We start from the raw sequence: 120,527 nt of genomic DNA, 5'->3' as shown, positions 1-120,527 counted from the left end.
TGGACAATAAAACATAAACATGGTAGGAGTATACATTAAGGTCGGACACAGAGAACAGAACTAAAGAGTGGAGCTAATTCATTTTCTCCTTTGAAGCTGCAATAATTCATTTTCATCAACTTGGGCACAGCTTACTATGACAAACTCTAAACCCAACATCACATGTATAAATTTTTTCTGTCAATCAAAACTGCTTATTTACACATTTAATAGACATATGGAGCAACCAAACAGGTAGATCCTGGTATAACCAGTGAAGTCAATGTGGAATTCTCTCAAATGGCCATCATGGGGTAACTCCACTGGTTGCAAAAAGAAGCCAGACTGTATTAGTTTTGGGTATTCTTCAAAACAGTATGATCATTTTGTAAATTATGGTCCTATTAAATTTAAATGTGACGATAAAGCAGGGTATGCTGCAAGGCGTGGCAACCATGTGATTGACAAGTCACTACCATAGCGGCAACATTGATTATGTTACATAAACATTGCGAAAATCCAGATTCACAGCGTGAATTGTTTAGCGCTTAGTTGTGATAAAAGACCCTCTAAGGATTCAGTACACTTTGTTTTAATGTTTTTAGGCCTGTTTTTGCTAATGAAAATTTGCATTACCATTATCACAGTAAACCAGAGACTGTAAATGCACCATGCTAACCAAGCTAGCAACCAGCGCTAGGGTCAGCTCCACCCTCTTGTCCCAATATGGTCACTTCTGGTTCCAAAAATCCAAGATGGTGATGGCTAAATCACTAAACTCGAAGCTTAAGATGACCGTCCACAAACTGACTACATAAATATTTTTTACAGTTTATGGGAGAAATATTAACATCTGTCTGGAGTTGTGTTTTCTGTCCATTTGACAAATTTAAGTCCAAAATTCACTGTCCTTTCAGCTCCAGTTTAGTCCACCAACTGTTGAAGCAAATTGATCTGGACCTCTGGCTGCTAAATGCTCCACATGTTCACCTCGTAGTTGCTTACTTTGTCTGACGTTGGGTGCTGGACGTGAAGTCAGCTTCCTGCAAATGCTGATGGGAAAAAGGCCAATGAGAGTGAATTTGTGGGCCTTAAAAACTAAAACAGTGAGCTGAAAGACACTAAAATGCTATGCAGAGCTGATGTGAGCTGCAGCGTTTCACCATACACCTAGTCATTTGATCCATTGTTAATATGAAAATATTGATTAGAGCAGCTTTAAAAACACACAAAAGATAATCCACCACAATTATCCACAGTGACTGACATGTACAGGACATCAGCAGACCTGTGTTTTCATTTATAAAGCTTAACGTGCCAAGATATTTAACATCCTTAGTTGAGTTCAAAGCCGACCATGACACATGACATCGCAGAACAGATTAGCTAAAAGTTTTTCGTGCCAACTCTGAACTGCCTTGTTTCCTTACTACTGCAGCACTGCAACACAACTTTTACAGTGAGAAACTCTAACCCTAACCCATTTTGAGAGTCTTTACAGCTTTACTTGCTAGTAATTTAGATCATATTTGTGATTGTTTTAATGAGAGTTTGTGTTTGTGGCTCAAGAGTTAAGTCGATGAGCTGTATCTGTCTTCCAGTCTATGTGCTATGCTACTAACAAAACAATCCCTTTCAAATAGAGATAGTGGGAGATCTCAAGGAGATAAAACGCAGACAGCCCACACTGAGTCCTGCACCAAACCAGCAGCATCCACTCCCCTCTTCAGCACGACAGCCAGAGATGCTCTCACATAAACACACAGACAGACGTACTGTAGATCTATTTTCTATATTACTAAATCACCGACGGACGCCGAGGGGATGGCAGTGTCCCCGTTGGAGGGAGAATATGTTTGCGTCCAAATCCCACTCGTGTCAAGTGTAAACTTAGACGCTCGGTGCAGACACTACTCTTGTAGTGCTCCTGTAGCCTTTTATGGTTGGCCTCTCATATCTGCTAATACATCACACAAGGATGAAACATCAGTGTATGTGTGTCTGAGTGTGTGTGTGAGTGTTCAAGTGTATGCATATCCATAACTGTTTTGGCGCTGTCATAGTCAGCTGTTTTCTCCACAGTTTGGCTGCATATAACAAAGGGTGGTCTGCTACTAAATCATGTATCACCAAATCACTTTTACACTTTGCTTGAGACTATTAACTAAATATTATACTTTATTTACTTTCTACAATGTATATATATTTACTTTTTTATTTATTTACGATTGTAACTGTCTTTTGTATTTAATATAATAACTTTCTCTACTTACCCAGCTGCTACTTATGATAACATTTGGGATTTATTGTTGCTCCATCCTGGAGGAGGGATTCTTCCTGTCTTATTCATTCTGTTGTTTCACCTTTTTCTCCCCCATTTAACATTTCAACTGTCTAGGGTCAAGGGATAGAGGCTGTTGTAATTCTTGGTTATATAACTAAAATTTACTTGACTTGACCAGGGTCTTAGTCCAAATAGCAGCAGCCCAACTCTGATGACCCCTAAAGAAATGTTTGAGAAAGAGCATAAAAAATCCCATTTAAGTTTTTGAATATTTCTTCTCTAAATTTTATCTCCCTACAGTACATGATGGTCCCTACAGTACCCTTTCAAAGCTGTCTCAACATTGTCATGAATATTATTAATGTGGTGAAACATTAATTACCTTTTTAAATTAAATTAAAAAAGTGTGCAGTTGTGGAATAGAAAGTCCTCTTCAGTCTGTGAAATTCACAAAAGCAATACTAAGAATATAACCCTGATCTCCTCAATAGTAGCTACAGTCCTTAACTTGACATGACTTTTTTTCAAATTGAAAGTATAAAAAAAAGTTGAATCAGTTCTGTGAGGAAAGCTCATGTGACAAAAATATAGATAAATTCTCTAGTGATTAAACAGTAGTGTTTCCTATATTATCCCTCAAAATGATTCAGCAGTTTAACATTTTAATAAAACTGAAGGTGAAGAGCGGTTCCAACAAAGAAGCAGTTGTATATTTAAAGTATTATAATATAGAATTCAACATAAAACAAAATGTAATTTTTACTACGCAGTCAATACTGTTTTTGCTTTAGTGTGTTCAGTGGAGTTTCGTAAAAACGACATCTGAGGAAATGTGCCGAAGAGGAAATGAGGGCACGTGTTCATCACAGAGCCAACTGTACGTACGTTTGCAAAAGGTACGTGACAATCACAAGAGGAACTTAGGAACACGGGAATCATATGATGTAGTCAGTTGATTGTCAACAATGTAGATGATGTTATGGGTGATGTAGATGATGAAGTACCACAAGGCACATAGATTTTTTAAATGTTTTTTTAATAGAGCTACATGTACAATTGAGGTAACTGTGTCTATGAAGATAAAATCACACAAATAACTAATCTAACATAAATGTATTATTCCCTTCTTTCTAATTTATTACTGTGGGACAAAGTATTTGGACTTAGGTTTCTGTGACCATTCAGTGCCTGGTTGATTTACGGACTGGTGTACAAGTGTGAGTCTGTAGTGTGTGACAGGTGTGTGTAGGTGAAAGCAGGACACAGAGGCTGTTAGATCTGAGGTCGGAGCTCACATCAAAACAACTGTCATCTCACAGATCCTCTTTGATCAGACATTCGTCTGACTACTGTTTCAAAGCACCAAGCTCAACCGACGCCACGGCTGAAGCGAAATGGAAGCGTCCTACACAGCTTCTTTATGTCTACAAACGTCATATTTCTCTGAAGATAACAGTGAGGAAACACAGAACATGAAATAATTCAGGTCTCATGTGTCTATGAGCTGTGAGAGACGGATGAACTAAAAAGTTGTTGCATCTGAGCAGTGTGTGAAACCTCACTTGTAAGTCTTTTTCCTCAGTCAATTTTCTTTTTCTCAATGGATTTACTCACATTAAACATCAGTCCATCGACACCAATGCATCTTCAAGCTAAATTTAAAAGCCTGTTAACTTTAAAATGTTAAAGTGAAGGATCTGTAGTCCGTTCAAATCACAGAAAATGATACTTTTCCATTAAACAATCAAAGGTATCTTTAAAAGATTATAAATGCATCATGACATTTTTGCTTTCTCACGTCTTCATGCATAAATGTAAAAAACAAATGACTCACTGTGAAACTGGCCACAAACCCCAATCAGGTCATACTGTTAAACAACAACTTTGTGAGAAAGAGGAGAACCAACAGCCAGGACAACCTCCTGAGGTCACATCCAGCCTATGACCTCTGCTGCATCTTCGCTTTAGCCACTTTTTTTCCTATCCAACAAGTCACAAACACCGGAAGTATAACCTTAAATGTAAAACCTGATGCCTGAAGTCATACCTCTCTTGAAGGACCATCTCTTCATCCAGAGTTTGGAAAAAGAGGGCCAAGAGTTGTTAAGAGGAGAGTCCGCCATAGGAGCAGCGCAATGGGGAGGCCAGCTGGAACTGGAGCTTGCTCACACTGGAGCTCTGGCACCCAGTGAGAGGAAGAGGCGGGGTGGAAAGAAAGAGAGGGCAGGAGGGGAGTGATGGAGGGAGGGTAAGCAAGGAACAGAAAGAGAGAGAGTCCAAGGCTAGGATCAGGGAGCTGCTGGTTGGGGATTACTACTATAAAGACTTCTATAAAGACTCTCCAGCAAAGAGAAAGGAATAGAGCGAGAGAGCAAAAAATGGAGGGGATAGGTAGAGCAAAAGAGGCATGCATGATGGAGATGCTTTCATGCTTTCTCTCAATACGTTTTGAATTAGTAAATATAAGTGGATCTCTGAGTTTCTAGTTACGACAGAAGCAACCTCCACTGTAGAAATTTTAAGGCTTCTTGCATGAAAGGAGACCAAGAGGAACATAAGGGAAGTCATGTGTATTTGAATTAGTTTAGAAATGGTTTAACACCTCTAAATAGAACATTTTAGCGTCACAGATCAGTTTCAAACTGACATTGTTGCAGAGAAATAAGGCAGAAACAGAAAAAGAGAAGGAAGTGTAGGCTACGCAATAAGTATAAGCAATGATGTGTGCTTTTTTATATTTTATTTTGAGTCACACCTTGAAAGGAGGCTTTGAAAAACAACGTAAAGCAAGTGGAACCTTTTAAACTGCTAAAAGAGACTGTGCAAAAGAGCATTACCAGAAAACAGGAGGGGCATATTTTTAACTACTACAAGCGCTAGACGCAGAGCCTCACAATCGTTGCAACCATTGTGCTTCTTAATTTGTACAAAGTGTAGCTGCGGATGACTGTCAAGTTCAGCTCACTGCACATCAAGAGGAAAAGTCTCCTTGCTTTCCCACAGACAGGGATGGCAGAGCATTTGCTGAGAGTAAGAAAATGCTGTAGAAATGTATTGAAAACACAAAAATACTTCATGTTTCAGACACTGTATAAAGAAATGAAAGTAGTGAACCAGGCCTTAGTGTACAGGACTCTGTTTGAATCCTGAGCTGAAACAAAACTGTACTTACTATGAATTTTGGGTACCAGGTGGCTGCACAAATCCTTTTTGGGCACCAAAACAATCCAGAGAGAGCAGTAAAGATTTGGTTGAGTCCTTCAGGTCTGATTGTGTTGTGTGTCAACGCTGGTGTTCGTTCTCACACTGAGAGCAGAGACACAACCAGCCAGCCACAGGATCTCAACCCTGCTTCCTCTTCTTCTCACTCTGTGCAGCTGAATGACTCGCACTTGAGTTTTGCATGTCATTGCTGTTTTAAAAACGTGTTGCGGCAGCTCACACTTTCATAAGTGCAAGTACGGTTTGGACGGAAACTCTCCTGTTTCAGGTTATTCTGTCCTGAGAATAACCTGAAAATGAGTGACCTGACCTCACAGGCTTTGTTACACTCACCATCTACAAACTAAAGAAAATGCATCTCTGATTGGATACCAGAGCACGCATGCACCCATCATTAGGATGTAGTGTGAGTCTGTAAGCCTTTGTTCTGCATCGTACTGTTTTGCAGTTCCCCCACAACCTTGAGATATGGGGTTAGGAGGAACTAGTTGTGTTTCTGGTGGTTTCAGTCAGAGCGTAGCTTCACCACCTCATCACACCTTCCTGCAGACTATATTGCTGCTTGTCACCTGGGGTCACATAAACAGTTTCAAGTGTTTTCCCCTGAAATACAATTCATAGACAAGTGAGAATCAAAAAGAAAAAAATACAAATTGTGACAAAAACATTTATGTATAATTTGGCAGTTGGTATGGCACTGTTCTTGGTTTTGCCTTGGAGCGATTCTGCATTGATTTTTTAATAGAAAAAAATCAAAAAACATACAGTAAATATTACATTCTGATTCATTTCACAAACGGGAGGTGTATATGTTCCTTTATATTCTCTCCTTTGCAGTTGCATCATTATGAAATGTAAGAGAGGCCAGTTTGTTGCAGGTTTGAATCTTTAACTGACTGCTAAAACCACAATAGTGAAGTGGAACATGAATCCAAAACAAATCTGAAAGTATCTGACATGTGAAGAAAAAAAACCCAAAGCTACAAGTGTGACACAATCAGTGGTTGAAGTTCTTTTACTTTAAAGTGAAAGTAACACCGCATAGAAATATTCCATTACAAGTAAAAGTCCTGTCTTCAAAATGTTATTTAAAGGACAGATTCAATTTTTTTCATTTCTGTCTTAAAACAACAGTCAGGTACATGAATTAACATTGACAGTTTTTGCTACAATAATTTCTCCTGTTCATTAAAAGACCCTTTTCTGATGGACTTTCAGTGTAAGTGACGGGACACACACTCTTCGGTCTGTGTTCAGTGCAAAAATGTATTCAAAAGTTTGTCTGAAGTTAATATGAAGCTGCAGCTGTTCAATTAGACAAATCAAGTGGAGACTTCTAAAGTTAATGTCTAAAGCCTCGTATTATCTTCAGATAAACCTTTAAATACATTTTTTCTCAAATGGTAGACAGGACTTTTTCCTCCATCATACACATTGTCAGCACATTTAGAGATCTTCTGGTTAGTATGAGCAGGAGTAATTACAGCAGAGAAAACCTGGTTCACTGTTTATTTGGGCACCTGACTTGTTTTAAGACAGATAAGAGGATGAGGGGTCCTTGTCTTTGTTACATTTTAATATGTTGGGTATTGGATATAATTGGATTATTATCACTGATGCGTTAGTAAAAAAGCAGCAGGTTAATGTTCATTTCAAAATTATATACCGGGTACTTTTATGGAAAGAAATACATCAAATTTCTAAAGATTTTTTTATATTATATAAAATCTTGTGACATCCAATATATGTATATACAGTATAACAGTCAAATAAATGTAGGGACGTAAAAAATACAATACTTCCCTCTTTAAACAGTGGGGTTAAAGTATAAAGTAGCATAACATTAAAAAAATAGTACTTAAATCTATCATTGTGACAAGGAACTTCAAGTTGAAATTCAAAAAAATTATATATATATATGTATGTATGTATATATATAATAAATTCTGTCTCCATGCCTCAGTCCACTGTGAAGAAGTGCGAGAAGACACATATTCTCCAATAATTTTATTCATAATTTTAATATAAACAGTTAATTGTTGAATAATTTACACACAGCAAGATTTTTATTTTCATATCATTGCAACATTTTCTGTACATGTCACTACTTGGCTCTCCTTTGAAAACATAGAAAAAATAAATTGTCAAGCGTTCATTTAGTCATGGCACATTTTTGATCCTGTACAATATGCATGTAAAATCTGTGTTTATGTGTGTGTTCGTACGTGTGTGTGTGTGTATGTGTGTGTGTGTGTTCAATATGTTGATATATGTGATACATAAAATAATGGCACATTTGGATCCAGTGTGAGGGATGAAGCGTTCTCTGTGGGTTTGCGGGAGTTGAGTTTTGGACTGTACATACACACATATACACCTGCTGTCTGCATACGCACAGATGTCTCAACATAACGTATACACAACAAATCCCAAAATTAATACATCAGCATATTCATCGGCAATAAATGACATTAATAAAAGAGGTATCCTGCGAGACTACACACAGCATTCTTGGGACCACCTATGTGCACCGAGGAGAGAAAGAGACAAGAAGAAGGACAAAGAGAGGAGGAGGAGGAGGAGGAGGAAGAGGAGCAGCAATCGGAGACAAAGAAAGCCATGATAAAGACTTCAAACTGAGGACAACACAGACACAACTCCATTGATTTAAACAACGTACAGCACAGGGAACAGGATAGAGACAAATATAAGGTATTGGCGTGTAAACTGGAGCAGACCACTGGACAGACAGATGATTCAGACTTCAAGAAGAGGCTGCTTTCCTTTGGATTTGTCATCTAATGAAACAGTGACCCTGAGCCACACCTGTATGTCTTTAAAACAGTGGTGTCACTCTCTCCGTAATCAACAAAACAAATATGAACAGTTCATCATCAACACAACTGACAGACAGTACTTAATTCATTCATTGCTGGAGGTGTGTCCAGCTTTACAGTCTAATCTTAAAAAGATGCCAACAGTAAAGTTTTCTCTCCCTCTCTCTTTTTTTTATTTATTTTTTATTATTATTATTTTTTTAGCTTATTCAGGATTTTATCACTCATGCGTCCTCTTCCTCAAAAGGATGTGCAGTGGTCTTTTCCAGTTTTTCACATAAAAAAACCCCCCACATATTCGCAAACTTAACACACGTCTTCTTTAAGTTCGCACGACAACATCAGTGACAGGTGGTGGCGCGTTTCGTGACACAAGAAAAATAAATTGAAAAAAAAAAAAAAAGGCTTTTACAGGTGGACATGCTTGCTGCGAATGGGGCGGGGTCGGGTCGGGGTCAAATGCATGACGTCTTGTCGGCCAAACCTTAGGAGCATGCATCGGGATTAAGAGCAGAAAACGTTTTCAGGCCACATACTGTTTTATGTCTCGTTTCACAGGGTTAAAGCCCTCAGACTGGAGTTGTGCTGCTCCTGTTTAATACATCGACAGACTCGACTCTGCTCTTTTCTGTGTAGTGGGTTGTGTGTCATGATGAACACAAAAATAAAGTAAAAGGAAAAACAAACAAAATCTATCTTTTTTTAAATTTAGAAAAAGTTATATACACATTGATAATGTTAAATTCATAATGTACAAGAGTAGTAAAAGTTTACAGTCAGAAAAAGTAATTGTATTTGCCCTTCCTACTTTGGCTAAAAAAAATAGAAATCAACATCTCTAAAATGTAATACTTTTTTCTTTTCTTTAAAACAAAACAATAATACATACAATGCTTTGTTCTCACCCTGCATTGCGTTACGAGCATGCTCTGTCCAACCGATTTTTTTTCCTTTCTTTTTCTTTTTTTTTTTTTTTAAAGGTCATCAGAGTTCAACAAAACAAACCTAAACTTCCCTAAATCAAGTGCTTTTGTTTTTCAGGGGTTGAGGAGGATCCACTGCTATTTACAGTTAAGAGCTTATTAATCAGGGTTTTTTTTTTCTTTTTTTTAACTTTTTTTTTTGAAAATCATGGAGCTGGATGCACTTCAAATGGAAAAAAACAACCCAATTGTAATGCAAGCACTTGTTGCTAATCATGGGTTTTTGCATGTGCTTTGGGGTGTCGCTGTCAAAAAACACTAAACATATAAAACAGACTGACGATGGCTGCCAAGAAGCAAAAAAAAAAAAATCAGTAAGCATCAAATTATCAAGCCTTCCGCTGGTACAGATAATTCATTTTCCATGCACAAAGCAAGCCAGAGCTAAGCAGAGTAGAGACACAAGTTCAACTTTTTTGGGGTCTTTTTTTGTTTTGTTTTTTTTTTGGTAAAAAATCATCAGTCACATAATCCCAAATTACAGTATTTCTCTCACCAAATTGGTAGTTTGGTAGTATGTTTTTTCTCTGCAGTTACAACTAAAGAAAACATTATTGATATAAACATAATTCATGTGTTTTCATTTTATGTTTCATATTTGGAGATCCTCTTAAGTGATTGGTGGAGTTTCACCAGTTCTGTGTGGGGAGGGGTCAGTCTGAGCAAGGCACTATACGGGGTTGGGGCCCTGTTTGCTTTGCTACCCCCTGACCTGCTGCAACACTCCCATCCAACCACTAGAGGGCCTTGCAAACTACATCACGTCAGAGTAAGAAGAGGATTCCTGATTATCTTCAAAAAAAGGGGCAGAAAAGACTTCAGATTTGTCATGAGGGTGTTTGGCTTTTTGATGCTGAAAACGTGTCCTTGGGCTTATCATTATCTCCATTTTGCCTTTTTTTGTGTTAAAGAATGCTGAGAACTTGCACTTCAGTCAGAGTTGATAAAAAGGTACAGGTAGGTAGCTCTTCTTCCTCCTTATCCTCTTAATCCTCCAACCACAAAGCATCAGGCCGCCTCCCTGAGACGAAAAGTTACAATCTAGATTTCATGTCTGTAAATAGTTCTTATGGCACACAGGATTGTCCCAGTCCAGCTTTTTTCCTTTGCAGAGAGAGAGGGGGGGGTTGGGGTTGGGTCCTCCTCTTTAAAACTTTTAACCAGCCCAGACGTCAGTGTCCTGATCAGCCATACCAGATCCAATCCATGGCATTGACAGAAAATAAAGGTTATCTCTTGATATTCACAGTAGAAAAAATATACATACAAAACAGAAAAAAAAAATCAGAACAGAAAAACAAATGAATGAACCAACCTCTGGAGGAAACGTTGGATTTGAACTGTTTTGACCAAAAAGAGACTGACAGAAGAGGAGGAGTAGGGCTTTCTGCCTCACAACAGGTTTAGTCTTGATGTGACTTTAAAAAATAAATAAATAAAAAAAAAAAAAGCATGAGCATCCAGGGCTTAGCTTGTTTAGCCTTGGCCGCATGTAGGTGATCACAGATATGCATTGAGAGTCACGAGACTTTAATTTTGTTTTACTCGTGCTAATGTCTCATCCCCAGAAACCAGTAGAGCCGCTACTACATACAGTCCAGAGGATTGGTGTATATGGAAAGGGGGAACACACATAATAAAGCTACATGGCTTCTTCCAGTGCCCGAGGGAAGTCTTTTGTGGGTAATTCTATAAACTGTGATTCCAATGAAAGGGATAGACCACCTATAATGCCACTCTCCTGCTACTTGTTCCGTATTTGGGTAAAAATCTATAAAGGAGAGGGGTAATACTTGTATATTTATTCAACTCTGCAGCGATTACTACAGAAATTAGCTATCTAAAATTGAAAAGGACCAAAATATGAAGGGCCGTGCTCCCAACAATATCTACATACTGCAGGGGTGGATGAGCTTCCCTCAGGGACAAAAAGAGAAGGAAAGACAAACAAAACAAGGAGGCAGAGGGTTGAAATACACCACAGGGGAAAGGAATTCATCAGCAGTGTTGGTAATGTATGATAAAAGTGACATTATTTGAAATGCTGGGATGCTGAGTGACTGACAGTGGGGATGATTTCGGCTCTTTAGACTGATTCCTCCATATGCACTGAGGTAGACTCTGGCCAAACACAAAGACGACGACAATTACTTACTAACTAACTAACTAACTAACTAGCACTCCTCCTGCTTACCGCCGGCTACTTCCCCTACAATAACAAACTAGGCTCTTATAATAGCTCCACTCTCAAAACACCTTAAAAATGCTCCACTAAAAAGCTAACTGTGTTCTTCTTATACAATGAGAATGATCATAATAAAATAAATATCTGGTATTTCAAAGATATGGGCACCATCTTAATTAAAAATTGCATATGCGTGTGAACAACCACCACAAGAAAAGCCTAAATTGAGGTGGAGACGAGAGCTGTGTCCCACTTTCACCCCAGATACCAATTCTGACCCGGATTTGGAGTACGTAGTGTGTTTTATATACTATCTGTATGTAGTATTAGTATATAATATGGAAATGTGACACAGCTGAGGTCCACCATTTTTCTGTTATGTACACACAACTGATGGGCATCAGAATTTTTTATATATCTTTTTTCTGCTTTTATTCCCCAAACTATGTCACAAATAATTTACAGAATACAAAAGCCCAAGATTGTAACTCTTCCGAAATGATTTAGTAAAAATCAACATCATAACCTCAGGCGCCTCTGTGTGCTGACAGCACAGATTCTGGCCAATCCACAGTGTCACTGCTAAAGCACTGGGTGAACTTAGTGTTCAAACCTTACACCGAAACAAGAATTAAAAATAAAAATAAAAATAAAACACTGCTCCGAAAGACTCTTCTCTTCCACCAAAGAACATAGTTTAAACCCTACAAGCACAAATGTAGATGTGAGCTTTGATTTCTAAACCTCTCCTAATACAAAGAGAGCACAGAGGCCTGGGTATGTGTGGGTGTGTGTGTTACACTAGCCAATATAACTAGCCTGGACGTGGCTCTGGGTTTAAGAAGGCACTGGTAAAATATGGAGGCAGCTTCTCTGCTGTCTCTGACTCCAATTCTGTGGGTTCTCCTTGTTGACAGAAAGCTGCCAACACTTTGGCTATACTGTAAGTGCTGAATGCTGTTCAGCTAGATTGGCAACCACACTGGTCTATGTGTCCAGAAGAAAAAAATAGAAAAAAAAAAGCTCTCTTTCGCCTCCTGCCTCATCGACTGATGTGGTTCAGAAAGTGAGTTAAGAGCATTTTACGGAGGATCTGCTGTAAAACTGTCGGTGATCTTTGAGATCTGAGTGAGAGTCGTAGTGAAATCATGATGGTAAGATACAAAACAGAAGGGTCAGCAATGAGGACACCTAACTTTTCTGCAATCTGTAGCTGTGTGTCGCATTGTAAGGTTAAGCTGACAGGAATGTTTCTGATTCCCGGACAGGAGGGACAAACACGTTGCTAAAACAAAGGTGATTTGACTTCAGGAAAAATGTAACAGTGAATGTTTAAGAAATCTGTCTGCCAATGTATCTCTAGCAAATCAACCATTAAGAAACAATAATAATAAAAAAAAAGTCTTTCAATGTGAGTACTGATGGGGTGAGGTGGTGGTATCAGTTTTGCCAACAGGGAGGCAAAACAAGAGGATGAGGGAACGCGCAGTTCCGACTAAATCCTGGAATGTCAGACCTGAGTGAAATATCTGCTGCACACTGTGTCCTGGCTGCCTAACTGCATGTGATAGCAGAGAGAATAATAGGATTAACAATCACCTCACACTCCCTCTCTTTCAGACACACTGAAAGACAGAGAGACAGAGAGAGAAACACTGCCCCCCCCCTTCTCTCTCCACTACCTGCTGTGGATTTGGAAAACAGTTGGAACTTTCAGTGTTTCTCCCCAGCCCTCTACCACAAAACGTGGAAATTTCCACCGGCCTGATTTTGAGCAGTGGGTTCAGCAGCCAATGGGAAGCGTCAGGAAGACTGGAGGAGGGAGAGAGTGTACAGGAGATGTGCAGTGCAGAGCAAAACCTTACAGGAGAACAATGAGAAGGGGTCTGTGTGAATTTAATAAAAACCCTCATTCTAACGCTGAGGTCCTGAACCGTGTCCGATTCAAAGAGGATGCTGCTGCTGCTCTGATTTGAATTTTCAGTCAACTTTTAGTGCTGCTCATAAACGGGATAAAAAGATAACCCGGGCTAAAGCACCTCACTTCACGTGCATTTGACTGACAGCTGGTCTCAAATGCCCCTGTTCTTCCTCCGATTCGAGCAGCATCGACAGAACTGAAAAAGCCATTACTCTTGAGCTAACGAAAGGAAGTACCAATCACCAGGCCAGGACGAGCTCTCAACATACTCTCTAACGTTGTCAACAGTTAACACCGACTTCAACGCAACCACGTGAAAGACATAACTAACCTGTGAGAACAACACCGTGGACCTAAACTCCAGCGTGGTCTGACCAGAGAAAGACAGCAGACACAGAAGACAAACACATCAGGTGCACTGCGATCTAGAAAGACCTCATTCCCCCTTTTATAAAGCTTTTTTTTTTTTTTTGGTTATTCCATTTTTTTTTTGTGTGTTTGTTGTGTTGTAATAAAGTTGCCTCCAAATATTGACAGCTCTCAGTGGGAACAAGGTTTATAAAAAAAATTATTCAGTGAGTTGACAATATTTTAGGTCTTTCCCCTTTTCCCATCCGTGTGGTCAGACTATTGGAGGGGGGCTGGAGGCCTAAGACACAGAGAGCACTGATGGTAGATTAATGTGATTTCTGGGGATATAAAAATAAGAAAATTTAAAAAACCCAGAAAGAAAAAACCTGGCAAAAATAAAAACTAAATACTAGCAAAGCCTCTGATGAAAAATATTAGAAATATGAACTATTTACAAAAACATCAATATGTCATATATTATATATGAAATATTGGTACATTGATACCAATATTCCATATATACTATATATATATTATATATATTTATATATTTCTATACCCACTAAAATATATCAAAGCAGCAGCTATTGGTCAGTCTGAGGAACTCCTTTGTCCAATTCTTAACTGTTTAAATATCCTTCAGCCATATAGTGAGGACACAGAAATAAAACAGAGAGAAAAGAAGAGAGAGATAGAGAAAATAACAATAAAAGCAAATAAATTAAAACTATTCAGCAAACACCCGATGAATCTGTGTGTAGTTTGGAATTCTGCAGAACCAAAAAAAAAAAAACCCCAAAACAAAACAAAAAAAAACAACAGAAACAACATTCCTCTACGAATAGATGTTTGTTCTAGGATCAAGTCTTTGCAAGTCATCCCACCGTTCCAAACAGTTCCAAACTGATTAAGTCATTGTTCAAAAGGAAATTAGTATAAGCGCTTGATAGACACTTCTCTTTGTTTATAGGCCACGTATAAAAAGGCCACTATCTGAGTAAAAAGATTTCACTTGGAGAAAAAAACTAAACAAAAACAAAGCACAGAAATGTGGAAATGCAGATTGGTGGGTTGTGGGGAAAAAGGGAGGGACAAGTCTTGAAGAGGTTCAGCGTAAGCAGCCTTGTGGTTGTCGAAGGTTTGTTGTGTTCACAGTTTTTTTTCTCTTTTTCCATCACAATGAGTCCTGGAAACGTGGCAATAGTGAGAAACAATAGATAGGTAATGTGGTAATAGAAAGTCAGATTTGGAGGAAGTTAAAAAAGTGTTACACCATATGTTTGCATCCCTTGCTTGCCTGTGTTTGGCAGCCATGAGGAAGAAAATAAAAAGTCCTGAGATCTGTGTCTTTTTTGAAGGGTTTCTCCAAGAATAAGAAAATAATTAGAAAATGAAAGAGAGGAACATGAAGGATACAGAAAAAATGGACTGGAAGAGAAAGAAGGATGGGAGGGAAGGGGCAGTTAAACAAGTTCTTTTAGGAAACAGGAAATGTTAGGAAGGGCTGGATCTGGGCAATGATAAGATTCGTCCGTTTTTCTTGCCACCGTTCATGTGTGTGTAGGGGACATGCTCCTCATAGTTCCCCCTGAGAGCCACTGAGGGCCCGCTGTCCCTGCCTAAGCTCTCCTCTCTTTGGGAGTATGAAGACGGGTCCAGGGGGATGCTCTCCATGTTTTCCAGGTCCAGGTCAAACTCCTCTGTCTCAGGGACTTTGTTCTCCTCGCTGTAGAAGAAGGAGACCTCCTGGAAAGACGGGTGTAGGTCCTCCCGCAGCATCTCGATGATCTCATGGAACATCGGCCGCATCTTCGGATTGTACTGCCAGCACATCTGCATTAAGCTGTGCCTGTAGAGGGGAGAGCATAGCAGAGAAATGGAGACAGAGGTTCAGATTTTTATAGAAATGGCTGCTTGGAAGGTGACAGATAATGCTGATTCATATAACAGAGCACATCCAGAAATACAGGAGGACTACCTGTTTGTACCATAAAGTATGGCTTTGACATATTTACCATACCAGGCACATACTGAGCCTTACGAAGACAAAATGTGCTTTTTGACTGTAAAAGGTATACAGTAGTTTCCAGTTGTTAATGCTGCAGATTTCTACAGAATCAGCTATGCAGTAGTAGGTAGCAGGTAAATATTACTGTTTGATACCATTACTTTCAAAATGTCTATCAGCAGAAAAAGCTACCTTGAAAAGTCCTCCATTTCCACAGCTCAGTTTAAATTCAATCAATAGAACCTGTCAAGTGGTTACCTTCCATCTGAGATACTGTGTGAGATTAACGAGACAAATAAATAACTGCCACAGAGTACTTTTGGGCTTTATTTACTCACATTCTCTCAGGGCAGTTATCAGGCCTGTCCAGGTATCCTCCGTCCATGACAAATTTGAGAACCTGCTCATTGGACAAGCCCTGGTAAGGCTGCTCTGCTAGTGTACTGATCTCCCACAGTACGACACCAAATGACCTGCAGACACACATACAGAATAAAATATGATCAAATGCATCAGTAATGTAATCAGAATTGTAAAACAACTGTGTGAGGTGTGACTGCCAGTGACCTACCAGCAGTCAGAGTGGGCAGTGAAGACTCCATCCTTCAGAGACTCTGGAGCCATCCACCTGACAGGAAGCAGGCCTTTGCCTCCTTTACGGTAGTAGTCAGTCTCATAGATGTCTCGCGTCATACCAAAGTCTATGAAAGAGATATTGAGAGAGAGAGAGCTCAGGGCAAGGTGACGACTTTGATTGTTGGTAACAATACATGCAAGTACTGATCTAAATGTATTGCAACACCTTCAGCTGTAACCAAAAACAAACTGTTCAACCAAAACAAACCTAACTGAAAAAACTGAAATTGAGATATGAACAACAAGGAAACCACAACAAATACAAGCTATGCGTTACCTCCAATCTTGACGGTAAAGTCATCTCCCACCATGCAGTTCCTGGCTGCCAGGTCTCTGTGGACAAACTTCTTGGCGTTGAGGTAGGCCATGCCGTCTGCAATTTCTGCAGCCATCTGGATCATCTCCTTCAGTGTAGGTGGAGGACGGCCTGATGGGTTGTTCTGCAAAACACACACAGAACACATCCAGCCTCAAGTTATACAGTCTGTCTATATATGTATGTGATATGTGGACATGTAACTAAGCTTGTATTTTGTGTTCTCAGTGTTACTTACCTCAGAGTCTGGCCTGAGACTCCGCAAGTAGCTCTTCAGGTCCCCGTGGGTCATCAGCTCCATCACTACCAGGGTGGGCTGACCTTTGGACACCACACCTAACAGTCGTACCTATGTAGTGACATTTTTTTAAAACAAAAAAACATACGGTTATGCAAAAGGAAACTAATAAAAACCCTGTTTACTCTTTCACTGCCTCACTAATATAAACTTTTCTATTATCTCCACAAACTACACAACAAACAGCCTGAACCAGTACCTTAGGGCACTTACTGATTGCAGACACAATTCATATCTGCAGATACACTTGCAAATCTGACCTATAGTGAAGTCTTTTAAACAATGATTCATTCTGTTCAGATGGTTTGCTCAAATCAAATGACTGATAGCAAAAAGGCTGCAACCATATTTTAAATATTATTCCTATAACAAAGTTTCTCTTACACTGTCCATTACACCTCAACATGTTTTGGCACAATTGCTTACCAAGTGTGAATATCTGTTTTGGGAGTCACTGTGTGGCAATATGGCAACAAGCGAGTCATGATACTGTGAGTCATACATGTTTCATGCTGGTTTCTAAAGTGACTGAAAGCAGCAATGTACTGTAATTCACAAGTGTGTGAATAGCTGCTTCACTTTTCCTCTCAGTGATGAAGCTGTAAAGTGAAGACAGTTTGAAAAGAGTTATTCAGCCTCGTACCACGTGGTGACAGCTGAATGCCTTCATGACGGAGGCTTCGTTAAGGAACTCGATCCTCTCTCGCAGGCTAGCTGATTCATTAACGGTCTTGACTGCTACACGTGTATCCGGGTCTCCTTTGACGATGTCCTTGGCGATTCCTTCGTACACCATACCGAAGGAGCCTTGACCCAGCTCTCTGAGCACCGTAATCTTGTCACGCGGCACCTCCCACTCGTCAGGAACATACACTACATAAAACCAACACACAATTTATTACAATCTTTATAAATACAAGGTTCAATTATTTTACACTGGCTCACATTCAAATGTGATGCACTTGCTATTCATGCTAAATATTTTTCCTACCATCATTGGCGCTGAGGTACTCAGGGTTTGAGGAGGCGATAAGTGGTCCTGTCGGGCCTTCTGTTTGCCTGTAACACAACCACAAAGTGCTGTCTGAGATACTGAACACTGTATTGATGTGTAAACTTTCTCCAGTGTGACCTGACCTTCTTGCTTGGTACAGAATCTGTCTTGTTTATTTGTCCTGTCACATCAAATGACTCAAAGTATTCAAACTTAACATCCTCAAAATTAAATCCCACAAAAAATATATTCACTTCAGCTAAACAAAATAAGCACTGTTCCTCTTTGATGTCATATGGTGTTATCTGCACAGATTATGTATCCAGCAGTTTGGCTCATTCTGATCAAAGATCTTACTTCTTCTTGAAGATCACAAAGACTCCGCCTCCCACGAACAGCAGCAGGATGAAGCAGATGACAGGACCAATCACAACACCAATTAAACCAGGATCCTCTGCAATAAACACAGAAGTCATTGGTCAGTTCACTTAAAAAGACTGAATATTATGAAAGACAGATCAGCAGTAAAGAATAATATATAACGAATTTATAAATGAATGAATAACACATCTGAATATAGAGACAAGGAAAATCCAGAAAATTCAGCACATTTTTCGCTTTTTTGTCCAATAAAATAAAACATGAAACAAATGTCTACATATTTTGTTCTGAGCAAAACATAAAAGGGGTACAGTTTTACAGTTAGATTTGTAAGAACTTGCTTTGAGTCAATGGTACCAGGATGTAAGCAGTTTATAAAGCACCAGATTCATGTGAATAATGTATAACAGATACACGTTGTGAGTTCAGTTCAGTCAGAGATATAGCCTCCGGTCTTACTGTTGGGCATGAAGAAGTAAGTAGTTTCTGTGAAGGAGCCATTTCCTGCCAAGGAGGTAGCACGGACCCTCACGCTGTAATTTCCAGGTTGCACAAGCGAAAGCTTCACGCCACCTGACTTGAGGTAGGCTGGCCGAGACACACAGGCTGAGCGATCCTAGTGGAAAAGAAATCACTTCAGCATGAGGAACAATGATAAGTTATATTATTACTGTAGGGAGCAAAGATTAGTATAAAGTTTGCTTTATAAAAATCACAAACTATTTTCTACTAAACAGATTGGAGAGGATTGTCAGCTTTTAACAAACATCCAAACTTTTATAGAAAAAGCACAGTGAAAAATGTTGCCCAGACTGAACTCTGGCTACTAAAGAGATAATGTTAACGAACCACACTAAATATCAATCATTGCAATTTGTTTAATCTCGCTGTAACTGAAATATAAAGTCAAGGCAAGCCATTTCACCACAGTTGGGCCAACAAGTGATTTCCTTTTGTAGCTCTGACTCATGTTTTTTTTTTTTTTTCATTAAACGATTCTGTGCCAGCAGTGGCCTGTTAATCACAAGCTATTTGAAATTTGGTGTCCTGATTAAGGAAATAAAAAAGCAGCAGTGTTTTTGCTTCTAATGTCAGATTGATGGCCTCTCTCTTGCACCCACATTAGGGAGCACATCACCAATTGTGCATAATCTACTCCTAATAAAAACACTGCATAACAATAATGGAAGTGCGTAAAAAGTCAACTGACTGTAGAAAACATTGTACTATACTGTAACACTAGTAAAAATGCAGGAACACATAAAAGGCTGTATTGGCCCAGTGCATGCTGGGAGGTTCCCCTAGATGTCGATATATATTCATGCAAGCTATTAATCTAAGTTTGACTCCTTCAGCAACAACTTGGCTCAATCCAAATAAGAAATAAACACAAGACTGCAAAGAATTAATAAATAATTATATATATGTAATTACGTATGTAAAATATGTATTGAATGAACAAAAGACTTGTTACATTTTTTTGAGTTTATGTATTGTACATAATTTTGAGTTTATGTATTGTAGGTGGCAGATATAGTTGATTACACAGCTTTTGATATAGAGGCCAATTAATTGGCCAGTCAACCAGAAGTCTGCATAATAAAATACATTTTGCATTATTCACCTAATGTGTTATGCTTTGCTATTTGTGTACAGTGGTGCTATATGCCACCACTGTGTAAGAAACCAAATCATTACACTGACCGTCTGTCATGCTCTAAACGTGACTCCTAAATAAACCTAGATCAGTTTGTTTTGGCTGCAGCATGTGTTAATAAGTGGTGTGTTCTCAGTGCAGTGCACTGGAGATGTCGTCTGTGATGCCAGTCCATCCCTGCCACTGCATTCTAGTCTTCCTTCCTGCCTCTGTCACTATGGTAACAGAGCTGCTACTGGCTCCTAGGGTCAGGCAGTGCAGCAATGAATAGCAATGAGAGATGAATTCACACATTTACCGCAAGTAAACAACAACAAGAACGACACACATACACACACATACAAACATACAAACACACACACTCACAATGTCACAGACAAGCACTTTTGCACACAGATACACAAAAATAATAATATGCAAACACACATGGCAGAAAACGTCAACACACACAGTGGCAGCATTGGGAGTTTGTAAACAACTATTTCCTTTATTCCTCTCTCCATATAAGGAATAGGCAGCAATCCTTTCCTTTTCTGCCTGCTTCCACTCCCCAGAGTGTACCCAGATCCCTCCTTGTTCCCTTTGCTTTTCTTCTACCTTCATCAATGCTTTCTTGTGTGCCTGTCTCCCTTTAAGCCCTTTGTTTTTACTTCCTACAGAGTAAATCAAGATTACACCTCTTTCCCGCCCTCACGTCTATCGCCTTTTTCATTTTCTTTAAAAAAGTAATCTGATCTCTCTTTGAGCCTCCTGTTTTTTCCTGTATCCTAACTCTCTAAAAGGTTCGGTTGGTGGTTGGTACTGACCTCCATGTCTCCAACCTTCTTGTAGAACACATCATAGAGGATGATGAGGCCATTAGGGGAGCGAGGTGTGCTCCATTTAATGAACACAGAGGACTGCTCGCCACTCAGTATCTCATGGGTCACAGGGCCTGGGACGTCATCTGCTTTCTCTGTAGGTAACAGGCAAAGAACATCACATAACATGTACAGTACAAAGCACTCAGCTTCCACATTGCTCTTAATGTGGAGTCCTCTGGCCTACGTTAATGCTAGTGGGATAGGCGTATTTCTGTCTCTCAAAAGCATGCATATACAGTCTGTATTTATATAAGTGTAAGATTTGTATTTGTTCTTACCCTCTGGCATAGTTCGGGCACTGACGTAAGTAGCCATGCTGCAGCGTTTGAGGTCTGTAGGATGGTTGCAGGCCATGATCTCTATCTTATAACTTGTAAAGTGGTGCAAGTTAGAGATGACTGTCGACTCTTTTGAAAACACCTTTAGCTCCACCTGAGGAGAAAAATCAAGAGATCTAATTAGCCCAAAAATGAACTGCTGTAATATAAAAGAAACTAGCTTATTATTATATAAGGCCAATATAAACAATATTTCATGGAGTATCCAATCTTCATGATGTCTGAGGCTAAAATGAATGATCTTCCCTTGCATTTTTTTCAGAATTATATTATTTTGGACAAAAAAGATACAGTATGGAATATGAGTCTGACATCTTTAACTACATTAAATACCATGAATAAGTTATTTTTCAGAGGGCTGTTTTCACTTTGACAGATTTAGCTTCAAATGATTTTGAGCAATTGTATTTCTATTAACCCGAACATAGGATGGAAAACTCAACAAGTGATCCGACAAACAAATAAATATAGAAAATATAAAGTGCTCGAGACCTTGGATCCCTCTTCCTCCTCATCTTCGGGTGAGGCTGTGGTGGAGCCCGGGATGTTGGGGGCTGTGGTAAGGAAGAAAGGGATTTGGGTGGCATTGGCAACTCCCACTGAGCGTCGCCGACGAGATGGTCTAAAAAAACAGAACAATGCATATAGTTGTTAGTAAAGGTTAAATAAGACGTCATCAAGAACAAAAACTAAAGAAAAAAGAATAACTGCTATATATTGGAGATTTGAACCACAGTTCACTAACATGAATTATGATGGTGACCAATAAATAATTACACAGAAGTCAAGATCATTTTGACTATGACAGATGGCAGACAGAGCAGCAGTGTAGAGGAGGCCAATGAGGAACTCTGCTCACACTAACCTTTACAGTGTGTAGCAAGTCTGACTGCATGACATTTATCCACTAACACCCTGTACTGTCCTGCTAGAAGCACTACCAACCTTGGCCAGTAGATGGTGCCAATGAGCAAAGTCCACTTAACTTCAGAGTGATAATGAGTTTAAGCGTACCACAGAGGCTATGAACTTAAATCCATTCAGACATAGAAGACCAGGAGGGCATATCTGTGTAAGGTCATGACATAGAATCACTGACTATAAAAAGGAAAATCTTCTCCCTTCCTTCAAAAACTGAACTGTTAAGTATCCTTGAGCAGTGGACTTTACATCAGACTGCTGCAGTGAAGCGACTCCTTCCCTCAGCAGGAAAGTGTTTGACTGAGTTAATGTTGAACCAATACTTGCTCAGGTAAAGAGGAAAAATACAAAGCTTCCCGCATCCCTTTGTGTGATGGAAAAAGAGAGCACAAAGTTCTTTGTGTACTTCAGTTTATGGAGCTGACCTTGGCCAGTACAACAGCATGGGTTCAAAACCCAGCTGAGGTGTGTGTGAGTTTGAGTGTTTGAGAGTATCCAAATGGCAGTCTGCATGACTGCACTCCTGACTGGCATGAATGATAATGGGCCCAGTAATCACTCCCCTAGGGAAGCGGAGGGAGAGACTGTGGGTGTTTGTGTGTGTGTGTGTCAGGGGGGCACCAGGGCCCAGACAATCAGCACCTCCCACCCTAAGCCACCCACAGTAGTGCCCAGTACAAAAACAAGGGTCTACATAAACGACATACACACACCAATGGACGAGGCAGAGTTGGCACTGAGACGTTTTAACATACACATCATGGTGGTCAAGACAAAAGAGGAGTGGTCTTGTCTGGCTGGATAAAGGGGCTCCAGTGCTGCTGCTGCACTGCCACAAACAGCAACTAACAAAGCAAGAAGCTCCTCTTCAGTACAAAATGTACTGATATTTTAATGTGTACATTTTTTTTGAAACAAGCACAGATTTATTCAAAATTGTGTAGGTGACTTCAGTCAAGAATGTTAACAGAAATGTTCAGAAATTTGGCCTGATTAATTATCGATAACCTAATATTTTCAAGTCTCAATTAAAAATGAATCACTCAAACTCATCACTCAAATCCTTTTGTTCGTTTGTTGACCCCTCATGAAGTCATCGTTCCTCACAAGTAAACAAAAGCAGCAGCCTGACCAGAAGAGAAACTTGTAGTCCTTAAGAACTTATTAGGGACGACCAAAGTGACTTAAATCGATAGTTATCTCAAGTTAAATGTATTATTCCTTATCAAAACTATATTTGTGTCTCTGCTTAGGTGAGAAATGGTGTTCAGATATCTGAACTCTAACACACACAGCATACCTGCTCTCAAATACTTCATTGTGGAGGTAGTTCTCGAAGGTCTTGCGGTACTCTATCTCCTCCTGCTCCCTCTTGAGCTGGACGTCTGTCTTGGGGCAGGCGCAGCACTTGCCACCTACGTTGGGCTCGTCTGTGTGGTTCCACTTCTGCTCATCCTCACTGTCCAGGTGGGTCGGGACACGAGAAGGCAGCTTCATTCCTGAGTTGGACAAGGAAATTCAGGAGTGTGAGAGAAATAAAAATGAGCGTAGCTGATCTGTATATGAACAGTCCTCTGGATACTAACCGACACAGTAGTCAAACTTGTAGAGGTCACTGTCCTCGGGCTGCTTACGACAGATGACCCGGTAGTGGGTGATGTTGCCATTGGGGTTGGTGGGAGGTTTCCATTTCAGGATGATCTGAGAGGAGGAGTTGGAGGAGGAAATGGGGTCCAGAGGCACAGAGGGCTCTGAGAGAGAGGGCAGAAGACAAAGAGACAATTAGGATTGCGTTAATATTATATAACCTTAACAATAAAGATTATCTCAGCTGCTTAAGCATATTTTCTGAAACACTGTCCTCAAAATGTTAAACATGGTCATAACTTAATTCATCATATACTGTGTTGGAGATTTACTCAAAACTTGCTGCAAAATTAAACAATTTCCTGATCAGTTCATCACTGCCACCAAAGTGAACTTTCCCTTTATCATTGCCCAAAGGTAACCTGTGGAGGTTTTGACTGCCAGTGGCACCATTGAGCAATGATTTGATGAGGCACATCACCCACGTGTGTGCAGGTGATGCATTTCACATTCCTTTTATTCTCCACTGTCAGCTAAATAGTATCCATCAAACCCAACATCCAAAACAATGTACAAAATCCTCTGATAAAAAACTTGTGATGTGTTTGTTTTCAGCGCTGTAACTCACTGGAGGCATTAGTGCGGAGGTAGATGATCTCGCTCTTGGCTCCATGAACCTCGTGCTCGTCAGATGCAGACAGTTGGGTTTTAACCATGATGGCGTATTGTGTCCAGGGCTTCAATGGTCGGATTAGGTGCCCTGGCTCGATCTGCTCCTTGTTGTCTGTGACACGGGCCGGTGGGTCAACATCAGCGATCACCCAGCTGTTCGAGCCGCACGCGTCCTGCCCATCAAACTCTGTCACGTTCTTATATGGCCTGGTGCAGATGGAAAGACAGAAATTAACTATAAGAAGGATAGAAGTGTCACTGGAGGTTATTAAGCAAAGTAAAGTCAGACATATTGAGCTTAATGCTTGCTCCTTATGACTCTGCTGTGTTTTATGTCATGGTACGAAAAAAATCCCATGATTCTTCTTGGATACTTACGCCTCTTTGTAGAGAACCATAAAGCCCAGCAAGTCTCTGAAGTCTAACGGCCAAAAGGGCTCCCACTTCACCATAATCTTATTTGATGTGGTCTTGATCATGGTGAATTTCAGCAGCTTGGTCTCACCTTGGGGACAAAACAATGAAAAAGACGATGTTCAGCATGCCTTCAGTAAAACAGCAAGTGAATAGTAGAACATCAAAACACACCACAGCTTCCACTTTTGAGGTCCAGGCAGTCGCGCCATAATAGTAATACAATAATAATAATAATTCAAATCAAAAAACTAAGCAGAATTTATGCCCAAACATCACAGAAAGAAGGAATGTCCTGATGAAGTTTTTTTGATTAGGGTTTTTTATTTTTTATTTAATCTGATTAAAAATCACATTAATTATTAGATTAAGTATTAGATTGAAATTAAATTCAATCTAATACTTACATTTTTTCTGGAAGAATGTGTATGTAGCCTTAAAAAGGCTCATGTTTAAAACAGTAAAGTGTATATTTGACAGCCGAATTTAAAATATATAGCTGTGTCAAAACGTTTTTTTAATAGGCTTTAGGTGTTGCATATACTCCTTTGATGTTTTGATTATTTTTTCTGTAAGAAGCAGCACTGGGACAACATGTCCTCATCTACAGCTTGAACAATTACAGAAGCTCAAAGGAGCTGTCAGCCAGCAGCACAACTGCAAACTGTATCATAGCCCAAAGCAGCTTGCTTGCAGCTTGCTTGCTTTGACAGACATTAGCTGTCTGTATGGACACATTATCTAATTTCATTCAGCACCTGGCTGCTATTATTTCTCAGTTGAATTACTGACAACACAGTGCATTAGGAGTATAATACAGCACAGTACACTACAATAAATGTAGTAAACGGGTTGTAAAGCATATATTCTCAACTTTAAGAGCTAAAAGGAGCTAAATTAAATTAGTAAAAGCAAAACTAAACAAGATCTTTTTCAATTAGACGTTAAAATCAAAATGATGTATTATAGTTGTATTGTAAGAATTAAGCATGCAATGTTATAATATTTACATTTCAAAATTAATTTTAAATAGTACAGTGGTGAAAATAAGCATTGTGGCAGATGTGTGTGTGTCCTTAAACATCAAATGACAATCTCAGTCAGGTCTGAGCGTTGGTCTTACAGGAGGCTTGGTCCCCATTGGTGCGTCCAGCGATGTCATTCTTTTGGTTGCGCTCTTTGGTTCCCGTTACATCCTCCATCTTTCTGATTTCAGACATGCAAAGTTTGGAGTTGTAGTGGAAGAAGGTACGACCACGCTGGATGGTCAGGTTGTGTTTGGACCAATCCCACAGCTCACGCAGGTTCTGGTTGTCCAACGCATAGAAGGAATAGGCACTAGATGGAAGACCGATAAAGAAATTAAACACTGTGTAGGATACACTGTTTATTTAAATGTATATACCTAGAGAGGAGAGGAGAGGAGAGGAGAGGAGAGGAGAGGAAAGACTTACTCTCCCTCAAGATGCTCCCCTCTGATGATGCGTAGTTTGCGGAGGAAGGAGAGAGACACCAGGGCGTAGGCTCTGCGAATGGTCAGGTAGCCTGTGATCTCCTCAATCTGGCCCAAACTAGATTCCAACTCAGCTGCTATGTTATCTGCAAGGAGACAGTTGGTGAGCCACTAGGTGATGGCAGGAGACAGATGGTCAGACAGACAGCATATCTGCTACAGCTAAAAGATGCAGACGGAAATATAACTCGATGGAGGAAGTATATGGTTGGAAGTTCTGATAAAGAGAGCCATGGACAGACTGAGATATCTGAGTGATGGAGGAAGAGGAGACACAGATCGTGAGTGAAGCTGAGCCTCAGCAGGTGGTGGGGTGTAGTAGTACTCACTCCCTCCTCGAATCTTGATGATCATGTTGCCGTGGAGAATGGTGCAGCCTCTCAAAGCTTGGGCTGAAGTTACTGAGTCAATTGTCTTATTTCCCACACATAGTTTAGGGCACAGGCCTGCACATGGTGAACAGGTCAACCTACAGAGAAAAAGATATGCATCAGTATCAGCATCCTAATGAATGAGGTGAGGGTGTATAAAAACGTCACTGTGTCATTTAGAGCTGCAGAACATGGCATTAAAACAACCGAGGCTGCAATGTTCATGAGAGATGACTGACTTAGTGTCAGGATGATCGTGGACGTCACTTTAACGCGGCAGAGCAATGCCTTAAGTGGAAGTAAACAACAAGCTGGTTTTCCAAAGAATAAAACAAACAAATGCTACAAATGTTTCTGCGCGTCGATATCAGAAATGGAATGGGGCAGGATTGAATGGTATGAGGCAGGAATGCTTAGTGACGTACTGGCGTGGCGTGGGCTGACACTGGGAATGACATGGCATTTTCAATAAACAAGGCAGAATCTGCTCAGAGGAATTTAACTCATGTACACTTGTTATACTGACTGGAATCTATTCATAGAAGTCATAACCACTCACACATGCAGGCAGCTATCTAACCTCATACCTGAGTTTGTGATGCATTTGTGATTTTTATCTTTTGTTCTCTGCGTGCCATATAAACTGAAATGTAATAAAAATGGATCCACAGCTTTCATTTGATTTGACTTAATATCAAATGAAGACTTTCTAATAGCTTGAGTGGCAGCAAAATGTGTTAAAACAATAAACTGTACAGATAAAACTGCTTAAATATCAGCGGTAGTGAGTTTAAGGTTTCCCAAACCAATCAGCTCAAATGAGAGACAAACAGAAGCTTGCAATTCAATGAATGAGCTGATGTATTCAGAGGTGAATCTGTATAACTCTCTCAATTAATTTGATAAGTCCCATTATGATTCCATAGGCTTTTAGGAGTAGAATTAGATTATGCAATCTCTCACCCACATCTGAGCCTCCTTCATTTTTATTAGCACTGAGGGATAGAGCATTTTCACCCTTGCTTCAATTCATTCTGCTACACATGCTACACACACGCACGCACGAATGCACACAGAGCACAATCACAGACAACAAAAACAACATGACTGCAACACCAGCTGCAGCTCCCAACAGACATTCCTCTGTTTCTCTCTCGCTCTCTCTGAGCTCAATGAGTGGCGTCCTCTCACTGCAAACATGTGCTTATGCACGTAATCACAGACACACACATACACTGAGCAATGAGGCCTTGATAGTTGCTGCCTTTCAGGAAATTCATTCACAAAAGGCAGGCCTTGTCTAGCGAGCAGCCGGGAACACACCGCACAGAGAAAAGGGACCCAACGCTTCATTCACAAATGAGCACTTTTTTTAAGCCCTCTCAAAAGAACATAATCCCTCTCTTTAATTCCACTTCCAGCTTTGACATCCCTTACCACAAGGGTCTGCCTTTAGACGTAAACTGAAAAGCTGTATTTTGGTTGGCTAACAACAAAACCTTGAAACGCTGCTCTTTACACTCTACACTGATATCTTCACACACCCACCAACATCTATATGTATATCTACAAAGCAGGGTATGACATTGGATGACCGGGGTGGATTCTGAAGTCCAATCAGGGTTTGAAAGCTCAAAGTTGAGGAGACAATGACATCAAACGGCAGCCTTAACAGGCACCTTTTTAAAGCAGCCCCTGTGCCCTGGGAACAGCCTACAAAGGATGCTGTTGTTCACTGAAGGGACCATGCAAGCTCTGCATGAACTGCCATTTGTAAGCTCACCCTGTTTTAATTCCATGTTTATGCAACTCATATTATAATCCCCTACTCAAGGAAGCACACACAAAAACACACAAAAACACACATAATCTTAACCAAATTGTGCCCCTACTTTCCCCCTGAACCAAAACACAGCTTTGATATGGAAGCCATTCGCCACAGAGACATGCAACACAGAGTCCCAGGGGTGCTGTTTCGGTCCTTGTCTGACTTTTCCTATCCACCCTCAGAGAGACATATGACCTATTACACCTGGCTTCTCCTAGTTTCCATCTTATCAAGCTTTTAATTATTTAAATTAATCATAAGCCAAATCATTGTTTCCTCTCTATGACTTTTGAGTGAGTGGAAAGACACTGTAATGATCTCTCTGAAACAACAGTGAGAAGCTAAACTCAAAGATATTTTGTGTCTCTCTCTTTTTCTCCCACATGGAAAATTGTAAATTCATCTCCTCAAAAGTAACGCTCTAGTTGCAGTGTAGAAAGAGAGAATGTTTTGGGCCGTTGTACTGAAAAACACAGACACACAGGCAGACAGGCTGGGTCCAACAGCAGCTCTTAAAGGGACAGTGTTTATCTGTCCGGCTGAACTCTGTGACTCGGGCTCCAGGGTCTGCTAGAACCATCTAGAACAGCAGCCGCAGCTGACGCTTGGGTTTGGTTTGAGGCCCGGGCCTGGCAGAACTAGACCATGTGCACACACGCACACATACAAACGCACACACTGCTGTAATACTGTGCTGTCACAGCATCCAGGAAAGATGAACATACTCCTTCATACTGTAGATGTTAGTGAAGGTGAAACGTTGAGTGAGCAGAGCTACCTACCTGGAGAGACAAGCAGAGACAAAAAGGGGATAAAGGCACAATGTGTAAAAATTATTGATTGTCTACATACATAAAAATGTGTGTGTAAAAATACATTTTTCTCCTGATCGTTCAAAGAAACTATTCCCTGACTGCGTCGTTTCTCAGCTGCACAGGATTATAAGACCATTTGACATTGTTGTAATGTTTGTATTTTTGTCTCAGTTCTTTCTGCTGTATGCACAGTAATAACTTAATATATTCACTATGTAACGTGACGTCACAGATACTCAATTATACATAATATTAGTTAAAGATGCCCCAGGCAGGTAGGATCTTGCTACCCAACAGTTTATTGGCGTCATAGAAAAACCATGATGCAAACGTTTGGGTGTCCTTTTCTTCTACTCTGGAATATCCCTTCTCCTTGTCAATCCTCACTGGGGTGTGTGCGGGTTTGTACATTGTGTGTTGTCTGCCTGACTGTCTGGAGATGTGTGTGTCTGTCTGGGTGTAGCTTCTGCCAGGCTAAGCCACTGTGATGACGCTTGTTCTAGCTTTAACCAAACCATAGCAACACACACACACACACACACACACACACACACACACACACACACACACACACACACACACACACACACACACACGATGTTGCAACTGCAATAGACTCCTACTGGAAGAGAAAAGTCTTGTTCATCACATGATGTGGACACACAAACATCCATATGTAAGCACACAAACAAATACACACACACCACACACACACTCAAAAGGATGCCAGTCTGCCTTACGCCTCAGGGTGTATGAGACTTAAAGCAATGTTCTTTTCTGTCTAAGCACCTGATAATCCCCACAGGCTGGCAGCATGCAAGGGAAAGTCAATCTCTCTCTCTCTTAAACAGACACACATGATACATTTGGAGAAAGTCATGTTGGGTTGAAATGTCCTTACCATTCCCTCTGGGTGTACTAAAAACCGTGCATGTGAGTTTGTATTATTTACCTAATAAATATATATATATATATATATATATATATATATATATATATATATATATATATATACACACCTCTCTCTATCTGGCCATAGTCGACATTTCCTCCGGCCTGCACCTGGAAAAAGTAGCCTGACCAAACACAAACTAATGTAGTCATAAACACACGTGCATTTACACAGGTATACCAGAAACACACAAACACCATCAATCATCCAGCCACCTGTGGCTTCAAGCAACACAGACATCTCCGGCAAACAACCTTGTCTTATTAGAACAAACAGAGAAATATGCCTCTCTGTCCTTCTCTTTCATTCATTCTCCATCTGTCTTCCTTCTCCACACCCCATTAATTTCTCTATACCTCCATCCAAGGACTCTCATTCGCAGTTAGCTTGGATATACAGTTAGACTTCTTTTTATGTTGACTTGGCATATAATAATGTTTCTTTAACTTAAGATTGGACTGGCAACATCTGAGGTGGCTGTTTTGTCAGATTGGCCACAAACAGACAACAGGAGTATTTTATCGCCCACATTTCTACTGGAAAATGTCTTATCCCTATTACCAGGGTCCGAAATTAACACTCGGCAAGCACCATATAAGGGTAGATTTTACGTTTGGCGCGTTTCGGAAGGCTATTGGCCACGCTGGTGGGTAAATAATTTTCGAGTGCTCCTATTTTCGCGGCACTTATTACCGTACTGGTAATTGTTTCTTCATACAATGGTGAAGTCATGACCTGAGAGAGGCAGTGTAGGGTGGGTCAAGACTTTGCCATCCTATGAAATAAAAACTTAGCATACCTGACATCAGCTACTCGACATTGCAGCTCTGTGCTTAACTGTCCTATTGCCCAAACCTATGCATGTGTATATTCTTGGCCTCAAAAGAAATACATGTCCTCCTCATTTAGCAACAGCAACTGATGCTAAATGAGGAAGCCCAGGGATGTCTGTCTACCCCGCTTTAAAACAAGTAGAATGACAAATACGGTCATGCCCTTACACGCCGCACATGCAGACAAACCTCCGAGCTACACAGGACCAGGTGAGGTCCAGACAGTTAAGTGAGGTCACACTTACATTCCCGCCACTTGGCTGACACTTTTATCCTGGGACATTTTCAATAACATAAGAGGTTCAGGGTGTATAAGGACAAATGTCTCTTACAGGGATTTGGACCTTTGATCCTTCACCTGGGTGACACACGCTTTTAATCACTTTAACCACTAGACTATACCGTTACTACATCCATTCCCTGGAGTGTACAGCATGCCTATGACCTGTTTAAATACATCCACCAAATCCTCAATAACAAACTATAATACATATTAATAATTTACTCTTATTTCACATGAAATAATCTCACGTGAACCACTCAATAAGACTGTTGTAGAAGTTGAGCTCAGGCTCCTAATGAATAATCCGTTCAATAGGAAAATAATTGGCTATTTGCTGCGTAAAAGACCCAGTCACATTATTTCAGCCCAGTGCACGCATGTATGTTGGTTCCAAAATAATCAACACTTGATTACAAATGTTAGAACCTGTGAAAACACCAGGGATTCATTCACAACAATTGAGATTTGAGGCTTATCTGCATTTGAAATTATGAAGTCTCAAGCCTATATGGAAACTCTGTATTTGGTTCTGCTTAGTAACTTATTATCAGTAGTCATTATTAGAGTTATCAAAGTTGTGTTTGTTCATCTAATATGTGCTGTTTATTTTGTGTTTCATACAACTACATTGTCTGAGGGTTGAGAAAATTAAGGCAAATTAAATAGTTTGTATTCAAGCTTTTACAATAGCAGGTCACGGCTGGCCATTAATCAAATAGATTATGCGTTTTTGTTTTCTTTTTCTTAGCAGACAATTAGCTCCCTCAGGCAACATTTGACAGCAGAAGTGTACAGGTAATTTAAAAAGAAAGCGCTCTTTCTCATGGGCTTTAACAGTTATTGGCAAAGCTTCAAACAGGTTTTGTACAATGAACTGATACTGCACTTGATTTTTACATCAAAACTCAATAGTAACACTGGAATACTAACATATATTCATAGTGACTGCCTGCTAAATTAATCATGAACCTGTATGTGTTTAACAGCTGAGGAACACTGCTTACAGTTGACAAAGAGGTAAACAAAGGTGCAGGTGATGTTTTGCCCTTTTCTTTGCTTCTATACTACATATCTACATCATTTTCTCCTCAGTAGCTCAGCTGTTTATCCACAGAGGGGAGCAGACTTTCCATAGTGGAAAAACACTTCTGCCTTTTTGTTTGATCAACTTCCAAAGGCTATCACCTCTTGTGTGCAAATGTTGGTGAGTGTGTTAAGTGACAACAATACACTTGCTCTGCTGAAGTCACTGAGGGAAGACTTGCTGTTGGTGACAGTTACATCTCCGATCATGTAATGATGGCCACCATCAATAACATGACAATGTTGATGGTGGCGCCCGTGGAGTGTGTGGGTGTGTGTGTGTGTGTATGTGTGTGTGTGTGTGTTAGACATACATAGTGGAGTTTATAGTGGTGTATCCAGAAGGACACTCTGGGATACAGGCCCCGTTGTGGATAACGTATTCATAGCAGGATGACTCCCGGTCCAGGATCAACTTCTTAGTCTGCTTACACTGGTTGTGGAGTTCCTGAATTGAAAAACAGGGTTAATGTATTTAAAGTATGTACGTTTAAGTGTTTGGGTTTACCTTATCTACATTTATGCTTAAAATGAATTGATTTAGCCTTAAAAACCACAGTTTTTACCAACCTGACAGAATGAGAAACTGACACAGCGCCAGCCCCTGAAGATATAGTATCCAGGAGGACACTTCTCTACACAGGTGTTCCCATGCTGAAGGTTTCTGCAGGCCACACAGCTGCTAGCGTTACCGGGCTCCGAGCAGCCACCCAAGCACTGGTCATCGCAGCACTGGCCCTGGAGGGTACATCCTCCATGCTTACAGTTGTCCACACACACTACGAAAAGACAAAAGAAAAGACAAAGAAGTGATTAATATCAGATTACACACTAGTGAACATCTCTGAATGGAGTCTTATTTATTTTTATGGCCCCCAACTTGTATCAACATGATGTATTCATGAAGATAGTGAGTTTTACCTCTTCTGGTTTAAATGGTAAGGGGATACGAGTGGGAGAGCAGTGGGACTTATCAAAGTTCACAAATATCATGCAGAAGTAAAGCAAAATAGAAAACAAAACACCAAATATAACAGCACAGGGCTAGATATATTTCACTCCGTCTCAGCTGCTCAAAAAAAAAAAATCAACAAAAACCGGACAGACCAAAACCCTGTGGTCAAAGATGGCCTCTGAGTGGTGGTTTTCTCTGATCTAAGAGAATAGAGGGAACTGCATGCATGTTTGGTGTGTACATACACACACATTAACATGGCTGCGCAAGCTATGGACAGGTGTTCTCTGCAAGGCGTTGCGGTTCCATGTTGCCTTTTTAATGTGTTATTGCTGTGTTTGCTCAAAGAGAAAATGGAAATGGTGTACTGCCATCAGCAGGAATACTTTTAACTCTCACAAAAAGGGCAAACCAAAGTCAAAAAACAAAGTATATAAACATTACGATCTGTAATTGCTAGTTGTTAGATTACTGACTTCAGTATTTAATTCATCAACTTTTTTTTTCCTATAGAAAAAAACAAACCCAACCACACCAGTGTATAAACACTTGGCAAAGCCCATGTGGATTAACAAAGCATGAACATACTGTATCTGGCTAAAAGCTTAGGTCATTCTGAGTCATCAAGTTGAATGTAACTTACAATTGCATGACTGCACTTCTGTACTACGCAGTTATACGTTACATTGAAACATCATTTTTGACCCAAGAGGATGGCTGAACATTAAAACTTAATTTGCACAACAGCAAATGAATAGAGAAACAGTAATTAGCATTCAAGAACACAATTACACAAGCTCTAGACGTAATTTGCACGCAAACATGCAATTGTACAACCGCTGTGTGCCCACCTAGCATCCATGATGGAGTGACTGACCACAATTTACTCCCAGCAGTGGTAGTCTGCAGCGCCATGGAAACAAGCTAAATTGCTAATGGGCTGAACATTATATGTCATTGGCTCATGTCAGGTTTCATTTGACCTATTGGGAAATAACATTTAGTCACAGAGCCTTAGTGTCATTGTGATTGGATTAGCCATCAGATTTGACCTGTGCCCTGTAATGATCTAATAAACTAGCTATTATTACCTTGTCTGTGAGCCAGTAGAGACTCATTACATCTCACCTTATACCAGGCACTGACCTTTTTACCAACTGCACATACTGACTGGGTGAAAACAAGATAGGGATCCATTGTAAATCAAGAGTTAGGAAGTGTTTACTGAAGCTCTACCATCCACTGTGACAGGTAACAAAAAGTCCAGTCTCAAATATCAATGGATAGAACAATAAACTTATCATCAACAAAAACCATCCAACGCCAAGTTTTTCCCTCTGACTAGACTCTAGTTAGATGCTGCACCAATCAGTACACATGCTAAAAATACTCCCCAAAAATCAATCAGCGTTTCTTTCTGCTTCTTCCATTTAATTCAGAGTCTGCTACATTTACAGGCCATATCTGAACCCTGACTGGGTTTCCTGTGCATGACCCTGTGTGGTAATCACTGTCTCTCACTGTGTCTCGCGCTGTACTGTCAGCTTTAATGTCACATGCTAACTGAGCTAAAGAGTCAGGCCAAGAAGCAGATCTAGGTCAAATAAGAAGCTACAAACATTTCCAAAGACTTTGTGGTGAAAATGTACAGCATCAAGGAAGTGAAGAGTCTACATTTATGATTATTTTTTACTCCTATGATATTTGAGTTATATCTAATACAAACACAACTAACATCAGGAGGATGAGTCATGGTAAATGTTTCCTGACAACAGAAATAATTACCAAAAAAATATTGTTTAGTAGTGTATCAAACTGTTAATTAGCTGAAAAGTGCAATGGGGGCACTGTACAGCTAGGACCCCCCCCTACACACACACACACACACACACACTCCCTGTACTCTCTGTACTCCCTGCATAGGAGGGCTGCCCATTGCGCTGCCTGAGTAAAAGCAGTGGACAGACAGGGTTGTGGCAGGGGGAGAACATGACTGGGATAATGAGGTTAAAGGAAGAAACAAAGACAAAAGGAACAGGGGGTCAGAACTGTGGAAAGGGAAAATGACTAATGTAGAAAAAAACATCATCTCCGACCTTGTGCAATAGTTCATGCAGAGGTCGCTCTACTACGTTTTCTTTACTGTGTTCTAGTAAACCCACCACCACACAGACCTACAGAGAAAAACGCATAGCTCTTCTCTAGCACCCCCCTCTTGTCTGTCTGCTGTGTGTGTACATGCTGTGACCACGGCATCATATAACAGAGCAGAGACAGCTCGCCAATCCAGCTCCTGCCCGGGATCCATGCCGGAGTGCCGCTCCAGCCCTAGATCCACCCTCAGCTTCAGCCAATGTGTTTGCTGGCTGGGGGAGGCAGCCATTCAATGGCCTCTTCCATGTCGGGGAGGAGAGACGCCCAGGGTTAACCCTGGCCTTGCTGGGGCAGACAGGGGGCAGACACAGCCAAGGAGCCAGCATGCCAGGGAAGACGAATCTACTGCTGCTGCTTTGGGTGAATTACAACAAGCTTAAGAGTGGAGCAAGACCAAAACAGAGATGGGTGGAGCTACTAAATCAGCTTTACATCAAATCCATTCAATACAGGGTCGTGAAAAACTGTTGTTTATATCCTCTGTAATATTAATAGAAATGTGCAATACCACACTATATCTTTTAAATCACTCATGGTATTTTTCTTTTTTTTTTTACTCTTCTAAGGTATATTGACCCTTTTCCTCTCCTATTTTTATCTGATCTCTGCAGAGTCTCAGCAGGGAGTACTACAGTAGCACAACACCACTCCTGCAGCAGCATTATTCCCCATTCTGCTCACGCTAGTGCCGGGCTACACAAGCTAGCTGCTAAGCCAAACATGCTCCAGTCAGCTCACTCATTCATTCATCCCCTCCTCCTACTCCACTGTCCTCTTCTCTATCCCTCCTCTCCGCCACAGCCTCACCCAGCTTTGCACCACTATCTATCTCTCTATCGGCCTGCCTGCCTGCCTTTCTAGGCCACTCAGCCCCTCCCACTTTCATTCATACAACGCCTTGTTTTGTTTTCATGCTGGGTGGATGGTGGGGGGGGGGGGTGGAGGGAAGGACGCATGGATGGGGGGATGATTTCACTCATGCTTCAACAACAAGAGGAGGAGGAGGCGGTAGCATCCTGTAGAGCTTATCTCTCATTAAGCAAAACACGCACACGCATGTAAACCTCACTATGTCATTCAATAATTTGCTTGCTGCTTCCTTGTGCAAAAAAAACACACACAGTTCCAGTAAGGGTTTTAAATGCAAAGGCTGATCAAAGGTGTGTTGTGTTTACCTTTCATTTGGCCATGGCAGTAAAGAGACCTGGCTGCTCAGTCCCCAGGGAAGAAACCGGGCAGCCAATAGCGCTCAGCCACACACGGCAACACTTCCTGCTCTTAACACATAAAACTTCCCCTTTAATTGGCAGTGTTGTCTACAGGCGAAGTGCTGGGAACAATAACAAACACGTTTTTACCCCAGAGCCATTTACTCAGGAGAGCACATGCACGCACACACTCATCCACCCTCTTACACACACACACACACACACACACACACACACACACACACACACACACGCTGAATTCACGTTTACTATATTTGGCCACAGTGGGAGTCCTAAGCTTCAAAAGCTTTGCTATAAATTCTTCGAGTGATCTGATGTAAGACATTCGCCCAGAGAGAGTAGAGGAGAGAGACGGATGGGGGAGGGTAAACAAAAATATACTAATTGCTGTGAGGGAGAGAGTGGGATACTGTCATCAGAAGCATCGATATACATGAAGGCAAGTGCATACATGGCCACACGCAGACCGGGGCAAAGGTCTGTTTGAGTTCATCATGATGGGCAGTGGAAAAGTAACAGGGGAAGGACAGTAGAGGGGGAGTAAGGTGAGCTGAGGAGTCATAGAGGGAGAATGTTAGCATTGTAGGACTCCAATTCAAAATTATATAGTTTTTCTAGATGTTTATGTAGTTAGTGCATGAAGAAGTACTGGCCTATTTAAAGCTAGAGAAATTGAGATACTCCTCTCAAGGCTGTACTAAGAAATGTTATAATGTGTGGCGGCCATTTATGGACTATTTCAAGGTGTTCTCTATGCCTGCACAGGATAACCCTGACGTTTTTTGCTTTTTGTTTTTTTCTTTGTATGTTAGCAGGATTAACCTCTCAACTGATTTGTTGTCTCCTAACTTCAAATATGTCTAGTGCGAAATAGCGGATCCTCTATATCATAAGCCCCCTCATTCCATAACTTGAGTAGTGGCCAAAGTCACTGTAAGTCATGTGTGATAACCATAGGCCAAAAATGAATAACAAAAAGTCTGTAAAACTATGAAGAGAATGTCCTGAGCATCAATCATATTTAAAAAAGACTCTTTGGAAGGCACAATTTCATGACCATTGGCCGAATATCAGTATTTAAAATCCAACAAGCAAAATATTTGTTCTGTAATTTTCCAGTCATTCATTAAGCTGAACAACTGGCCAGAACCACACAAAGACAATAATGTGAATATGTTATGGGCACCCAAGGTAGGAAGTAGGAGAAATGTTTTCAGTGTATGTGTTGCATGAGCTGTTTTCATTGGAATAAATGTGTTATGATTAAATACCTCATCCATAGTTTAATACATACATTCATTTTCTTTCTTTTCTTCTAAACCAGTAGAATCATTTACGCTAACTAGCATTTCATATCTAGACAACAATAATTGGGGAAACCCAGAGAGACGAATGAAACAGGAAAAAGCATTGTTGGTTCAATAAATGTTAAGCAAAGAGAGCTAACATTTGTTTTTATGTCCCTGTGCTGCCAGGACACAACAATCATCATCATAAACCACTGGTTGAGAAATCATGAACTGAGGAGTTCATTTGGTATATTGTGATTCATGTGTTCTCTAAATACAATAGCTGAGACATATTACAAATGAGTTCAGGTGCTTTTATTTATAGACAAATATTGGTTATATTTTGAATAAATATTTTATATTATTAACCTTAATCCTAACCCATTACATCTGAAATGGAAGTAAACATTTTAGTCAGGTAATAAAACAGCTGACAAGCTGACAGTGGTTGGAACAACTACTAATGATAGTGGGAGGACAGCTTCATACTTTCTCATTTTCATGTGTATTTAGAATAAAAATATTTTTCATACATTTACTACTACTACTACTACATTACTGTAAATCTTGATATGTACAAACTTTTCTTGGCATGTACTAAAGGATGAAAAGAGAAGTAAACAGTCATAGCCCTCCTTTTCCTCTGTAACAACCACTCCCTCTCAGGGTTATTGACATGCAGAAATAGAGTAGCTATTATGCAAGAGACTTTCAAACACAGGAACCTGAGAAGTGTGAGTATGTATACATGAGTTTATGTGTATCTTCAATGTGTTCAAGGAGTAAAGAGTAAGAAAACGTGTACCTTCAAATATCATGACATGTCTCTGTAATTATAGAGAGAGAGACATTAAGAGAAGCTGACGGACAAACATCCAAATGACAACAGTTTGAAGAATCCTTGTCTAAAACTCTTTGGAGGATACTGTATGTCAAATGGAGCACAAGTTATTCACTTTTGGAGGTCTTTTTTTCCTCTAAATATCAAATTTCATTGATATTGGCTGCAACAATCCATTATCAGTCAGGCTTTATTCCCAATCGCAATATTAATATGACAAGTTAGGTCTGTGTTTTTATGAATAGGTTTCCTGGGAACAGGAATGAGTCATGTGACACACTGCTATTGAAAATAGTTCTTGGGAATTGTTGTCAATCAGTGTTTCCTCAGAAGTGGCAGTAGAGATTACATATCAGGAACAGGGTTGGGTACAGAGCTCAGTACTTTTAATGGTATATTTACACTGTATTTTTTTCTTCTTCACGTTTTCTCTCTAATAATTGCACCCTTTATATTTATATTTATATCTTTACCTTACGTTTACGTTTTAATTGTGTTTTAGTGTGTGTGTTAAATGTATCTTTGCTGGACAGTTACCACTAACATTTCACTACACATTGTACTGTGTATAATTGTGTTTGACAATTATAGTCTATTTTTATATGTTCATATTTTCATACTTATATATTGTTTTTAAAATGTTCAAAATAAACAGGCAAAACATTTAAAGTAAGAATTTTGGGACTTTTTGGGTTGATACTTCAGGCATTATAGATTTAAAGTAAAGTACCGAAATTAATTATCATTGAGTGCCGGTACTGGTGCTGGTATCAGTTCAACTGTGAAAGGTACCCAACCCTAAGAATAACAAACCCTACTGAGCTGTCACCAAGACAATGACGACCATGACACTCTGCGCTGCTACTACAGTGTGTCTCTCACAAACTGACGCCTTAATAAAAAATGGCATATGTATGGACAAGACGTCTATGCATGTCCACAAGGTCTTGTGCAGACCAGCTCTGAACCACACACACACACACACACAGTAATGATGTCGGATGGTGTACCATGCCAAGATGTTTACAATCTGCTTTATGCCGTTGGGTCAAGATGGCTTTATAGACCACACTGTATATATATATATATATTGCAGGTGGTAAGACACAGACAACAGTCAATGACAAACAGTATGTGTCAATAAGAATATGAAAACATCTGTTTTGTTTTTGCCATGCTCAAGTTCAGATGGATGTTGACTGACAGTTTAGACAAATGACACAAGTCAGTTTTACACATGTGCACTTCATCATGGACAGGCACTGTCACCTAATGATTGTTTACCCTTTATAGACTCTATGGATATAAATATTAGGCAAACAATAATTAAAGCAACAATTTCACAAGAACCTACTGTACAAAGTATAAAGCCTTTTATAAAAGTAAGCAACATTCAGAGAAGGAAAAGGCAAGAGACTTTCCATTGTTATGCATGTGTGTGTGTGTGTGTTTGTGTGCGTGTCCTATTGGCTAAATGACCTAGACTATATTGGGTTACTGATGGTTGGAATTTGGCTTGTCACTCACACACACACACACACACACACACACACACACACAGACACGCACACGCACACGCACACGCACACGCACACGCACACACACACACACACACACACACACACACACACACACACACACAGTTCATGCAGCGGTCTCTTTTCCTTTTTAGTGTTTGTTTCACTCCAAAGTTAACAAACCTCCTCCATGCACACACTCATATATACACACAACTATGTAAACCGGTCATTGTGGTGAAAATGCTCACAAAGAAGTGACAACTCTGCTACACATACGTGCATCATCACACACCCCTTTTACATATCTGGATACCTGCCTCAACACGACAAGTTGTTCATTTACAACGTTCATTCTGTCAATCTCCCACATTAAGGAAGGAAAGCCTGATCATCTTAGTGACATGATGCTTATACAGTACGTGTATAGTCTACAATTAAAAAAACATCATCTTGTTTACTGCTAACAGTCTTTAAAATGACAATATTTAGTCATTTTCTAACATGACATGCCATAACATGGTAACAATGCTTTACATGTACCTGAATGGCTGCTGAATGCAAAACCTGCTAATAAACCTGCAGTGTATTAATCTGTCTATGGCTGAATGAGCACACATGATCTTTATCGCCAGGCTCTCATCATACAGCTTCTAAGTATAATCATATTGTACTATGGCGGCTGCTACTGTCCCATGATTCAAATCGGCGACATTTTTATCATAACAAACTTCTCTTCCTCTTCTCCTGCTCAGTCTTGTTTTTTTTCCGCTTTTGTTTTGTTTATTTGTTTGTTTGTTTTATCCTTTGTAAAGCGTCCTTGGGTTTGTGAAAGGCGCTATATAAATCTCACCACCTATTATTATTATTATTATTATTATTATTATTATTATTATTATTCTCTGATCTGTAACCTGCTGCTACCCTGCCCAGCCAAATCTGTCCATACAAGACCCCCCAACAAACGCTTTCATATTATGTAAGGTTACTACCTCTTTATCAACAACTGCTCTATCAACAAAAACTAAGTATGTCTCAATCCAGGGACGACAGACAATCATGAACAGGTACACATACATGAACACACGTGTAGACAAACAAAATGAAGGGGTGAATCTTGCCTAATGAGCATGGTTTTTCTCCCTGCTTTGTCTGTCTGTTCATTGATTTCCTTGTCTGTGTCTTCCTGTGTGCTGGCCAGCCCTGCTGGCCCATCTTGTTACCATGGAGATGAGTCCAGACATAGACTGTCTGCAGTAATTAGCTGCATGCTCCCAACAGGCATTTTCTTAGATTCCCCTCTAGTCATCATTTGTGTCTTGTCTTTTAATCGTAAAGCCACATTCTCTTTCTCTCACTCCTTGCCTTTAAAGCTTTGCTATCTCCTATCCCTCAGCTGTACCCTCCTTTCTCCTCTTGACCCTCCTCTGCATGTTTCCCTTCTCCCCCTGTCCCGCCCAGCCATAGTGTCTAACCCCGGGTGACAAATCTGCTCCTCCAGAAAGCCACAGCCACTAGATCTCATTACAGACGCTCAGGATGGAGGTACAATCAATACGTCCTACTGATGGCCTTCCTCACCACTCCCTTATTCTTCTCTCCTCAAACACATCTGTCGTTACTATCCTTATTTCTCCTCCTTCCTAGCCACCCATCCTCATCCATCCTTCCGTTATACTGCCCCATTCAGCCCCACACTTGTTTCTCCTCCTTCTTTATCCCCTCCATCCTTCTCCTTCTCCTCCTCCTCCGTACCACATCCTTAATTTTGTCACTCTGCCACCAGCATGAGCATTTGCTGCCTGCTGCACCTTTTCAGACATCTTGACGCAAACATGAAATACACACGAACAGAATAAGACACGCCAGGACAAACACACACACACAGTCAACACTAATTCTCTAATAACACAAACACACATAGAAAGCACAGAATAGACAAAAACAGTCATGAACATAACTGAGACCAACATACACACACACACACACACACACACACACACACACACACACACACACACACACACACACACACACAGAAAGAGAGAGAGGTGTCCAGGAGGTTTTGCTGAGTGGACAGTTTGGTGACAATGGTAAGGTGATGGAGAGAGGCAGCAGGTGAACATCCATCTAGGGAGCAAGACACCTGCATCACCAACCTCATGATTTTCCTTCACATCACTAACACCAAGAATCACTCATCACACACAGAAACACAGACACACACACACACACACACACACACACACACACAACAACAGAAGGAGTCTTTTCATAACAAAAACACCCTTCTACCAGTCAACAACAGTGCAGTATCATCTCCAGACTGCTGTCAAGTCCAGTGGTCACTTGTTCAATGTGCCTGTGATTTATTAATGAACCTGTGGCATCCCTTGAGAGAGACATGCCTCCAACGATGCGGGCTAGATCGGGAGACAACCAGTGTCAACGGTTCAAGTTTCCTTCCAGTCTGACTCAAATGACATTTGATGGGGAATTGCAATTGCCCTTGCCACTGGATAGAGGGTTAAGTCAGTTCACCTGCATTTTGATCAACAATCACCTTCTGTGTCTGTCTTTTTTCAGTCTTATTTAGCTGTGAATCCATCCAGACTTGTTCTCCTGCGCTGGCACAATAGCCGGCCAAAGTGAAATGAACTGAAGCAAAAAGGTCTGGCTCCTCAAAAATAGCCCGCAGTTCCATCTACTACCATGTCACAGAGGAAATTAAATGGCCGAATAAATTAAATGACACTAAACACTATTTTCTATGTCTGCAGCAATCCACTTGTACACACAAGATACACACACAGCCACTAAGAGCTGCAGACAGTGATTTGACATCTTTAACTAAGTGCGGTTTTATGGATTGTAGTTGTGCTTAGATAAATACCCTGCTTCATCTGGGTAATTTAATCAGTGGCACTGACTGGCAGCCCAGTCATGACTAAGGTGTTTTTTCCTTTCTGCCTCAATGACCCATTATCTCCTCATATTAACCACAGACAGAGAGGGAGAGAAAGGCAAAGAGAGAAATCAAACTGCTCTCTCTCTCTCTCTCTCTCTCACCGTGTCCTCAGTTGACACAAAGAAAATGTTTATCAAAGGGCTGATTGTCACGGATATACCGTCTCTTTCTCTTCTCCTCTTTCTTAACTCCATCCTTCTTTCTTTCTTCTCTTTCTACCTCTACATCTTTCCTGTCCTCTGTTTCAGGGGCTTTGAGTTCAGTCAGCCCTCATGACCGGGACAAGCATTTTGGTGTTGTCGGAGATGCCGTGCATTTTAAACTAGCTCTAAACCCAGAAACACACGCTCAGTACTATCCTGGGTTAACACCTGAAACAACTAGCAACAGACTTTCTCGGAATTACAGCTGAAAAAACCCAAACATGATTAATCAACTGTCATATAACTAATCTGCAATCATGTTTATATTCAATCAACTCTTTCGATAATTTTTCATCAAAAAGCTCAACATTTGCTGGTTCCATTATCTCCAATGTAAACATTTGTCACATATCAGTGCATTTTATCACTATTTTCTTACATTTTATAAACTAGTGCAGTGCCCGTGCAACATCAGTTTTTGCGTGTGTTTTTACTACAAAGTCAGACATCCCAAACTCTCCAGCATATTGATAGCGGCTCCCAGACGCCCGCAAATGAAATACAATCTCCTAGAATCTGGAGCGTGCAAGCAAGAGCGTGCGCTAGAGAGTAACTGCGCGTATATGTGTGCGACTATTAATGCAGCGCGTGTGAGAGCAAGGCGCCCTGATAGCTCTGTGTTGCTACTCAGAGCGGCTGCTTTGCGCTGCTGACGGATCCGGTAGAAGTCCCGGGTAACTCTGGTCCTGCGCTGTGCTCAGTGTGCTGTGTGAGAGGGGGAGTGGCCAGCGGCTAGAGCGGCAGCAGTAAATGTGTGCTTCTTTTACCGATATATTTATCTATATCTTTTACATTTCTTATCCAAACAAAGTCAAACTCGGCACTGCACTTACTCATGCCCGTAGCAAGGCACCGGATGAACGGTTCGAGAGATATGCCAATAACAGACAGACATCCATACATTCCTGTAATTTATAGATAGATGAACAACTCGACTGATAATAAGCAGATTCATCAATAATCACCCTTCTGTCATGAAAGTCAATGAAAGATGATTTAAGGTATTTTATTGGATTATGTGTGTTTAGCAAAACTGCCGGCTGACAATACAGATGCACAGGAACAGATAAAGATGTATCAACAAGAAGACGGGCAGATGTGAAGACAAACCCGCACGCACAGATAGAAGGAATCAATCTTACACAGGTAAACAAAAACAGAGTCTCACATATATCAAAAGCATAGACACACTTAACCCTCTAACTCCTCAAAACACACACACAGACACACACAGACACACACACACAAAGAGGCTCCATGCTCGGCTTTCTGCAGGCAGGCCAGCTGCACTGAGCAGTAGGCACAGTTTGGGGCCAGGGTGGGATGGCTGCAGTGCAGATGCTAGCTGCCCTATTTCATATTCACAGCGTAGCACTAAGCAGGGCTACGGTACACAGATGGGCACACAAACACACATATGCGCACATGCACTCATTCACACAGAGCAGAGCAGCTGATGGAGAGAGAGAGAGAGAGAGAAAAAAAAAAGAAAAAACTAACATTACAGTTTTGTTGCAGATGTGAATTCTGAAGTTTCAAAGTGGATGAGAAAGCTTCCAAATGTTGGATTATTTCAAAGAGATCAAACACATTTTCTCCTGAGAAAAAGACAGGTGCCAAAACAATAGCATTTATTCCAGACAACACAAACACATCTAATTTGAAGCATCCACATTAGTTTTGTTCTGAGCCAGTGAGTTAAGAAAACATGGCTTTTCTATAAAGTGACCAGATGTCCATTTAAGTGCCCTCGCTGCTCTTTGTATCAGACAAATTGGAGAACTCCCATCCCTCCCGTCTCCTTCCTCCATTCACATCCCATAAGGCCTCAAGAAGGCTATTTATTTCAGGAGGAAGGAGGGAAACTCTCCATCATTACTAGGAGAAACAGGCTTGTCACAAGGGGTCACGCACACACATTCCCTCATCTTATGACCAAAACACACCAAAAACACACAGGTCACGTTTTGCAGACACGTGAAGTTGCATTATCATTCTTTTGTTCTCGGACAAGCGGCCCTCCCTTCCTGCCCCTTGACCCATGATCCAAGACACTACAGTTACTAGCTCTAAATTAAACTATACTCATCAATTATTCTTACCTGTTTCAATTAATCACATCCACGTGGAGCTCTAGACATTTTAAACATTAGCGTTGCTAGATTCACTTTTCTGTGACTGTCCTCTCTGGCACAACTTTATTTATCCTTCATGGCAAAACAAACATATTTGCTACTTCAAGAAGAATAAACAAGACGGCTAAACATTTGTAAAACTATGCAACAAAAAACTGGTGGAAACAACTTACGTCTTACAAGGCTAAATATCTTTGCATTGTCTGACTAACACATTGGTGGGTTTCAATGGCCAGTGGTCCTGAAACGCATTTGGGTTATAAAACCTAAAACATGGCGGTGGTCACGTTATCTCTACCCATTAAAATAGAAGCTATGAAACTGTGGTTATCGATTCAGAGTCATCTCTCACAACCTCACTTCGGGTTGTCAGAGCCTCAGTTTGACCTCGGTGAGAACCATCTTTCCGTCAGCAGAGTGCGTGGCCAAGGAAAACAGCCAAGAAGACGGGCCAGGGGTCTTCAGGGCCGGTGTGCAGGGACCGATTATGGAGAGTGTTAGTCATAAGCAAAACAGTGTAAACTCAGATTCAGGTTGAAATGTGCCAAAGGAATTTTGGGAAAATTGCGAGATCGGCACAGTCTATCGCTTCTGTTCGCTCTACTTTTGGTCATCTGTCTATCTGATCTCATCCTCTGTTCCCTCTGTCCTGGACTGGAAATGCTGTGCGAGGATGGTGGGAAGGCCGAGGACTGGAACCAACACTGGTGGTTTTAAGGAGAATGGGTTTATGTCTGAAATACCATTCTATTCTATGTTTATTTGTGAATAAAAATCCTTAAAACCAAGACACAACGAGGATTCTTGAACTGAATAAGACTGTGACGTCTGGCACACTGTGGTATGGATAGCTCAGGAGCTGCAGACCAAAGAAGTAGACGGGCACGAAAGTTTCCAAGTTGACTCCCTCCAGGATCAAATTTTAATCCAAACCCACATGACAAGCACTGACATAATTCCATCAATCATCCCAACACCTCACATCAACAGTAAGAGTTATTTCTGGCAACAAGGTGTGCATATCAGGGATCAAAAAATACTTTTAAAAGAATGGCTACTGTAATGTTAAATCACAGCTGAATGGGAAGTGAAAAATCTTTCCCATATTAAAGCACAGAGAGACTTCACTGTCTAGACTATGGAGAAATGATGTGCATACTTTACAGTTTACAGGGTCATCGCTGCTCTCCATTTGACAGGACTGATAATTAGGATACATACACAGAACACATGTGCTCTGAAGTGATCTAAAGACAATGAAATGTGCAGCTCTACTGAGAACATGTCTGCCTCTGACAAACTGGACAGCTATGCACATGTGTATACACCATTTCCAAGAATTCAGATACACAAACCACATAATCTTGTGTATCTTCCCTCGGGACATAATAACATGGTGCCGGCAGATTTGCTGAACAGTGACCCATAACAAAGAGTTGTACTTAAGGCCACCAGTGTCTTTGGAGGTTTACTATAATTGACTTGATCCTTTAGTCTAAATTCTAATGTCCAAATTCATGAATACAGTTTACAAATAACAAAAAACACAAACAAATGTCCTGATGTTTGATGCAAGCTTATACCATTTATGTCTCTGGCAGCAGGCACTACAATAGATGAGGCGCCTTTTTACATTCATAAGCTACTACGGCTGCAGCTCAGGCATAATGTGGCCATTCGGGGAAGAAAGTAGGGAGGAGCTGGGTCCTCAGCCAGCCTCAGCTACATGCCAGACTCAGGCACATGGCGTCCCTTTTGGGGCCTGACTGGAAAACAAACCCCGGCTGAAGGATTTACACAGCAGGGTGACTGCAGGAGGAGAAGAGTCCAGTCACAAAGGAGAACCCGTTAGTATCATGTGTATGCATGTATGCACATACATAATACATGTACACAAGAGTATAGGACAAAAGAATAAGGAACACAACACATACATTAGGAAGGGGAAAGGGGTGTCAGGGGACTCAAGAGGCCCTGCTTATCCTTTGGGGCCCATGTGTTGTCAACAGAGGCCCTCTAGAAGGCAGCCTGGGTGAGTGGGTGGGTGGCACACAAAGAAAAAAAAAAGCCTTTCATTGAAACACAGAAGCCAGAGGTAAACAGGAAGAAAGACAAACTGACAGACACTACCTGTGCCTCGTGGCAAGCTTCACCTCTGCTAGTCACAATAATAAAAATAAAAACAGGGAAAAATGAAAAAGACAGTTTGAACAAAATAAAATATTTCTAAAATTCACCACTGACATTTTCAATACCTTGATTTTCTGTATCTAATGCTGGAAGGTGTGGTCTTGAATAAGAGTTAATTTCTTAGTAACCTAGCTCACCAGAACTACATAAATATTCACATCAGCAAGACAACCCAGGAAAAACCTGTTTACAGCTGGTGTGAAGGGATCGATACAGAATACCTGACTCGTCACCCTGCTCAGATACATTTTATGTAACCCCGAAGGCATTGTGAGCTAAATCCCTCTGCTTTTCAGTATACTGGCCGTTTTTTTTTTAAATCCAGAAATTCCTTAACTGGAATATTTGTTCTCTTGGCTTGTTAAAAGCTGGGGGATTTTTTCCTAAAATACAGATTGATTTAGTTCTACATGCCCCATAGAGTCAATGCCGCAAGCAAGTGGTTGCCTCAAGCTATAAGCAGCTCACAAAAAGACATTTTCTAGACAAGAATTTTACTGTTGTTCAAGCTCAAGTATGGCCCATCATAGGCACATACATTTTACTCCTTGAGGATCACTACAGGAAGTCAAAATAATAAGAGCTCATTGTGATATATGAGCGGGGCAGCTCAGGAGGTAGAGCGGTCATTCACCAATTGGAAGATTGGCGGTTCGATTCCCGGCTCCTCCCGTCCACATGCTGATGTGTCCTTGGGCAAGATACTTAACCCCAAATTGCTCCCGTTGCTGCGCCAATGGTGTATGAATGTGTGACACCCTGCGTGGTAGCCCCTGCCATCAGTGTATGAATGTGTGTGAATGGGTGAATGAGACATGTAGTGTAAAAGCCCTCCGTGTGGTCATAACAACTAGACAAGCACTATATAAGTACAGTCCATTCAGCATTTATGAGTTGGTGTTTTGAACTATTTAACATGTTTTTGTTGTGATGTGATAGAGTAAAGGTTGGCAGGGTTATGATGTTGACAATTTAAAATCATGTGTGGATTTCATTTTATTCAGCAACACTAAACTGAACTGACTGATCCCTGAGTCACTCTTTACACCACTGTTCACAATGTTGACCTTGCAGTTTATAGCGTACGTGGAAATGACAACTTATTTTTAATATGCTTGCATAGTTTAAACGGCACATGTTCACTATGTGTAACATCACACACATTCAAGTCATTAAGCCAAGGTAGACAAACACAAAGACGCCCAGAGCTGATCTGCACACATCCCTGCAAACAAAGAAAGACAGCAGGAATTTTATCTCTGGATGCTGCCAAAGCAAACCTAATGAAAGCAGCTTAGAAAAAAAGGATAGGATGGTGCCTCCAGCTGAGCTGACTACTGCATGGCATTATATTATTCTTCTAAGAAATCTTGCTGTTGTTCAGATCTGTGTGAGATCTGTATGAGTAAAGAAAAAAAGAATACCCGTCACAACTTTCCAGAATCCAAGGTGTTGTCTTTAATTGTGTTCTTGTGTTCAAACAAACAAAGGTTTAGAATAATATATAATAAAGTAAAGCAGCAGAGTCTCTCATTTGAGAACCTGTTTGATATGTTTTCACTATTTCTACTTGAAAAATAATTGAAATGATTAATCAACAAATAGTTTCAGCTCTGATTGTTTTTAGATAATGAAAACAAGCAAAAAAACAAACTGCTCAGTTTCTCTCTGTGGTCAGCTTCTAAATATGACACTTGCTTCAACACCACAACACCGCTGTATAACAGATGTGATCCTCAGCCACAGAACATTGGACCAGCAGAGGTAAACAGCTGTGTGTGTGTGTGTGTGTGTGTGTGTGTGTGTGTGTGTGTGTGTGTGTGTATGTGTGTATATGTGTATGTGTGTGTGTGTGTCTTTGTAATAAGATCTGAAAAAGTCGAATGAGGGCTAAATTAAATCAGTGCAGAAGGGAGAGTCTGGGTGGTAAGGGGAAGAGCGGTTAACAGGAGACAGTAAATAGGTATTGGTGATGGATGCTATCAGTAGCCATGGCTGGCTCCTGGAATAAGAAAGTGTTCACTGAGGGACTTGTTGACAGCTGTGCAAACTACTACTTTATTGTAATTTGGTCACTTTCACATTACATCAATGATTTTAACTCGATCTTGGATGCTCGGGCATGGATAAAACAGAGTGTAGCCACAACTTACATTAATTATCAATAGCTAGAGATACAAATTTTAAGCAGTTTTATCATAGTTGGCTATAATAAACATCATACAGACCGACATAGAGGTAACTGATGTCTAGGGAATGTACCATCTTTACTTATTGTTATTCTTGATCAATCAAATTTCAAACAGTGATTGTCAATTAATTACTGATGACTCATTCATTCATCTGAGTTATGAGTGTGCAGCTTCTTCTTTTTTAATTACTCATTATCATCCCTGACTGGAACCTTTACTTTTATTCTATTAAGTTTATGACATCAGCTATTAAAGTTAGAATTAACTGACTGAAACATCAGACAGTAAAATGTCAGATTTAAGCAAATATCTTCCCTCGTGTCGTGTGACAAACAGTATGCTAAACCAAAAATGTTTCATTAAATAGAATTAATAAGCCACACAGGCCAATAAGCAACTGGTGTAAAACGGTCAGCCAATCAGCTACCACAGGAGAGGAGTGCCATCATGCATCACCACAGCTATTTCTCTGCGTTCCAGAAAAGCGCTATTGGTATATTTATCTCTGTCAGTGGTACACATGAGACAAAGAGACAGCACCATCTGTCTCAATCTACACATACTGTCCACAGTGTGGAGTTATGTAGCGCCAGACAGTCCCTCCTACATGCATACGTTACAACAAAGAGAACTGGGAGCAGAGAATTTGTTATCCAAGCCATTCTCTGCATCCACCCCTCCATCAGTGCTATCCAATCCTCAGAGGGGGGCACATACATACAGAGGTAACCATGAATGGACACACACACACACACACACACACACACAAAGCTGGGCACTGACTTTGAAATGTATTAGGAAAACCATTGAGGAGAGGCCGACAACTGAACGCATGTGCACAATCTGACTGGGAAATCCACTCTAAGACACACTGACTGAGACATTAAATTATTCACTGACTTCTCTACTGATCCGCTTACTCACACATCACTCCCTTCATTCAACAATATATTAAAATGCATTGTGGTTTAGGTCAGAGGTCTTCAACAGACCTAGGGGGTCCGCGGAGGTACTGCAAGGGGGTTGCGAAAGTTTTGGTCGATTAGACTTTTTTTTATATATATATATTCCCCCTCGGAATTTTTTCCACATATTGAAATGTCTTTAAATACACACGAACATGAATCCAACACACTGTAGTGAACAGATAAATGGAGGCAGAAGACATCTTTCAGTCAGCAATGAACACATTCAGCGTAACACAGGAGCTCTTTCAAGCTGGGCACCGGTTCATTCACAACACCTGTCCCGCCAACGAAGAGGACCCGCCCCTATCGCTGTTGTGCCAATCACAAGGCCTCTAAAATGACCAAGGAGTTCAATCAACAAAAATTAAACATGATAAACTTCATACGGATAGGGGTAAGTCTGTGTATTATACATTATCTAAACATTATCTGGTTGGGTTCTTCTCTTTCACCGTTTTCCATTTAGTGTGATTAGACCTAAAACTAATAAAATATCCACTGATACCAGCTTACTGCAGAAATATGGGTATCTATGTATATGTGAGCTGATATTTAACAACACATTGCTGTACAGACATGCCTAACAAGGTTTGAGATCATTTTAAGAGTGTGTAACCATTCCACAGTTTGTCCACCAGAGATCACTGACAAGTTGAGTTTTACACTTTTAAATGTCCGCTCATGACACACAGAGACCCCCTCACAAATTCTACCACAGACTGACAACCCTCACCTCACCTCTATCCCTCATATAGACTCTTATGTACCCCTTACAAATTGTATTAAGTTTCTTAAGTTTGCTTAATTTTGTATTTCGTAAGAGAGTAAGAGTTGTTGTAAAAGTGAAAAAGACCGGGACAGCAGAGGAAAAATTAAACTGCTTTTGTCTCAATGTAAGCTTTGTAATGTGTGCTAAAATAGAGCCGCTTCTTTTTTTTTAAGCCCACTTTTGGTTTAAAACAAAAAAAGGAAGGGATCTGTATCAAGATTGTTTGTTTATGCTATGCTAGGCTATGGTTTTATTTGAAAACATTACTAATGGCAGATATTAGGTTTTAAAAAAAAATAGATATCTGTATGGGCCTCAAAAATCAGCCAGGCTAAAATGATAACAATGCTGAACTTCTCTTTAAACAGCTGCTATTGTAATCTTTCTGGATATATAATTGGAACCAGCAACAAAAATAAACACCTATATTTTTTTCACTGTGTTCATATCCATTGCTGCCACCTCCTCCTGTTTATGCTGACCTCTCACATGGGCATCTAATGTTAATCTGCTAATGTTAACCCCTCAAGCAACTCCCACTAATAGGAGCCCTGCCCAGTTCCTGCCTTGGTGTTCCCATTCCCGTTCTGGGAGGAACTGAGGGGTAAACACACAAACACACTAAATAGGACCCAATTCTTTGCAACCTCCATGCGCACACACATACACAAATATTCACCTCTACTCCCAGACTCTCCTCTATCCACAAGCCTTTGCAACCAATTAGTTTGGTGGAATTGGCCCCTCTCCTTGCACACTGTGTGGATTGGCTGAGGCAGGCGGTGGGAAGGAAGATGGTGGGCGATAAGGGGGACACATATACACCAGCATTCCTCCTGGGGGGTTACATTTTGTGTAGGTGATGAGCAAAAACTACTTCTTATCAGATGTGTCAGAAACTCAACTGTTTTGCTGGTTTCCCATTCATCTTCCAGTTCAAACACGGTATGCAAAAAATCGAGTGTAGACCTGAGAATGGTTCACTTGGGACTCTTTTTTCCCCCCTCCTGGTTTCTTATTTCAGAAGAAGCTAGACTAAGAAGAAACTGCAGCTCCAAAATGGTGGTTTGTGTACTGAGTTAGTTGGCTGAAGACCTTCGGATGGGCTGGTGTTGTCGTTGTGTGTCTGTTAATGTCCACTGCTCCTCTCTCGTGATTGATATGAATTATACTGGGTCACATGCTCGTTGTCCACACACCAGAAATATTGTGGGTCCAAGTTGATCTCATTAACCTAAATTCAGAACTGTGTTAGCCAAATGTTGGTAAACTACTCACAGACTAACAGCACATGACAGCAAAATTCCTCATGAAAAAAAAAAAATCCTCATTCCAATCCATCTCTGTCAAGATACACATCACACACAGAGTCCACTGATGATATATGGGAATATACTGCATGCACACACACACACACACACACATAAACACGTGTTCACTGGTTCTTCCAAAATACCAGTAAAACATAGTTGGGAGAGTCATCTTTGTCATGTGTATGTGAGTGTGTGTGGAGCCGACAGCAGAGTGCAGTATGTCTGGCTGACAGACTGCGAGTGGCGCACCGGAGCACAACCTTTTTTAGTTGCAACAATGCCATCACAAGGCCCACAGCAGTAGACACTGGAGAGAGGAGGCAACAGCCAAGGCATGCTAAATATTAGCTGGGTTGGACGTCATTCTGCCTGGTGATACACACACAAACACATGCGTCGTAAGAGACTAGCTCAGTAGCTCATAGTCTATCTTAGGCGCGAGCTATGGTGCTATTCAGTGTCGTCTTCGATCTATATTAGGAGGCACAAATAATAGCTATTTTCTTTTAGAAGCGGATGTTTCAATTTGTGTGCAGCTCCTGCTAATTATTATTAGTCGCGTTCAGAATATCAAAGCTAGTCTATTTTATTCTAACGTCTCCATTACATGCAGATATATTAAATCTCACTCTGCTATGTGGAGAAAGTAGTTTGTGTGTCAATTTTCATTCATTTTAAATGTACTGAGGTTAACATTTTAAACTTGCAATCTCAAGTGGTTCTTAGCGTTCGGTCTGTGAAACTTTTTAGTATGGGACAAATGGAAAGGAAGCAATGAGTGCTGCTGCGCTTCTACTGTTGACTTTGGGTAACTCCTGTAACTCATAGAGGTGCTAAGCTACAGAATCTCTCTAGTGTTATTTTTCTGTGATCCTGTCACTCTGTTCAGACCTGAAAATATCCTTCTTCATACATTACACACATGCAGGGTTCAAAATGTACTTTTTTGTCCTTTTGGCCAAATGGTTAGTGAATGTTCAAATTTTATCAGCCACTCAATACATACCACTGTTTTTTGGGATACTGAGTGAAGCAAATATATATCAGACACATATTTTTGACTGGTACTAATTTTGAGTCCTGCAGACGTGTGGAATTTGCATGTTTTCCATTTAATTTGAAGGAATTCAGTGATGCCATTTTACTTGTTAGCCAGGATATGACATGACAAGATACAGGGCATTTGTTATGGGACTGCAACTAATGATTATTTTCATTATCCATTCATCTGTCAGTTGGTTTTCTCCATTAATGTATTATTTGTTGACGTGTATATGAAAATAGTGAAAAATGTCAACCGCAATATCCTAGAGCAAAAGGTAGCTTCATTAAATGTCCAATAAACAGTCCAAAACCTGAACATATTTCATTTACTATCATTATGTGATATCATTTCAGGTAAAGTTAATACCCTCTGAAATAAAAATAAAAAATTACTTGTGTATGGTGTGTGTGTGAGATAAGTTACATTCCAACTGAGATTCACTTTAAACCACTGTGTTCCTGTTATGCTATGTAGAGTTTCTCTCATATACCTAAGCTGGATGGAGAGCTGCGCAGAGAGTCACACCCCTCATTCACACACACACAAGAGGACACAAACAACAGCATGCAATAACACATATGCTTCTGCAGACACGCGTGAAACTGTGCAGGAGAGAAAGCGGAAGACAGGAAGAGTTATAGTCACTAAGCAGTCACAAATTACAGATGGAAACTGTGTCCAATACAAACAAAAATCTCAAATTCACGCTGCCAACAGCACCAGAGCTGTGGACAAACATGTTATGACCAATCACGTGGGGAGTAACTCAGATGTGCGCCAATCGCAGGCATACACACTGCAAAGGCGGCCATCTTTAGTAACAGGAGCCAGGGCTGACAAGTTTGGTCTATCATTTTGAGGCCCAGAAATTCCTGCATGTCTGCATACCACAGCGTGCAAGGGGAAGGAAGAGGGGGAGAGAGGGAGAGCACAAAGCAAAGGAACAGAGGGACAGAGAGGAAAAAAAAGGGAGAAGGGAGGGAGTCCAGAGGGAGGATCTTTCACATAAGGTGGAGCAACAGAAGCATGGAAGAGAAATGGAGACTGAAAGAGAAAGACAGAGAAAACCATTTCTTCACTTTTTCATCATACTTTCAGCAGTGTCTGACCCTTTTTCCAGGCTTTTCCACACATGACCACACCACTAGACATCCCAGCCATGTCTGTAAAATCATTAACTGCATTCATTCTTCATGAGGGCAGCAGGGCCATCAAAGTGAAGTCAGGACAGGAGCAAAAAAAATGGTGAAGGCACAGGGAATGCATACTGTGAGCATGACTGCAGTCTTGTCCTGTGCTACAATAGAGATAGAGAGGAGCGTGGGACAGCAGCAGCCATTTTTACTGCAGTCTTATAACTGTCACCACTCTGGTATCATCAAGAAATACATTTAGGCAAAGCAAGAAGGATTATCATAGCATTTTTATATGTCTTGCAAATATATATTACTACTCATGCCATCAGGATGAGAGGGGAGATGGCACAAGCAGCCATTGGAATTTAATGACTTCATGTTTTTACAACATTACTTTTACGATACATGACCGTCCTGACATGATCAGGACAGATTACTTAAGTGAGCTAGCAAGAAAAAAAAACAGTTGAACAAGAGGTTAATGGATGGTTGGGTGCACCTTTCACACCAAGGGTCTGAAATTAACACCCGCTAAGTGCCAAATGCAGGTAGATTTACTGTTTGGCAAATATATTTTGGAAGGCTATCTGCCACAGTGGCGGGTAAATGTTTGTACCAAAATAGTCATGTAATAAAATATCTGGCATGATGTAGAAAGAAAGAAGGAAATGATCCATGTTTGTCCCTATACAGTGAAGACACGTGCACTGTTTGAGTTTTTTTTTTTTTTTTTTTACTCGTGTCTAAACAGTGACTGGAAGCTGTTGGCGCGCTCGAGCACCAGACACAGACCGAAGCCTTCCTAGTTTCGCGGCAATGTTTAGTAACGTGACATTAGCTACTCGACATTGCATCTCAGTATTAAACTGTTATTTGCCCCAGGCATGTTGCTAGCATTGTTGCAGCACTTTGGTAAACCACAGGTGTTTTAAAATTTTAACTGTTGATCATACTAAAATAAACTAAGCTTCAAATGTTGTTCCGGCCTCTTCTTTAACATAATGCCTTGTTATCACAATGAAATGCACTGAAACAGGTGCGTGTGACACAAAAAGGCAATTTATTATTATGGCCAGTAAAAAATACGCTTTGCCCAGTCTTCACAGCAGGCGAGTCAAAACCATACCTATCACCCTTTCTGAGCATGACTTTCAATGATGCTTTCAAGTGTGTGAACACCAAGAAAGCAGCAGGACTATACAGTATCAGTGGGTCAAACATTGTGCTGGTGGTGTTATACCACCTGTCCCTGGCTCAGTTTGTCATATCTGCACGCTTCAAGAAGTCCACATCATTGTTTTCCTGGTTACAACAAACTATTTAAAACATTTTTGATGCTCAAATTGAAGAAACTGGCAATATTACATTTCACTGTGGTTGTACCTTATATGATAAACTAATTATATAATTGACTGAAGAAGACAATAGAGGCAGAATATAAATGGCTCTGAAGTGTTGAAAGACTGCAGCAGGTGTGAGGTCAGGGGTTCAAACTGATGAAACAAATGATGGAGAAGAGACAAAACAAATGTATGAATATTCACAAAAAGAAAGCTCCTGTTGTTTTAACAGTGATCAAAAGTCCTATTTTATGCAACCACAACTTAAAGCTGTCTGTTTCAGCATTCACAACCTCTTCCTGTGACCTCCAGCATTCCACTGCGACCTAAATCTAGGTTCATATCTTCATGCTCTCTGTATCAACTCATCACAGTTAAACATAAACACACAAACACACTGTTGGCACAATAACTATCTGTCTATTTATCTTATAAGTTATGTTCACTCATATGTGAATGTTGGCTCTGTCTGAGTGTGGGACATTTCTTTTCTTTTCTGGTTTCTGTGTAAATATTTATTATCACTTTTTTTCACTACAGAGTCTACACAGACTTCCTCTACTAGTTCCTGAGTAATACTATCAGTCACGGCACAAATGACAAACAAGTTGTATAAGGTGCAGGTCAGAGGTAAAGTACCTGTTTTGCAAATTGGAGCAATGCCAGTCTGTGTATTGATGCCAACAGTGGAGAGAGAGAGAGGCCGCTGACCCATTATCAATGACACACAGAGATTTAGACAGAACTAGCTTCTGTAATAACAAAATGGTTCATGACAGCATTTCTTTACTTAATGAGATACTAGATTTCTTTATGAGATCCCCCAACTACAAAATATTATCCCATAGCTTCCTCCAGCTGTTATCAAAAGGAGGAAATAAAACTTGCACGCATCAAAACATCACGACAGATTACTGACAGGCTACTCTTACTCCAAGGATGCCTACAGAGAGAAGCAAATTTTATTTCAATTACAGAGCTGGCAGTTAAACCTGACATTAGATACTGTTTGATATACGTCATCCTGCACAAATATGATTTTATGTCCTAACTGGTTATCATTACAGCAAGACAGCGGAGGAGGAACAAGGAAGAAGAAATATTATTTTTCCCTGTCTGACTTTGCTGCATGGCAAAAATACTATAAAACGCAAGCACACACACACAGACACACCTGTCTATGTTGCACATTGACACTTCCGTCCTGTCTTTGTAAGCTCTCCTGGAATGTGTGTGTGTGTGTGTGTATATGTTTATATCCAGCCCTGTAGTTATGGCCAGCAAATGGCCCACCAGCTTCTTCTACCCCCCACCCTCTACTTGCTCAGCCTTGACCTAGGTGGGTCAAACCAGGGTCACATTCTCCCCAATGCATCTACCCACCCCAACCCCCTCACCCCTGAGCCTTGTGTCACAAGTATCGCCTTAAATAGACAAAGGTTCTCTGGACTGCACCATCACAGACTGTGCAGGGGTGGTGGCTACCGTCAAAGCTCCTGTTTACAAAGAATTATGCTCCTTTTCCCAGACACTTAACACATTCTGGGTAGGGTTGGACTCCCTGAAGGGTACTGGGTTTTTCTTTGCGCTAAGGGAAACCTGTTCAATGGTTCAAGGAAGAGAGCCATTTCTTGAAAGCCAAGGACATGACATTCAGTGAAGTGAGCTCGGTCTGGACAGAAATACGTGGAAAGAGTTGGGTTTGGAAGCAACTTCAAGGATGAGGAGGTCATATGAGGATAAACAAGTTAAATTCAGGAAAATCAAGTTTAGAAACACAAAGCTTTTGAGAGCTTCCTGTAGTGCAGGCATGTTTGGAAGATATTAAGTCAAACCAATTTTGGCTATTCCTTTTCTTTTGTTGTTGACCAAACCAGTGTGCACACATGATCAAAAACAGCAGGAAATGGCAAGCGTAATAATAATTTGACAAATGTTATATGTCAGATGAGCATAAATTCTACAACCCGCAGACCACCTCAAATACTTTCTCAACCTGTGGGAAACACTGCTTTCCCAAGAAGGTGATGTAACAACAAAATTCTTGAGAATTTCAGATGTCCAAACATCCCTCCCAGCCCCCTTTAGCTGAGCCGCTACCACGTCAAAGCCACCCATGAAATTCCAGGAATTTGACAAAGCATAAGCATCACATATTCCAAATACAGTACATACTAGTAGCTGTGGTTACAAACTATGTTAAGTCTCTAACACACTGTCCTGAGATCACATATGCATGAACATACTCAGAGGTTCCCTGCTACACTGAAGCAGCAGTTTTTCCTTTTACAGCGAGCTAATGATGTGCAGGTAGGGACTGTATCTGCTTTGACTGAGTTACACAACATCATTTCCTCTAAGGCTAAAGTAAGTGTGTGTGTGTGTGTGTGTGAGGAAGGACTGCTGTAATAAACACTACAATAAACACTTTTCATTTTATTATTTCTTTTAGTCATAAAAGTTTTAGAAATTGGAGAGAAAACTGCAAACACCATCCGAATTCATGTTGAACTGGTCCTGACAAAAGTGTTACTTTATCTAAACTTATCAGACAGCTCAGCATGCCCAGTGGGATAATGGGAAAAGTCTGTACCCTAACATTCCCAGTATTGTGAATAACTCTGTGTGGTTATTTATAGAGAAACTCAACAAGAACTTTTAACGTTTAAGGTTTGATTACTATTACAGTTAGCTAGCACTGTTTTGAAGATTGAAAAATAGGGTCATATTTTCTAATGCTGTAACTGAAGGCAGTTTAGAGTACATGCCAGTGATCATTTGGATTCATCAGTGAGGATAAACACAATTAAGGTTATACTTTCCCATAACAGTTATAGCACTGTGTTGTCTTGTGTGTGGTGCATGATTTGAAAGATCATTCATTTAACACTAAGGTCAGGTGTACCTAAATATATAACCTGGCTGTCATGTTTGGACTGCTTGTATCTGTCAATTGATGGGTCAGCACCGGACCAAGTTGGCAAAATATGAGGACATGCAGCTACTGTTGATCAGCCTGTGTCTTCACAATTGTGTGTGTGTGTGGGGGGGGGGGGGGGGGGGGGGGGCAGAACTAGAAGCAGGCAGTCATATGATCTGGCCAAACACCTGAAAACAATCCCCTTCTCTCGGCAAGATGGAGGGTCGTGTTATTTTCCTCCCTCACACACACACACACACACAAAAACACTTTATGCAATCCTCACAGCTCGCCTCTCATCTCAGCTGGCTGTGTTCTCATTTCATCAACCTGGCTGAGTTGACATTCGGACATACTGGTTCACAACCTGGGGGTTTGCAAGAGGATTAGTATTTTAAACATTTCTGTCAGAGCTGGGCAATTTGCACATCTAGAGAGAGCTGTGAACAAACTCATCCAACCTCTCTTTCCTTTCATTGTCTCTCACATGTAAGTATATCCCCACCATCACACCATCATCACCCGCTAGTCTTCCCCCAGGGCCTAGTTGTACAGCTCACCAGTAGGAAGTGCTTTGGACAAAGGCGGGAAGTAATGAGGAAGTCCTTTCAGACAGCTCGGGCTGTAACAACCGCTCGCCTGCCAACATGCTTTCCTCTACAGCTCACACACAAATTCTCAGAGATGAACACACACACACACATCCACACTGAGAAACACACATCAAACCAAAACGTGCACAGGGGGAATCAGACTATTACCCACACTAGGAATATATCAGTCTCCCTTCTCAGTCAGTGAACAGATGTGAAATTTGTATTCTTAAAAAATGCAAGGAAATGAAGAAGAGGGCATCAGGAGACAAGGAATCCCTCTCTTACTCTCGACAGTTGTGTTTTTAACGTTTTAAAAACAGTACAGTGCAGCAACAATGGGCATACATCTTGTTCTAAGCATGGCTGTATCCTCAGAAGCCCCCATCCTCTATAGGCTACATACATTTCTCCCAACAGCCAATCCCCTGTCAGAATAGTGGGCAGCAGTGTCAGCGTGTTCCACTTAGCCTTGTGTGTACGGTTGTGCTCCACTTGGCTCTTCGTGCAAAAGTGTGCGTCTGAATGTGCACCGTTACACTTGCATATACGCATGTGTACTTTCTGTGTGTGTGTGTGTGTGTGTGTGTGTGTAGAGCAGGATGTGGGAGTGCCAGTCCATTGATGAGCTGGAAGAGAGAGGAGAGAAGAGTTTTCCAGATCCCCTGGGGCGCTCGGCTAGCACTGACTGCCTGCTACTGCGCTCACTCTGCGAATGGAGCGGGTTGAGGGAAACACACACACACACACACACACACACACACACACACACACACACACACACACACACACACACACACACACACACACACACACACACACACACACACACACACACACACACACACACACACACACACACACACACGCGCATTACGGGTGCCAGCTTATCAAAGTTAATTTGGATTTGTTAACAGAGATGCAAGCTGCCAGGAAGTAAAACACAAGAGCACAATTACTACCTCTCCCTCTCCATCTGTCTATTTCTATCCTTCCTTCCCTCTTCTCTTCCCCTCTCTCTCAGTTTTTGTCTCTTCCTCTCACTCTCTGTCCCCTTATAAGATATTAATGGTAATTCAAACACCAGTGAATGACCATGTGTGTGTGTGTATGTGTGTGTGTGTGTGTGTGTGTGTGTGTGTGTGTGTGTGTGTGTGTGTGTGTGTGTGTGTGTGTGTGTGTGTGTGTGTGTGTTTGTCTTGATGTAAGGCAAGCCACCATAGAAAAGCTTAAACTATCACAAATGGGCAGCATCAAAGAAGAGCTTGCTTGTGTCTATAGCAATAAATGAGAGAAAGATGAGAACCAATGTACGCAGCTCTCTGTTCAGTGTGTGTGTATCACTATCAGGATCACATTAGTGTCAATTCACTTTACACAGGAACTGGAAGGAGAGGGGAACTGGAAACAATTCATCTGCTACCGTTAACAGGTTTGCTCTCCACATTTTGGCCCATGTTAGATACACAATGTCAGCCTGTATGTGCAGTACCTGTCCAACACTTTGTTTTCCTCTCACTGTGTACAGTCAGTTAGCTGTAAAACAAGCCCCTACTTTAAGGCAGCCAAGTTAATTCCAGCGAGGGTGAAGACAGCAAGCAGGATAGCATTTCTAGCTCGAGTCCCCTCTCACTGGAAAAGCATCTGGTTCAAAGTTCAAGTGGCCCCACTGTACCAGACTGCTGTTATTTATTTTTAGAATCTGGAGAAACAATTGTGCAAATATTGCCTTTAGGTATTTACTGTATGTATGTTTTTTTCTTCATCACGGCGTACATTTCATAAATGTTGATTAACAGAAGAAAAGAGAATTAATATGTTTGAGCCTGTGTGATCTAGACAGGTGATTGACATGTGGTGGGCATACAGGAAAAAACAACAAGCCTTCTCCTCCAGATGGAGGCTCATGTGTTGAGAGCAGTGACTCAATATATGTGCAAAGGTTGCTGCTTCACAGATCGGCAACCCGTCAAATTTAATGAAGCCTTTTGAATGTGTACAATACCAGATTTACTTGGTCTGACAGTCTCTCTGAATACACATGTGAACATCCATAATGTGCAATACCTGAACATTCCTTTTACAAGCAAATACTTGATCTGTTCTGTCTTATGGCTGTTAAAATACTGGCTGTGTGTTATCAACTAGGAAATGTTTTAAATATGGCTTAGTACAGTATCAGGCCTCAATACAGACCAATGATCAAATATTTGTCTTCTTTGATGACATAGTTCCCAACTTATATAAAAAATGGTACATATTTAAGACTATTCTGTTTCCACAGTGCTTCTATACAGTTGCTTGCATTTCACATTTAACATTCAAGATATTTGGATCCTTTGTTAAACAAAAAAAGGTTGTAGAAAACCTTGTTTCTATGTTTCAAGTGTCAGCAAAAGAAAAAATCCATAGTTCTGATATCTACACCAAACCCCATGTATGACCTCAGTGCTAGTATAAAAAAAATTATACTCAGCCATACTTAAATCTGACAATACCTTTATGATACTATGTTTTGCCATTTCAAGTAATGCAAAATGATGAATGAGTCATTATGTACTGTTAGTGCCCCCAAACGTTTACATCAGTTAGTCTCCGTCATGAACAAAGACCCTTGTACTCACATAAACATGCAGAAATCAAATCACACAGTGTTTTTTCTTTTACCTCTGGGACATGTGAACTCCATTAATATGAAGGATTAACATTTACACTTACTATATCATCAAGCTGTCTGACCCTCTATGTTTATACTCATTTGTTCCCCTCTGTCACTGAGCACTAAATGGCTAATTCAGAACAGCTTCAGAAAAACTTGAATTTACTTCTCACTGTTAATGACAGCAGAAAGTGAAGCAGAGAAAAGCAGAAGAGAAGACGAGATGGAGAGAGGAGTCTGGGAGCAGCCTGAGCGGAGACACTTACAATTAAGAGGCTGGGCTAGCTAAGTGTTTTTGTTTGGTTGTGGGCGCAGGCCAACAGCACGCTTCATTGAGCGCTTCCATCCTTAATACTGTCATTTTCTTTCTCTCTTTAGCCTCCTCTAGTCTGGCCACTTGCCACTCTGGCAAAAATGAGTATGTGTGTGGTTTTTGAATGTGTCTGGGTCTGTGTGTGTACCTGGAGCCACACTTGAAACGCCCCGCCATGTTTGTTTTGCTCTGTTTATTTTGCTTTGCCCAACCCCTTCTCTTTCCCTCCTGGCCTCCTCATCTGGCCCTCATCTTATCCACACTGACAGTCGACTTTCATTTGATAGCGTGAGAAATAAAACACTAATGGGAACGGCATCAATGGTAATTTCCATTAGCGTGGTGCCTAGCTGAGACCATACCAGCATGTTTATGACATGCTCAATACATATACAAGTTAAACAAATATGATTACCTGAGAGAAACAACATAATTATACTATTTACTGGCAATATACACAGACATCAGGATTTGCATTTTTCCAAGTTTAAATCTTGGTATCCACGTGAGACATGTACACTGAAAGGTATTATTTGCTGTTATAATTCCTCCTGCAATCACTCATTATTGGCTGTGAAAAATCCCATTCTGCTGGGACTTTTATAAGCAACTACTGTATCTGTTCTGTCTTATGGCTGAAAAAGTGTTCAATACATAATTGCATTTGTAAGTTCAACTGAACCTAATATAAAATGCATTGTTTTAGAGCTAAATTTCCTTTAAATGTGTTTTTGTTCAGCCTAGGGATACATCATGCTACTTCCATGTAGGACATAACTGTGGGTGGGTCACAACAAAAAAAATCCTACATGACTACAGCATGAAGATAGCCACTTGATTTAGCTACATCAGACCGCCGACGCTTCAGAACAAGAATCACGCGTGGATTTTTGGACTGAATGAAGCTTGATTTTGTCCTCTACGAGTGCAACTGTTAGGAAGGGATTGAATTGTTTGTCTGAATTAAACAGTAACCAGTAACTATCACACCCTACATATGGCATGTGAGATTTATATTAAAGACAATTAAGTTCCAGTTCTCTTGAATTCCTCTAGTATTAGGCCTACATGAATGACATTAACATAAAGTTTCATTTTCTCCTCTCTTCAGGCTTTCTCTATGTCTCAACTGCTGTGCACGCTTTCTGTTTTTACAAAAGCTGGGAGGTTTGTTTAATGTCTATCAAAAGGACCAAATCACACACAAAAAAAGAAAATCCTAGCAGTGTCCGAAGCGTGTTCAAGCCCTGACCAGGCATGACTCTGAGGAGGGTCACAGAGTCATGCCGGATGACGCACAATGACCTATTTAAATCGCGTCAGCACAGGTGTAACCTATTTGACAGGGACGCTCTGAAAGCAGTTTGTGTAATTGAGAGAGAGAGAGCATTTTCCCTCTACAGCTTTTGTCACTGGGAGGTGAAGTTGTGGCTGTGTGCCCGAAAACAATCGCAGCAAAACAACAAAGCACGTAGGCGCAGGCTATATGAACTTTGACCTGAAAAGCTTTCTCTCCTCCTGCTCACTTGTGTATGTTTTTTTTGCGTGTGCGAGTTGTGCAAGCGTAGCGCAGGCTGGAGTCTACGAGGCTGAACACAGTGTGCCAGACCTCAGCAACAGATAGAGCTTTATCTAAACACGAGATCGACTATTTGCTCCCATTCTGGCTCTCTCTCATCTGTGAATATAACCCCTACTTCATTTTCTGTCTCTACTTTCATTTGGATATCCAGTCCTTTGTCTTGTGCGCTTGCTTTCCATCTAACAGTCTGCCTGTATATGCATCTGCAATCTGCCTCTCTTTCATCTGTAAATACAGCTGTCACATCTATAAATGTAGTCCTCTGGCTTCCTTTTATTTCTTCTCAAGGTTCTTTGTCAAATTTTACCCACTGTATTTAAAAATGTTTATTATTTTAACATCTTTTACATGTTCCCGTGACAAAATAAGACTCTCTTTATATATGCTAAAAAAAAGGCCATTTACGATGCATAAGAGTTATTTTTTTCTTTAAATTCATGATTTAATTTCGGATCAAAAGCATTCACTTTAAAATCAAAAGTGGTGATGGCAAAAGCTCTATGGGAATAAACCGACTTCACCAGCCAACCCAGTTCTACCCCAGTGAATTTTACTCATCCTGGATGCATCATGTACAACATGTGGGTGCGGAGGTTGTATCCACATGCCTACACTTCCTGTCTGTCTCATTTACAGCAGGTACCAGTGGTCAATAAATCTGACGACCTGGCACATGTGACCTTAATAAGAAGTCACTGCTGATTTACAGGGAACACTGTCATTTATGATTGATGAATTTCAGGTTTGGAAAGCTTTGGAAGATGTTTTGATTTGTTGATCTATATCTGTGTCATGAATTGAGACTTTCTGATATTTTGCTCTAGAGGGAAACGCACACTGCACATGAAGTGGACGACTAGTAACCGAGCAGGAGTGACTACACTAAAACCAATATACACTCTTTAAAAAACAGTCTGCGGACATTCTTGATAGAAAAACAAGGAGCTGTCATCATTTAAAAGTCAAATGTATGACCTTTGACAGTTTTCTTTGTTTTGCAGATATGTGCCTGATATGCAGATATGTCCATGATGTATAAATTAATTCATGATCTTGCGCTGCCACAACTCAAAATAGTATGAGTCATTCTGCAGGAGCAATAATAGGGAGACCAGTGCATCAGCAACTGCTCGGCTGAATGTAAGAAAACTGCTTTCAGACAGTCAGCATTTTCACTGAAAGCAGCAGATAAATGAAACTCAGAGAAGGACATACTTACATACTTCAGTTTTTTTTTAAACACTTGGCTCAACTCAAACCAATCATCATCACCAATTTCTATATGGAACTTATTTAACATGGGGAGTGTGTAGTATATATTTTGTATGATGTTGTTTTATGTGTGAAGCCGTAGATGTAAATGAGCTATATAGCTAACTCTGGCCTAACAGTTGCGTTGTGATTGACCTCTGTTAAAAAAACAAATAAAAATAAACTACATTAATCTAAACTACTAGCCCTGATAGCAATCTGCTACTTGCACTACTCTCGTCTGGAGGGAAAACAAACAAGCAGCAACATTCAATCAGGTAACAAAGCCACAGTGACTTGTGACAGCTTGTAAAACCTGAGAAAATTGCTGCCTGAGTGCACATGACAAAACCTACTACTGCACTGACCTCCACATCCACCACCTGCACTAAGTTGTAAATATACAGTATAAACATACACACAAAATACAAATGTATACCACACACACACACACACACACACACACACACACACACACACACACACACACACACACACACACAGACACACACACACAGACACACACACACACACACACACACACACACACACACGCACAGAAACAGAACTGGGTAATGAATGTCACATCTCTTACACTCTCCAGGCTGTTTTGATTGCCAACAAGTTACTTAAGAGCCCTGCACAGTTAAACATGACATTTCTGGGTTCACACACACACACACGCACATGAATATGCGCACACACACACACACACACACACACACACACACACACACACACAAGTGGTTTTCCTGCTTGTAAGGAGCATGTGTAAGATCAGAGGAATGCAGGCTCTCCCCTGGCTCTTACCTAAGGCAACAGGAACCCTGTAAAAACACAACAAAAACAACCCCACAGTTTCCACTCACACATAAACTTTAATACCCCATCTAATGTTCCTCCGCCCTGCGCCTGCGTGTGCACACAGACATGTGCGTATGTATGCATCTAACTTTGTAAACTGTGAGTTTTCATTCACAGAAGCCCTAATTAAAGATCCTATAGTTCCCTCGCGCCACCACCCAGCACATGTTCCAGTGTATAGCGCTGCACGAGCACCCAAGGGAAACAAAGCATCTCTCTTTCTTGACATTTACATCCTTTCATCTCATCTAGGTTGACCTGCCATGCTGTAACATGCCATGTATACACTGCTACACCTGCATAATATTGAGTTAACATTGCTATTACTGTTCCTACTGTTATAACTACTGTTACACTAATTATACTTTTTGTGTTATACTCTATTCTAAGCTAGAGTAGCACTAATTTGTAAAAAGCAGAGCATGCTCGTATTAAAGCATTGGCTTAAAGTTGCGGAACTGGGGAAATGCACTAAAGCACACACAGAGCAACAGCCAAGTTTGGACACATCTACCCTTTCACTTGAATCAAAAAGCGTGTCCAAACTTTTGACTGGTACTGTGTATCAAACACATGCCAACATTTACAGTAAGTGCACACATATTATCCCCATTTGTAGCCCACACTCACACTCCTCCCCCACTCGACGCAGACGCAGACAACCATTGCATCATGTTCTAGAAATGGCTCTTGCTCTTGACTACACTGGTGCCTCTCACGTGACGTAGAGCACAGTGTCATACCTGCTCTCCTGGCCTATCCGAAAGAAAGGAGACATGAGCACACATGTACAGATGTTGTTTGATGTACTGTGAACTCATTTATGTTCATCAGTTGATTTGCCTCTTTAATGGTCAGGGAGCTGTTTGCTGTTCGCAGAAACTCTGTCTTACATGTTACATTTGAATCTTGAGCTCTTAATGGCATCATTAGAAACTTTTTTAAAGACTGTCACAAGAATCCAAAATGCTTTCTAATAGTCTTTACACTGAGTTTAAATAAACCGATCACTGATCACTGATCACCGATCCGATCAGGTGAGGGAGCAATAAGTGTATTTAAATAACTTGTTGATTTACTGCTTTAGCATCCGTTTCAATGACGACATTGATCGAATCAGTGAATTAAGACATTACAGCCAATCTCAAAAATTGCATAAAATGCAAAATATAGTCCGATCCGATATGGCCGATCACATCAGCGGAAAGCCTACTTTCTAACATCTGGAGTCCTGGAAAACACAAACCTTAGGGCTTTACTTCTCTGTAATGCTTAAAAAAAACACTGAATACTGTATACCTTGTCGGAGTCAAAACTCTAAGGCAATCCGTGTGTGTGTGCGTGCGTGTGCGTGTGTGTGTCTGTGTCTGTGTGCAGGAGACGGAGACGGAGACACAAAGAAGGCCATTTCCTGTATTACTTTCCCAACAGTGAGACCTGGCAGAAAATCGAGGAGCCAACATTATATGCGGGCTGTAACAGTCGATGTTCAAGTATAAACATGGCCAAGGTCGTTAGGCTTTGAACGCTAGCCTTTCTGTCAGACACAGAGACAGAAGAGAAAAAACAACACAAGCTATAATCGCCTTCAAAAAATAATAAGCATTCTCTCTGTGTGTCTTACAATAGACGCCATTCTCTATGTTTATGGTAGGAGAGGAAAAACTAACTGACTGACTGACTAGCCGACACACTGGCAGGCCGGCTGGCTGCAGCACCGAGCGAAGCCGCAGTTCTTTTCTTTTTTCTTTACCCAAAAGTAGAGAAAATACAAGTACTAACAAACATGTGTAGTATACAGATTGTCCCTGTCCATCAACGCTCTCCCGCTAACTGGCTTTCCTTCATTGCATTTTCCTCCCATAATGCCTACCTCTGAGTGTGCAGTTCCCCTGATTCACCAACACAGTGCATTCTTTTCACACATCAAGAAGATCCCGAGCCTATAATTACAGATCGCTTGCCCACAATGCTCCGGTCAATCAATGCTAATCAGAGGGCGTGGTGTGTCCGAGACTCCTGGCTTCTGATATCAGGAGCAACCCTCCGCATCATAGAAATCATTAGATAAATCATGTGAAATTAAATCAGTCGCCTCAATTGATTTCTGGGGATAAAGAAAATCTCCAGTGCATTTTCTCTTTATGTGTCTCAATGGACTACTTTGCAACAAGCTGCATGATGGATTCTGAAAAGGTGCTATACTAACATGTCTATCAATATGGAGCTTTTTCATCTGCTTCACACCAAATGTCATTCTTTAAATAATTTGGTGAGTATCAAGCTGGTTTAACACCACAGAAAAATGTAAAATTTCTAATAGGTATATTATTATACAGTGTGAGGAAAAGACTGAATACAGTGAATATTCTGTCTTTACTCTTTGTTTAAAGAATCAAAACACACACATGTACACTTACTTCTCTGGCAGTGAGTCTGCGACCAGCATCGTCCTCTGAAGTGTCCGTTGATGGTGTTCTGTGAGCAGGTGGTCTGACCTTGACCTTGGGCCGTGCCTGGACACACATCTCCACACTCCCTGTCATTCTTATTAGCCACGATGTAATTGTCCTCCACCGAGTCCAGGATCTTGGACCAGTCCAGTGTGGCCAGGTAGCAGAGGTCTGGATTCTTCTCGATCCTCACGGCACCCCGGGTGATGTTCATGAGGTTGTGAAAGCCCACCTCCTTCAGCTGCAGCATCTCGTAAATCACAAGCGCGTAGTTGAAGAAGAGGTTGTTGCCGCGGATCACTGTCAGGTTGGGAAAGAGATCAGTGAGGGTTTCGAGGCCATAGACCCTGAACAGCAGCACGTAGTCTGTCACAACTCGTAGCTTGGGGTAGCTGAGGCCCCGGAAGTCTTCGGTCTTGGTCTTAAACATGAGCAGAATCTTCAGGTGGCCCTCGATGATGGTGCAGTTCTCCAGCGACTGGAGGTTGGTCACATTGTTACGGATGTCTTTACTCTGGCAAACTGGAGGGACAGAGATAAGCAGAGATGTCAGAAACAAACATATATATACACCTGTATGTTACAAGAGTTTTGCTTATTCAACCAAGAATTTCAGGAAGGTTTACTATAGTTTTTCTTAAGAAACCCTTTTGAGTGTTGCCCTTTATTTTCATTCATACATTTAAATAGAATATATACCAGGGAGCTTCCCAGTAAAAAAACAAAAACAAAAAAAAAACACTTATGTAAGCACCTAGCTCCAGAGCATATTCATTTGCCAGTTTATTAGATCACTATAACAGCCTTGAAATAACCCTTACATTCAGTTTTTATATAAACCGTTTTAGAGAGGTGCTCAACTTTATGGTAATTCTTGATTGTATCATTGTTGAGTTGTATTGCTACATATTCACAGATGTTTTTGATATCAAGTCTACCCTCATTGATATAATTAGGATGGACATAAACTGGAGTATGTATTCACTAGTGAGTATTAATTACTTTCTACATAAATTGTAGCACAGTGTGAATTGAGTGACATGACATTCTGGCAAAACAGGCATGAAGAGTCGTCCTCGAGAACATCAACAGATCCTTCTTTTTCCCCAAATTAAGCCATGAAACCACTAGTGTTTTTACATTAAACTGAGCAGAGCCATCCATGAGGCAGCCTCACTCAAGTCCCTTCTACAATCTGACTGGCTGCAAGCTCACACACACTCACTCTCTCCCGCTTTTCATTGGCTCCAGTGCCATTTCTCCAGAGAGGAAATTATTGTACGGCACTGTCTGATCTGAATGAAGCAGACATGAAAGAGTTAACAGAAATGAAGCCTGGAAGCAAAATGCTTATCCATGCTCATTCATACTCTTTAGCTGCTGCACACTGGTACACACACACAAGCCCACATTTGGACCAGTAAATGTGTGCGCACACACTCATACACACATCAGAGGAGTGGAGAATTCATTAGGGGATAGTTACTGAAGGAGATGTGCAGAGGGAAACGGCATGCTGCTGTTGCTTGCTACAAATAATAAGATGCACTATTCCAATATATTCTACAGTAGCTAAGAGGAAAATTACTGAGTGGGAAGTGGGTAGGATCCCAATACACAGTTTTAATTGTAAAAGACAGGTGTAACAAGAAAAACATTATTTTTACTGCTGCAGTTACACCAGAAAATTAACCACACTATTATTTTCTTATTTTAAAAAACACAATTACAAAGCAAGAAATCTAGAGGATACCTTTATTTTTTTTTCCACATGGCCTCTATATTGACTGACAACACTGTTCACACACACATTCTGCTTGTGTATCAAAACCAGAAGCTGTCAAAGCATCAACAGAGACTCCTTGTGACATGATGGGTGATAACAGTTAGCACGTTCATGTGAGATGTATTGTTTTCTTACAACCGCAATCAAGAAATCAAGATAGAAACATGTATGAAAATGAAGCATAAAACAATCCCAGTTTGGTTAACATTAACTTCCTTTTACTTCTTATTTGAATCGTCTTCAAAAGCTGAAAATGATCATACAAGAAGGATGCATGTCTACCCAATAAGCCTCTCTGCATTTATGTTGTCATGCACTCTTGCTCTGCTAATAAGGAAAATGTCTTGTGTCAGTTTTAAGCATTTAACTAAAACCAGTTATGTTCACTGATGTGCTGTTTAAAGTGGAAATAGACATGATTTGCTGCTTGACATATTAACGTGATCTGTGTTAAAATGATGATGTGAATTTGCATAAATGTACACACAGAAATGCATCAACAGTGTTGACATACATTGCCATTCAGTGAACATTCTCATTGAACACACTGGTAGTGATGAGACATTAAATAGTCATTTGTTCACATGACTTAACCGTGTATGTCCTGTACCAACTACACCAACAGTCATTATGGCCTAAAACAGATGGTTATGGTTATGGACGTTAACCAACATGTGAGAATATTTAAATGCCACATGTTAATGGACAATCACAAACTTCTTTTCATACAGAAAGTACAAGTACAAGAAACAACCATTAGGCTGCTTCTCTCAGTAATTTACTGAATTACAGCTACAAGAAAATAATGGTTGAAAGGTTGTGTTTACAAAGTCAGTAACATCTATTACAAATAACTAGGAAACTAATCCATTATGTCACTTAAATTTGAATATTTGTAATGTGTCATGTCCCATTCATAAAAGGAAAATATGCTATGTGTAGTATGTAGAGTCATTATCTTAACGGCAAAAACACATTGAAAAGGAACCTAAGCCTTTGCCTGTAGGGAGAAATAAGCCTCTTCACACAGAAGGGATCTAATGGCGATCGATGATACACTCACACAACAGTATGTGTCCTTCATGCATTTTAATGGTGTGAAACCCTGCTTGCCACATTTCGCTATTTTTCTCTTTTATTGCACTTAATTCTCCACAACGACTATGCACCAAAAAAGAATAAATACAAATGATGCTTCAACATGCATCTTACAACACAGAAAGTGCCAAATCATTGCAGTGGACTGCATAATTCCATTGGGTTGTTATTGGCTCTCATTATTTCCCAGGTGTAAGCTACCTATTAACTTCCCATTCTGTTAATGGTTAGCCTGACAAACATGTCAACCTAGGTACAAACTCTGACCGGCAACACATCAGTAGAATGGTTTAAGTGACTCCTTATAATGGACAGCAGCCAGTAAAGCCTGTAATCACTACGCTGTCAAATAAAACCATGTTGTTTACAACAAGTGCATGTTGGCATCAAGGCTGAGCTACTCAAACTCACATTTTTTCCAGACTGCAAAAAGTCAAACTTAGATATCAAATGGCCATAACATATTTTAGTAGATGCCAACTGGTGGCAATAATGGAGCAAACGTCTGTTGTGGTCCCCTTGAAAAATGTTAGTATCAAATTGAAAAATGTGAAATAGAAATTTAGGAGAGCTACTTCCAACTTTTTCTTGTTCTGATGGTTTTGGACACAAATTTGAGAAATACAAAATATCATTTTTTTCCCCTGTAAAGCTGATAAGAACACTAGATAGTTACTGTCCATCATTAACTCTCAACGCAACAATGTGAGAAGAGTTACACTATGTTGTTTACCTGACCACGTCTGTTGAAACTTTATATGTTTGGATACAAAACATGTCAACATGTCAATGAAGTATTTTCATTTATCCATATTTCTTTACCCACATGACCTAACGCAGTTCAACTTTGCACACGTCTTCAAACGATCAGCTTAATAACCAAAACAAAGTCAAAAACAACTCATAAATAGCACAAAAACATATCCAGATTTAGTTGTTACACAGCTCATCAGATAAAGATAGCTCAAAACAACAGGAACTCATTCACACTATCTAACCAGCACGCCCTCTTTATTGGACACACACTGTAACAGAAACCAAAACACAAAAACACGCTCCTTCTATGTGGCAGTTGGTATTATTCCCAGTGATAACAGCAACCTTACACCTCTGTGCCCCTCCTGCCTTATCTCCTGGACACATCAAACAGTCCTACAGGCCACCCACTCGCTGTCAGCCAGCAGCACTAACCGGATACCTATTGTGCAACACAACAACATAACAAACTACATTACGCAACATCAGCAGGGCCAGGGTGCAACTCACCTCTGCCCACAATGATCTTCAAGGCACACCAAGAGGACACAAACATGACCTTTCCCACTTAAACGTTTTATTTTTTCCCTGCAGATAAGAAATATGATGCTGAAAACGAGGTCCCTCTCATCACACGGCGTGCTAACAATCATGCACATATGTCACATCGCCTGTTGGAGAAGCTTTATTGACACAGAGAAATGTTAGTGGGCCATGAGGGGAAGCAGTAAACGGTGCTGCTGGGAGCTCCCTCTGCAAAATGGAGTCTTGTTTTCGACTGACAGGAGCGAATGAGGAGGAAGGAGTAGCAGGAGGTGTGGTGGTGGTGGTGGTGGGGGGGGTCATCAGGGGGCAGATGGGGAAGAAGGAAGGAGAGTAAAGGAGTGGAGGGGAGGAAGGGTTGTTATGTGAAAGCCACTGTGCCTTTAAAATAATGAGCCATCTCCTCCCTCTCCCCTCCCAGGTTTAGGAGCAGGGGGACACAAGAGAGGCAAAGAGAGTGAATGAGGAGACCAGAGGGGGCTGGTGGGGTGGGGTGGGGTGGGGTGGGGGGGCAGAAGGAAGAGGGTTGTGGGCAAAGAGGGGAAAGAAGTGGTGGAGGGATAGGGGTGGGGGGGGGGCTGTTGGGGTTCAGAGAAATGATGGGAGGGGAGCGACTGGGTGAGGGGGGTGAAAGTGTAACCTGAGCCCAGGCAGGAACGCAGAGTGACGTAAGGGACCTACAGGACGGTTGGTGATCACATGCATGAATGGAGGGCTGCTATGGACCACTGTTACATGACAGGCAACATGCACACACAAACTGCCTCGCGGGGTGGGGGGGCTTGCTGCCGACTGGCCACAAACAACAATAAGCAATGTTCACATCTATATGACGAACTCAGCCTGTATATATGAGGGATGAACATGGGGCAAAAAGATAGAGAGAGAGAGGGCAAAATGTAAAGAAAGAGGGAGACACCTGCTGTACAGTTTGTCATTTTTTCATCATTAAAAACAGGCTAAATTCTACTTCCATCTCCACGTTAGAGCTTCATATCTGATTTTGGGGGAAAAAACTGGTAGACATTGTGTAGGTAGGGTGGGTGGGGGTTTTGGCAGGGTTGGGGGGGTTGGTGGACAATGACCGTGACCCCTCTATAGCCCACCCTCCCATGGAGGACCACCCATAAGCAGACAGCTTGGTGCTCTCACTGGCTATACAAGAGCTCTTAATTACAATAACAACCCAATCAGCCGCTAATGAGCCTGGGGTGGGGGGTGGACGGTTTGTGTGTGTGTGTGTCGGGGGGGGGGGTTAAGGGGGCCAGGTCTGTATCGGAGCAGAGAAGAGAATGGAATAACAGAGCACAGACTGGAACGTACTGTACCATACTGTGGACCTCTATAGGAGAAATGTGGGCCATCCACCCGCCTTCCCTGTCTGTTTGACACTTAATTTGGCAGCAGGAATGAGAAGAGGAGGAGGAGGAGGAGGGAGGTATAGGGGGTATCAGAAAAACAGAAACAGCAGAGGAAAAAGCCTTGGAGAGAGAACGAGGTGAACAAGTTTAAGTCTTCAAAGGGAGATTTAAAAATTCCCTTTCAATGTCTTAATGTATGTATTTCTAGTTTTTTAGTTTAAATATACTGTAAATCTAACTGCATCCTGGGAAATGATAGCAGACATCACCATCATTTGTGACAATGTGTAACGTGTGAATACTTACGAGCTCTTTTCACACATTCATGTTTGTAAAATGAACTGAATAAACTGCTGTTTTTGGGGTGGCTTCTGTTAACACAAGCTTCAACATTTCTACTTCAACCTTTATGTTGAGGACATAATTCAGTCTTGGTGTGAAGCAGTAGTGCCGACAAGGGGAGGGTGAAAAAAAAAATCTGATTTACATTTAACAAATCAAGCGTCTGTCGAATGGAAGACTGAGGATCGTCTAACCTCCCTGCTCATAAGGAATATCAGTCGACATGTAAATCATTAGCATTGGCTGTTTGCAATGAGTGTGATGTGAAGATCAAACTTTTTGCTAATTTGCACTCAGTTTATGACACAATAAAGATATCAGCTAAATGCCAAAAATGTCAACACATTTCAGACCCTGCCACTGCAGCATGTAACCAACTATCACTCTCCCATCTCTGCAGTCTCTCCTCCAGATATGAAGCAGAATTAGCTCATAGCATAAAAACCACACAGGCAGTTTTGGAAGGTAAGAGTTGGAGCCCTCTGTGACCCAGCGACTGGCCTGCCCGTGCCTTTCACTGTAGCGGAGGGCAGTCGCACGTTAGCTTAGCGTGAAACCAGGTGGCAGCTAACTCTGGACTGTGTGAAGTTTCCCCCTCTCTGTCAGCTTAGGAGCACGTTGCCCCCGATGAGGTGATCTGCTGATTATAGATTTGTCAACAGCGCAGTTGCTGAACAAACCCCAGGAGAGAGAATATGCTGCGGCTGTGCCAAGTGGACTGCCAGTGGAAAAATGCATTTGTTTGTTAATATAGCTGTGGAAAGTCCTGAGAAGTAAAGCCAGCTCCCTATGCGCCCACTGCCAAGCTGTGGCTTCTACAGTGAAAAACGATGCTGAGAAATTGCATGAGAGGCATTTTGATTAACATGTACCAACTTGTACCTCCAAAACAAAGAGAGTTGAGGACCAAAATAACAGTATATGAGCCAGGGGGAAAACAGAGAGAGGGGGGCAGTTGTAAAGTCTTCTGTTAACAGTCAAAGGAGACCATGTGATACGACAACAAGTGCATCTAACACTTGCATCACGAGTGGCCTGTACTCCCACATTTGAGGACATCAGATCAAGGTGGAGGGGCTTTCAGAAGGGAGGCGGATCGGTGAGAGAGGGAGGAATGGTTGGGTGGGTAGTTTGGAGCACCTGTTCCTCCATTGCCTCAGCCTCCCATTGAGGAGCATGGCAAGGGGAGCTGGCCTAGCCTATTTATATACAACGCTGGGTCCCGTTACAGCTGTGGCACAGGGCCAGGCTGTGGCAGATTGAAGCGGGTAGAAAAGAGCAACATGCAGGCCCTGCACTGTCAGATGGCTGGCCAAGAGAAGAGAGAGGCCTAAATCAGATCACACTGGTGACTTTGGCTTGCCTCCATCTCTCTACCTTCCGGCACTGGCAAAGGAGAGGGGGGAGGGTGTGGGGGGGTGGGGGGTGCGAAGGTTAGATACAGACAGAGGGAGACAAAGAGGCAACATATAAACAGAAAAGAAAGAATGAGGAAAAGAAAAACAAGTGATGGGGGAGGGCGAGGTGCTGGGTCACTGTCACTTGTTTTTAAAAACAATGACTCACTATTTTCTTGTTCCGTACAGCCTGGTTTGACCTTGAACTCAAGGCTGCAAGGAAGGAGAGAGAGGAAAACAGAGGTGGACGAAGCAAAGTGGAATAAAACAAGGCAGAGAGAGCAAAAGCAGAATGTGTGTGGACTGCAGTGTTTGACATCGTCTGTCAGACTGACAGGGTACCTGATAGAAACTGATCCCTTGAATCCATGTCAGCTGATACAAACACCAAATATCTACTATGTGGACATGTATAGTTTGACAGTGAAACATGTCTCATGTCCAACTTAGTGTTTATGTAAGATTGATATGAGATGACTAAGAATCTAAAGGTCTTTTCAGCAGCAAACAAAAGCCAAGAATTCAGTCCATATGCAGTGCTGATAAGATGGTTATTGTCTTTGTATCTGGAGGTTTTTTCCTTATTGCCCAGTTCCTCATTCCATTTAAAGTCCTTTCTCCTTCCTTATGCCTTACATACTGCAGCACAGTGTTTTTTACCAACTCACATAATGGAATGAAAAAAACAGGCCAAGTGCATTAAACATGCCATGGTCCTTATGACTAAAAGGCTCTGTTTACTGTTAGTTAGATGTAGCTATGTGTAATTTGTAACATAAGCAACAAACGTGCAGAATTCAGTTTTTTTTTCAATTTATTTCCATTTACAAACAACAACTCCCCTGTCAAGACATCTAGTTATAACACAGACTCCAAAAATCCCAAAAATTCTGGCCACGCCTCACAAAACAGCTAAACCAGGTGGTGCTCCAAACAAATAAAATCACATGTTGTGGAGTGGGGGGGGGGGGGGGGTGGAGGGAGGGGGGGCAGCATTCCTGACATAGTCGACACATTTGGGAACAGACAGAAGACTATGAAACAGGAGCAGGTAATCAACTGCAGGCGGGACTGTGCTTAAGATATAATGCAGGACAGAGACAACTCACACACACACACACACACACACACACACACACACACGGAACGACACACTTGCACATGGAGTGAGTAATACAAAAAACATCTGATGTTCCTTTTCATCTTCCCACGTTAGCGAGTGGAGCGAAGCGCAGTCTTGGTGTGGTGAGCCTCGGCCTGAGAGGGAGGCAGTCGGGGCTCGGTTGCCCTGCTTGACTTGCAGCCACACGGCAGCAGCTGCAGGGCCCGGCCCCACCAACGCTCCGACCCGCAAACCAGAGCTACACATGAGGCTGGATGAGCTACGCCTGCCTGATGGCTTTGCCAAATCAGCTTCTTCCGTCCCTTATGGCTTGCTTTCTCCTTCCAAACCTGTCTGTCTACCTCCACGCGACCTCTACATTTTAATAGTGGCTATGAAGCTTCTTTCCGGTGTGTTTCCTACTGTAGATTATTCCTAAGCCGCTCAGAGATACAACTTTATACAACAGATAATGAAGCACTGAGAGAGACACAGTCAAGAGGTGTGATGGGATAGCTGCCCAGGTTATAGCTCAACATGTTAACACTTTCTTTTGACACTTATTAGTTTTAACCTCCAGCTATTACAGTTTAGAGGTTTAGTGGAGGTATTGCTTGTATGGCGAATGGACAAGTGAGCTCATCCCAAGCGTGGCAAATCCTATTGATTTGACTGGACTGCTGTGAGGCTGCCAACTCCGGGCTACAACTGAATCCAAAATTTGAGGCAAATGAAGAAAAACACCCAGACAGGAGGAAATAATTTGATTCTAACTGCCTTGAAATGAGACTCCAACTGTGTGTGTGTGTATAGGAGAATGTGTGTGTTTGAGCCAGAGACTATAAAGAGGAGTGAAGAGACAAGTTAACAAGCAGGGGAGAAAGAAAGAGAAATTGGAGAGATGGAGAAAGCAAAGTGGTACAGGAGCAAACAGAGAGAAGGAGAGGGGGGGGATTTTGATGTCGGGAGAGTTGACAAACCAAGACGGAAAAGAGGGAGAAGCAGAGGGGAGGCTGGAGGGATGGAGAGCAGAGGGGCCAGGTCAGTTTAATGGCCCGTTTGTCTGCGCTGTTAGACCACCAGCTCTTACTGGCTGCTGCAGGAAAACCTCACACACACACACACACATATACACACACACACACATACACAGACACACACACAGACACACTTTCCGTATCTCTCCCTCCCTCTACCTTTTCCATTGCTGGGGCCTATACCCACAGCTTCAGTGCCTCCTTCCATTTACCAAAGCACAAACAAGTTGTGAATTTGTGCAAAAATCAGTTTTTAATACTCTCTCCCCTTTTTAACGCCACTTTCTTAAATGAATTGGTATTATTCCATGTGCAGCAGTGGATATTCTGAGCATGTTATCAGTAAACAGTCAGACCTGGGCTGATTATGAACAAATATCCCCTCCCATTGCTTGTTTGTTTTTCCACACAAACCCTTGCAGATTCCCAAAGATTTTCAATCGCTGCCCTCCTCTGTTGGTTTTTCCGTACAGGATATCCATGAACATGCTAGGTATGGCATGGATGGAATACTGACGTCAGAGCTAACGTTCAAAAAGGGCCCCCGGGTAACAAATCACTCGCTGTTACCTAGCCTCTGACAGTCGGGTCCCTGGAGTGGAGGGTCTGTGGCCACGGCGGTATTGTAAAATGACTTCCATTCATTACGCTGTCATTTAACAGCAAGGCATGATTCAATATGGGCCCCCTAAACTGTAAGTGAATTAGGAATGTCTGATGTGAGCTCATAAACGAGGTGCAAGCTCTTCATCTCTCTGTCCCTTTTCACTCAGTCCTGGCATCAGTCCATTGCCCGCTTTCTCTCAGACGGAGCCACAGTAGCAGTATCAGCTCCGCCACGCACTCCTCTCACTCGAGCCTGTCCTCATGTGTGTTTTCTTCTCTTTCTTTAAAGCTCAGCAGGTCGACAGCATGGCACCTAATGACCAGTTAAACATTGCTACGGCAGCAAAGAGCACGTGATGCACACACGCAGGCATAATACAGCCTGCATGTGTCCATCAACAACTATCCACTGACAGTCAAATAATAACAAAAAAACTAGGGCTGACCTGAATGTTTAACGTTTTGCCGTGACTAATGCTTACGTCTATACTCAAATGCTTTGTTTTTTTCCCCCCCTCCTCTTTCCCAGAACAAGCTGTACACGTCACACATGCAGTCAATCTACTGATTAACTGATATCAGAGATTGTGTCTAATATTTAATTTTCATTCATTTGTTGCAGAAACTGCTTACCTACATTTTAGTTAAGTGTAAAGTGTGTTAAGACTGCTCTGTACCAATATTTCAAGGTGTATTTTGAAGAATATTATAATTGTTTCGATCAATATTGTTTCAACCTGCCGGACAAATTCATGATATCTTTCATTTCGTCTAGTGGTTTGGAGAAAAGTTTCTAATTTGCTTAATTAGTCCAGAACAAATTGGAGATGTCTCGACTGATACTCGGTTTCACAAAAAAACTGAGCTCACGAGATTTATTTTACATGTACCAGGCTACATATTAGTGGGTTCGTTATTACATGTGTCGCTGCCAAGAATAAAGACCGCTTACAAATTGCATGAACAAACCGGTTAATAAAAAAACAATCAACAGTTAATAAAAAAACCCTAATGAAATCATATGAGCACATAATCTATAATTACAGGATTACATTTACTGCTTGGCCAGTAGTTTTGCAAGGCATGGCCAGATTTTCACCCATCTGGCTGTATGACTGCAGCGGGTGAAACTGTAGAGAGAGGCAGCGCAGTGCGCACAAGAAAGAACTGACAAGTAAGGTGCTTTGTATACCCACTTTCTGTTAAGCAGGTGGTTTCCGTCTCCCTCTCCATCTGCTGTAATAACGATGAGGGTACGGTGAAGAGAATCTTTTTAGGATATCGTCCAGGAGTATTAGTTGCAGTCTGAGATTCACTGAATTGTTCCCCTATTGAACATGACACATGTTGAATGGCTCGAGATCCTGACTTATCACAGGTGCTGAGCCTTTATGACATTACACAACTGCAACCCAATAATATGTCACTATAGGCTGTATAATGCCACTACCTTCTGTCGTCACATATTAAAACTACATAAAGTTAAATGGGAGTTCAATGCGGTGAGGCTAGCGGAGTATTTAGAAAGGGAGGGTGGGGGGGGGGCAGTGTAGCCTACTGCCAGCACAGCTAGTCCTGTCACCATAGTAACCCATCTCAGGCTGGTTCATCAGGACGAAAACAGAGCCCCCCCCCCACACACATTGAACACATTACACATACAAGCATCAGTGCTCGTAAAATGACACAAAAACACAAACGGACACATGCAGATGCAGAGCAGCAACATAATCAGAAAGGTCTATGTGACTGGCTGCTGTTGTTCACCATGTGCAGGTGTGTTAAGCATCACTTAGACCCAGCTGGTGCAAGCAGGCCTAATAAGAGAGGAGAAAAGAAAAAAAGGAAAGAAAAAAACGAGAGAGAGAGAGAGAGAGAGAGAGAGAGAGAGAGAGGGAGAGAGAGAGGGGTGTCAAATGGATGGTGTTCACACCTTTAAGAGGTTTGAAAGAGGAGGCTTTCCCACCCCATACAGAGCAGGATTAGCAGGTGTGTGTGTGTGTGTGTGTGTGTGTGTGTGTGTGTGTGTGTGTGTGTAGGTCTGCAGGCTATGCGCATCTGCAGTGTGAAAGAAAAACAAATCAGCGGATGAGAGTGAACCCTCTTACCCCTGAACGTAAAAGCAAACGGAGGGAGGGAGGGAGAGAGAGAGTGAGGGAGGGAGAGAGGGAGAGAGAGGAGAGATGGATATGGGAGTAGAGGGAGCTTCAGCGTGAGGCAAGTGAGAGATAGCGAGCCAAGAGTCACAACACATTCACACAGGAGGGAGAGAGGGAGTACAAGTTGTGCTGCAAACAACTTTCTTCAACCTGCTTCAAATGCCATATTTAATCATCAAATCCATAGTATGTTTCTGACTCTACAGTACACTAGAAACAAATGCTTTCTGGCCCGTTTAAGTCCAAGCTGAAGTCCCAATTTAAATTATTTTAAGCAGGAGAGTGCAATAATTAGAACATCTTTTAACCTACTTTCAAATTGACCAGAAAAAACAGCTGGAATTAAACAAAATCACAAGGGATTGGTTGAATTTACACAGCTGTGATCACAAATGTCAACTAGGTCTATAAAAACATGATGTGTAAATTGATTTGACATTTACAGTCAGCTAATATCCATGACTGATTGCTGTATCTTCTATTCATCTTTAGTATTCTCTGTCTTTATTTCATAGCTTGAATCTTTCCAATCTTCTGCTCGATAACACTGATCAACATTACAGTCCTGTGTGTGTGCGTGTTTGTAATTAACTTCTAAGAGACACACTGGGCTGTGTGTCAAACGGCCACTTCTCAGTCATATGACAGTCCTCAAAATAAATTTAACCCATCAGGTTCAGTTACATAGCCACACCAAGTCCAACAAACACACACACACACACTCATGCATCCCAGTGCTCATATACACTCCAATACATGATACACATACAAAGAGGGTGAACTTTGTACACATATAGTCACAATAGGATACTTGGCTAAAAAAAGGCAATTACTACAACTTTAAGTGCTAATAGTTGAAAGTGTGTCATTAATGTGGTCTGTTCCTTGTGTGGTTGATGTATGTATTCCTGATCTGATGTGTTTTATTTCTACTTAAAACTGTAAGTGCTGTGCTGTCTTGTTCAAGGTCTCCCTCAAAAAAGAGATTTCAATCTCAAGGGACTTTCTGGTTCAATTTGAAAAATAAATAAAAGAAATCAGTCAGAGAGACAGAACCACAACTTTTACTTTCATACTTTAACTGCTTTTTTTCTCTCTCTCAGAACTGGTCCTTCCAATGTGCTGTCTGTCCAAGTCAAAAATCAAATGTGTTAATCGTCTTTCTGAACAGCTTCACTCAAAGATGAAGTGAACATCTGATCATCACAGAGGGGAGGGGGGCGGACGGGGAGAGACGTGGTATCATTGCACTATGGAGATAATGGAGCATATTTTAATAACACTGTTGCACTCGGTCAGTGTTACGGTCCGTAGTTTAGCATTTTGACACTAGAGACGCTACAAGGTAACCATGCTAACCTTTGCTAAGGTATAAGTATGCTACAAGCTACAAGTGCTACAAGTGTTGCACTGCTAAAACCGTCCAGGTGGAACTTGTGAATTTTTGCTCTGCGCATAAGACGAAGTGAATTATTAAACTATTTCACAGTAATTGTTTGGGTCACAGAGCAAGGTCTTGATGAATACACGCACCTTAACACGTTTATTACAAACATACACTTCCATCAGAGAGAGAGCAGGGTTCACCTGAAGGGCAACCCTGAAACAGCTAGAGGATCAGTGTCCGACAGAGATGGACAACTGCTGAAAGCCTGACCTTCAAATTAAGGGATGGTTTTCTAAACTGTAACCACCAGAGTCCAAATAGAGATCCTCATGTAGCCAGCCCTCCTCACTCATATCTACGCTAATGGAGATGAATTTAGAAACGCTGTTTAAAAAGGCCAAAATTCTACAACTGCTTACATAAAAAGTCTGCCGTCCACCGAAATGCCAAAACAACAGAAAACACTTCAATCTCTTCTACCCAGCAGGCGTCGACCACTTGAGCCAGAAGCTTTACATAATTTCTACCAAACAGGTTTCCACTATTTTTCAACTATTGTTTACAACGCAAGGCTGCACAACAGACTGTACCAGGGAGTCTTTTTGGATGTGTGACTGTAACTGGGAGTACATGACAATATATACAGTGTGTCAACATTTTACCACTGCACTCATTTTTACCGTTAGCAACATTTTTGCAAACAAAAAAAAAACAACAGCAGAAAGAACACACTGGTGGTCAAACACTTAGATGCTGTGGATGGATGGTCAAAATGGGAGAAAAAGAAGATTGATTTTCCAATTTACTCACAGTAGGACATGGACATGGTCTCGGCCAGTGTCTGGTCCTGTCTGCAAAAAGGGCCCCAAAAGATCCCTTTGCTCATCCCTGCATTACAGGGACGGCTCAACATGGATTTTACAGTGTGAAGTCACCAACAGTTAAAATAGGGCAGATCCAAACAGCAACAAGGACTATCAAATCAGATTGTTGCAGCATGGCGTAACGGCGCACTCTGTGTTTGCCTGTGTGTGTGTGTGTGTGTGTGTGTGTGTGTGTGTGTGTGTGTTCCCCAGCATCCCATCCCCTCCCAACCACACTACATTTCTGTGCAGTGAGCAGAGGTTTTCATAAACAGCCACAGTTCTCTATCTAGGAATGAGAGTCAGGGAGGATGGCATCAGCTGAGCTTTGTATTTTAAAATAATAGCTCTACCTACTACTTGAACTGGAAAGACACACTCACCTACTCCATATGCTCACTTCATTCACAACCTGACGTGATATTGTGTTGGACAGGGAGGAAAAGAATCAGTAAGTGTAAAATGTAAACATCTTTAATTTCTGGAGGTTTTAGCCACCTTTCACGACGGCGAGTCATTTATTAGCTTATTTTGTAAGGTAGGTGCAGTAGCATAGACTCTGCATCAGGGACATTAACAAACTGGCTTGTCACTGTTAATAAGCATCTTTGGAAAAGTTTGGCTGTTAGGAAGGCATGACATCTTCCATCAAACCACCTAAATCTCAGGACTGCTGTTGGCTAATCTGCTGTAGTCCCAAAACAATGTGGCTTGAGCAACTATTAGCCTGATGTCTCCAAAAAAAGCATGTTAGGTTCAAAATGTAGGTGACACTGTTTCTTTTCTTTCTCTCCACCTGTCCTTCTGAAAACTTGTACCCTACTTGATGAGCCAAAATGTTTACGTCCCCTGCATTTTATAGACCTACACTGTGCCTTAGCAGACCAACTTTGGTACGTTTATATTTTTGTGCCACCTCTGAAGTTGTTTCTATCATTTTAAGTGGTTTAAAACTACGTTGATCATCACATTAATGACAAACTGACATCAGAGTACCTCAGTTTATTTTTAGATTTTGGACAAATTTAAGAATATAAATGAATGCAATAGTAATGAACACTGAGGCTAATTGATATTGTAGTATTTAGAAATATTTCACACACCAAACCAACACATAAAAGTTGATCCTCTCAAAAAACAGCCACAGCATAATCCTGTAGTTTAGTTAAATAACATTGATCAATATCAGTTGCATTATTCTCATTGTTTGATTTCCAAATGAGCTAACAGATATTCTCACTTTTGTATGAACTTGTTTTAAAAGGAGGTAGTATTTGGTCAAGAACTAAATAAAAAGTTATGTATGTTAATGTCAACCTTCAGCATGTCTACACAGTGTGCCAGACAAAACTTAAAGACACTAACAATGTGAGTTAAAATAGCATCAAATGTGATGCTGTGTTAAAATCCAGAACTTGTTGTGAACACTGTGATTCATCTTTTCTCCTTCACAAAGGCGCAGTGCAAAAAAAAAAAAAAAAAAATCCTTCCAGCCTTTTCAATTGATCACTAAATGAAAACAATGTCAACATGGTGTTGAAGAGTCTGTCGAAAGCAGACAAAACCGAACACACAAGCAAACGCGCTACAGGAATGTATTTGCTTGTCGGCCGATCAAACTGTGAATTGTGGGAGTCAAAAGGTCAGGTTGTGTTTTTCATCCTCCGCTTGCAATGCTGTTGGAAAAGACTGCCTGGAACACACAGGCACACACACACACACACACACACGCAAGATGGGGGAAAAAAATGCATTGGCAAGTTAGGAGAAGTTGAAAGGGATACTTGGAAAGATAAGAGCAGAGGAGGAAGCACTCAGGAAAGGAACCCCAACAGTTCATTTCCTTTAGCAGTACATATTGCCTTCCTGACTAACACTCGAAACGCAACACACAGCTGGTGGAGCCTCAGTTCATGACCCCCATTGTCTGCTGGCTCTGTGAGCATGGACTACCCAAACATACAATGGCAATCTGCAATCAGCAGTGAGGCTGTATTGTGAAAGCCACGATTTTGCATGGAGCCTATTAAACATACAGTACAGGCTTTTCTAATAGCGAGATCATGAGAACGGCAGATAACATAGCCGCCATTGAAGCAAACAACAACAACACAGCAACTGGAAATTAGCCATGACTCATTATGAATACTGTATGTTTGGTAAATAGTAAATAACAGTAAATGTACATCATATGGATTCAATGATACGCCTTCTTATCAGCTACATGAGGATCACTATCTTGATCCTACTTCAACCTATTACACAGTATTACACAGTGTACCCAACCATTCAAGTCACATTTAGTCCATAATTTAACCTCGCTATCAGACTAAGCATTTTAAAACTGTGTTATTTTTTGGCTCACATACATACGTCCAGTGAAGCTGTATGTCAGGACAATTTAAATTCATATTTATGTTCAACTATTCATCTGTGAGAGCTGATCAACAGAAAATGAATGATAACATACATTTTTGCATTTTTCATGCTCAAAAGAGACGATTATCTTTTCTTTTCTTTTCTGATAATATAACAAATTAAATATCTTTGAACAACGTGAAGACATCATTTTGGGTTTTTGGAAACAGTGGTGGGCATTTTTCACTCTTACCACTGTTGCAAGGTATTTAAATTGTTGGTAATAAAGCCAACAATACTTACTACATAATACTACATGTACAGTTACTGGCAACTTAAACTGACTACAAATCAACTTCTACAAAATGAATGATTAATTAAATACATGAAATACTTTCCATCCTTTTTAACAGGTCATCATATAAGCACAATAATGTCCTCTGAAAGGTCTTCATATAAAATAACAGATTCAGTAGTGAAATGCTCACTCTGCTTTGCTTTTATCATGACACCACATTTTTCACCTCTGCATTACTCATTGTTTTCATGTATCAGGACAGCTCGTCATGCATTAATGCTTGCTAATTTCACAACAATACACCTCAACAGTATGTCCATTTGATGAATTGGATGTGTGGGGGGGTCAAGGGGCCACTCAGGGCACATGGACTAGTGATAACAGGCAGCCCACTCTTGAGCCTGCCGCTCGAGTACACACTGTTCTCATGCATAGCCACCTCCTCTTGAGACACACACACACACACACACACACACACACACACACACACACACACACACACACACACACACACACACACAGAGATACACCGAAAACATACATTGCCCGGAAGTGGGCAGGTCAGGAGCTGAGAGATGAGATCCTGCAGACAGAGCAGGGTGGCTGGGGTGCATACTGATAAACGTGTGTACACACACACACACACACACACACACACACAGTGACACATGCACAGGCACCTACATGGTGGGCCACTTCAAACACATTCCACAACATGCACAGCATTGTCGGAAAATGCCACTGTGCACTTCAGTGAAGAGTGCCTGAGTATCCAAATGGGCTGCAGACAAACTCACACACAAATGGAGGGCATCTCTACTTGGCCGTCCTCCTGCTGTAGACCTAATTTTTATAAATCAACATATTATTTCATCAGCTGAAACGGAACAACCAAACTATTCAAATGTTCCCCCTGAATACAGTTTTTTTTGGATGTTTAACTCAAGATTGTCAGAGTGGGAAATATGTGAGGCTTTAATGCAGTCTATGTGACGGGGCTGGTTACAGAAGCACATAGACTGTGGAAAGCATACATAACAACACATGCATATACACACACACACACACACACACACACACACACACACACACACACTGCCCCTTTCCAACAGAGCTGTGCTTACAAGCCTGAGAGGAACAAGAAGGGGGCAAGGCTCCCAGTTGCACAACTTGTTTTTCGCGAGTTAGACCAGGAGACAGCTCAGCTATTACTCTAGAAAACGGTTTGCTGATAACCGTGACCAACAGCCCCATCGAAATTCAAACTAACAACAGCCTGTAAAAACCTCTTTATCACGTTCTTTAGAGTGCAGTCAGCAGATCGCAGCCACAGCGCGGTTTATATATCAATACTGTTTTCCTCTTTCCCATGACTGAGGTGGAGATGTCAGGCAGCGTGTGGATTCATAATGAAATATTCAAAGTATTTTGGTTGTTGTCCCCCCTTTAGGCGTAAACATCTCAACAGTGCCAAATATGGTCACTTCCCACAGAATTGAGAAAATCAGGAACCAGAAACAGCCAATGACATGTAACCCATTCCCCGAGAAAGAAAGAAAGAAAGAAAGAAAGAAAGAGGAGGAAGGAGAGGTACCAGCAGCCCAGTCTCAGAGGACCCCTTTCAGGGGCCCCTGTTCTGTCTGCATACATGACCTGTGTAAAGTGTCCAGAACATTTCCTTTGAACCCGGCCACTGGGAGCCATTTTTAAGTAAGACAGCTCAAAGTCTGAAAATCACCAATGTTACTTAATTGAAGTCAAGAAAGAGCTAACGGTTTTATTAATAATTTAATTAAGATGATTTAAAACTGCTCATTTTCTCTATTGACGTGGATCAAATTCACATACTGAAACATTTTGTGAACTTATGTAACACATCATCTAAAACGCTGCACACGAATCTCAAATGGCATAAATGTAGGCCAAAGGTTACACCACTGATATAAAGAAAAGTGAAAATATGCATGATTCATTTTATTGTACCTGTATAGCAACCAGTGAGTTTGTTTATTCATTGAAACTGAGCTAACGCAACACTTAATAACATGGTGAAAAGCAGCTGCACTTTTTTTCCCCTTTCATTCACTTCTATCCCATTATCAAACACTCTTTAACCAATAGTTCATGTGAAAAATAAAAGGCCAACGTAACAATTACAAAAATTTGACCTTAAAATTTACACCTCAATCAATTTTATGACAGAGAATCAATTTATCATATTTTTAACATAATTTTACCACATCAAGGCTTGCCAGAGTAACACAGCTGATAAATATGATCAAATAACAACAAATACAAAGGAAGGAGTGTAAAGTGGTCCTCGTTATCACCTATAGGTGAGTTTTCCCTGCACTATATTTCTGGTTTTAATGCTGCTGCAGCAGCTTGCAGTAATCGCCCAAATTGAAATTCCCTGCAAATGATCACTTCACTGATATTATTAAAGCGAGGTCATTAGGCAGATCATTATCTCTCTCAGTTCTGTTTAGACTACACGCCGTTGTATTACTATCAAGCCTCTTCATTGATCTTTAAAAAAACAACAACAACAACAGCAACACGGAACAGACATCCTCCGTACAGGAAGACGCCCATACTTTGGTCGGAACTGGAGCTAAAGGGCGATGTAGGCTAATCCGCCTCCTATAAAGAGACTTCTTAGCGTCGGCGGCTAATTTGTTTACGTTCATGCTGCTGCAGCGCCGTGTGTATGTGTCGCCACGAGAGGCCTAGCTGCGCTCACAGGGCCAATCCTGCTACTCTCAGTTTAGACGCGCTGCAGCAGACCACCCTCGTCCAGTTACAGCAACTAATCTGGCCCTGGGGCTGGCTCATCCAACACAGGCCTACTATATGTACCTTTAAGAGACAGCGAGAGGGGGCGGGGATATTCCTCAATGACTTTTACGGAGGAATATCAATTATTAGCACACAGCCACGCATTTGCGAAAACCGAAATTACCAGCTCCTTAATTAGACCCCGTACTCCACTTTACGCATGCGCCAGAATAAAGGAGAGGGACGCATGACTTAAATTAATTGATAAACACAGACAATAACGTGATCAGAGTATTTTCTGAGCTCTCTCACTGCTATACTATTCCTCAGTGGTACTACAAAATAGCTTTAATTTATTTTGTTTAATTTATTTCAAGTATTTGACTTCTTCATCAGTCACATATTATTTATATTGTAATATCTAGTGTCTAAATAAGACCAGTTGTATGTTTTTGGTGTCTTAAGCTTAAAATGGTGCAATAAGCGTACACAAATGTAAAATATACACGTGTAATATGTAGTATATTATGGTATTTACTTAAAGTCAACAAATCATTGTGTAAAATAACCAGTTCCCCTAACAGTGAGATGCAACTTGGATGTGAATGTGTGCCATGAGAAACAGAGCAACACTGATAAAGAAATAAAGCAGAATACTTACTTTCTCCATTAATGAGTCCACACTGGCATATAACACAGGCGCAGATGATAAAAAACACAATTTGTGCTCGCAGTTTTAGCGTCCACCGCCTCATTTTGACTTGAGTATAAGTTGTGCTCTCCTCTTGAAGCTTCTCCAAAAAGAAAAATTAAAAAGAAAAAAAAGAAACTCCAATCGTGAGGGAGAAATGTTTCTTTCAAAAGGCGCTAATTGCTATAAGCAATCAACAATTTCTTCTAATAATAATCAACTTAGTCAAGGTTGCCCCCCGTAAACCGGGGGGTAATAAATGTATGAGTGTCTTCCCAGCCAAGTTTGTGATGTCTGTGAGCCCTGAAAATAAATGCAGACCACTAAATAACGTGATCTTGGGTTCTGGCGACACATGTACGAGTGGAAATCTTCATCTTCCATAAGTGAAGGCGACAGTCCGCGTTCATCTGTTTGATTTCGCTGCTCCGCTCAATTAAGAGAGAAATAATAGTAGTAGTAGTAGTAGTATTATTAATATCCCACCACGCGTTGAGGTCCAAGAAAGAGATCCACTGGCTCCGGGCTCATTTCTCTGTAACGCACTGCTCCAATGAGGAAAGACCCACTTCAAAAACAAACATTTTCTCATGCACGGCGTTTTAAAAAAGCAGCCACCTCCTCCTCTTCTTCTCTTCTTCCAGCAGACATGGGCTGAAGTTGTGGATATCGCCCCAAACACACAGCCAAGCACGGGAGTTGGCAGAGAGGGGAGGGGGGGTTGGAGAAGGAGGGTTTGGGGTGGTGGTGGGTTGCGCTCTCTCTTTTGAAGTCCACAGGTCTTTATGTTCCCCCCTCTGTTTGCTAGTATCTTCTCAAATGCTTCCTTTTTTTAAGACAAATAGGAGCACATCCCAGGAAACTCCTCCGAGCAGCTACGTGCAGCGACACAGCTTTCTTTCCCCACTACGACCTTCCTCTGAACTCCTTCACCCCCGCTGACCACCACGCCGCAAAACGACTGAGCTCCCATAAAACGGCACACAGAAAAAAAGAAAACAAAAAAGAGGGGGGGGAAACTTGAGGAGATAAATGTTACTTCTTTTTCTCCTTTTTTACTGTAGAGAGGAGTAGGAAAAACACGGTGCTGTAAAGTGAGAAAAGTCTCCAGCACCACGCTCTCCACCTCTGATTAATGTTAGCTGCTGAGGGGAAAAAACAGCTAACGGTGGCTAGCTAATCCAAAACAAACCAGGGTTCAGTGTCGGCGGTAGAGTTACAATAAAATAGAGAAAAACACGCACACAAAGTAGGTATCCCGTCTCCGATAGTCAAAAAAGGATGAGGTAAACAAACGTGAAAAGACTTTAAAAAGACGGGTCAAGTGTTAAAAAAAAAAAACTTGGATTCCCGTTCCGTTTTAGCGATCGCTCTCCCTCAGGTTCCCCCTCTTTCCGTCTCTCTTTCTGCGAGTCTCTCCACCAGTAAACAAGTCCTGCCAGTCACCTCAGCTGGGCCACACATGGCCGCCCGCAAAACCCGGACCGGAGTACCCGCCGCTCAGTAACCTCAGTGCGGATCGGGAGTGTCTGAGTCCGCGCTGCCGCTGGTGTCGGTGCACCGGTGCTCTTTGTCAAGTGGACTGAGGAGGAGAGAGAGGGAGGTAAACACTCATTAACACCCTTTAACCCTCACATACTGTCCATATTCTGACCCCTCCACTCATAATTAGTCACATTTCTGAGGCACAAATCATTAATGAAAACCTCATTAGTCACAAATAAATGCTGATTAATCCTTAATGAAGCTTTCAGAGAGCAGAGTGTCCTTTAGTTGTTACACTTTTTGTTTTTGCAGAAGAAAAACATTTACAATTACACCATATAATGGTCCCATAATAATAATAATAATAATAATAATGATAATAATGTATTACACCTTTCATACAATAAATGCAACACAAACTGCTTTACAACAATAACAGTGACAATGAAGACAATTCAATTCAACAAAAAGAAATGGCATACACCAAGTTCTTCACATAAAAGGAAGAATATAATGAGAATATAATGATATAAGAATACTGATTTCAGTGAATTATATTAAATATGAAGAATGGGACAGTATTTTTGGTAGTTTTGTTGGAGGGGGGGGGTTATGCATAATTAAGGGACAAACACTGCGGAAATGTCAATCAGCTGCACAAACATGTTGAAATATTAACATTTTGTGTATCCTGGATCACATTAAGGGGGGTCACATAATTTAAAAAAGATTTGTTTTTACTGTTCTCAAATGTAAAAATGGTTCAAATTTGATCCTGAAAAGGAGAAGAGGAGATATGGTGATCATCTGTATGGAATAATACCTGTTAAAACTGTCGGTTAATATTCAACAGTAGACTGTTTAGTAAAGGGAAGTTTCAACTGGAACTGTAATATTTCCAGTTTATGGACACAATAGCTCTGCATGAAGTAGCTAACAAGTTTTGTTTGCGGGGGTTTCCCCTTTTTTTATAGCAGCCTTCTCAACAAACAAGGAAATCAATATTTTTAATTCAAAAGATTTTAATTAAAGATTGATTTAAATGGCCACACTTGCAGTTGCAGTGTATTTATAGGCTATTTACATGCCTATCAACTTGTGATTTGAGCCACATTTTTTAGTTTTTGTTTTGACTTATTGACAATATTAATATATATTAATTAAAATACAATGTATCAAATTTTGTCAGGGATAAAAAGACAAAGTCCTGTACCTACTTCCATCAGTATACTTGGTGTGTACACGGCCCACCAACATTTATCATGACAGCAACAGGTTCATTCAGTGTCCAACGATAGAATATGTTAGAAAATAACAACAAAGATGAAGATAACAGAACCACATGAACTAACAGCCGATAACATCTTTTCAGAAAGCAGACCAGAGAAAAGAAATTGTGCCTTGTCTGCTTTTCATAAGAGACAACCTTTGATTATCATAAAAGACAATCATTAATATTCTTGCCTTACTTGGTTTACGTAGACATTAAAGGAGAGCTGAAATGACTCCTGACAACATGAAGAGTTTTCCTCTAAAGTGAGATATTCAAAGTTAACATGGACTAGTGTCAAAAATAGGAGGATTTTTTGCATGCATGTGAAACCTTAATACAACATAAAAAATAACTCCTCTGCATGGATTATTTAAAACTATTTATTATTTCACAAAACAAACAAAAAAATAGACATAAATCTAGAAAATAAAAATACCTCTTGATAGAGAGTCAAGTTTCTGCCCTAGATTAATCTCATGATCCCGTGTGGAGGTTGTGATCTCCAGGTTAGAAAGAAAATAATTATTTTTTGAGGACAACAATGTTTTCAAATATTTCTACATGAAGTTCACACAGCAATACAGTTTTTTTTTCTGAAATAGAGCTTGAACATTTTTGGAATGAAAATCTTCATATACATTTAGTGGAAAGTCTGCATTTATTAAAACAACTGGTGAGACAAGAAGAGCAGAAAACCCCTGCATACATACTGATTCAGGTAACCTCACAACACTACAAATACCCAAACAAGATAACATGCAGCTGTTTTATGTTCATTCTACATTGCCCCCAGATTTTCTTTTTCACATTGTCATAAACCAGTCAGATTGTAGGCAAAGCAAAGTTGCTCTGTGTCATAGTGCAGTGTAAACATTACACACTACCTTGGCCCTGCAGCCAGGAAGTAAAATACCTGCCTGCAGTGAGGAAGGTACACACACACTGTTCTCTCAGATTTGCATAGTAAATATCCTTGTAATGAAACCTGTCCTATGAAGGAACTTAACTGCACACAAAACCTGGAAGTTCTTCCTACCATAAAACTGACAGAGAGACTGAACCTCACCACATTTTCACCTGAACCCGAGGACTGTTGACATAGAAAAGAAAAAGAATAGAACATGTACTTTTTATTTATAACGTAGGGGTGCCGTTTGTGTGCTTGGATGGGTACACACTAGTCTGCTAAGAGCTTGTGGAGCAGGCTTGTTGTTAATCTGAGGAATGTTGTTACCCAGTGAACAGAGTAAATGAGGCCTTAGTGAGATTAAATGTCACAGGTCTGAAGGACTAAGGGTTGTGGAATCTAGTCAAAACAGATCTCTTTGTGGTAGACACGCTGTCTGACGCCAATTGGAAGCGTGCACACACACACACACACACGCCTCTTCTTTTCTCTCTTCACACAGGTACTGTACTACAGCCCCATATTCTCTCCTTTTTCAGCACGAGAAGAGAGAGTCGAGTGAATGGCGTTTTATCCCACTAACCTCGCTGTTATATGAGTCTACACATGCAGCACTTGTGCAGCATTCCTGCTCCCGCTCCATTGTACTACGACTTCATTTCAGTAGGTGGCACTAAAAATAACCTCAGCCAATTCACTTACTCCAAATGTCAAACAGGGACAAAGGGTTATATGTCGAATAAATAGGATTAAATTTGACCTGAGAGGAAGGCGAAGAGGGTATGTCAAATACACATGAACTGATTCTCTCAGCATGTGCAGTATCGGGATGGTGGTAAGAATACCTTGGTAAAGTGTGCTTTATATAATGAGTGCAAATAAAGAATTGTGAATCAAATATGGGTTTTTAAACATTCCTAAACAACTTATTCTCTCTATAGTATTCACTTCTGACACACAATTGGGATGAGGCAGAATTGGGATGTTTCCACCTGGCAAATAGTTTATTCTTGCTTGGGGATATGCAGACATGTGAATGGCACAAAGACAATTAGTTTGACTGTTTTACATGAGGGAAAGCTGTTCCTCAAGTATCCAAATATCTTTGTGTGCAGGTTAAATTAGGCATATATTACTTTTTTTCTTTTTTTCCCATTGTCTCCTGGCAAACCACAACTGTACAGCATACATGTGAAAATCATTTCCCCAATAACAGCACATCAAAAGATACATTTATCTTCAACCACAGTCTGTTTTGTTCTTTCAGGTCCAGCAAGGTATCAACAATGAGAGTGAGATGTCATGCCTGCATGTTAAATATGAAACTACTTCCATGACCGCCTGTTAAACCAAAAATTGTTAAACTTACACCAAGGATTAAACAAGTGAGATATAATGTATTAATTAGTGAGCTTTGATTTTGTTACCTTTTAGACAGAGCCAGGCTAGCTGTTTCCCCCTGTTTCCAGCCTTTATGTTAAACTAAGCCGACAAGCTGCTGGCTGTTGCTCCATATTAACCGTACAAACATGAGAGTGGTATCAATCTTCTAACTCTCGGCAAAAGCGAATAAGCACGTTTCCTAAAATGAACTATTCCTTTGACTTTGACACCGTGCTGTTCACTTTATTCAACTACACAGATGCTTCTGAACAGGAGGGGGTCACTGAATGGTTTGATGAGAATGAAAATAATGTGAATAAAATGATTTGGCAGTCACACAGGTCACCAGAGCTCAATCCAACTGATCTCCTGTTGGAAAGAGGGGGCACTGAAGGGGCTCATTTCGAGTTCAGGTCCAAATAATATATCTATTAGGCTTCATCAGGGACCAGTCAGGTGACACATTACAGCTTAGAGAGCAGCAGCATTCATGAGTGCAGTTATCATTCAGCACACACATACAAGTAAATGAATGACAAACCCATATATTTGCATTTCCTCCTCCTGCGTCACAGCGTAAACTTCTGTAACATTAACTCTTGCTGCATACCGTGTGTGATTCTCTCTCTCTCACACACACACACACACACACACACACGTACGCATGCAGAAGGCTAAACAAACTCCTGCTCATTCTCTCTGCAGTCGTCTCTGCTGCAGCCTCTAAATGGAGGGATTAATATGTTTGAATGGAGAGAGTCTCTTTCCTTTGTTGGTGTAGAAGGCTCAGTAATTAGCTGCCTGGGGAGCCAGGAAGCAGGAGCCTCCGTTCAGCCTCCGTGTGTCTGGGTATGCATGAGGGCATCGGTGTGTGTGTGTGTGTGTGTGTGTGTGTGTGTGTGTGCGTGTGCGTGATAGACTGTCCACCAAGGAGAGGGTCATGAGCTTAAATAGACAAAACGTTCCTGGATTATCCTCTTCAAACGGCTCCCTGTGTTAGTGATTTATACTTTTAGCACTTGCTGTTCCTGCACTTCAGGCCCTGCAACCTGCAGCTGGGACAAACAGACATACAACAGGCAGGATTCCCTGGTTGTATCTCATCATTATTCAGTGAAGTTACATACTGTATCATCATGTAAGCAAACTATTACCACACCTATTCCTCTCTCTTGTCTTAAATGGCAAAGCTTCTGTACATACATGCGACACAGGAAAGAGAGTCTACAAAACTATATATGCACCAGGATACATGACTGTTAAAGTGCATACTGTCTGTGCAAAAGCAAGTTCACTATTGTGGTTACTCTGTAGAAAATATCTGCATGAAATCAATGAATTTCCTCTGTAGCTTTCACAAGCAAATGAAGTTCCAAATTATACTGCATGCAAAACAATGTAATGTGTTCATGCACTCTTGCTGTAGCAGGTCTGTAATGTGGAACATGCTCCTCTTCCTGTACAGGTGCTGTGTGTGTGTGTGTGTGTGTGTGTGTGTGTGTGTGTGTGTGTGTGTGTGTGTGTGTGTGTGTGTGTGGAGGGGGATGTCTAGGCATTGCCATTCTGTGGCTCTGACTGTAATGTCATCTTTTACATTTTGCGCTGCACCTTCATACATCATTTTCATACCTCAACTTTTTATTGTATTTTGCATGTATTTTTTATTTGACTATGTATGTCATCTTCTGCACTACTGTTTTGCATTTCAAGACAAGCACTTCACACACTTTGTATGAAGGTGTATAATGCATAGTGCTTTTAAAAGCGCTGTATGAATAAAATGATATGGTATCTTAGTTACTTGTCTATAATCTGCACCTGTTCATCTACTTCTGCTGTTTCTCTTTTATATATATATATAGATAGTATATTTATACCATATATAACTATTATATGTATATACTATTACCTCTTTGGGTGAAGCTAAGTCCCTTATCAATTTGTGAATGAGAAGGAGTGAAGTTGAATAGACTGAATTGGTCCCTGATGATCCAGGTGGAGTTGAGGGATAGCTCATTTGTCTGCAAGTGAAACAGTTGATCTGAAAATGGAGCAGAGAGGAAGATGATGGTGAGGGCTGCTGACTATGATAGTAGGTGTCAGATTAAGCCACTGATGAGGAAGACTAAGCTTTTTGAAAGAACACCGAGCCTGGCTCAACATTGTGATTAAGTGTCCTATGATGCGTACAGTGAGCCGATAAATCTCACACAACCCATGTTGATAATCCACGTTGATAACAGCTGCCTGTCCGGTCATGGGATTGATCTGCGGAGCATTAGTTTGTCTGCAGTCTCTATATCTGTCTGTCTCTGTTGTATTGTAATTGTAACCAGGGGTGCATTATCCATAAAGAAGATTGATGTGCATTACTGAGAATGAATGAATCACATACGTACGGTATGTTAATCAGCCTTTCATACGTCTGACTGTATACAGCTCACTGCTCCCTGAGTCAGACACAAGTCATGCAAGTACATGTTTGAAGATATTTAAGACTCACTGTATCTGCTTTTCACAGTCTCCTTCCATATTCATTCTCCTGGATGCTTAAGATTGAGTTATTTTTCACCAGATCAAGAAGAGCAGATAAAGACTCAGCATAAATATTAAGTGCATGGACACATGTAATCCTGGAGTCATGTCACGCTTAAGGAAATAAAACTTCTCTTACACTTGTCTCTTGTTCAGCTGATATGAGTCAACGTTTCAATAACTCTGGTCCTTACATGTAAACTGGTGTTTTGTGTTTGTTTGTAACCATGGCTTACATGTTGTCATGACAGCACAAGCAACATGTGTGCGTCTGTTTTGGTTGTTATATGTTTTCCTTAATTGGAGAAAAGGCTGTAAAGAGTTCACAGAGTAGTAGTTTGTCTTATTTATTGGCTATGACACTTTCACATTCTAGGATTTGACCTTTGACCAATATGAAGTCATACATGCTAGTTTAAATTACTTTGAGCAAATGTTTGTTATTGTACTGATCTATTTTATTGATTAGTCATGACTCTGTTGACTCCGTAAGCTCATAGTTGCTGCCAGTTACATCAAAAACTTCACTGGTTTCACTGGTTAGTCGGGTTAATGTCATGAGCAACAATATTTGACACCTTTAAAATTCTGATAAAACACATTTTGAAACTGAAATTTCCTAGACCCAAGACTCTATAAGTATTTACATCAAATGTGTCTTTATTTTCAAATAACACATGGTTATCTTGAAAAAGAAGATAATATAATCAGACTTAAATGCAGTTAAAAGGCTGTTAGACATAACTATCTATATTTTGAAGTGAATCAGTTGTATATAGGGAATGGGCACGTTTGAATTGCATAACCTTGTTTATGACTTCTAACTTCCTTTTGTTCTATATGTCATAGTGACTGCTGGCAGTTCTGAAGATAAAGCAAGACATATGGCAGTTTATTTTCCTTTGAGACAGCTCTATCTCTGTCACAATGTCCTGAACCATAGGACCTCTCAGTAAACCTGGCCTCCGCCCCTGTTACTCTGCGCTCCATCATGTGTGTTGTGTGTCCCTGTGTGCTCACCCTCGGTCTGTGTATGGGATACTTTAAAACACAGGTCACACACCCATCCCTGAGAGCCTTGTTTTCCCACACATGGACCACAACACACTTATCTGTGAACAGATTAGACTGTCAAGGTCACCTCTGTTGCCCACTCCTCTCTTTCCATGTACAAACTCTCATCACCTTGTCTTTTTCTTCACACTTTAAAGACTGAATCCACCTTCTCCATTTGATATTTTTTCTTTTCACAATGTTTTTCTCCAGACCTTCTCTGATTTTTCACCCCATTTATGCTCTAATCTGTTCAGTTTTTTTGCTCCTGCCCTTTCCCCTGTATGTTCTTTTTCTCACACTAATGGGCGGTTCGGAGGACCATGAGGCCATGTGCAGGGCTAAAGGATTAGTTTTATCATTGATAAGGAACTGGGGAGGTGCATTGCATGGTGAATATGAACTTGAACACCCTTCCTGAGAGGATGTGTCAGTGACAGCTTCATCCACATATTGTCAGAGTGACAGCAAGAGCAACACATCCGGAGAGGGAGGCACAGAAAATACATAGGACAGTCAAGGTCAGGTCAATGTCGCAGGTCCCTGAGCAGTACAGTCTCAGGGGGAAAGGTGTGTTTGCTTCAGGAAGACAGAGTTTGCTCCACACTGGGAATACGAGGAAACTGTTGTTTTGTTGCCTCCTTTCGCACGTAAATGCGCTCACGTGCATGCACACAGGCAGGACAGCGAGGATGCAAACAGTTCACTTCTTAGAAACACTTCCGCTGCAGAGAGTTGAGAGAGAGGCGGCTGAACTCGGATAGCACACAGTTATGCTAGCGGCATGGCTCTAGAGGTGGCAATGTAAGTTTGCCGATCGGTCAGAACTGTCCAATCACTTTGATCCAGGCTGAAAAACCTCAGGTATTGAGACTGGATTGAAATTTGGGGTTGATATTATTGGATGAGTTATAACAACTTTGATGATACCTTCACTTTTCATATGGCTCAATGTGAAGTTAGTTAAGCTCAAAGCACCACTGTGCCTACAGCCTCGCAGAGCTGGTAGAGTGACTTCAGATTCTTGTTCCCATCTTAGTAAAAGAAAACTCACTTTAAATTATTTTTATTAGTGCACACACACACGCAGAAATTTGTGTCATACTCTCACTCAACAACAACAACAACAAAAACAACAAATGATAGAATTCAAGACAAAAGAAAAATGACATGCAACAGGCAGAAGAGCAAAGCCATGGTGAGACTGATCTATCGTCTGGAAGGAAAAAAATTGTGACTTTAGTTAAGTGCAGGATGTGACTGAGGTGGTCGGGCATGTGATCACAGAGTCAGCAGCAGGATGGGTAGAATTAAATTCTATCCAAAACATCATCCTATTATTTTATATTATATCATGTTATATATATTTTAAACTGTATTGTTTGACTGCTTTTTAATTCTTCCAGTAGAATTAGGTAAATATAGAGTCTAGATTCAGACTAGGACTAGGTTGATAGGATCGTTGAATGTCATTAAGGTTCATATTTTGCTTGTAGGAATTCATCTTCCCTTGTTTTAGGAATTTCCTAGATGTGAGTATCAATATGTTGAATGGAGACAGAATAAAGCAGATCAGTCTGGTAATGGATTTTTGTTGTTTGTATGTCATCCCCAAACTCTCTCCCGTTAATTTCTTGTCAAGTGTCCTACAGTTGTTGTCTAATACAGCACATTGTTAGATTTTGTCATTAGTTTTAATAAAATATTGTTTTAGTCCAATTATTAAATAAATGTTTTTGCTGCCATAAATTCCATTGTATTAATAAAGTCATCCATCTGTGCATATGATCTTATTTTAAGAAGTAGGATTCAATGGATTGATGTCACTGGCAGTTGACGCAGTTGTGTGATTCAGAAAAATGTATCATTCATGGTTTTAGACCGTTTGCATCTTTTCTTGACTGCTTGTGAAATTGGTAAAAGGGCGACTTGTGAGTGCAGATCAGAGCAAGGATAAAAATTCCCAGGATTCCAGTGACACAGGGACCTGACAATGACCCTCTGTGTCCTCCCCTGAATGGATATGTGCTCTGAGGATTTAAATATCCACCAAAGCACACCATATCCAAATGATTTAATGAGTGACGTGAAAAGAGTATCTGTTCTTAGCAAATAACATTTCATTTGCTGTGAACATCATGTGTCAAGATTTTCTAGCAAACCATCTCCACTTGCAGAAACCTTTAAAGGAAGGCACATTTCTCATGACGGAGCTGATACTGAACTGATGTGGGCTGTTCCTGGGTACACATTGTAAATTGTTGGATATGCAAATTAAACTTATACTACCTTCTGCTGCTCTAGATATTTTTCAGTTTATCCACCATCTCAGATTTAATTGCTGTAACTTGACTGTTAAGTGGAGGCATCCTCTGATACGAACGTTTGAATCAAAGTGTGTGGAATCAATGTCTTGGACCATGCTGGCATAGCAGTAAACATTTATTGGACACATGGTGCATTAACCATGCACCAGCAGTTTAACAACTACAAGTATTTTTTCTTACTTAAGCAAGAAATTGTTTAAAAATAGGAGGGTTCTTTCAAAATTACACACACAAAGGGACTGTATTGGCTCTTAACAGCAATGTACAAATATGGCAGATATGTGTTGTAACGAGCAAAAAAAAAGTAAATAACAAAGATGTTTTCTCTCAAAATGTATGGACAAAAATAAACCTGAGTGACTGATGCAGGTCAGAGTGCAAATTGTATTTTCTCTCTAGCGCAAGGGTCAACTGAGACCAAACAAGAGAAAGGGGAAACACTTAATTACTTCCTGAGAGCGAGGAATGGTTGTGGGATAGCATTGTATTAATGTTTACAGAGGAAACAGACCTAGACGCACACCACCCATCCTGGACCAAGGTGAGAACTACTTCTTCTGACGGGATCAAAGACAGATTACGCTGTTCATGACACCATCAATTACAGGGGAGCAAGAGACTAACCGCTACTCTTGATAGTAACCTAGCCCAGTCTCTGCAAAGCTACTTCCCCCAGTGAACCGTCTCTTCCTCAAACAAAATTAGCAGCAACATGGTTGCCAAACAAACTGCCAAAATCCTTGATTAGTTTCCTCTCCCGTCTGCCTCTTACATTGTTATTGACCCAAAGGAATGAAGCCTAAGTTTTGGCCTCGAGCCCTTGTCAGTTGTTTGACAGAGAGGTTTGAGTGTGTGAGTGTGTGTGTGTGTGTGGGGGGGGGGGGGGGGGGGGGGGGCTGTTCTTTCCGTCCCAGAGGAGCAGAAGTGGGGAAGCAAGGCATCAAGTCCTTAACTATTCGTTCTTCCCAAGTCCTATTTCCAGCCACAGCCCTAAGGCACGTTACTTTAACATCCTGCGACTCAGGCCTGGCTGACCACGGCGCTGCTCTGTGACTCCGGGGAGCCGGGATCTGCGTGCTGAGAATGTGAGGAACCGGGATGGAGGGGGGAGGTGGACATATTGTGTCTTGAAACTTCCCAGAATGATAATAATAAAAACAGTGTTTGTTTATGTTCTCACAAGTAGAGGGACAGGGAAGTTGAGGATCGAGGAAATAGGGTGAGTGTAAAAGTTCAGCGAGCGGTCTGGGAGTCAACAAACAAGCTGTGGTTTGGACTTACGCAAGCTGGAATTATTGTAATGTAATGTAATTTACTTGACAGAGTGCAAGTGTGTGTGTGAGTGAGTGTGTGTGTGTGTGATGGTCGCATGCCTAAAAGAGGCCAACTGTGTGAGGGGTACAGTGTGTCTAGTCACTATAAATAACCCCTGTTTAAAAACATGACAGAAAAATAGCCCAAATTAGGACATAAATATTCAGACTGTGTGCAAAAATAACCAGTCCCATCAAGCATTCAGGCTAAGATTAGACAGTTGACCATTAGGAACATGTGGTGACAATATCAGGGGGACATGCACTTACTAAATGTTGATGTCTGTGCTTTCATTTTTGATAGGCAGTCAGATAATCTTCAGCCTGTTTTCTTTCATGTTCAGCCATGTTGATTTCCTGTGTTTGGACTTGTCTAGTTGATAATGATTCCTTGACGGTTAGTTATTTGAGTATCCCTGAACTGTGATCAATAGCTCTAACGGTGTTCTTCCATGCCCTATTACCCACCTGGCACCTGGACAACGGGAAGATCAGGGGTTTCACAGACAAGTGTTGAGCCAATATTGAACGTCACAGGACACAAAATAGAACACAAATGTGCAGTTCTTTAATTAACGGCTATTTATTATTGCCTAAATTATCCCACATCCCACTGACTTGCACTAGAGCTACTGAATTAAAAAGATCTCCAACAATTGATTAAAGTATCATCACGGCAGGTCAAGGTATCTCACAGTCTTCTGCCTGGTCCTATGATGTTTTAATCAGCTGTAACATTTCACCTATGTGAGTGCTTGTTGTGCTCCAGTGTGAGAGTGATGGAGACAGAAAGATGAGAAAGGGAACATGAGAGAGTCAGAGAGGGGAAGGGTTTGGAAAGGAGAACAGGTAAAATTGGGAGTGTGAGTGTGATACAGGTATATAACAGACAGGCTGAGGAAACGTGATTGGAGAGATGAGCTCAAAAGCAATATCAGTGAACAATTGCAGCAGGAGTGGTCGAGGCCAGCGTGACATTTACTGAGAAGTGCCGTTTTTAGAGAGCGATGATGGAGTTTTCACTCCAGGAAGTCTTGGAAGAAAAACAAAAAAACACAGCAAAGCATCTTCACCATCTGACTGAGCAGACCAGAGAGTGATGACAGAAAAAAAGAGCAGAGAGAGGAACAAGATTCAATTCAGGGACATTATGATTATCACTGTTGGCATCTTAAACTTGTAGCAGATGATTCTTATTCTAACCCTAATTCTAACCCTAACCCTGTCACTTTATCCAACTCTGTGGTATTCAGAGACATAACAGGTTTTGGGCCAAATATGCTAAATGTGCATTGTGCAGGAGATACAGTACCATACAAATGTTTCTTATGTTTCTTTCTCTTTTTAAACATATTTTCATACTGTCATGATGTTGGATGTCAATGTTAAACATGATCAAAGTTCCCTACAAGTCAAAAGCCCAGACATCAGTTTGATTTGAACACTTTTGCTTGCAATGTTACCTCTACTTCCTCCTCATGATGATTGCTCACAAAGGGCAACTCTAAGGTTGCTTCATGAGTTTTTCACAACATTCACTCAATATTTCAGCCCGAACATGTAAACATACATTTGAGGAGTTGACATTTTGAGTATAGAACGAGAAAAAGAAGTGAAATCTGACTACTACTGTTTGTTTACGTCAAGAGAGGCCACTTCTGGAAGCTAACCAATCAGAACAAAGTGGGTTCATCAGGAAGGGGTCTTAAAAAGACAGCAGCTATAACTGCCTGTTTCACAGAGTGGCTGCATAAAGAGCCAGTATAATATAATCATTTTTAAATCATTTTTTCATTTATATTCCAGTGGAGCCCCAGAATAAAAATATAGACCTGAAATGTGCATGATGTGTTCCCTTTAAAAACTGCAAAGCATCACATGAGTCAAACATCTTCACCCCACAGGCTGAGTAAGGCCATTCATTCATTCATTCGTAACATTTTTTGTATTGGCCTAAAACAAAGTGCTGCGAGCACAAGATTGAGCTTTTTTCTCAGTAGCTCACAAGCGTACCCTTCATTCACAGGCAGGGGAAGACGTTTTTTTATAACATCAGCAGGAATTCTCACAATTTTAAGCATCATCCAGTTATTTAATAAGGCCAAAGAAACAGAGAAAGAAAAGAATCAATAGTCAAGTACAAAGAGTCGGCGTAGGTCTGACAACCAAGCCAAAGCAGCTTGAGTATTGATCTGGATTGGTCGGAATATGATGGACTGGAGAGGAGAGGACTGTCTACTCCACTTTCCCCTGTATGTAGGCATGATTAGTGCACACACAACAAGAACAGGGTCCCAGAAAATATAACACTGAATAACCTACAGTTCAACGAATACACACCTAAGCATTTTGAGACCAGAAGAATGTATTATGGAAATCATAAGCTTCACTGTTTGGATTGAATTTTCCCAGAGGCTGCAATGAGACTGTAGCATCTTGCTGAAAACCTTGGAGAAGTATTTTTTTTCCAAAATGTAGCATTTCTGTATTTGTAATTAATCTTCGACCATCTGGTTGGCCTTGACATACCAACTCAGCGGACAAAACATCTGATGAATGACGTTGAAGCTACCCTTGAAAGAAACCTTGGTCTCAAACATCCTCACAAATAACAGCTCAGCCAAGGATTTCGTCCTTTTTATCAACACAGCACTTTACTCACAAACACAATGAGTTTTTATTTTATGTTATTTTTTAACTATTTTCAGTTTGTAATAAATTTTGTAGCAGTTTCAGGATTTTGTTAAGTTGTATTTTTAAAAACATCTTGTTTGATGTTCAAGCAGAGTCAGAAACTAAGGACAGAATATGGTCGATGAAAGCAACAACAGAAAGATATCACATACACACACAAACACACACTCCTAATCTGCTACCCAGAGGAGCCTCCCTTGTAGAAGGAGGGGCCCTGCACCTGCTGTGGTGGCTTGGGGCCTCCTGAGGGAGAGCGTGGAGGGAGAGCATTGAGGGGGCCCAGGAGAGGTGCGCCTGGTTCCTACATTTCATTTTTTGTTAAACAGCACATTATTCCTGGGACATACTCCCACCCATCCCCCACCCCTCACCCACCCAGGACACATCCCAGCCTTAGCTCCAGCCTCAGGCTCAACCCTCAACTGCTGGGCCCAACTGCTTCATGCTACATACAGCACCTTTATGTCCTTGACAGTTTTCACCATCAAGGCCTCCTCCCTGTCTGAGCTGCGAGCCAAAGAAGAAAAACAAGTACTACATCCAAGCCACCTGCTACCTCTGTCCTAATTCTAGTTTTAAACACAAGCTTAAAGCTACTATAATCAATATTTTTTATAATAACAATGTATGAAATGACTGTGTGTACTGTCGGAGGCATCGCTACTGAAACTTTTGGATTATAAAAAAGCAAAGTCCCCTCCCCGTCATTGTCCCCCATAGGATCCTATGTCTGAAGAAAAAAAAGTGTACGGTAATCAACAAGAAGAGACAAATTATTTTTTGATCCTGTTTGAATTGTGCCATGAATTATACATATGGCACTTGTCAATTCATATCATCACAAAAAGTTCCATGTTTTAAAAAACTGAGCCACCCTCATATCTGTCTGTTCAGTATGAAGCTACAGCTAGTAGAAACTAAAGTGTAAAAACAAGAAATTGCCTGTCACATCACCCTGTAAAATGGCATATTATCTTTTTATGCTTTGGTTCTTCTACAAAAGAATAAAAAAGATAAAACGTGTTAATTTGTGTGCCTTAGAGGTGCTAATAGGTGGATTTTGTTCCCTTTATAAAGAGCCAGACTTGCTGTTTCCCCTTTTTTCCAGTCTTTATGCTAAGCTAAGCTAACCAGCTGCTAGCTGTAGCTTTAAATTTACTACAGACATGAGAAGTGTGTCTATTTTCTCATCAAACTTTTAGTGAATAAGTGTCAAAAACATCAAACTGTTGCTTTCCAGCAGTAAGGGGTCAGACAAGCTTGTCTTCCCAGCATCAAGCCACAAAGCCTCCTGTAGTACCAGCAACAACCTTGGTCTTCAGCCCTGCCCTCCGGGAGATCCTGAATCACTAAAAGGTGAAGGAGCAAAGAACCAAGAAATTAAGCCTCTCAGCAGCACTACCTGGGCTCTATACATCAAAGGCTGAGCAGAAACCAGCAGGGAGGTTTTTCTTTCACTGGGGACTCTTTCAGCGCTGCGCTGCCTGACAAATAGGCTGGAAGGTTCAGTGCATTAACCCACATGTTGACACTAGGTGGGGAACACACGAGTGATAGAGGGGCAATAGGGGGCTGCAGGGAATGACATATGGCTCAAGTCTTTGGGGTGCAATAACCATACATGCATGCACAGGTGAAAACACACAGGCATGTACAAACACACACCAAACACACAGCAAAGGAACTGGTGTTATGGCTGGTTGCTTTATCTGTAATTTACTTCTTGGTGGATGTTTAATTTCTCTTCAGCTGTCACAGATACTGTAAGAGAGGTGAAAGTGGTCCTTCAAGGTGCTTCAGCCACTTCAACACTCCAGTCAGAGAGATGCCACAACACAGCTGTACGTGTGTGGGAGAGGGCTTTTAGAGGGACCCTCATTAGGGTGTTAAGACTGAGGAAGAGCCAAAGACACAACACAACCACACAGAAAGATAGAGATACAGAAACACACAGTTTCTCACACATAAGGAGGCGGGTCCTGTCGAGGGAAACAGTAACGGCAAAATGAAAACAGAGAAACTTTCACAGCAGCACCTGTGTAGAACAGAAAGATTAGGAGATTGAGATCAGCAGTGGTGCACCTCCAATCAGACGACACAGACACCAGCTAATACTGATGTCTACAAACTTCACCTAATGCAGTCACTAGCGCCTTCATGAGTCTTTCTTTATCGATAAAGTGCTGTTTAAACAGTCAACCAACAGGCTTTCCATGTCTGACCTAAGAAATTCTGGAGACTAACAGCTGGAAAATGTAATCATAAAAGCAAACACTCAATAAAAATGTTGAAGGAGTTTATGGACTCATGGAGATTTCACTGTAAATGAGCAACTGTAAGCTTGCAGAAAGAAGCAGATCAGTTCTCTTTTCCATAGACTGGAGAATGTGTGTGCGAGATAGTGACTCACATTATACGCTTAATATCTGCGGCCTTTTACGCTCCCATTAGGTCACTAACATTACAGCACATTTGAAACTTTGGCATTAAATAAAGGGGGAAAAAAGCCCTCTTTACCCTTTTGCTCCTTGAAGGAAGTACATGGAAAAAAGAGAATGAAAGAGAAGAAAAACTCCTTCATCTCTGTAGGCAACCCAAATCCTCACTGTAGCTGCAGCCAAAAACTAAATTAAAAAGACTGGAGTGTTGGGGTGTTTAACAGGCGCTGTGCTGTGCTGCGCTGTGCTGCGCTGCACTGAGAGGGGATGGAAGTTCTCTCATGCTTAACAATTTGTTCTTCTGCTCTCTGCTGTTTAGAGGGATCAAACCAATTAAAAGCATACTCTCTCTCTCTCTTTCTCTCTCTCACACACACACACACACACACACACACACACACACATGAATTTGTTAGGAGATTTGTGGTACCACTTTCAGATAGAACATCCATTACTAAAGATAGTAATGGTAGGTTATGCCTTTATTAATAGCTGATAAATTGTTTTGCTTTATAAATCAGCAACAAGCTATAAGAACAACTTTTAGGTTGCCAGGTTGTGAAAAAAAATCCTTTGAGAGACGTTGCCAATAATGCAGATAAATGTATGAAATTCATCAAGATCACCTGCAGCCAATATCCAGACATTAAGTGTTCAAACCAGTCTGGCCAGTTAGAGGGATTGTTCACATCTTGGCAACCCAAAAGTTGCTCTAATTAAATGCTTATTACTAGCTTATATGTATATGTAAAGGATTAGTTGAGGATTTATTAACCATTAATAAAGCAATTTGTTATTGTCACTGTTGGAAAGAACCACCACACTATAATATAATCCACTCTAAGTAAAAATCCTGCATCAGCAGCAACATGTACTTTAAGCATCATAAGCAAAAATGCTCATTAGACAGCAGAATGGCCTCTCTCTGTATTATTTTGCATAAAACAAAACAGTGGACATGTTACACCACAGGGTTTCAGATTTTTTGGGGGGAAAAACTTGAATTCTGTATTTTCAATACATATGGTCTGAGAAGCTTTTAAAGCCACATGTAGAGGGCGGTGTATTAGTTATGGCACTGCAAAGCCAAAAGAAGGAAGCCAAAGGAAAAACAAGCTCATGCTTGAACTGAAAAACCTAAAACAAAGCAACATATGAGACATTGAAGCAATCAGAAATTAAAATATTCAGTGTTATTCACTAGAATAAAGTAACAATCTAATCCGCATTATATAGACTCAGGAAAAAGTATTTAAAATCTGGGGATAAGGCAGGCAAAAACACTTACAATGAAACAAATGGAGAGTAATTCAATATCCACTACACATGATCACAGTGGAGCTCTAATATGTGAACAGAAACAAATACATTTGGCATTTCAACAATATTATTCAAAGTTGTATGAATCAGGATATGAACAACCCAAATATGGTAGATGACTTTCTCAATAATGCACTCCTCCCATGGCTGAAAGGCAATAAAAAAGGCTTACCTGGAGACACATTTCCAGGAAATGGAGGTTAAGGCAGCTATTACAGCCACTGCTGATAAAGCACCAGGACAGGATGGTTATAGCAGAGAATACTATAAATGTTTCCAGGACGTCCTGTGTCCAGTTCTGACCTTATTATACAAGGATATTATTTCCACTCAGTCCATGCCTCATAATACGAACACAGCTGTTATTTCCCTGTTACCAAAATTTAACACAAACTTACATACGGGTAAGTTCCATCCCAGCTTGTTAAATAATGATTAGATATAGAGTGTTTACTAAAATTTTTGCAGTGTGTCTTGATAAAGTTATCTCTTCATTTAGATCAAGTAGGCTTCATTGCTTATTGCTGGACGCTATGCTGTTCATAATATGAGAAGTCTTTTTCATGTAATGTCAGAGGCTGCATCTCTCCAACACCCCGCTGTTGCAATTTCACTTGATCTTCCATCCTCATATTTCACAGGATAGAGTGTTTTTTTATCTGTTTCACATACTGCCAAAGCTTTGTTTTCTTCCAATATGCATACAATGGGTTGATGCCTTCTATCATAACCCAGTTGCATGTGTAAAAACTAATGCTTTAATGGCTCTATAGTGCTTTCCAGCTTTTAGATCCACCAGTCAAGGATGCACCAGTTATCTTTGCATTAGCACCATTTGCCTGTGCTATTAGAGTTAACCAGTACATAACCAGTAGGCTATCAGACTTTCCAATAATGATTATAAAGCCAACCTTTATTGATATTGTCCCGCCCTGAACATTCTGTTCTACATCTTAAACTTATCAGTGATTTTGGCCTGTTTTTCTGGCTACGAAATCAACTGGTCTGAGAGCAAAGCTATCTCTTTAAATCGTCAGACATATCCATCTGACTGACATGAAACTCCTATTGTGTGGGAGTAACAGGACATGTAATATCAGACCCTTTTTTTTATTTTATTTGAACATCGCCAAGTTTTGAAAACTGTTAGAGAAGATTTGAAGGAAAAACTTAATGTTATCACTTGTGGTAGAGGTCAGAAGTACTTAAAAGCAACATACTCCCCAGATTAGTCTTCCCTTTTCCTGCAATCCAACCAAACATTTCCTCAGAAAAGGTTCAATGAGATTAGCAAACTATTTTCAGTGTTCCTATGGAAAGATAAAGAGCTTTAAAAAATAGCTGTTCTCGGGAAGAAAGGTGGGTTAGATATGCCAGGTGTGTATTTGTATTACTTGATTTATCAGGGACTAATAAGACAAAGTTGTGCAGATGCAGGTACCTGGAGATGGTTGGAAGATAGTTTCCAAAAATAATAACCATGTTTCCCTAACTTCCTTGCGGTACCACCCTAAATATCAATTTTACGTAATTTATCTTTTTGTGCAAAGTGGTTAAAGCATTACATAAACGTTATAAACTCAATGATTTATTGATGCCCCCTTGCCCCATGGAAGAATCCATTAATTACAGTTGACATTATTCTTTCTGCTGTCATATGGCTAAATAAAAATATTACTGAGCTGTTACTAAGAGATGGAGATATAACACATTCTTATAAACATGAGATGAATTTCAGTTTAAATAATTAGACCATCTTTCAATATTTGCAGCTGAGATCTATTATGTGCAATTATACATTTAAAAAACATTACTCTTGGTAACAATGAAACTAGTGATATTCAATTAAGAGATACAGCTACTGGCACAGGAACTGTCTCCAAACTGTATGGATTATAGATTAGATGCCAAACTGGTTTTGACTGAAGTGCATCCATAAAAAGCTCAATGGGAGAAAGATGGAGATGGGAGATGTTGGTGCACAGTGGGAGGCTAAACTGAGTCATTCAAACTATCTTTCAACCTGTGAGAGGTACGAAGATATACAAATGGAGATCTTGTTTAGGTCAAATATTGCCCCACACAAATGGAAGAAAATGGACTGTAGAGTTTCAGATATGTGTAATGTGTAATATCCTGCCCTGTTTTGTATAGCATTTTATAAATCTAAGGGGAAAAAATAAAAAACATGGAAAAAAACTGAATGGTCCCTGTCAGGGTGTTATATCTAATTACAGGCTTATTCTACATTTGAATGCTGAAGCTAATGAATTTTGTTGGATTATACCTCATTTTTGTTGCTGTGTTAAAGTAAGTAGTGACTGTAGGCTATATGTAAGGTAAACATAGTGGAGTTTAAAAATATCATAAAATGAAGTACTTTAGTAAATGTTCCTCAAATTACTTCCTCACCTATTCTTTTTCACGACTGGTTACACCTTATAACCCCTTTAAAGGACGTCTTATTAGAAAACGGTGCTGAATATATTATGCTAAATTTACAAAACACGAACCTCTTAGAGCACAGATGATCAACCACTATTTTTAGTGTCGCTGTGGGAAAAAAATGCAGGACCGAACACGTTCAGGTTTACTGGGTCAGAGGTTAAAAGTGCCATTAATGAGCTTCACAGATCTCAAAGCATTTGCTGAATAAACAAGGGAGCTCATACTTAACGCGTCCCAGACTCCGTGTAGGAAAATGTAAATGGGGAACAGTCTGTCCCGGCTAATGAGATAATACATCGGTAATGAACATGAGAAACCACACCACTGATGAAGTCATACTCTGCAGTTCCTGCAGATCAGGCAGCGAGAACATTGGCAAAGGCCAGAGAATGGAGGCGCAAACAGCTGTGATTTAACTGAGGGATGATGATCCTCCGCTGTGACACAACCTCATTTGGTCTCTTGGTGGCCTGCATACCTTGGCTTCCAGCAGGAAAAGTACCCCCCAGGGATCCTAAAATACACAGCGAATGAGTGGGCGGGAAGGGTCTTGGATCCAGCCAGCCAGCCGTGAGGTGGGGCAGCAGCCAGGGAGAGGGGAGAGAGAAAGAGCCAGGGGCAGAGCTGCAAGCCTGGGCAAGCTAGTCAGCTGCACGGGCCTCAGACGACTGTCAGACTAACAACACGGCAGGAATGTTAACCTGTTAGAAGCCTCTTCGGTATGTTGGTCTGTAAACAATACACTTTTGCAGCACTGACTCCAAAATGTTATCAGGCTAAACTCAGCGGGAACAAAACCTGACAAATACACAGATTATTCAGGGTCACATATGGTGGTGGCTGAGCTCAATTCTGTGGCCAACTGCCTTTATTTAGCCATACGTCTATCCTCAGATCACTTCTAAATGAGTAGTGGGTTTAAATTAGGATTTATGGCTTGATCAGGCCACCCAGGTCATGAAGGTTAGCATCTGTCAATATTTTAAGACCACGAGTGACACACAGTGGCCACATGGAGTCACTACATCAGGCGTATTCAAAAGGATAGAGGGCGTAGTTTGCATTTCTGTTTATGGTGGATTTACAGTCAAACAGGGCACCCATAACACACACACGGCACTCACAATTATTATGAAAAAAACAATTAAAAGGGAATGATTGAATAGTGTTTGATTAGCATTTATACTTTCTGGAAAGTTATTCTTTCTTTCAAAAAGGACATTTGAAAGCTTACAGCCATTAATGAGAACAAAACCTTACTTCTTCAACACTAGCCGCCTCCACAGTCATCACGAACAACACAACTGAACTACAACTATCATTACCTGATGATCATTTATATGATTAACCCACCCAAACATACAGACTCACACACAACAAACAGGACTGAGTGATGGCATGTTTGTGATGTAACAGCACAAAGATCTGGAACTGTTGACACTGAATGTCTCTAAATGATAACCAGAAGATGAGAAATGACTAATACTGCTAATAAGTCTGCCTTATAATCTGCAATAATAATAATAATTTTTAGCAAACCTACTGCTGTTTTAAGTCAAATTGTACCTGGTGTTCAAATAATTCAAGGTACAGTTGAAACTGGACTCTCAAAGCCAATATACAGTAGATGGTGGACGGTTCATGAACTCCTTCAGGTGTATGCATGGTGGAGGAACAAAGATGATTTTAACTTTAGCCCTACTTAATGAGAAAGTGCATACATGTAGTAGATGGCTAGCAGTCAACCTGATGAGGGTTACATTTATTAAGGCTCAGTCCCTGCTGTCTGGGGTATTAAGACTATGATGCTCCCAAAAGCCTTTGAACAGGAAGTGTTAGCGCTTTACCTCAACGTCTGGTCTCTGCTGTTTTTAAAAAAAAGGAATACTGATGTTTCAAACCGCATTCTGCCATCTCCATCATCTTTCACCAGACCATTTACAGGAAAAATTTCAGTTTAAAAAGTGCAAATGTTTCAGTTCGTCAAGCTGTTTTGGTTTTGACCACTACTGATCGGTGTCACGTATACAGTACAGACATGCTGTATAGATCTATGGAGGCCTACGTCGTTACTGCTCTGTAAACACAGGAGGATGTAGAACTGAGTTCAGGATGGTGCATTATCATCATCTGAGTCTGGGGAAGATTCTGATGAAGAGAATCATGCTGATGAAGGTGAAGGAAACCAGGATGAGCATCAGCCACAGCAGCCAGTTAACAGATTTCTTAGTGTGCTGCTCCAATCGCTCCGACTCAGTCTTCAACTTCTCAAAGTTCAGATCCGCCTGACGCATAGAATGGCTCAAAGTCTGGGAAGAAGAGGAGGACATAACTGCTGTAAATGTCAAGATAAATATTTAGCACGATGACCTACAAGTCGGTTTATTCATAGAAGGAACAGGCTGATCATATTGATTTATAAGCTGATGTGAATATTATTTGTCTTATACTGCCCACTTGTGGACAGAATCAGCTGAGACATGCAGAGAAAAGAGGAGAAAATGTTTAGGGAACAAAAACATGAACCGAGATGCTTTCTTCAGAAACACAAAGAGAGGGAGAACATAAGCTAGCTGCCATCTGAACAAGAAACATGGATTATTGCTCTTGACAAATGCAGGGTAAAAAGAGGTATAATAATGAAAACCCTACAACATTAACAATTCATTAACAATAATTTGGATATCAAAGAAAACTGGGGATTAGAAATGAATATTATGACTCTAGATGAATTGTGGGACGAAATATTCAAAGCTAGACAGAGGTAAACTTAGAGGGAATTTGAATGGAAGGTCATGAAAAAGTGTTTTAAAACTCTACTTCTTCTGCGAAAATATAGTAATTCCTCTGACTAATGTTGGAAAATTTGTGGCTTGGTAGGGGGGTTTACACATATATTTTGGGAGTGTCCAAAACAAAATGTCCAAGAAGAGATAAAGTTGATTTGGGGTATTAATTTGACACTTAACGCAGCACTTTTTATTTCTTTTATCCTACCTGTAAACATGTCAGACAGTCATTTGGGTTATTTATTAAAGACTTTGCTTTTGATATTAAACAAAGTTGAGTACTTCTGTCATATGTTGAACGCATACAAAGAAATAAAGTTAAAAAAAACAAAACAAAAGACATAATCTGAATCCTAACAAACCTCTAAAAATAATACAAGATAACTAATCCCACCCAAAAATGAAAAAGATGCTGCCATCTAAACTCACATTACTCATTGGGATCAACTGCAAATGTTGAGGATTATTCGGGCGGGTGAAAATTTATCTTAGCTGGAATATATTTTATAGGTGAGTACTTCTGACTATATTAATACGTATGACAGTCGAACCAGTTACCTGGTTGTCCTCTTTGATGATGTTCTGCGCTGCCAGAGTGTTGTTTTTAAGATTTCGGGCCAGGTTGAGCATGTCCTCTGCCAGTTTCTCCTGAAGGTTGTGGTGGTGCTGCAGGACAGCATCCAACTCTGTAGCCGACTGACGCTCATCCAGAGGTAGACCTCTGAACAAGTTGGGACAGTCTGGTTAATTTTCATTTTTTGTATTTTGCTGAGGCTTTTCTTTGCAGTCACAACAAGGAGTCAAGTAATAAAAACAACTCAGTTTAAGAGCATTTAACAGTGAGTAGTGGCAGTGTTATGATGGCCTGACATAGTACATAAGAAACAATCATGGTTATGTATCAGCATTTATATCCAAATAAATACTAACTAAAAATAATATAAATATATATATATAAATATAAACTTTACTTTCTGTTCCGCAAGTCCGTTTCCGATTTGCCTGTTGAGAGGAAAAAAGAAAAATCACTTTTCTACAAATCAAATCAGAATTTAAGCTTGATAAAAAATATATATTAGATATTTAAGTGAAGTTGGCTTTAAATTCAGAAACATTTCTTACCTTTGCCTGACAAGTCCTGAAAAGACGCAAAAGAAAAATGTTTAGGAGAGAAACAGAACATGGAGCACAAACTCTTTAATATATTTCTCAAATCTATTTCTTCTATCAAATCCCAAATGTTTTTATTTAAGAAGCCTAACTTAAGTATCTGCAGTATGTAAAATACTGAAAATATTACTAACTCTAGAGCTGTAACGATAAGTTGATCACCCAAAAAACCCCACTTTGGCCAACTATTTTGATAGTCAGTAGTTTAGTTGAGTCCCTGCCCGCCCTCTTTTTCTTCTTCTTCTTCTTCTTAAAAAAAAAGAAAGGAAGAGGTCCATATCTCTTGTTCCAGCTTCTCAAATGTGACTTGTTTCTGGTTTCTTTCATCTTTCATGACAATAAATGAAATATATTTGGGTTGTGGACTATTGGACGGGTTTCTGATATTTTATAGCCCAAGCAACTAATTGATTTATCAAGAAAGTAATCAATAGATTAATTGCAGATTAAATTAATCGCTAGCTGCAATGCTAAGTAACTCATTGAAGTGATAGCATTAATTAAAAGCTAAGCTCAGAGCTAAAAGGCAATGTGTATGTCATGTAATGTAAAACCAGTTGTAGACGGACTACATGCCCAGAGTAGCACAAGAAATAAGATGTTAAAGCTGGAGGTGGGATCAGTAGCGTTATAAAACATCAGCTGTGGTTTGTATAGTGAGGTGAAGCTCAGCAGTGACCCTTTCTCTGCATCTTAACTTATCTACATTTCTGCTCAGCAGAGTTTAGTCTACCCGTACCGTGCCGAGCAGCTCGTCCCTCATCTCTCCGGTACATCGTGCTTTCGTCTGCATGTGGACAGTTTTAGTGGCGGGCATCCTCTCATTGGCTATTGTGGGTGTTCGGCCTGGGGCGAGGAACTGATTGGCTAAAGCCTTTTCTGTTGGTGAGGACTGTAAACAACAACAGAGATCATAAATCTGTACACAGGAGAAAATTAAAGAGACCAATATAACAGTTTAAGCATGCGTGATTGTTTCATGTTTTTAAGGTTTAGGAAGTGCAGTTTAAATGAGAAAGACAGAACTGACTACAGTTTACAACTATGTATAAATATGAATGTGACTACAAACACAAAGAGGACAAAATATAGAAAATGGAAACAATCTTGAAAATAATAGAACTGTAAACTATTACCACTGACCAGTTTCTCTGCTTCTAGAAGTCCCTTCAGAAAATCTACTTTTCTTGTGTATTCAGTTAGGACTTCTGGTGTGGGTTTGCTGGAAAAAACAAAAAATTACAGAATAACAGCATTAATAAATCTCTGTAAATTGAGCACTGAGCCAGACACAATGCAATAACTACTACTAAGTTCTACTTTGTTTAAAAACATTACAATATCCATAAAACAGCATGTATGCAGGGATCCTTTGTATTTAGTAGTTTTCAACATAGGCAACCCAAAGTCACTGCACACATTTGACTACAACAATATTCGTAGTACAAATGAACAATAATAAAAACATTAAGACACATGAAAGTATAGAGTGGGATTACCTTGGGCTTTTCCTTAAAGCCACCAACATCTCCTCCAGGGCACCAACATACTTAGATAGAGGAAGCACAAACAGTGACATTTTTGTGGATGACTATACAGACAGGTGACTAATTAAAAGATAAACTGGTACAGCTGTGTCGGGGCATTTTGCCAGCATGGTTTGGGTCCACTTGTACCTTTAGAGGGAAGACTCACTACTAATCAATGCAAAGTTCTTCTAAATGATCAATTTTATCCTATGATGAAACATTTCCATCCTGATGTGAGGTGTCACTGCATGGTTTTAATGAGTATGAAAATGATGTGAATCACATGCTATGCCTTCACAGCCATCAGCTATTAGGCACACTAGCTGTCGGCACATGGGGGCCGACAGCCACCTGACTAAGACACTTTATGTTGGTTTTTCCTTTAATTTGTCACCTGTCTGCAGTTTGAAATAGACATAAAGTTGAACTACGCCAAGCTGTGCTCACATCTCAGTACCTCAGCCATTTGCAGCTATATTAAAAAAAACAGCACTGGACTCTTTAAAAAAAACTATTCAGGTGTCATGACTTTCAAACACAATTTTTCAAGTCACAAGTGAACACTGGAAGAGGTTTTCTTCACTGTAATCATCCCTCCTGTTTATACTGGCTATTAAAAGATCCCCTTTGAATATGCGTTCAATGTAAATGATGGAGGCCAAAATCCAGTGTGTCCACACAGTCATTTTATACAAAAACACATTTAAAGTTTATCTGAAGCTTTTATGAGTCTTTAGCAGTCTTAGTTAGCCATATCAAGTGGATATCTGCCACATTTTAAGTCTTTTTAGCATCAAATTCCCACTTTGTGTTTCAATTTTGAGCTGTGGTGGAAGGGTTAGAGAGGGGCTTTGGCTCTAAAAGACAGTAACGCTGAAAGATATCTACTTTATTAGTATTAACAGGAGAAATAACTACAGCAAGAAAAACACGTTTTATTGTTCATTTGGGAACCTAAGTGTTGATTTAAGACAGACTTTAATGAAGGAAAATATCCATTTCAGAGCTGGTTATGTTAGACTACATTCGATTTAGCAAGGTGAAGGTGCATCTATAGGAAGTGATAACCGAGTGAAATACTTGAGACTACATTCAATGTCTGTTAACTCACAAATAAATGAAACTATGTCCTGAACAGATGTGACTAAGTGCAGGTTTATGTGCAGATATATGCTGTTTGCAGCTTTAACCTCGCTGTGTGTGCAACTACCTGCTGAATAACACATACGATAAACATTAAAAGCACACTTCAGCAGCTACACTAGTTACTTAAATAATAATTGGGTGTTATCGAGGAAAGAGCCGCTGAAATGTGCCAGCTGAGCAGATCCTGTCATTGGCGACGTGGCTAACAAGCTGAGCTAACAACAACATGCTAACTTCAGCTCACTGAAGCTCAGAAATAAAACACAACATTCACTCCAGGTTTTGTGGTTTTACCTTGTCCAGCCTCCATTCAGTCTCCACTCTTTTCTCAGACGCTATAGATTCACAGCGAGACAATAACCGGATAAAGTTTATCTCTAGTCTGGAAGCCATGTTTGAGGCTGACGCACCGTCGCAGCAGTTGTGACGTTGGAGTGGTTTAGGTGCGACGTGACGTAGCGCAGCGACAATAGGATAAGATAAAATAAAATGTAAATTTAATCTTTAAATCTTTAAAATGTTTCATATCAAACAAAATTAGAGAACTACATCTAAAAAATATTACACGATACATATCCAACCAATGTATACCTTTCTAGATTTTTAAACTAGAAAAAAAGGATTGCATTCATTTATTTTGTATTTGCTCGTTTTGTGTTTAATTTTGGAAGGATTTGGAGAGTTTTTATTTTTATTATTTATTTTTTAATCAACACTTCACGTAAGATGTATTATTTCCTGTTTTGTGTATAAAAATATCAATATTTGTAGCATTGTAAACCTTTTTATTTTATAAGGCAAGTTTCATATCCACAAAGCCAAAACATCAAAAACAACCTCATCGTCATTTTAGTTATTTTTAATTGAAATAAAATGTTTTTTTTGAGTCTCTACAATATTTAAAAAATAAGAAAAGTTGATCTATTATTAAAATCTATTCAGAATATTTTAATTGAATATGCCTCACTTAAAACTTTACTTGGTATTTATTTGGTTATCTTTGTTCTTTCTTTCTATTGAAATGATCTCATTTATACCTCTTTTATTTATTTATCTTTTTTTATTAACTGGAATGACTGGTTGTTTGTTTATTCTATTGTATATTCTGTTCAACAAAGAATAAAGAATAAAAAATAAAAATAAAAATTTAATTTCTTCCATAAAAATAAATTAAAACTTTATGTTAAAGATGTAATAATATATTTTGAATGTAAAGACTCAAAAATTGATGCTATTGTTAAATGTGATGATTATAATGAGTAAGTAAATCACTTTTTTCAATTATTTATTCTCTTTACAATTTCGCATATATTTTTTTGAACTCTAAAAAACAAAATTCAATAGCAAAAATTATAATAATTATTACAATTATTGTAATTAAACATTTTAAAACTTACATTGGGTTTATTTTATTATATGTATTAACCTTTTCTGTTCTTCTTCATCATATTATTATTATTATCATCATTATAATCATGATATTATTATTATTATTGAAAGGACAGGTTCACAGTTTTCACAGTCTGTGTTAAAACAAGTCAGGTGCCCATATGAACACCGAAATGTGTTTTTCTTGTTTTAGTTATTCCTCCTGATCATACTGACCATGAGAAGATCCCTTCATGTTTTTACAGTGCAAGTAATGGAAGCCAAACTCCACAGTCCTCCCTCTGTACAAAAATGTATTTAAAAGTTTATCTGCAGCTTCAGCCGTCCAAATGAGTCTTTTAGTGCCAAGGTCCCTCTTTTTGTTACTATATTTCCACCACAGCACAACAATGAAATACTGTCTAAGGAAGACAAATAAGAGGAACATGCAGAATAGTTTTATTCTGTTGAGCTATTTCTTGCTTCCTATATATACCATACTGTGAAATGTATGTTTAGATTCTTATCCATTAGGTAAAACACCATCAGGGAGGCATCTGATCTGTCCCAAATTTATTCTCCAGCATGACAATGACCCCAAACATACAGTCAGGGTTATAAAGAAATATCTTCAGTAATAAATAGAGAGGAAGGAGTCCAGCAGCAGATGGTTTGGCCCCCAAAGAGTCCTGATCTCACCATTATGGACTCAGTCTGGGATCACATGAAGATACAGAAGCAACTGAGACACCTAAATCCAACTGTGGCAACTTCTTAAAGATGCAGGAAAAACCGACTAAGTATCATTCAAAACTTTGTGCAGGTGTACTGAGGAGAACTGCAGCTGTTTTAAAGGAAAGGCGTCCTCATACGAAATATTGATATAATTTGGGTTTCTTCTGTTTACTTAACGTTATAAATAAATAAAAAATATTGATGGCATTATTTTTTTAAAGCATATCCACTTTACTTTTAGTGCCTAAATTGTTTGTGCTGTACTGTGAATACCCATTTTTAACAGTATGTCATCCCCATTGCATTTGAACCACAATATCAATGTTCATTTAAAAATGTCAGGTAATCTACCCTGAGAAAGAGAAGGAAATGACTCACACACTTGCAGGGGAAGAGGGAAACTTAAATAATATGAACATTTACTGAAGTAACTTGGATCACTGTAGCTGGTAAATGAGAACAGCAGCGATCAGGTCAGAGAGAAGAGGAAGGCTGTGATCAACAGGACAAAAAAACCCTGAAACAACTAAAAGTCAACCAAATATTTAAAAGGAGCAGTCCGCTGATTTGACATGTACTCATCTTGTGGAGTACTGCCGTGCCTGAGAGAAGGGGCTTTGTGTTATCTGAGAAAGTAACTCAAGTAAC

General features: G+C 40.5%; 2 protein-coding genes across 2 annotated transcripts; both read right to left on the bottom strand.

Moving 5' to 3' along the window:
- Positions 1-7,477: 7,477 nt before the first annotated feature.
- Positions 7,478-90,136, bottom strand: insrb (insulin receptor b). The gene is made up of 23 exons (XM_053322857.1): positions 89,937-90,136; positions 69,372-69,926; positions 33,096-33,304; positions 32,840-32,973; positions 26,690-26,829; positions 26,302-26,446; positions 25,971-26,185; positions 24,812-24,938; positions 24,390-24,640; positions 23,761-23,925; positions 23,475-23,673; positions 21,746-21,875; positions 21,194-21,347; positions 20,859-21,007; positions 18,855-19,011; positions 18,372-18,468; positions 18,012-18,079; positions 17,664-17,893; positions 16,961-17,071; positions 16,684-16,846; positions 16,342-16,471; positions 16,109-16,243; positions 7,478-15,611 (listed from the first exon to the last, which is right to left on the bottom strand). The coding sequence occupies exons 1-23, from the start codon at positions 90,028-90,030 to the stop codon at positions 15,257-15,259; spliced, it is 4,113 nt and encodes a 1,370-aa protein (XP_053178832.1). The 5' UTR covers positions 90,031-90,136; the 3' UTR covers positions 7,478-15,256.
- A 22,560-nt stretch (positions 90,137-112,696) lies between these two features.
- use1 (unconventional SNARE in the ER 1 homolog (S. cerevisiae)) lies at positions 112,697-118,181 on the bottom strand. The gene is made up of 8 exons (XM_053322858.1): positions 118,071-118,181; positions 116,601-116,650; positions 116,245-116,323; positions 115,841-115,993; positions 115,054-115,069; positions 114,903-114,933; positions 114,490-114,652; positions 112,697-113,451 (listed from the first exon to the last, which is right to left on the bottom strand). Exons 1-8 carry the CDS (start codon positions 118,167-118,169, stop codon positions 113,269-113,271), a joined length of 774 nt encoding a protein of 257 aa, XP_053178833.1. The 5' UTR covers positions 118,170-118,181; the 3' UTR covers positions 112,697-113,268.
- Between the last annotated feature and the right edge of the window lie 2,346 nt (positions 118,182-120,527).

The sequence above is a fragment of the Scomber japonicus genome, chromosome 7 (assembly GCF_027409825.1).
Source record: "Scomber japonicus isolate fScoJap1 chromosome 7, fScoJap1.pri, whole genome shotgun sequence".
NCBI lineage: Eukaryota > Metazoa > Chordata > Actinopteri > Scombriformes > Scombridae > Scomber > Scomber japonicus.
This window is presented reverse-complemented; position numbering and strand designations above follow the sequence as displayed.

Excerpts from the sequence above, each read along its gene's own strand:
- use1 (XM_053322858.1), bottom strand. The coding sequence starts at position 118,169 with ATGGCTTCCAGACTAGAGATAAACTTTATCCGGTTATTGTCTCGCTGT. Across the intron at positions 115,994-116,244 it reads TTCTAGAAGCAGAGAAACTG|TCCTCACCAACAGAAAAGGC; the intron begins GTCAGTGGTAAT and ends TGTTGTTTACAG. Across the intron at positions 114,653-114,902 it reads ACGGACTTGCGGAACAGAAA|AGGTCTACCTCTGGATGAGC; the intron begins GTAAAGTTTATA and ends CAACTTGTTCAG.
- insrb (XM_053322857.1), bottom strand. The coding sequence starts at position 90,030 with ATGAGGCGGTGGACGCTAAAACTGCGAGCACAAATTGTGTTTTTTATC. Across the intron at positions 69,927-89,936 it reads TGGACTCATTAATGGAGAAA|TTTGCCAGAGTAAAGACATC; the intron begins GTAAGTATTCTG and ends CTGTCCCTCCAG. Across the intron at positions 23,926-24,389 it reads CCTCCGCACTAATGCCTCCA|AGCCCTCTGTGCCTCTGGAC; the intron begins GTGAGTTACAGC and ends CCTCTCTCTCAG.